The sequence below is a fragment of the Oryza brachyantha genome, chromosome 1 (assembly GCF_000231095.2).
Source record: "Oryza brachyantha chromosome 1, ObraRS2, whole genome shotgun sequence".
In the NCBI taxonomy this organism is placed as follows: Eukaryota; Viridiplantae; Streptophyta; class Magnoliopsida; order Poales; family Poaceae; genus Oryza; species Oryza brachyantha.
The window spans coordinates 6,915,002-7,053,923 of record NC_023163.2 but is presented as its reverse complement, the minus strand read 5'-3'; the positions used below and the strand labels follow the sequence as shown (position 1 = coordinate 7,053,923).

The following is a 138,922-nucleotide window of genomic DNA, read 5'->3' as shown; positions in this document are numbered from 1 at the left end:
GTCGATCGCACGAGCTCCTATAACCAGATCGAACCAAACATACATAGATCGGACATAACCAAGACAGCATGCAGTCGAGCACGATGTAATTATAGAAACATGAAGATCGATAAGACTAATAAATAAACCAACGAATTACTTAGAATAAACGAATCGTGTTACGATCGGCTAAAACCAATTTGCATATAATCCTCATAAGCTGATGCAACATAAATAACTGCTGATCTAACTAAATCAAACCGATTGGTATAAAAATAATGCAGTAAAACAATCGGCTACTCTATTGATGTAAATATAATGAACATGTAGATCGGCAAATACCATCAGCTATAGACAACTGACAAACGATTAAGATCTATAAAATATCTAGCCCAGATTGCTAAGAATAATCTTGAAAGATCGGACCCAACTAAGACAGTTCAAAGATTATGCCTAGCAATGTCGGGATAGATACTAAACAGATCTAGATCGTTATCAAGCCGATGAGCCGATGATTGATAACTAATCGGCTGGTACTCCGATAAAACTATGAGCAAGATACATCAATCTGATACAAACCATCTGATAAACACAATCTACTATATCGGATCTGACCGAAACAGCAGTTAGATTGAATATGTCAAACAGCAAATATCAAATTGACGTAAATTACCCAAAGTGGTCGACCAGATCAACTTAAGATACAGAAGTAACTCAAGCTGAAACTGATACGATAACTGGCAATCGCATCACCAGATTAGAATATCGGGCCGAACCGAGACAGTCCTAATTTAGCCGATATGATTACCTTGGTCCGGTGGAACGTAGGACTTACCCATCCGTCGGAGATCGAAGCAATGCAGCCCCGCGCCAGGTGCCAAGTTCCGCCGGAGTTGAAACCTCGGTTAGGAGGGTGGCGATGCATCGAGAATAGTTGATCTATTGATTGATGTAGATAATTTACCATAACCCCTGGCATACATATTTATATCCTCGGGTAGACGCTAGTCCATGGTAGACACGACATACGACTTCTAATAGATAAAAAGAAATAACAAACTCTATCTCTAACACAATTTCTAATAGATAAAAGAAAACAAATAAGTCTCGATCGGATTCTAACTCCCTTAGAGATAAAATAAAAATCCTAACTAACTCTAATTAATAGATAAATTTACGCCGTCAAGCTTTGGTCTTCACGATTCCTTCTTGAATCCGGTCTCTTTTGGATAAGATTTTCATCTGCTAATTGCGTCTTTCCGTAACCAAATCCATCACGGAAATTTAAATTTTAATATTAGCAACTGCTTACAAATATTATACACGCGTAAGTATGCTCTAAGGATTTGTTGGCAACCTCCATCTCTTTTGAGCGTGGCATGGATGTGAACGTGGATGTGGGTGTTGGGACGTAGTAGTGTATAATTCCTTGTAGTGTATTACATACGTTCATAGTGTATGTGTAAAATAATGTGTGCGACAATGTGTATATCTTTCGTGTAAAGGAAAAGAGTTGCTAACAAAATACATGCAACGACATACTTGGTATAAAGAATTTTTTTACTAATTACAGTTTTTTAATAAATGATTAAAAAGTACAAAGCACTAACTTAGACCTTTTTGTTCCCCTGACCCTCTAACTTTTTTTTTAAGTCTCTATCACATCGAATGTTTAGACATTAATTAGGAGTATTAAATATAGACTAGTAATAAAACTCACCCTCATACTCTAGACTATTTCGCGAGACGAATCTATTGAGTATAATTAATCTATGATTAGCGACTATGATGATACAGTAAACATTTGTTAATCGTGGATTAATTAGGCTTTAAAAATTGTCTAATGAAATAGTCTTTATTTATACAAATAGTTTTGTTATCAATCTATATTTATTACTTCTAATTAACGTCCAAATATCCGATGTGTTAAAAGAAAAAAAATCTCTCTATCCAAACAGGCACTTATTTTCAAAAAATAAATAACTGGCTAGCTACGAAATGACGTGATGTCCTCGCCATATCAGACGGGTTGGCGCGGCGGTGGTGTTATGTTACATTTCTTAGAAATAAATTTGTGGAGGATTTATTCTAAAAGTATTATTAAAGATGTGCAATTAATAATAAAAAATTCTATCACAAACGACTGTAGAGGAAACTGTTTTAAGTTATTTTTGTTATATTAATAATTAATTGAAACTAGTATACGTATATTATTTTTTATATTCGTTATCACATGTAGAAGTTGAATTTAAACTTGTATGTTTGTGTAGTGATATACTCCCTCCGGACAGATTTAATTGACGTTTAGGACAAGTAAATTGCAAAGAAAATAAGGTAAACTTCCTGTCCGAAATGTTAAACAAATGTGACTGGAGGGAGTAACTCATATTAATCAATCTTATCAAATTTTTCATATTTTTTATGATTATTTAGATGACACGCAAGCAAAGGGGGAAATATGCTTAAAAAACTGCCTCCACGACTGTAGCTGAACTATTGTTGATCAGTGGATAACACACTAATACTTCCATTTAGGATTTTCGGAAACGGTATAAATATATTGCAACACGCGGGATGCAGCGCTTTCTCGTGATGAATGCATAGCCATGTAGACGAAAGGAGCGGATTGTACGAACGATTAGGACAGAGTTGGTAACGAGAGATCTGAGAAATATTTGTAGAAAATGGCAGGTGAGCCATCGTTATCCGTCGCAATATTTACCGGGAGCAAGACAGCACTGCAGCCACATCGTGTGTTACCACTAATAATCAGGCAATCAGTCCGAAATTAATCGGTAATTAATTACTAAAAAACTATGCAAAAAGAGTAAATTTTAAATTTTAAAAAAAAGGAGGTGGAAAAACAGAGGAGCACTCTGCTTCGCGCGTGGCAGCAATGGAGCGAGCGGAGCAGGAGCCGTGAGGTTGGGGTTGGTAAGCTAGATTGTTACATTGGCCAGAGCGCGACGCCGTGGGGGTAGGCGGCGGCGGCGGCGGCGGGGGAGGTGGTGGTGGAGGAGGTGATGGAGAAGTCGTTGAAGCCGAAGTGGACGTCGTCGTCGTCGTCGTAGTAGTCGAGCGGGAAGGAGCGCGGGGGCTCGGAGGGGAGGAGGCAGTCGCGGCAGAGCGGGCAGGTGGCGCGCGGCCGGACGAGCCAGGCGTCGAGGCAGGCGCGGTGGAAGACGTGGCGGCAGCGGAGCTGGCGGACCTCCTCGCCGTCGTCGACGCGCGACAGGCAGAACACGCAGTCCACGGGCGGCGCGTCCCTCCCGCGCCGGTACACCGCCACCGCCAGCCGGTCGCAGCACGCCGCCGGCAGCGTCTCCTCCTCCATCCCGAGCCCGCCCCCGCCGCCACCTCCGCCGGAGATGGGGTAGGAGAAGCGGCCGCCGATGGCGGCGGCGGCGGCGGAGGAGTGCCGCCCGCCCCGCGCGATGCGGTAGCCGAGGAAGTCGGAGCGGGTGGGCCACGAGTAGCGGCCGCCCTGCAGCGCGAGGGAGGCGAGGCGGACGCCGGCCTCGGCGAGCACGAGGAGGAGGAGGAGGCACGGGAGGGAGAACGCCGCGAGGAGCAGCGACACGAGCACGCCACCGACCTCCATGGCGCGCGGCGAGCTGGGGCGTGGCTTACTTGCTTTGCCTTTGGCTAGAAAATGGCGCGAGCGATCGGGAGCGGGAGGAGATAATAATAACACCACACACACACTAACTAGATAAGGGTATAAGGGTAGGCCTCTATTATTTTTGAAAGAAAGATAAAACGAAACAATTTATTTGCAAACAAAAACTATTTTATACGTAAACTTTTATATATATCTGCTCACACTGATTCATAACAAAGTTATAAAATAAACTATAAAAAATTTAACTTTAAAATTAAATTCCTAAAATTTTAATTTGAATTTATAAGTAATTAAACAATCAAAACATCACTCTCTTTTTTTTCCTTTTAGACAAAGCGGCACGGCGTGTCGTCGCGCGCGCGTCCGGCGGTCGGCGATGGAGAGCGACGGGCGGCGAAAGGGACGGCGGCGGTGCGGGCGGCAGCCCTCGCCAAATTTATGTGATGATTTTGCGCCCTTTTGGAGTAAATTTCATGGTGTCCCAACAACCTCTGCTTGGCGTTTCAAGCCAGGAGTGGCATTACTAGAGCATGGACATTTCTGGTAATCTGGAGGTAATCCTAGCTACGCCCTTCGCTTCTTTCTACACGGTTTCCAATCTTTCTCTTTAATTATTATTTTTATAGTATGTATATATATATATATATAACATCGTATGAAAATATTTTTGAATACGGAATTAATCGTGCTAAATGCATGATATGAATCACATATTGTTAGCGCAATTAACTCATATTTTAGAATAGAGGGTGATTATTGTGTCTATCACAATTATGAGAAATTTATCAAACATTTTTCTCACACCCATTGTACATGTTACACGGTCGATACTTAGTTTCCGCAATCTTAGCTAAGGAGAATGTTAATGGTTACTACTACTTATATCTTCTTTGTGAATCCAAATGATCCCTGGTATGTTTTTTTTTCCCTTTTACTTTATGTTGCTTATAATGTCTGCTTGGGCGACACAATTATATATGTGCAAATCTGTTTCTAGCATTATGAGCTTTGGATTTGGCTATTAAATAAGGTATACATCCACCATATAACCAACATGAGTAGGTGGGATCGTTCTCTCTTTAAAAGCAAGAGTTGGTAGGAGGGAACATCTTCACACCAATCACTAGCCTCGCTATTGCGTTCCTAAAAAAAATCGCTATTGCAGTGTAGAAATGTATTCAGTTAAATCTACATATAATTCTCTATACGTCATTGTAAATTGATTGGTTTGTTATATGTCACTCGAAATTGATTCTTCTTTTTATTCCATTATCTTAAATTTGTCCGCTCCATAATGCCACTATCGCCGATGAACCGATAGTTGATGGTTAAGTCAATGAAAAAGATGCATTTGCCCGTAACAAAAAAACATATGTGATTATAAAAACTTTATTTCCAACAGTTTTATTAGTAATAAATTATGCTATACAATATAACAGTGATAGTAATTGGGTAAAATATAGCACCAAAACGCCGAACTACATTGCATGCATGTATAACTCCACGTAATCTAAACGAGTAGATGGTTATAACTCTTTTGTGGTCTTTATATTAATGGTACTGCGTCTTATATTTTAGAATAGATGGAATAATGATATTGTTGACTTTTTGGTACATGTTTGACCATTTATTTTATTTAAAAATATATATAAGTATTATTATTTTATTGTGATTGTATTTATTACTAAATATATCTTAAGCTTACATTTTCCTTAAATTTACATAAAAAAATAAATGATCAAAAGTGTGCTAAAACTTAATGATATCGGAGGGAGTAATCTTTGAGGTCTGATGAATATATGTTTGTCCCGTTACATATTGAAGCACATTCCGTTTATCTTGAAAAATATTCCCACTACCATTGTACAATTTACACTAATAATAGTTAAGATTGTGTACACAATCAGAGATAGAGGTCAAATGCGAAAGTACACGTAGCCTAATGGTTACAAATGACTTAGTAGCACTTGAGATCCTGAGTTTGACTTCTTGGTGGAGCGAATTGGTGACTTCGTCAATCTCTCCAGAATATGCCAATCAGGCTTCTTCGTAGGTGCTCATATAACAGTTATTATAAAAAATATAGTTTGATGCAAATCAATCCAAACTCTACATCAGCATGTATCCGGCCATGTATCACTGCAAAAATATTCTCTTTTTAGTATTATTTTCCCCCTTTTTTACAAATGCCAACTTAGGGCCTTGCAGAGATTTAACATTGATCATTTGAGCTCCCAAAGTGAGCTGGAAAATCATCCGATCTAGCTGGGGCTTGTCGTCACAATCCATGAGTGAGCTGTCGATTCCAACCTCACTCGCAGCACAAACTATGCTGATGTTTTAGGTGAACGACAACTTAAATTACTATTCTAACTAAAATTATTATGGAGAGGTGTCTGCTATCATCAAATAATTCCTGAACTACAGTGCTACTACGGTAGTAGTTAGTTCAAATGAATCGGATGGGATAGGACCCATCTCTAAGTTAATAATAATCCGACGAATTAATGGACAGGTTCTAGAGAGCGACCAACCGTCTTTCTAGTGTAAGTGGAGAGTGAAAAAAACAGCAAGCGGCAAAATTTGCAATATAGAATTTCTTAATTAAATGTACAATGCATCAAGGCCACCTCTCTGTTTCTGTGCAAAATACGAAATGTGAGACTGGCACAATGCAAAAATAGAGCCTTTATATAGAAAAATGGTAATGTGAAATGGCATACAAGAGATATTGTAGATTATAAAGTTTATCTTTGTGTTGTAAGATTGAACTCTTAGATTTAACTACTACTTTATCTATAATTAAAGGGTGTATCACGATGTAATCATTGGGTGGCGATAATGTTGGAAATAGCGTACATAATCAGAACCCCGAATCCGTATGATGCGGGTGAACTCCAGTAGCAAATATCATGACCCTGATTGTTACAGCATATTTGCAAAAGAAGAAATAATTTATAAATAAAACTTTTATATATATATATATATATATATATATATTCTTGATGATCTAAAAGACTAAAAGTCAAGGCTAAAAAATAAACTTCAGTGAAAAAACTCAAACGTCAGCTCTAAATTTATGATAAAAAATTAAATTTTAGTTTATAAGTATAAGCAGAAACGAAAAGATCGGGTGCATGTTTCTTGTGCCGTCATCTGATAAATCTAAGGAAGATTTTTTTGATCCAGCTTCCATAACAAGTGGTCCACTATGGTGTCTTTTGGTCCTGCGTCCATTGTGTAGGGTTGCAAACGAAAATGGCAGCGTGTTGCACATGGCTTAGCAATTAGCATCTATATTTACCGAACGATTTACTGCAACTGTATAGAGGACCTGACGTGCAGGGAACCTCGGCGAGGCGTGCCAGTACGCTGGATTCCAGTAACGAGAATGTGCTGACAAATAACACGCGGCAGGCGACAAAGATAAAAGACATTGCCACCAGAGTACCGGAGAAAGAGACGATCCAAGCGGCATAGTTGCTTCCAAAAAATATTTTATGACAGCTTTTATACATGTGTTTAAACGATCTAAAAGCCACCGCAGAAAAACAAATTACCATAAAAACCAAAAAAAAGAAATTTAAAGTTAAATTTTAAATCATGGCTTATAAGCATAAGAAAAAGATAGCGCTCTTCCAGAATGACCAGGGACCTCGTTTCCGGCCTCCGGACCATGTGAAGAAACTTCGCAAGCAAAAGCTCGCCTGCCATAAGGAAATACTGGGTAGTAAACGGGTAAACCAAAGACAGGACGACAGTGCCATGTCTTTTTTAACTCCAGGCTATATTATTTGTCCATTTTAATCAACAGGTAATTATTATCTTTATGTACAAATCCCACTGGCGCCAGGAAGGTAATGGCAAAAAATGCAAGAGGGAAAATTTCCTGGACGGCCACACAAGCATCGTCGGCAGGGGAGAACAAAATCTGCACAGGTGTCTACTCAAATCCTTAGTTTTTCACCAAACAAAAACGGTCGCTACTTTCTCCTTTCTGTGGGATGACCACCAAAATTTCATGCCATGCTAGGGCCTACTTGGCATCAGCCTTGTTAAGGCCTGCGGCTGCAGGAGCCGTGTTGCTGTTACTGTTGCCGGCTTCTTTGTCCGGCGCCCTCCGTGCCTTGAAGTCCTCGATGGTTCGGAATTCCTCCTTTAGGAGCCTCTCCAACTCTGGATGCTTGCTAATGGGGCTGCTATCTTTATTTCGGAAATAGTGGAAAGCCCTGGTTCAATTAGCAAAAAGTAGATCTATCAGCAATATAATATCACAAATTCAAAACGTGGCAACTGCTAGGGCCTTCCACAAGTCCAGCAAAATTTTAAGATTCATTTTCAATTACCCTTTCCAGGGTCTGAACCAGCTTTCATGCAACAAGTGTGCGCTATATCAAAAGAAAAATTACTTCATGCGTTCCAAAAAACTGTATTTTAATATATATGACGCTATTGATTTTTTGCCACATGTTTGACCATTAATTATCAACTATTTTGTTGTGATTGGATTTATTCCTAAACATATTTTCATTTAGCTTAAATTTTCGTATATTTGCACAAATTTTTTGAATAAGATAAATAGTGAAATATGTGATAAAAAATCAATAGCGTCATCTATTAAAATACGGAGGGAGTATAAGCATTTCTAGGTTGGTTAGCAATTACTAAGGTTTAAGCAAAAGGTTCCGTTTTAGTCACCTCTGGTTATTTTTTGAACTTTGAATGGCTTAGATTCCCTTCCCAGGCACCTGACTGGCAGAAATGTATGAACTACTGGGCATTCCATCAATGCCCCAGAAATGTTTATATTGTGGTGCAAATTTTGAATCCTAGAAATGATTATATTTTGGATGGATGGAGACATGGAGTAGTCCACATGTGGGAGAATGGAAGCGATGTGTTAGTGACACCACATGGTGTTTCTCAACTTGACGATATTTGTGGCAGGACTGAGTAAATAAAATTTTCCATGCCATTAATCTACTGCACAAAGTTACATGTATTTGAAATTGGAAATACAGCAGAGTTGCATACTGTTTGTTCAGGTGTAAATAAATTCATGCTAAATATTTCATCAAGGCCAGTAGCAGGAAAATTAAATTACTAGGGGACAGTAAGTATAAGTGGAAAAAGGAAAATTACCAGTATTTTTCAAGTCCATAAATATCACCCTTGTGATGGAATTCAAGTGTCAGCTGCTCGAAATCTTCATACACATTGCGTTGGAAGTTTTTCTCCAAACCATAACTGTAAATACAACTAACTGGTGATCATTGCTGCTATGTTGAGGGATGTAAGTAGAAGAAATTGAGATTTTCTGCTCCATACCTATAAAATCTGAAGAGACATTCAAGTCCATATCTATAATTTGCTGCCGCATCATCTAGCGCAAACTTCTTAAAATGTTTGTACATGTCCTCATTAAAATTATCTCTCAGATAATACGACCAAAAACGATATAGTGAATTCATTTCCTGCATTCCATCGGAATGCATAAAAGAGGATCAGTATATAATCAATAAATAGAACAAGTGTTCATGCAAAATATAATCAGTAGTTGCCAAAACAATAGTAAAACCAGATGATTTCATATATGAGGAAATGATTCGAAGAGAGTAATACGATAATATATAACAAATGAGCATGGTCAGATTTATATATTTCTAGTTAGGACAATGCCATAGTAAGAGATGTGCGAAGAAGATGCACCTCACTGCAACCAATTCCTAACTTCTTGCGTTCAGTGAGGCATCGATTTTTGAACTTATTGTACCTTCACATAAAGAAGAAAAAATAAAAAAACACCAATTTATGATGAAAGAAAGAATGGATTGTAGTATAAACACTTGCAAAGGAATTAATTCTGCAAAGAGCTGCAACTGAATTGAGATCTATAATTGACAGCTTACCTTTGCTGCTGGAATTTATTTTTCTCTAAAAGCTGATGACTTGGATGCTGAAATGGTGGGAAAGATTTGGGCACAGAACCAACAGGTGAACTACCAGTAGGGACTCCATGAGGAGATGAGCTCAACCTTGAACTTCTATAGCTAAACAATGACAGTTAGTTAGATAACTTCAATAGCTTTGCTAAAATAGAAGAGGCATTCGTGATTACAGTAGATGCCTATCCATCTTCAATAAAGAGAACAAGTTGGCAGAGATGGATTTGTCCATGCAAATGTATAAACTTATGTTAAGGTTACCTGTAACTTAAATGGCATCCAAATCATTTACTCAGTTTTAAAATCCCTTGCTAATAATGGTGCGGGTGTATGACCACTCACAAAGCATGAGTAATCAACTCTTATAATATAAAAGAGATAAAGTATGGTTTTACAGAAAGAAAACCTCAATTAAATTATTAACCTAACCTGTGGTTTTCTGGAGTAGATCCATAGAAATATCCAATTGAATTGCTTGGGGGGCTCTCTGATACACCGCCATAGTGAGATCGGTTGTTAGGGTTATTTGCAAAGTTACCGGGAAAGAACCTCTGCTTATGCGAGGACTGTGCTTTTCTATTGCCTCTGCTATGCCGCCTTCGTGGGATAGGTTGTCCAGATTCTTCAATTCCATTAGTTCCAATGTTAGTCGGGTTCCCTTTTGGACCACCAGCTGGTTTAGAATCAATGTCTATGGTGCCAGCGTGGAAACTTCTTTGATTATAAGCGTGATTCTAAAACAAGAATAAATAACATATATTAGTATGAGAAAAGCTAATGTAATTTGATAGGGGAGCATAAATCCAGAAGGAGCTTTGGGACAGAGAAAGGCAAGAATAGCTCAGGTCAAGATCAAGCTGCTTTGACTTCAATTCGATTTAGCTCCAAGATAACCCTTGTCTCAGAGCTTGTTTCCAACACTAAATTTAGTTAAGACGACTCAAAATTTCAAAGAAATGATTAGACACACATTAAAAAATCCAGCGGTATACATTGACAGATAAGTGCAACTTGGGCATTTCTAACTTCTAACATTATATTATAACTCAAAAGCTAACATGTATCAAGTATCAAATATAGCAATTCTTGAGAAAAATAAAGGATGATAGTCTCAAAACAGCAAACTGGAAAAGAGCCTGAACAATTGTATTAAATTGAGCAGGACAGGAATTGTATGGATACTTCCTGGTAAAACAGGATACTAGATTGAATTGCATGCCCTAAATATAACTATTTACTTGCATAAAATTGAGCATGTAATTGTTAAAATAAATTCGTGCACTGGAGTGAACGGCAGTACCCAAGCAACAAAGTAGTAAAACATTACCTCATAGTAATATAAGCCCTCGTTGATTCTTGAAACTTCCTCTTTTGAAAATGCTTGAGGTACACTTGAGCAAGTTTTGCCATCCTGTATTGCAGATAATTGACTTATTGCAATATTACCAAAATAAAACTTGCTTAAGATGGTCCTAGCATACAATATAACTTGCTGTGAAATTTGCCAGACAAATGATAATAATTGGACAGTTATTAGATGTTCATTAACGCGTCATTTAGAAATGAGAAAAAACAAATCATTATAGACAAAATGTTAAATAAGGGAATAATGCAGGACACTCAGATGTATCTCAATCAAGCAAAAAATCATCAAATAAAAAGGCATGTCCCTATAAAGCATAGAATTCACTTAGGGTTAGGGTTAGGCATGTCCCTACACACAAAGCAGTTAGGTGTACAAAATACTAGAAATGTAACCTGTGTAACGATTATTAGTCTGTTCACATCTTGGTCGTCAACATAAAAATCGTCTTCCTCATCATCAACCCTGCTTAAACAAAAATAAGGTGAATCAATTATATGCACACCATTTCTCGAATCTGCAGTGTGGTACATAAAAGATGTGGTATTACATGAAAATAATCAATGTTTGAAGTTATGAGAATACAATGTGCCTAACACTCCAAAATGTGAACAGATGGACATATCCAGTTTCATGACAGAATATGACGTTAACTGATGGAAACGGAGGTATTGAAAGAAACAGAGGGTGTATCAGTATAGCACACATCTCACGTAAGTGGCCTGGCTACATCTTTCCTACATCAAAAGAGTATGCATGAATACATTAAATAACCACTTCCACAAGAGCAGCAAGCCTAAATTACAACCAAAATTACCTTATTCACGAATCACAATAACAACACTATAACATACAAATTGCACAACAAGTAATAAAGCAACAAATTATAGTGCATGAAATAAAGTAACAAATTATACACTAGTCCAAATTCACCTTTTATGTGAATAGATATCTTGTGAAAACTCTGCATGTTCCAATTCTAATTCCTCGTCAAGCAAGAATGTGCTTTGATCGCCGCTGAATCTAGGAGAGTCACTTGGCAAATCATTGCAGAAACCTCTTTCACTCTGAGAATCAGGCACTTTTATGTTTGTGTTTACTTTATGAACTTTAACATCACCAGTCCTAAAAGCAGCTTCATGTTTTTGTGAGTTCACAGAGCATGCAGAAATGTTCTTAGGCTTATTATCAATACTAATGTTTGATAAGCCCTTATTCAGTGATGTGACTGAACTAGTGAGTGTATCCTGTGATGGCTCATCAGAAACATTTGTCTCCATACCAACACAATCTGTGCTGCCAGGATGAGGATGCTTCTTTTCATCTTCAGAATAATAATCCTTATTTGAGAAGGGACCAGTATTACATTCACCAGTAGTGTTATCCATACTGGTCGATGATGGACTCTGAAGAGATGTCCCAGACAAGGAAACCCACTTCGACCAGTTAGAACGCCGCCTTATATTACCATCCTGAGAGCATACAGAAGGACAGAAGGTTTAACATAAACAAGAAATTAAACACAAAGGGATTTAAGCAAGAATAGTTGCAACAAACATGACAACCTGAACTTCTAAAAGAGTTGAGATTGCCAATGCTTCTACAATCAGTTGTATATCAGTAGCCATTTTCTTAAGCTGCAAATGAACCAAGCAAAACATAGTCAGATATATATATATATATCCTTAATAATTTTCTTAAGCTGCAAAACAAGCCAAACAAGCAGGGTTGTTTAATGGCATAATGGCAAGACAGCAAAAGTTTAAGTACTGAGAAAAATCAAAGTCTGCATGAAAACATACCCTATTGAAGTCTGCAACTTTGGAAATTGGAACCCAGCCATGTTCATCCATTAAGGATTTAAGGAAATTATCATGATCCAGATTACTATCACTGAAAAGGATCATAATGGGTAAATAAAAGACCTTATGCCACAAATGATAAAGAGCATATGGTGACCATGATGCATCAGTGCATCATATACATACAAAATAGTTTTAGTAATGCATAATGTCAGTGCTTGCATATATAAGGTATTATAACAACAATGAAATGACAAAATCCAACTGTAGACCATATATTCCAAGGTCAATAGACAACAGAAGTTACCTATCACTGCTTTCTCAAAATTGCATGACAACTTTATCAGCTATTGTTAAAGCTCGAATGCCTGTTTTCTAGTTATTGATCATCATGCTTCTTTGGGGAAAAGATAAATGCCCAACTCAACAGAAAAAATAAGAATTTACCTAAAATAGTACTCCACTTGAGCTAGTATTTTAGCTCTTAAATCAGCTGCTTCAGGAGATAAAACAGGATGAGAAGGTGGTTGATTTGGGGTAAAACGGGGTGGACCTCTCATTGGCTCCATGGGTACAGCAGGCATGTAATAATACACGGGAGGCATAGGCCCTGAGTCAAAGGATTCTGAATATTAGTGTAACAAAATCTTCAATATACCAAGCATGAAAGCAGATGCCACTACAGTGAGCATAGCATTACCAGGGTATGGTGGACCATTTATGTATCCAACAGGGTGAGGCAGATGTCCCATTGGTCTCATAAAAGCTCTTGGCCCAACACCTTGTGGTACACTTGTGTTTTCCCTAGTACCGAACATCTGAGGGTTTTGCCAATTGTGATTAAAATGGCCACGGCCTTCAAGACCAGAATGGGGTCTTGCGCCATGGGTACCAACAGGAGGCCGCCAAGCATGAAGGTCTCCCCTCGGTTGTGGAGGCACTGGCCTGTTACCTTCATTACCACCAGCTTGATCTAGTGGAGCAAAAGGAGGCATAGAGTTCTCATATCCAGATTTTCCAGCATGCGGGTCATGACTTGGAACCGGAACAGCAAAAGGTGGGTAAGGATATTCATGTACTATCATTGGACTGGGGATAACAGGGTAGTAAAAAGGTTGCCCTGGATGTTGGTGATATGGCATCGCCGCAGGATAAGATGGAGGCCCATTTGCAGCAGGAGGACGTCTCTTTGGGCCATTTTTATGGTATGCTTGATTATTCTTGTTGGGATTTCCATGGCCATCAAACTTGTGTGTGCGATTAGATGCCTGCAAACAAATGTTTCCCCTTTGCATCAGACTAAATCAGAACAGGAAGAATGCTTATTGATCAGCAAATATTTTTCTTGCGTAGAGTACTGACAAGATAATGTATATTCAGCGCGTAAGACATTAAAATAAATTCCTTTTTTACTAACTTTAAAGTTTAATCCATTTTATGAAAAGTATACAATTGTCCTTAGTCTGCATGTGAAACACAAAACACCTTTTATTAACCATTATTATTTGATTTACAGGGAAGGCAAGAAACCAAACCAGATAAGAATGATGTTTTCCTGATCAAAACAGGGTGGGCTCGTCTAATATTATGATCCTAGTATCCTACAGAGTGAGCCTTAGGACAAAGCAATTTTATAGGATAACCCACTCATGCATCTTAACTATTATGAACGAATATCATGATCTTTACAAAATTGCCATGAATGTAAAAGAACTTATATTTATTCCCCACGATGATACATAAGTTTACTACATAGTTGCATTGCCATAGCACACAAGAAAGTGCTTCCATCAGGCTCAGTTAGGTAACCATCCCGGAAGACTTACAAAGAAGATGGCTACGAAAAGCATGTTCAGTTAAGATTTAAGAACTGTCCAGATAGCATTGATTGCAGCCGAACAACAATACATGATGGCTACAGATACAGTCAACAGAATCATACAAGGATCCAATCGGAGCACAACTTGTAAGGAAAGGAACTCCAATAATAGGTTGAAAAAAGGCATAACCGCTACAATCCATCAATCACCTGGCTATCAAGGCATGGTAAAAAACTTGAGAGTATTACTTCGAACACAAATAGCATACTTACATCGTAATGCAAAGTGTAAGCGTGCCTACTTCGGACAGAGGCGGATAAGCGGTCTTGCCAAGAAAAAAAAAGTAACATGGATAGTTGGACACACTCCAGAAAGTTGAACCCAACCTACTTTGCTCCTAAAAGAGCAAGGCTTTACTTCACTACTCACCAGTAGACCAATGCATACCCAGACCCAAGCTATTCGTGCCGAGAGACCAATAACATAAACATATACCAAAGTAAGCAAATTTTCCTACTACTTATACACCAAAATTTCCATCAGAACTAACTAAGGCATATATAGAAAGGAATAACCATAACAAGCATATGGCCACAAGCATCAGACTATACCTGCGGCTGTGGCGGGGGAGGGGACGGCTGCTGCACCTGCGCCCCCTTCGCCGCTTCGCCGCCGCCAGCATTGCCCGCCCAGGACCTCGTCGCGGCCTCCGCGGCAACCTTCTGCCTAGCCTCCTCCAGCGCGGGCCACGACTTGGCCCCCATGACCACCGCCTCCCCCGCCACAGGCGGCGGCGTGGTCTTCCTCCAAGGAGACGCCGGGGCGCCCGGCCCGCCGCCGCCGCCGCCAGCCGGATCCGCCCCCTCAGGCACCGCCGCGGCCCCTCCACCCACATTAGGCTCCTCCATCGCCCGACACCCGAAGCCGCCCCCGCCACAAAACCGCCCAGACCCCACCCCCTCTACACCCCTCCACCCACCACCACCACCACCACCCGCCGCCGCCGCCGCACTTCCGACACGCAGAGCACGGAGTAGCAAGCTTCGGGTGACAGCTAAGAGCGCTTATCTGGTAGAGGATGCAGCCGCAAGGGCCCGCCGCTGCCGCCGCCGGGGAGGGGTGGTGACTTTGGTGGGTTAGGGTTTTGCGAGCGCGAGGGTAACTAGGGTTTTGGGTGAGGAGGCGGAACGGGGAGAGCGAGAGTGAGAGAGAGAGAGAGCGCGACAGGGTGGCGTGCGCGTCTCTGCGTGCGTGGAGCGCGTGAGGTAAGAGAGAGAGAGATAGGGGAAGGGGGGTGGCGGAGGAGAGAGAGAGAGGGGGGGGAGGGGGTGGCGGAAAGGGCGGATGAGTCTGACCCGGGCCCCGGGCGGCGCGCTCGCTGACTCGTGGGCCCCAAACACGCGCCGGGAAAACCGGCTGGATGGGTGCTCACTGACGGGTGGGGACGCCAGCGGGTCGTGAAAAAAAAAACGCCTGCCACGCTGTTTTTGGGTCCAGTTAAAAAAGAACGCCGGTCCAGTTAAAATCCGCCCTACTCCCTCACGTCATAATAAACAATATTTTAGTTATTAGATATAAGGTTTGACTTTTCGTTTTATTTTAAAAAGATTATGATTAATATTTTTATTTTGTTAGATGATAGAACATAAATAGTTCTCTACATGTGACTAATTTTTTAAAATATTTTAATAAATTTTTAAATAAGATGAATGGTTAAATGTTGAATATAGAACAAAAATCGTTTCTTTTAGGCTGATGGAAGAACAATGTAAACACTAACCAGTATGCACCACCCGTCTATCATAATTTATAAGTTTATAGAGCACCGAATGAAGCAAATCATCAATGTTTTCTTCGTTTATCACTTATACAATCATACAATTGTAATCACAATCCTTTGTTATGCCGACAAATGTTGCGTTCAATTGTCTGTAATCAACATGTCCATTCTATATTTTATTATAAGATTGCCTCGACCATTGTGCTCCTTCATATCCACGACCGGTTTATCAAGTCAAACATTACTTGTACTAATTCGGTTATCAAATTATATGTAAGTTCAGTTTACGTATCGTATCTGTATAAGTTTTACAGTACTTGAGCACGCATCAAAATATACTTACAGACACTAATTTTTGAATTATACAAAAAGTATAACCTCCTATGCCTCTGAATGAAAAATCAGTCAATGGGCGTGTTCTTTTCAGCTGTAAGTTCCAGCTTATTAGTCCCACGCAAAAAGATAAGCATGGTTAGCATGTAATTAATTAAGTATTAATTATAAAAAATTAAAATGAAATTATTTATTTATCTAAACAACTTCTATATATATTTTTTTCACAAAATGTAATGTTTAGCAATTTGAAAAGTATGCGAACAAAAACCGATAACTAATTAAGCTTAAATAGTTGAAAAGAATTGCCGGTATGTAACTTTTGTTACGAGCAAACATGACCATATCCATGGAATTGCCGTATCAATGCAAGACTACAACCAGGGGAGACATGCGTATAAAAGTGAAAAACACACCAAAAAAAAAAGAGAGGCCGACAAACGACGTTTTTATTTCATTTATTCTCGGAGCATCTAAGCTTGATGCTGGATGAGTTGCATTACTTGCATAAGGATCATCACAGAGTTATTAGTTCCAGAAAAGAAGATCATCAAAGAGTAATCTTAAAAGCTTGTAAAATATAGGCTGTGTGCATTAACGGTGAGACGTTCACAAAGTGGGAAAAATTTAGATTTTGCCACTTCTACCTATGAGCGGCAATGGATTTACCACTTTCCTCTCGCAAGTATTATGGGAGGGATTAACCGCTTCGGCTAAAGGTGGCAAAAAGTTAAAAGTCCAACACCAATATCGGGACACCCATTATAAGAAATCAGCAACTCGAATAATCGTACCAAACGGGATGTCATTCACTAGATCGAGCAATAGTAACAAAGCGACTAAGAGGTTCAAATAGTACATAATTATTAATTATTTTTTGTGAATTAAATTATTACCAAAAACACTTTAATCATGATTTATAATTTTACATATTTATATAAAAGTTTTAAATAAGACAATAGATCAAGCGTAGGTTCAAAAGTTAATTGCTAAAAAAGGGCAGCACATTACAACTGCAGTTGATCATTCAACTACTTCAAGAGCTCATTCCGAGATGTTCCAAAACCACGTAGACTATGCCAATCGTTAAGCATCTCTAATTGCATGGAATATTTGGCTCATTGTAGCCCCAGCTATCGCTGCCAATTGCATTTTGCTACCTGATGAAACAATTCGACCTACACAAAGTTGGGTGAAGTTGCACCAGCGATGTGAGCAAATGAGAGAAATCATGGTTAAGTATAATTGCCCACCATTTCATTCTGCTATCAAACATGGTGAACATTTGCCGAATCAGATCCAAAGTAGACAACTATAAAAATATCAGCTACGGATGAACCCATGGGTAGGGAGAAAAACAAGGAATAATAAGCACAACATTGATCTTACACATCAAAACCTACATAATTATGTTGGCATTGACAACTCACTTATAGTTTGTAAATCCACCAAGCCAACTTCTGAAGAACAATAACAAACTACAAAGAAATGGACGAACAAAAAGTCATAGAAAACACACACAAAAATAATACTATCTCCCTTCATAATAATCTGATGCACAAAACATGCAACTATACTAATTTCAGTGGTGAAAAGGTACAGATTCACCAATAATGATTTCAAGTACTATAAGTTTGATGTTAATGTCCCAAACAATATATTTTTGTGGGATCAGAGTGAGCAAGGCAACAGGGTAGCATATGAACATGCAGCAACAGCCTCAGTCTGATAAATTCAAACTGAACCAGCCATGAAGAGGTTTTGACCTAGTGGATGTGGAGGTATATTGGTTGATATGGGACCCATTGAATCTAGCATCCTAACTACCTGTGGCTAACTTGGCACTAACGGTGGCGGATGCACAGTAGGAATCATATGCAGAACTCAATGTAAGAGATGAGGATGTGGGGGTTGGGCAAGCTATGGCTTGAATTAGGTTGCAACTGTGGAACATTAACCAAAGAAGGTGATTGAGGAGGTCTAGACAATGGCATAGGAGGGCGAGGAAGTTGTGCTGGACAAGAAATATTTGATCCATCAACGTGTTCCTTACCATCTGTAGACATAGCCTACGTGGCCGTCTAACAAGTGGTACCACAATGTCCATCATAACCTGTTTTGGCTATCCATCATCTTTCTGCTTATTTTCTACGGAACTTATTTGGCTTTTGTTTCAGTTGTATCTAGGCGGTACTCTCTTTGTCCTATAATAAGTTTGATTTTATTATAGAATGGATGAAGAATTTGTATGGTTGTATAGTCGGTATTAGAACTTAGGTAATATCTGAGACATGTGAGATCGAATGGTTAAATAATTATTTGAGTTTTTAATAGTTATATGATTATATAAGCGATAGAATTAACTATTACAAAGTAAAAAAACTTTATAAATATTACTTTTATAAATGCCAGATGTGCATTATCTATATGCAAAATTTATGAAACACATAATTTAGAAGCTTAAAAAATGTGTCCGTAAATATTGATAATCCTTCATGCGATAAGAACATGGGCTAGGAGCATTAGTTTCAAACATGTCAAGATGGACTAGTCTCTCGAATAATGGTAAGCACATTTTTTCAGTTGTTAAGCACGTTTATTTAAATACCTTTATATACATTTAAGATATCAGATAAACTATTTTTAGATTTACCCTACCTAATGTTTAATTAGTCTTGCACCAATAACCTTTTATTTTTTTTGTTTGATATGGTTAAGATTATGGTACTTTTAACATGGTTTAAAAACTGCTAACGAATGATACATCTGTATTTCACGAAAACCACGGTAAATCGATAAAGCCAAAATAATTGATTGATTATATAAAACATAAATTTTATTTCTCTGAATTTAATGGAAACAAAACGGTATATGTTATTTGTAATGTCTTGGTATATCAGTGTTGGGATAGAGGCAGACTTTTAATCTATTTTATAAAAAAAACATTTGTTATTTGTTAAAAAAAGCAAAAGTTCACAATTATTGACACCCTGTTGGGTAGGGTTGGACATTTGGTTTAAGAAAAGTTAGTTATATATAATTAAAGACCAATCATGCTGCAAAAAATTATGAGTAATTCAGTTCCAGTTAGTTTGGTTTGGTCTTCGGTCATGACTGAAATGTGTGACAAATTGAGAAGACAAAAAAAAAAGAAAATTACAATAAAGTTTTAGCAGCAATTTTCCTCTTTTATGACATTTTTATAAATTAAACAATACATAATAAGAGCAAATAGGGCAATAATTTACCAAGATAGTATCAATTATAATATTTCTTGCTTCCAACTTATACTCTAGGGTTAATTAGATTCTTGCCATTATAAATATGTCAGTTTAAAAAAATACCATTACAATTCAATAAATTGTAAATATACTATTACATTTTTTCTCTATCACAAACATGCCATTCTGTACGTCTTAAGAGCAATGTATTTTCGTATTGACCAAAATATCCCTATTACTCAGTGCTTGAGAACATTTGGCCGCCTTGGCACTAGACGGAGTCGACTGCTGCGGGGCGACCGACGCGGTGACCGCCACGGCAACGACGGAGAAGACGACCGCGGGTGGCCGGCGCGGCGACGGCGGACGGGCGTGGCGACGGTGAAGGCGACGGCCGCGAATGGTAGTACGACGATGGCCGCGAGTGCCAGCGCGGTGACGGCTGCGGGCTGGTGGCGCTGGTGCGTGTCGACGGTGGAGGCGACGACCACTGGCAACCAGCGCGGGGACGACAGAGAGGGTTGGCACTGCGACGGCGACGAATGACTGGCGCAGCAACGGCGGAGGCGATGTCTGCGGGGGCCGACGCAGCGACGTAGGAGGCGATGACCACGACAAACGGCGAAGGCGACGACCGCGAGTGACAGAGCGGCGATGGCTGCGGGCTAGCGCGCGCCGACGGTGGAGGCAATGGCCGCGGGCGACGGTCGCGAGCGACCGACGCAGCAACGGCGGAGGCAACGACTGCGAGCTGGCGGCGCTGGCAAAGGAGCACAGCAGGCTGATGCACATCCAGCTGCACATGTTTGCCATTAAGCTATGCATTCGTTCAACCACAGGAGGTTGTACACGTTCAGCAGGCCCCATGCCGAGATGTTGCTCGTCGTACGCGATGAGTCCGCGGCGCTCATCCGTGCCATTGCCGAGTTCCAGGGTGAGCGCACCGTCGATAGAGAAGAAGAGATGGAGTAAGGGTATTTTAGGTGATAGGGAGAAATATTAGTCCGATGGTGGGGCCAAATGATCTTAAAACATATAAGATGGTATGTTTATGAGAAAGAAAGAATTGTAATGTCATATTTATAATTTATAATGGTATTTTTTTAAACTGACATATTTATGATGGTATAGATCTAATTAACCCTATACTCTAAATCACCAAGATTAAAACACCTGTATGTTATTTTTTTCTAATTTCGATTAATCTAGTCATTTCATTTAATCATCAAAGATGATGACCGAATTAACTGAATTAACATCTGTCAGCGAAAAATGCCAACCGAAATTTTGGTATCGATTATTTCAGTTTCGATCTCGATTATTTTTACGCAGCTCGTAGCGCGGAGGACTACTCATCAAAAGGCAAGACGCAAAGGAAAACCGTGAAGCGAAGTGGCGAGACTGGGGGAGGGCCCACCGCCTGACAGATGTTGCCCCTGCGCGGCTGCCACCGCTGCCTCGTCTGCCTGCGCGGGCGCGGCCTCACCACCGCCTCCTCTCCTCCCCTTCTTCCCACCTCCATGGCGGCGCCGCCCCACTCCCTCCCCGGCAGCAAGACCCTCCTCCGCTCCAACCCCTCTCCTCGTACGCCACGTTCCACTCCCCTCCCCTTCGCCTCGCGTCTCGCCTTCGTGGTCACTGGTCTCACACCCTCTGCTCACCCCCCCCCCCCCTTCCTGGCTTCCTCTATGCAGCCTCCTCTTCCGCTGGATCGGTGCCCAAGAGGTCCAGGACGATGGCCACGGACGCGGCGGCGGCGGCGCATTCGGCCTCGGTGGGGTGCTCTGCGATGAAGGCGGAGTTCGCTAGGCACGCCGAGTACCTCAACACTCTGGTACGTACGTACGTACGCGCATCGACTGTCGAACGCCGCAACGTCCGTCCATCCGCTTGGCGTGCGGCGACGCATTCACTTCTAGGGCTATTTCCTTCCCCCCGCATCGATGCGCTCAGAGAGGAAGCTATCGTGGAGTAGGAGGCTTGGGTTTTGTAAACTGGTGCGTGTGCCGTGTGATCTGGGTGCCATTGTGCGTGCCAGGTGCTCGGAGAAATTCCCGTAGAGCCTATGCGGCCACTCCTGCGGAGTTCTGCTGCTGCTGATTGGTTTACCGATGAGACGGCCTTGTGGATCACTCTGGACTCTGGAGCGCTGGTTAGGGTAGTTTAGGAAGAGATTATTAACCTCACAGGGTGTGACGCTGCAAAAGTTATTTGTATAGGACCGGTACTCAGTTCCTAGTTATTGAGTTCACCTGAATTCTATTTCTACGGTGGATCTATATATGTAACTAAATCCCACACAACGCAAAATGTACTTTGGCAGGCAATGTAAGGCCTTGACCAGGATGGTATGAAATAGGAGTATGAAGTTAGATTTTTCAGACCAACGAGTTCTACTTTGTAGGGGCTTTATCATTATACAGGTGTATCAGTTCATGTGATTGCCTGTAAACTTATGGCAAATTTGTATCATGCCTCAAGGCTGCTTGAACTACCCCATCCGTTTCACAATGTAGGACTTTCTAGCCTTGCCTAGATTCATATGGATGCTAATGAATCTAGACATATATATAAATTATATGTATTCATCAATTGATTAATTTAGGCAAGCCTAGAAGATGCTAGGAGTATCTTCTAGCTCTGCTTTAAGATATGTTTAAATCTTGGTTTACTGTATCATACAGTCGGCATTGCTACTCTAAGTCTGCAGTAGACCATTTTTTTTTCTCCTTTAAGATGCTGAAAGCAGTTATGACAGTAGCAGTTTGTGTCTTTGTTACTCATGTAAAAAGTTAGCAATATTTTATTGTTTCATCACTTTTCCATGTCACTGTAGAATGACAAAAGGGAGAGGCTTGTGAAAGCAAGTCGGGATGTGACAATGAACAGCAAAAAGGTCATCTTTCAGGTCCACAGGTAATTTGGCAATCAAACAATTGTGCTAGTGGCATCACAACGTTTCATTCAAATAAATGAAGAGAATTGCCCATGCATATTTTCTTGGCAGAGATTGTGATTCTTAGAGCCCCTTGAGCCAGTCGTTATCTTAGTTTTTTCTGAATTAGTATGTGATGTGATAATAAATTTTTTGTTGAATGTCTATGAACCAGTAAAGTTCTAGTACATTCTTAGTGTAAGCACACCATTCTGGCTTTGCAAAGGATAACCCAGTAGATCTCACTGTACAGACAATCAGGTCATGTAAATGATGTACTCCTCAGTTTATATTGTAAGACTTTTTAGCCTTGTCTAAATTCATCCATTGATCGATGTATATAGTCTGGATATATGTCTAGATTCATTACAATCCATATGAATCTATGCAAGGATAGAGTCTTACATTGTGAAACGGGGAGAGTATTTATTTCTCCAAATCAAAGGTGGTCAGAAACAGGAGTTTAGATGAACTTATTTCCATCTTGTGCATGCTGTGAGAAGTTATTGGTAGTCTCAGCCTACGGGGATTGATCAAAGTTGTATATGCAAATGATGAACCTTCAAAGTCGTCTGAGACTTGGAGCCACTCACATGCAAGTTATCATTTAGTGTCAAAACAGTCCATTCATCAGACAACATTGGAGAACTATACATACTCATCTCAAAGTATATTTCATCACCATTTCATAGTTAATAACCAAATTGACATACTTCCTGTTATTGTCAATTCAGCTACTAAAGTATATGAAATCTCAAACTTTGCAGTTTTATTTGCTTTTACACTTCATTTATGAACTGAACTGAACTGATTTGTTTCAGGATCAGTAAGAGTAACAAGGAAGAGATTCTTTCGAAAGCAGAAAATGATCTCGCTGTTGTGGTTAACCAGTACATTGGAAAGTTAGTAAAAGAACTGCAAGGGACTGACTTCTGGAAGCTCAGAAGGGCCTATACCTTTGGTGTTAGTATCAATGTTGTTCCTTTACATCTATTCTAGGTTTGTAACTGTTCCAATTTGTTTGCCATGACTATTTCAGGTACAAGAATATGTTGAAGCTGCAACATTCTGTAGATTTTGCAAGACTGGCACTTTATTAAGTCTTGCTGAAATCAATGATTCTTTGCTAGAGCTGGGTGATAAATCTGTTGAGCCCTTACAGATAAATGTACTTGACTATCTTTTAGGGGTAAATGCACTTAAAAGCAAATTTTAGTTCTGCTAAATATCATTTTCTTATTGTTTTCTTGAAGTTATTCAGGGTATTTCTGTGCTGTCAATATGTTAGGTTGCCGATCTGTCAGGCGAGCTAATGAGGCTTGCAATTGGCCGTATATCTGATGGAGAGATTGAATATGCCAAAAGCATCTGTGCATTTGTACGTGATATATACAGGGAGCTTACCCTTGTGGTGCCTCTAATGGATGACAATAGTGAGATGAAGAAGAAAATGGAGACTATGTTGCAGAGCGTAGTAAAAATTGAGAATGGTATCAAATCTTTTGTACCCAGATTCCTCATTCACAACCTCTATTTGAAAATAACTGTCACGACTTCAGTAAAAGATGAAACATATTACTTTTTCCTTAAGTGTAACTATATAGAGATATGTTATACAGACCAGTGCTCTTTAACATGTTATATAGATTAGTATTTAACAGTCTTTTGTTCCTTAGTTCAGAGGTATCTTAATTACTAATGCGTATATATACTAGCAAATGGCTGTTAATAATCTTTGTACCAACCAAAGATGTGGTTTCTAGTATATGATAAGTTGTCATTATGTTTTGCCCATTCTTAAATAACCCACATTTGTTTGATATGTGTTCCTTTATCCAATATTTAGTGTTCTTTATGGTATAACTGTTCTCTATACACGGAGAACATCATAACTCTGACACTTCGTTGAATCTGTTGTTTTTTAAGGATGCCACTACTTGAAACTAGCTTACTAAGGTGGTTTTAAGATTATTTTTTTTGGTAGCATGTGCTAATCAAAATAATGTGACTCTTGACAGTCATTTCTTAATACCGTGAATGATTGCAGCCTGTGGTACACATAGAAGAGTCCAATGTAAAACTGTAGTTGAGTAGTTGATTTGGCACATGGATTACCAGTTGGACTATAGTGATTGTTCTACCTTGTTTAAGTATGGTCAAAATTCATAATCTTGATAATACAAATGGCCCATGAACTCTTGCAGTATATCTATATGAATTGGGTTCCACTCTTTTAAGAAAAGGATGGCAAAGATTAAAATTCAACACTTATGTGCTAGCGTTTTTTTTTCTTTTCATGCATATGCAGTTGGTTACTATTGTATTGCCTTTTGACACATGCTGTTGTCTGAGATAATGTTTTGTTGGATTCCGTTTCTTGTTTCTAGACTTTTACAGTGTTTATGTATTTTGATTTTTGCAGCTTGCTTCAGTGTTCATGTGAGAGGATCAGAGTACATCCCTCTGCTTGGCTCATCAGACAATCCAGATTACTCCTTTTTTGGTGCCTCAGACTATGACCAATGAAGCTTTTGAGGCTAGATCCCCAAACTGACATGTTAGACGAACTACTGTTCTTAGCTTCCAGCCTTTTCACCGTTTGAAATCGTTGCTGGTGACTGGTGTACCCCAGCATGTAACGTGTTAAATGAAGCTTGGAACACTGCTACTCTGCCTGCCTGGATTAGTTTTTGGTTATCTGCACTCCAATGGTTTCTTATGGAGTATCCAATATCTCTACTGTTATTTTTTACCGTCTTGGAATCAACTCATTCCCAATGATCTATTCACCTCTATTTCACCATATACTTGTCCGATAACTCCGTTTTCACATCTTAAGCGGATTGTGATAATTGTTATTGTTTATCCACTTCTTATTGTTGTTTAAGCAATGACCAGCAGTGAATCATCTCAAAAGCCCAGTTCTTCAGCTCCCTCCGCTTTGTATCTCCTGATGCAACATTTCATAATAAGATATGTTCAACACTTATTTACTTGATCCTAACTTGTTACACATTCAATATTCTCAATACGACCGGTCCATTGGTTACAACACTAAATGATTGATCTATTTGATGGTCTCTGCACATTTTGATGGAAGTGACCCCACAATGAGCTTCCAATAGGTCTTCATGCTTTGATCCTTGCCTACAACTCGATCAAGACTCTGCCATGCCATGACCAAAACCTCATTCTTGTGTACTGAGTAGTTGGCTGGCCTAGCCCATTTCTTCTTTGCACTGTGGTTAACTTGGAGAACTTCTCCATCAACACTTCCCATGGGAGTGGAGAAGGATACGCCTTCTAAGCGATGTTACATAATTATACGCCACAGGCATCCACACTGATGCCAATGGTGTGATCTTTCGTCAGGATTTGATAACTCTCGATTTGGGCGGAGAAGAGACATATGCCGGTCCCGCTTTCGATCTACACAACTTGAATCCTGCAATCACCTCACCACTTCTCCTCTGGTTATCAACCGTGTGCTACCAATTTACATCGCCAAAAAGTCTAATTCCTACTTATGAATCGAACAACACAAGCAGTAACTTGAAATACTGCAACTCAATTGCAGATGGATGATTAATCTCTTGAAGTTGAAGACTCAAACCGATGAACAACGACGTTGTTTACAAATAAAATCATTAGGTATAGATCTATTCTCAAAATTACATGATGTAGCGCTTAAGAACGAGCTCACATGTAAATTCAATCACCACGCATGAGCTCGAGTAATTGGACCTTGCACAACATCATGAAGATTCTAGTGTATATCCATAGGAGTGATGTTTTCGTCACACACAAATTATAAATATACACTAGATTTATTTACAAACATCCACACAAAATAGACAAAATCTACATAAGGATTCATCACATTTATTCCCTTCGTTCTACAATATAAGACTTTCTTGCATTGCCTAGATTCGTATATATACTAATGAATCTAGACACATATATAAAACATATACATTGATGTATGGATGAATCTAAATAAACCCAAAAAGTCTTATAATATAAAATGGAGGGAATACCTTGTGTTCATTGATACCTTGTGTGCATTGCATCAAATAGGGTGAGCTCATCTCTCATTTTTAGGTCAACACCAACGGGTAGGTCATCGGGGCCACCGTTGAACCTGGATGTGGCTTGGGACGCCATCGACACTAGAGGTCGCTCGGTCGCAGTTGATGACCCCTTCAGCTGCGAGGTGCTGACATCTACCTCTTTGTGCCTAGTTGTAGCCGTCGTAGTTCTTACAACGCCTCCATGCAAGGGCCCTAGACCCTAGCGTCGTCACCTCTTAGGCATATACTCTGTGGATGTGGACCGACCATGAGGGTCCTTTGATCTAGGTTGAATGACCCTTGTTTGAGGCAATGGATTGCACGTGCTTCATCAATGTGCCAGGGTGCGGTGGTGGGGTGGTAGAGATTGATGTCGGCATTGGGAGGTGATCATTGAGATCGTGTATATCAATACTAGTTTAGGGAGCTTGATACGGATTAGGGGTGGACAGAAAGCTCGTGGCTCGTTAGCTCGCTCGACGCGTGACAAACTCCCCTCGTTTTATTTTTCTAACGAGCCGAGCTAGCATTTTAGCTCGTTAGAGATAACGAGCCAGCTCGAGCTGGCTCGTGAGCTGCTCGCGAGCCTAACGAGCTAGACCAAAGACACAAGATTCACCGGCGTTCATTGATTTCACCCTAGAATGTATGTGTTCAGTACTTCACAGGTTCACCATATGATTTGTTGGTTTAAACTTTAATATTTAAATATAATTTCATATGATTTGCATGTTTGAAATAAAAGTTTGCTTGTATAACCTATTAAAAAATTATTTAGGTTAACTTTTTATGCATGCTCACGAGCCTAACGAGTCAGCTCGAGCTTTATAACGAGCCGAGCCGAGCTGGGTTTTTAGCTCGTTACGATAACGAGCCGAGCCGAGCCGAGCCGAGCCAGCTCGTTATCTTAACGAGCTGGACCAAGCCGAGCCAAGCCGGCTCGTTATCCAGCCCTAATGCGGATGGAGTAACTGGCACGATAGTGGCTCGCCAATTGACTCTGCAATGGTCACTATGGGAAGGGCAAGTAAGCTAGTAGTGTCGGTGCGAACGCCAACAATCGGGAAGGAATGAGGTCAAGTGATTTGGGTTGGTGCTCAACCAAGCTACCATATTTCCTATTCCAACTCCCTCTCTATTGTGGAGTTAGAGATATTGATTATCACCAATATATTGTGGGGACAAGAGAGATACCAAGGACTACTAGAATACACAAATAAGTACCTACTATGGTTATTAGTCTTTGGGATGAGGAGGGGTTTTGAGACCAATGGAGTAACAATATTGCAAAGCTACAACTATATTATCGTTGATCTTTGACATAATTGTTTAATCTTTACGCAATTTTCTTACTTGATTGGACATTTATTGAAATTAGTTTCGCCTAGTGTTGTACACGTGTTAGTGTTAATGTTTCACAACATGGATTTGTTTGGACAACTTTCGTGCTTTATTTCTCCATTTCGGTCACATGTAAGTTATGAGATGATAAGTAAAATGCATCAAGATGCATAAGGCCATGACCAATTAAAATACTTCAACAAAAACTTAGGAAGATAACATACACGGAATTAGACAAGAATTAAAGAGATGCATCGATTTCAAACTTGCATGTATCCTATTGTTAAATTTTTACCCATGATGATTGAACACTTAGCGGTTAACTTCTCTTCTGTTGTCTAATATAACATGTGACTTGTAGCTATTAATAATTTGATCGAGTACCAAACACGATCAAATTTATGGCAGCCAAGAATTTGATTGGTTGAGCCACGAATTATGAAAGATAGATGACTCAACCAAAAACAATTTATGAGTAAATTTTTCACATTTACATTATTTTTTATTATCACTAAATAATCCATGAGAAAAAAAGACACCAAAAATCGTCTTATTATTAGTCGCAGTTGATAAAACCAGCGTACCAAAAGTTCAAATTTAACCGACCAAGATTAACATTTAGAAATATCATAGTTATACAATATCATATTCTTTTTAAAGCCAGTTGGATAGTAACATAGGACTCAACGAAAACAATTTATGAGTAAAATTTTCACATTTACATTATTATTATTGATTGTCACTAAATAATCCACGAGGAAGAAAAACACCAAAAATCGCCTTATTATTAGTCACAGCTGATAAAACCAATGTACCAAAAGTTCAAATTTAACTGACCAAAATTAATATTTAGGAATATCACAGTTACACAATACCATATTTTTTTTAAAGCTAAGTGGATCATATTTAGTTTTTTTTATCCCAAACTTAGAAATAGTAGTACGTGACATGCCCCACTCGGCAAGCGCAACAAAAACGTGCGTGGGTAACCGGGTCTGGGTATGATCCAAATATCCAACGATCCGTCGACGTTAACTAGGGCCACCCGATCGCGTGGCGTCACGACTCCTCCGTAGACTCCAGAGCCTTTCCCCTCCTCCGAACAGCCGTCGAAACCCTAGCCCCTCCTCCTCCCCCGCCCCGCCGTCGCCATGGGGAAGAAGCGGAAGCTCGATTCCAAATCCCCCGCCGCCGCTAGGTCCGCCGCCGCCAGGGCCGCAGCAGCCGCGGCCGCGGCGGCCGCCGCCGCGGTCGCCGAGATTGAGGAGCCGTCCTCCCAGCCCGAAGCCCTAGGCGAGGACCCGGCCCTCTCGTCGCAGCCGCTCGGCCAAGCCGGCGAGGGGATGATGCCCTCCCAGGAGGCTGGCGGCGAGGAGGGGGAGGAGGAGGTGGAAGAGGTGGAGGTGGAAGAGGAGGTGGAGGTGGACGAGGAGGAGGAGCTGGAGAGCGACGCCGCCTCGATCCACGGGCTGCTGGACTCGTTCCCCAAGGACCAGCTCGTCGAGCTGCTCCGCGACGCCGCCGTGGCCCACGAGGACGTGCTCACGGCCATCCGCCGCGCCGCCGACGCCGACCCGGCGCAGCGGAAGATCTTCGTCCACGGCCTCGGCTGGGACGCCACCTCGGAGACCCTCACCGAGGCGTTCAGCCCCTACGGCGAGATTGAGGACCTCAGGGTCGTCACGGACCGTGCCACGGGCAAGTGCAAGGGCTACGGTTTCATCCTCTTCAGCCGCCGGTCCGGCGCCCGTGCTGCCCTCCGTGAGCCCCAGAAGAAGATCGGCAACCGCACCACGGCCTGCCAGCTTGCCTCTGTTGGTCCTGTCCCACCTGGTGGCATGCCCAATATCCCTGCACCAACCGCAGCTCCAGCACAATTGGTACTGCCGCCAGTGTCTGAGTACACGCAGCGGAAGATTTTTGTCAGCAATGTGGGTGCAGATATAGACCCGCAGAAACTGCTGCTGTTCTTTTCAAAGTATGGTGAGATTGAGGAGGGCCCTCTTGGACTCGATAAGGCCACCGGGAAGCCGAAGGGCTTTGCTCTATTTGTGTACAAGACCCTTGAGGGTGCCAAGAAAGCGCTTCAGGAGCCACACAAGCAATTTGAGGGGGTTGTGCTGCACTGCCAGAAGGCGATTGATGGACCGAAGCCCAACAAAGGTGGAGGACTTGGAGGCTTGTATGGTGCTGGCACTTCAGGTGGGAGGAAAGGAGCTGCTGGTTATGGAGCTCATAGTCATTCTTTGCCTGGTGCTGCTGTTGGTGGCCATGTGATGACTCCTCCAGTGTCCAGTTTGGCTTCATTGCCAGGAGGTGTAGCTGGTGGCCCAGGGGTGAATCCTGCTCTGGGGCAGGCTTTGACCGCTCTACTTGCCTCCCAGGGTGGAGGGTTGGGTCTGAACAACATTCTGGGAGTTGGCGCAAATGGTTCAGGGTTGACTAACCCAGGGGCTTCTGCAGCACTTGGTGGTAGTGGTCTGCCTGGAGGTTATTTGGGCGGCTATGGGGGTGGTGGTGGGTATGGCGGTACTCCACCAGGAGGCCCAGGAAGAAATTACATGGGTCATTAGGTAAGATCTGGTAGGTGATTGTGCCCCAATCGTAGGAAGATACATATAACTTTATATATGTTTTGTGCCAAGAAATTGATCTTGCATTTTACATTGGTAAAGAAATAGCTTTCCCCTTATGAGTCATGGTATTATTTATCTCTTCTTTGCTGCTGCTTTAAACTCAGTTTGCTTTTGCATGAGCGAAGATACTCTTTATGATGTTGCTATTTAGGTAGAGGCCTTTTTCTTTGCATGCACTGAAAGTTAGTATACAATGCCATCTTTTGTTATTTTTCTTTCATTCCACAATGTTACCATAGAGATCTGAATTCTGCAATAGAAAAAACTTTGGGAGTCAATACCTTATGGTAGTGTTAGTGGAACCATTTCCGATAGTTCTATTGCATATACTGTATTAGCCATAGCTGTGCAAAGTTTGGGAAGCTTTGTATTTGAATAATTAAAAGAAATTAACATACTCCTAAATAATAGTAGGAGATATGCATAGATCACTTGTACTAGAGGTGAAGTCACATACCTGTCTTTGTTTCTTTTGTAGTTAAATGATGCTTGATTTCTGTTTTGTTTCTTTATCATCTATGCCTCTTGGATTTGCCAAAAGTATCCCCCAGAAAAAGTTGCATGTAGTATCTGTAATCATTCACAATTATTCACAAACATGTCATGAAAAGCCTTACCATTCTCATGTGATTCGGTTTGTTCTTAACCTTATTTCTCATGCATCTGCAGTGCACTGGTTCAGGTTACAGGTTGTAACATACCCCCTCCGTTCCTAAATATAAACACTGAGTTCTTTAGCGGAGATTATGGTAGGGGAGAACAGACTTTGGTGCCCCTCAATAAAGGAGGGATGGTTAGGGAGACGCGGGGGGGGGGGGGGGGGGGGGGGGGGGGGAGTTGGGGGTAGGATTGGAAGACATTTAAATGAAACATGATTGATGGGACAAATACTAGTGTGAATAGTGCTAGAACTGCTTATATTGTGGAAAAATATTTGGATTCTAGAAATGATTATATTTTTGGAATGGAGGTAGTATTAGTTTCTCCAAAACCCACATTGTTTTTTCTTAAACTGCTAGTCAATCCCCAAGTACAAGTATGCCATTATCAAATATATATTTTTTGTACATGCAAATTATAACTTTTTGCAGACCCATTTCACTTATTTTTATTCACCTTGCTATTTTACAGGATGCTTATAGCTATTTTACTGTGGCCAGATGATTCTACGTGTTCCTGCTTCGCACTTATAAACTTGCTGTTTTAAGCTGTTTCTGGCAAATCAATTACTCTAGTGGTCAAAGTTTTCATAAGAACTTTGTTTGCTCAATCCTATCTTTTAAAAGTAAGCAGTATGTACGACTATTTAGATTTTCGAATGGCCATCAGGTGGCTTGTGACTTTATTGTAAAAGACCTTGTGTGGATTTAAAGAACCATGGACCTTTTCTACATCATTTTAGCTAATGAGTGCAGTTTTTCAGCATAAGGTCAGGTTACCTTTTTAATGATTTAAATTGACCTGTGAGCCGATGAAGCTTTTTCACTTGTTTTATGTACGGAACTTTTTTTATACCATTTTTACATATTTCTTCAAACATAGTTTTATCCTAATCTGTATGCTAGTACCATGCAGACCTGTTTCTGAACAAACAGTGGATCATTTTTCTTTATGTAGATTACCCTTGTTATTTTTTCGCCCAGTTTGTCATTATTGTTACTGCATTATGGAATAATTCTGTTATAGGTAGTCCTTACTGTAAGAATATATTACATTTTTATTACTTTCTAAAAGCAGCTACTGCCATTCGAACTTTCCTCCATAAATTGCAATACTGTGCTATGGCAGATGGTTGTGTTCCCATATATGCTGCCCTTTTGTGTTGCATCTGTATTTTGTTATAACATCAGTTAATGTTTTTACCATTAAACCCCTGATTAGCAGGCCTTTCGGTCTTCTTTTTGCTTATTTCTTTAAGACCTTTTCATATTAGTGCATCTGTCGCACAGTGCTTTCATTACGAATCTTTCTAGATGTGATTCAGTTTGAAGTTCAATCCAACAATATGCTTCATTCTTTGCATTTTTTTGCGAGGCAAACCTTTTGACTGCTAAGCATCACATTGCTGTTGCAAGCAAATGGAAATTTCTTCATTCTTGCACGGATGCATCATAATGCATTCATTTAGATGTGGCCTTTTATTTCCCTTGTGATTCTAGTCATATTTCATCCATGCCACTGTATCATGTTCAATTATTTAACCAGTCAGCTGGTTCACAGGGCATGGTCTTGCCATATAGTTCCATTATATATTTGCCCTCATGCTGTTTTGCCGGATAATCTACGACAGCATATGCATATCCCATCTTTCTTAGCCAGGGATGGTCAGTCAGCCAAACGGTGCACGAAGTAATCTGTTCGGTTCCTCGGCCAAGAGTGAAGCGGTGATGGATGGTGGTGTTTCAGTTTGGCAGGAATCAAAGGAAGGTAAGCGCCATTGTTGTTGCTGGAAGGTTGCTCGAAGAGCCGTTTTTCATTGCACTCGCGGCTAATGTATCAAGGAATACCAACTCATGATGCTGCTTGTGAGAGATTTCACGAGTAAGTGAAGCAATTTTGCTCTGCAACTCGAAGTGACTGTTTCTCGTCACACATGAAACATACATTCTATTCTCGGTCCTCGAGTAATTCCTGGAGCAAAATTTATCCTACGGACTATTTTGATCCTCGCACGCGCATCTTATTCCTTTTTTCTCGAACAAATTTATCCCTCTTCTAAATTCTTCAGGCTTTACGAAACTACTAATAATATTGATCCTCGAATTTGCCTCATATTTCATCGAGCTCGAACTAATTCGTCCCTCCACCTTTTGACTTTACAAAGTGTTTTATGTTGTTGACTTTTTTATACATGTTTGACTATTTATTTTATTCAAAAAATTTATATAATTATTAATTATTTTATATCATTTTATTTATTCTTAAATATACTTTTATGATATATATAGCTTTATATATTTTACAAAAAAATTTGAATAAAACGAACAGTTAAACATGTGTAAAAAGTCAACAACGTCAAATATTTTAGGGATAGAGGGATTATTTCTTATGCGTTAGTATGGACAGGCATGAGATCAAGCTTGCAGTAAAATTTATACCTTTTTCGTCTTGAAATAACTTTATATCCTCACTTCAAATTTTAAATAGAAAATCTAATGTTGTTATAACATCGATCATTTGTTTTATGGGTTAATTACTATGTACATATTACTTTTTATTGTTTTCATAGAAAGAGATATCACAACCTCGCCTCTCCCTTTTCCATTTATCAAAAACAAATAAATGCTAGAAGACGAGACTCATCGAGCTGTGTACTTCTCAGCTCATTCTTAGTTTTTTTCCTCTTTTTCTGGAGCATACTTTCTATTTTTTAAAAAGATTTATATAGACCTTCATCGTCACATATCTTTATAGTAATTTTTTTATGTTATAGTAGTTAATTCTATCTTATATATAATTAAATAGCTATAAAAAATTGAATAATTTTTTATCATTTATCAACAAAAGCCTAGGCTCACCGGGGCAGGCTCACAAGCTCAAGGCAATGCTTGAGTTCGATTTGGTCAGACAACCAGAGCTCGACTTAGAACTTTTAGGGCAGCTCCAGCGTTTAGTTCTAAGAGGGTGCTATGAGGAGAGGGAGAACCAACTTAGGTGCAATACGTTGGATGGGGAGGGCATTTAATCTTTTGCCACCCTTACGAATGCTTATAACAGATTTATTACTGGACCCACATGTCACAGACTCATGAGGAGCCACATGTCATACACAGCGAGTAACAAATCTGTTTTAACCACTCGTAAAAGTGGCAAAAAGTTAAATTTTCTGTTGGAGGGGTGGTGCTAAGTTAGAAACGTTTTGGCACTGTTGCTAGATTTAGCACCTAAACTAAGGGTTAGAAAATTATTTGTCTACTCCTGGTCTACATGCCCGCGAGGAGAGATTAGAGGGGTGAATCAGTGAAATGAACTTCTTTATTCCTCGTGATTCCCGTCGAATGGTGCTTATACAATGGAGAGAAAATAATAAATTAGCACTATTAGAACGTGACAGACTTTAGCTTCATGCTGGCGAACAAACACTAAAGCTGCCCTTAACGATCCTCGTGGATGTCGAGCTTTTTTTTAAAGTAGCCTAAACATAGAGTCGAACTTGGAGATGCCAATGGTTTGTTTTGTTACCTTATACCCATATATATGATGACTAAAACTTCTTATTCTAATACCGATCCTCGTTACTCATTAGCAAGTGCAAGATTTTCTTCATACCCATATCAATAACACTAACATAGAGCACTTATATTTTACATAATAATTAAATGATTATAACATCTATCAAAATCTTGTTAAATAACAAAGATTTTAACATTAACATTTAAAAGAAAGTGGATATATCATATAATCATGATTCAAAACCAATAAATTCGATAAATTAACAAACAAAGCTACACATATGAGTGTTTTTTACACATGGGTCAGTAGATACATATGACAAAACAAATCAATACCAATGTATCCATCGAGTCCCGGATCATTAGGCCCATTCGTCATGAATAATTAACTATTTGACACTTTTGTGAGCGATAATAACGTATTTGTACCCTAGGTCACGGAATTAGGCCGAAAAAAAAGAAGAGAAAAGGAAGAAAAGGTGAGGAGGGGCGGAGAGTGAAACACCGGAACACGGAAAAACCTCACTCTCCTTGCGAGACCTAGAGGCTGAGGGGTCAAGAGGAGAGATCGGAGGCGGCCGTTCAGCGGAAGCGACGATCCCATGGCGGAGCGCGCTCCGACGGCGGCTGTCGGTGAGGAGCACGCCATGGACACGGAGGCCCCAGCCTCTGTGGCCGCCGTCGGCGACGGGCGGAGCGCAGCGAGAGTTTTCGCCGTTCTCCGTAGTTTTCTCGCCGTACAGCAGCGCCGCGCCGAGGCGTACTCAACGCTCCGAAGGTATATCTCGCTGCTAGGTGTTCCTGTGCAGGCCCGCATCTAAAACCACAGGGGAATTCCTCATGACCCTGCTATCGTTTATTACACATATTTATAGGCGAGAATAGACATGATATTATAAATTTAATGATAATCTATCCTACAGTGCACAAATTGAATTTACTCATCATCACATGACGCATCCAAAACGGACTGAATTGATCTATACTGGCTCAGATCAGCCTCCTCATCCCGATCACCCGAAACCATCGCCACCCTCTCCTCCAGCCGCCTCCTCGCATCTTTTCACCGTCCCAAACATCTCAAACCCTAGCCGCCACCTACCACGTGCTGCCGCCTCCTCCACCACTCTGCCGCCTCCTCCTTCGCCGAGCCCGTCGCCGCTTCCATCGCCGGGTGCGCCGCCTCCGCCGCCGCTTTCTTCGCCGGTGCCGCCTCCTTCGTCGTCGCCGCGGCCTCCGTCCCCCGTTCGCCGGGTTGGATAGGACGGCCTAGATCGCCTTCAACCCTAGCCGTCGTCTCCTTCGCCTACTCCACCGCTCCGCCGTCGCCTCCTTCGCCGAGCCCGCCGCCATCTTCATCGCCGACTTCGTCGGGTCTGCGCTGCAAGAGGCTCTCCACACTGCGTCATCTTCACCGATCTGTGTCGTCTTTACCAAAAACACATTGCCCCTGCCTCTCCACGCCGCCGCCGCCGACCCTCACCAACCTTCACCTCGTCGATCTGCACTGGCAAGAGGCAGGTATGCATGTACGTGCGTAAGTTTTCTCGCTGGCATACTGCTCAATGAATGCCAATTTGGGAGGGCCTGCACAAACCGATGTAATTCCCCTTAACGATTGAATGTGAGAGGTATTTAATTGGGTTAATTGTTTATATTTTTGGCATTCACTATAATGTGAAAGTATATTTATTTTCTAATAGAGAACATCTCATGTAAATTATTGGCTGTGAGTTTTCAATGTTGACGCCTGGCTGATTTTCTCAGCTATGCGATCAGTATGCTAAATACATGCAGTATTGTTCTTTCTGGGCAAGCAGTCATCAATTATAACACCGAAAGCTATGTGAGCAAAACTGATATTTGGATTGTTAAGGAAAATGCAGTACAACATCTGAACGTATAAACAAATGGTGGCAATAAAAACTCAGAGATGGTCATTTCCCTCTCATATCTGTGTTTAGAAAAACTTCTAATTAATTGAGTTGATACAACTAGCTAGGGATCTGCATATTGAACTTTACGCACCTTACATGTCTAGCTATACCTAGGTTTATAGGCTTCCTTTATTTTCCTGCATATAATCCTGTAGATTTTACTGAAAATTTAACAGCCATATACTTATATTGCATCTTGCAGGAATCAAAGATCGTGAGTCTTAGATTCTTGAATAAACACAGGTCATTTGCCATGTGGATGTAGAGAGCAGTCATTCACCATGACATAAAGACAACAAGCATTCTTCTTCGCCAGATTAGAAGCTAAGGTGTGAATAGTTTTTCTGTTTTATTTCTTTTTTTAAGTACATGATGATTCTTAAAGTTCCTCCCCAATACTTTACTAATTTATATTTACATTGCACTCATTTATTTACTTGAACCGATCATATTAAGTGAATTAAAAGTACACGATGATTGTTTAGATACAATCTCTGTTCAACCGGTAATCTGCCTAAAGGGCATTAAATGGACAAGGCTAAACTTTTTTGTTTGTCGCTCTAGCTGATATGAATAAATTCAGAAGAAAATATAATAGGTGCATAGCTAAACATTGTTATAGAGTTTATACCAGCCAAGCACCAAATAATTCGTTTTCTAACTTGGACTGAATTTGCTCTATTTGAAACAGTGGTCTTCATCCGAAGCATGACATGACCAAAAAAATGGTTTTTCTGGATGTTTTCGCAAGAACTTACAACATTTTGTTTCACTCTGTAAATTTGATGTGTGATTGAGTGTTTCCAGGGTCATGAGTTTTAAATTATTGAGCCGATACACTTCGTAATGACATTTTGCATAATAAAGATGATAGCATTTTCTGGATTAAGCCCTGTCAGTTTGATTCAACTTAGAGTATGCAAAGTTCATGGATAAAAGCTAGATTAGGCATAATTGCTCGCTAATATCTTCATAATTTTAAATACTTCCACCTGGTAATTGCTGGTCAATTATTAGTACAATTTTAATGCTACTACATGTTATAAGAAACGATTGAGTCCATTTTTAATGTAATGTGCACGTAAAATGTTATCTTTGTTTATATTGTAAGAAAAACTAAATTTTAAAAACAAATATTTCCAATTCATTTCTCACAACGTTTCCTGGTTTCTTTGCCTTAAAATCCTATATCTATTCTGTTATAGTTTTGCCACCCATTACTCTATACTTTTATTTAGCAAGTAATTTGAGAACATAAATTCCCAACCTCTTTTTCTCTGGTCACCAGATTTATATTTTATCCTTGCACCATTGGGAACAGGCTGTTTGTAAAGCGTTGCCTGGTGTTCCGCATTTTCTTCCTCCTAACAGTTTTTGCCTTGCTTTTCAGCACTTAACCTAGACAAGTGCATATAGTTCAAGCTCCAGGAGAAGGCAACAGTCTACCACAGCTCACACTTATTTAGCTCTGCCACAACAGTCTGAAAATATATGTTTTCAAAAAAAAAGATATACATCCACCAAAAAGAAATGGTTTTTGGTGTAGTAAAAGTCCTTGATTCAGCTACATAATTTGCTTTTAGTTAGTGTGAAATCTATAATTCTTTGTTAGTTTTTTTATTTTAGAGAGAAAAGTCCTTGATATAGCTACGTAGTTTGCTTTCAGTTATGCCTGAAGAAACATGATGAATCTGCGAGGGTGGTTTTGGGTCTTTAGTAATCTCAGTTTGGTATTACTTTAAATGTAAGCATGGCATGACCAAAAAAATGTTTTTTCTGGATGTTTTGGCAAGAACTTATAACATTTTGTTTCACTCTGTAAATTTGATGCGTGATTGAGTGTTTCTAGGTTCATGAGTTTTAAATTATTGAGCCGATACACTTTGTAATGACATTTTGCATAATAAAGATGATACATTTTTTTGATTAAGCCCTGTCAGTTTGATTCAACTTGGAGTATGCAAAGTTCATGGATAAAAGCTAGATTAGGCATAATTGCTCGCTGATATCTTCATGATTTTAAATACTTCCACCTGGTAATTGCTGGTCAATTGTTAGTATCTTGATGATTTTACCCTCACTTGATGTTGGTCAATTTTTTGCCTACATATACATCTCGTGTTATTTAAGGACAGTTATTCTAAGCTTATGTCTTTAGAACTTGAAGAATATTAAGTTTCTTATTTTTCTTTGCCCATGCTATATACTTGGTGAATACATGCTGATATTCAGTCACTTTGTGCTCGCAATTCCATATGCCACTGTGCATGGAAGTGTTTGGCAACTACTAAATTATATTGTTAGATGTTTGAATAAACTTTGTGAGCCTCCTTTTGATTACCCAAAACTCTTATCACTGGGTTAGAATAAACTTGACAATGAGCTTTCACTGTGTGTTAGTTTGATTTAGTATACCTGCCGTGGTGCAAAGGAGTAGGACGTGCAGTTGGGTGCTTAAGTGACGACCCACCCTGTTGATGTACTCAATATTTTGAATGTTGGTCATCATATAAGTCTGATCCATGGTGTATAGTTTGGAATGACAAGGAAGATTAAAATTTTCCTACAGTATCTTTTATGTGATTCACTATGCAGCAATATCTTTAACGTGTAATATCTTCAACATTGAAAGAGATATCTGATTCTATGGTGCTGAAGGATTTGCATTTACATCACTCAATTTTGCTTGAACACATTTTCTGAATATAAGTTTATACTGACTACATTTCATCCGTTTGAATTCTGCATCGATGGATTCATGGTGAAAATATTTTAACTTCCTACAAATGATTACATTGTTTTTACTAGGGGGTATATGATGCATTTTTTTCCTAGAGGGTATTTTCTCAATTTAGTATACGTTGTATTTTTAACAACCTTGTTGTTGATGTTTAATGTCATGAAACATGACAATAATGTCCTGAAAAAAAGTGAAATGATACTGACTGATCATAAGGTCCTAAAACTTGACAATAAACTACTGACAACTGCAGAGAGGTGTTGAGTTTAGACTACCATATCTACTCCGAATTGTAGGACCAAAAATTATATCAGGAAATGATACTAAACAATGCTTGTTTAGATCACAATAGCATATGAATAGAATATACAAATCGTCTGGTCAGTATATATAGAGGATTATTACTTCCCAACCCTCAGGTCGCTTGTTTCTAGAGCAAAATTGTGCTGCCACCCTGAGGAAAGATACAAATAAAAGAAGTGTTTGTGCATATATGTCGGGTGTTCATGTGATTCTAAACCAGGATATTAGCTATTGCTAAAAATGTTGGTGGTTAGGAACTACATATGTATTATGCTAGGTTGGCTAGCCATTTATTCTTCTACTTTATGATGAATACTTATATTTGGTATGTATATTTGGACCAACTTACATGTTATATTTCCTTTTCAAATCAAATTTGCATTAAATTCATATCATTTTCTATATCGATAATATTATAGCAATCATTTACTACTATCTTTTTTTGCCTCGCTTCCTGCTGTGTATTAACTGAAAATATTAAAAACTAAGTGAATATCCAATTTCTTATATTGTGGACTTGTCATATACATAGGACGTGTCATATAAACATGAATCTCACAACATCACTCCTACATCTATACTGGAATACGTAAAGCACATAGCAACTTAGACGATTTTTGCATATACAAGTTGTGATATCATTTTACGCATGTGGCTTTGTAATTACTACCAATACAACAACACTTTGTATAGATCATTTTTTGTGTGAATTTTAATGGGTCTTATTATATGTCTCATCATCATATCATGTATCATTTTTTGTTTATTCGTTTGAATTTACTAAATGACACCGTAGCGTTAGCACGGGCATGTTACTAGTACCGATACTCGTTACTCGTTAGCAAGTGCAAGATTTTCTCCATACCCATATCAATATCACTAACCTAGAGCACTTATATTTTACATAATAATTAAACGATTATAACATCTTTCAAAATCTTGTTAAATAACAAAGATTTTAACATTAACATTTAAAAGAAAGTGGACATATCATATAATCATGATTCAAAACCAATAAATTCGATAAATTAACAAACAAAGCTACGCATACGAGTGTTTTTTACACATGGGTCAGTGGATACAGATGACAAAACAAATCAATACCAATGTATCCATCGAGTCCCGGATCATTAGGCCCATTAGTCATGAATAATTAACTATTTGATACTTTTACGAGCGATGATAACGTATTTGTCCCCTAGGTCACGGAATTAGGCCGGAAAAAAAGAAGAGAAAAGGAAGAAAAGGGGAGGAGGGGCGGAGGGCGAAACGCCGGAACACGGAAAAACCTCACTCTCCTTGCGAGACCTAAAGTTGAGAGGCTGAGGGATCAAGAGGAGAGATCGAAGGCGGCCGTCCAGCGGCAGCGGCGATCCCATGGCGGAGCGCGCTCCGACGGCGGCTGTTGGTGAGGAGCACGCCATGGACGCGGAGGCCCCAGCCTCCGTTGCCGCCGCCGGCGGCGACAGGCGGAGCGCAGCGAGGGTTTTCGCCGTTCTCCGTAGTTTTCTCGCCGTGCAGCAGCGCCGCGCCGAGGCGTACTCAACGCTCCGAAGGTATATCTCGCTGCTGGGTGCTCCTATGCATGCCCGCATCTAAAACCACAGGGGAATTCCTCATGACCCTGCTATCGTTTATTGCACATATTTGTAGGCGAGAATAGGCAAGTTATTGTGGATTTAATGATAAAGTATACTAGTATGTGGGTTGAGGTGATAAGTTGATTATAAAAAGAACATGACATTTTGGGTATATGTAAGTTAAACTAGAGATGATAAGCTATTAGAGATGTTAACAAAATGATAAACCATGGTATATAAGTTAAACCTGATAGTACATTAAGCCAGCAAAGTTGTTTCATGTTGAAGTGTAAATTAAGAAGAATACAATCTTTATGTGCTAAAAAGCAATGCTCAAAAATAATTATATTGGATACTGCAATGGAAATCTTCTATTTAAAACAGCATCGTCATATTTGACAGTTTCAATCATGCTTTTTTGTTCTCATTTTGAAATTTTTGCAGAGGGTTTTCTGCATACATGGCTAATGGAAGTGAATTAGCTTTTCAACAACTATGTGGGAGTGTTACAGCGGAGTTCAATGATTGCTCAAAACAAGTTAGCAGTTAGCTATACTTGACCCATCTCCTTTTATCATACAAAGCTCCATATTAATATTGTTTCCTGTAGGTTATTGAAATGGTAGCCCTCCTCTCAACGCCAGAAATTTGTCGTAGCGATGTTGCCAACTTACTGAAAGATGTGCAGGCACACGAGAGAGAGAAGTTGCATCTGGTAACCTGTCTTTGAAGTTTGACTCGCATTGTGCTGTTATGAAGTTTGACACGATTCAACCTTATGCTTTCTTTTCAATGGGAAGTTTATTTTGCATCAAAAACAAAACTATTTGCTACCTACTATGCCTTGATTGTAGTATAAGAGAAGAGAGCCTACTATGCCTTGATTGTAATGCGAATAACCCTTGGGTTCACACGCATATTATATGCTTACATGCATACATCCAATGTGTTTTCATGTGATTTGCAATTTCCATTTTGCATGCATGCACACAAGTTGGGATTTGTGACCCTCCAGTTCTTTAAATACGGATTAAATATATTCTTCATCTTGGTACCTAGACCTTATATCATATATGATGATCAATTTGGAATGGGAGGAGTACGTAGAACAATTAATCACACAAAGAACAGAACTTTGCATATTCATGGTTTTATTCTGACTGTTTTACAAATACCAACTCAATCTATTCCATAGAACAAATATAGCATGCATCCTGATTCCTTAATTCAAAATACTGTCAGATTTGATGTTAAACTTATGCTCTAGACCAAATTAATTGATAAACTTGAGTGTTGTACCTGATTTAGCAGCAACAGTAATTGATATGCATTCGAAGGTTAAAGTCACATTGACTAATCTGTTTGTGCATGATAGTATCAATTGTAATAGAATGGAATATTCCTGCTTGAAAACTAAACTGATTACTCTATTACTGCTCTCCCCTAACATAGTTATGTTTACTTAGGGTGCTTGAACTTACTAATTAATAAAACTAGATAGATACCCCACGCGTTGCTGCGGGAGGCTGCGGGAGAACTATGTGATAATATAGTAGACATGAATTCTAATTTTTTTTCTTACCTACTATATTTTTTTTCATGTGTTTATATATTTTTGTGTCTTTATCAATTATCCATAGGTTATAAATGGTTGGGTTGTATGCTGTGCCTTTTGGGGGGAAAAATTTAATTTACACTCTTGATGAATCATCTAAAGGCTAAAAACAGTTGAGGTGATGTGAAGAGATGCAATTTACACCCTTGATGTATCATCTTAAGGCTAAAAACAATTAAGATGATGTGGCTTAATTTACACCCTTGATGTATCGTCCTAAGGCCAAGAACAATTGAGGTGATGTGGCTTCATAAGGGAAGAGAGAATGACATTAACTTTATAGAAAGTAGAGATTAAACTAAAAAGAGAGAGGATGACTACAGGGTGGGATCCCATTCATGCAATGGAAAACCTAGGCAGCAGGTTTGATATACTTATTGGTACCAGATCTGGTACTGAAGGTATCAAACATGCACTACTGGTTGGGGGGGGGGGGGGCAAAGCTGTACTAGTGCGATGCTTCCTTGTTGAACACTAAACTCGAGTCCTCTATCCATGGAGGCCACCGATGGTGTGGAGGTGTTTGTCCTCTGCCTCCTGGCATGTGCCCTAGACCTCGTCCCTCCTTAGAGTATTTCTAGCAGATACTTCATCCCATCATCCATCTTGAAAATAGAGTATGTGGGCAAAAAAAGCTGCTCCAGCAGATACTCTATCCTATCCTTAAAAAATAGAGCATCCTCCATATTGAAAGGAGAAACTCTATACTTAGAGTTTCTCTCCCTTCACTCTATATCTCAAGATCTAATCTCAAGAGGAGAGAGAGCAAGAATAACATGAGACAAAATAATAATAAAATATATATGAATGATGTAATATGGATGTTCTGTTAGAGTGATAACTGATATGAAGAGAGAATTTATTTTAGATGGTCATCCAAATGGTAGATTTACGAACAAAATTTAGATGAGTTGTTGAGAATGCTCTTACCCATGACAACGCTGACCTCAGTGCCACAGCTGCCTTTGGCCTTGTGGATTTCTCTCTATGACGACGTGCCACTGGCATCCACTCTCTTGCTAATGCCCCTAGATCTGGTGTAGGAAAGGAGGAAGAGGATGGAACATGGCATGTGCGTTGGAGATGACAGGTTGAGGAGTCAAGGGAGGGAGGGAGTACACAATTGGTCCTCTGGTGGCGAGGGCAATGGAGGGGAGCAGTCGAGGGAGAGGGAGAAGAGACAATGATGGCTCGGTGAGAAAGATGACGACTTGGGGGAGAAACAGATCTGATTTGATGGAAAATACTGATCGCCTCTTAAGTATACTGTTCCCATGACATAATCCTGATTTTTCTAAAAAAAAAACTAAGAGTAAATTTCACTAAATTTCACAGAAACACATGTATTATGGTCCTTGTTTGTCATGTGGGGAAATATCCCATATGGGCGCAGGTTACAGCCGCAGGCACCCAGGAAGGATTAGTTGTTAGGAGATTAGTTTGTTAGGAAGGAGAATTTGCAGTAGAATCGATCTATTTAATGGGCTGTAATTCGATCAGGAACGATTAAGGAAAGTATTAATCCAAGCTATCTTCTTCTACGTCTGTCTTCCCTCCAATCTCTTCTTCCTCTTGCCTGCTCTCTCTCTCTTTGCACAAATCTTTTCTTTCTTCTAATCAATCCATCAATATACCTTGCCAACAGCGTCAATGGAGGCTGTGGCCTCCACCCTTCCCATCCATATAATCTTCGGCCATCACCAGCCGTGACATTGTTGCATAAAACCACAAAGATTTTGGCACATGGTACATAACCCTGGGTATTATGGTCCTAACGTCTCATTAAAACATGCCGTTAGTCAATTGTTCTTTGATTCACTGTATTTATAAGTTCTACAAATTTATGAATTCTTTGATCATCATGTAAAAAGTTTTAGACAGCTAAATTAATCATTTTTAGTTTGCTGTAAATAGCAAGTCAAATTGGTTAATGGTGTGGTTTGTGAAACTATTAGACTATAATTCCTGGGTTTATATGCCACGTGCCAAAACCCCTTATCGTTTTGCGTAGCTTAGACCAAACTATTGTTCTACAAAATTTACTCAAAAACTAAACTCAAAGCTAGTTCAGGAGCCTGATAGACGCTTGTTTCTGGCTGTCGTGGCTAATCACATTTTGGTTTCATAATCTGATGCACAATCTATCTTCTGGTGTTTGGAAATGTCTTGATTCATTGATCAAGATTTTAATTTTTTTTCTCTGATTATTTCAGACGGCAAGAATTCAGGTATTGAAGAAAGCTGGTCGTCCTTCGGAACGCCTGGTGAACCATGCGGATTGTAGGTCGAGCAATATGGCCCAACACGTCTGCGTGCATGTCAAAGAGATAACCGAGGCTGCTGGAACCGAGGATGCAGAGGCAGATGCTGAGTATGATGGTGCTCTCAAGGAGGCCATACAGGGTGTTCAAGCGGCAGTGACCAGCATAAACGAACACATGGAGGAGGTGCGGTATGAGATCGATGCCCTTGAGTCGGAAATAGTCGGTAATAACTTGGCTGAAGTTGAGGAAGCTTTTCCTGATACTCTATTGATAAAATAGAGCAGTTACCTACTCGCAGTAGACAGAGTGCAAACAAACATTTGGCGTGAATTTCTGGGACAAACAAACAAGCTGTTCATGTTCCTTTGGGGACCTCCCCAAAAAAATGGGAAGGTTTTTTTGTTTACGCCTGCATTGCTTCTTTTTCTTTTGGTCGTTTGAATTCAGAGGAATGTGGGCTGTAATTGGAAGATGCTGTGAATATTGTTATACTGATACTGTATACTCATACCAGTATTTTTAGTTTTTAAAGGCACAGGCTATGATCAATTTCTCTGATGGGGTCTCCAAATTTGATATTCGAGGGGCTTTGGAGGTGGAGAAATTGATGTCATCATTTAATCGGATGGTCCACTGACAAGTATGACATGCAGAGTTTTGCTATGCAAGCACTTTTCTATGTCTTTATACTACTTTAAAAGGCACTGAATCTGCCAATTTTTTATTATGTGAACCTTTTTTATTTTTTATTTTGGAAAATAGAACCTCTTAGAACTTATTTTCAAATAATAGCAGCAAATTCATAACAACTACTTCCTCCGTTTCACAATATAAAACATATATATAAATTATATACATTCATCAATTGATAAATTTAGACAAGACTAAAAAGTCTTACAAGGCAGTATATTACATAGTCACTTTTTATCGGTAGCAAAACATATATATTTAGCTAGTTATTTGAAATTCAAACAAACGGGTGAACAACTGATGAAGGAGCTACCAGCAACAGTACCATTCAGGTCCACCTGATGAAGGAGCTAACAGCAACAGTACCATTCAGGTCCACCTAGGAGTAAATCCAGCATGTATCATCTATATTAAAAATAGATGATATGAAACGAAAAATAGGCTTCAGCAGACCATGCATCCTATCACATAAAAATATATGTTCATGCAAATTGGAGAGAGATCATATCAATTTGGATGTTCTCTCCTCCATACATATTTCAACATCCAAGAGTAATATCCACATGAAAGTAAATGATTGCAAGATATTAATATAATAAATAAAGATGATGTATTATTGTTGATCTCTTGGAGTGCAAGGTCATATAGATGATGGATCTTTTTTATATAATCGTCCAAATAGCCATATAGATGATCAAATATACATGAGCTGTTGAGTTCGATCTAGCATCTCTCAGTCTCTATCTATATCTCAATGAATTTCATTACTGTATGCCCTAAACGCAAATCCAATCAGCAGTCGCCATGGTACCAACCTCCCTACACGAAGCACCGATATCAAAATCACTCACTCTCTCTTTCTCTCTCAATTTTGCATGGAAGCCTTCAAAATAAATTTAGAAGACTTGTTTGGGTTAGGCACGGAAAATGGATATATCGAGTTAGCTTGTCAGCTCCTCCGTCGACCTGACCAACAAATTTGTTACGCCCTAAAGAAGATAATTAAAAGGAAAGAGAAGCACTTTACCTAAACTAGTACTACAAATGAACTCAGCTTTTTTCAATAATCCTTTGTCTTTAAGAACATTTCAATAATCCCCAAAAAAAGTAAACGTACGACAATATTTTTTTTGGTATCCGTGTGCCACAAATAATACCAACCTTTTGATATGTATCCCACTCAACCCTACCAATTAATCCACTTCAAGAACTCTTGGACTCAATTCATCTACCAGTTTTATGCTATCGCTTATAACGAACACCACTGGTTACTTGTAACCTTGATATTGCAACAAAAATTTATACGAAACCATTAGGCATAACATGGTCACATGTCTAAGCAACTATCTCCTTAAAGATCTGCCCAAGTCATCAATAAATGTAACATTTTAGTTTTAAATATCATATTCCTTCCGTTTTTAAATAACACCACATTTTCGCTTATGCATATAAGCAAAAATTTAAAATTTTATATTAAATTTAGAGTTAATTTTGATGTTTTTCATTGAAGTTTATTTTACAGCATTGATTTTATCGCTATGAATACGTATATAAAATTTTTAGTCATAACTTTTTATTTATAAATATTTTCATAAAATACCCCCACAATCATCTCCTAAATGTAATACGTTTTTATTAAAACTAGAGCAGTAATCAAACATCATAACCAAACACACAAACACATCATATGTTTGGTTTCCATCCGATCATCCACCATCACCATTGTACTAAATGCTGCACAGCATTGCAACCAAAAGCGCATTGCTCGTGGCAGGAACACGTCACTGGCACCGATCAAAGCAAAGCATGGTTTATTCGGATCACAGAAATTTTATAGGATTTTTAGAGAAAACAGTTTGATTTTTTTATTTTTTCTTTAAAAAACCTTTGAACCGAACAGCAGGCCCAAACCCATCAGCCTCAACGCTTCATCATAGTCATCATCAAGGAGAAAAAGAAAAAAGAAAACCGAAATCCCAAACCTATAAGGAGAAGGAAACGAAAGGAAACCTTGCAAACAAGAGAGAGAGAGAGGAGCAGAGAAGAGAAGGGGAGCGCCGGGTCGGCCGCGTGGCCGGCGTGAGAGTTTAACAAACAAAATGCGGGGGAGAGCGGCTACATAAGAGGGAAATTCATCCTTCCTTATCCCCTCTTCCCTCTTCACTCTCCGTCTCGCTGCTGCCCAATTCCCCCCCCCCCCCCCCCCCGCCTCTCGCAGATCCAAGGCAGCACAGAGCGATGATGGCGCACCGGCGAGTGGAGGCGTGCGAGTCCTGGCGGCCCCCGCCCCCGCCGTCGCCGTCGCCGGCGCACGCGCTCGCGCTCGGCGCGGGACGCCACGTGTTCGCGGCGCTCACCATTCGGGAGGGAGGGGGAGGGGAGGAGGGGAAGGGGAGGAAGGTGGCGCTGCCGCCGGCGGGGGTGCTGCTGCGGCACCCGCTGGCGCTGCTGGCGCTGGTGCCCAACAGCGCCGCGCTCTTCGCGGCGGGGGCGGCCGCGGGGGCCGTCGCCAAGACGGTCACTGCGCCGCTCGACCGCGTCAAGCTCCTCATGCAGGTGCGCATTTTCCCCCTCGGTTCTCTCTGCCTGGGGTTGGCTGGGGGAGTGGTGTTATATGACCCCGCCCGCGTTTCCGCTGCTGTCCTTGCAGACGCACAGCGTGCGGGTGGTGGGGGAGAGCACCAAGAAAGGGATCGGATTCCTCGAGGTAACACTGATGTCATACCACCTCTTCTCTTCGCTTTGTTGTGAAATTTTGAGTAGTACGAGTATAATAATTCACCTATTCTCTTCAGTTCATTTGTTGTGAAATTTTGGGTGGTCCGGATATAATCATGTTGCTGTTGGGTTTCTGTAGCCGTGAAGCTGATCCGACCCTGTTTATTTTAACTATGTTTGTTAATATACTAATTTCATGACAGTTCCCTGAATGTAGAAGTGGGGCTTCCAGGCACATCAGGATAGATTGGAATGAACTGAGTTCTCTGTGTGTGGTGTTGAACATACAATGTGGTTTCATGGAACTTCTGTCTATTACAAATATACTGTAGTATGGTCTTGTGGCGGTATGTGAAGTGATATGTAACCATGAAACTTTAGTTTACAAGAAATTAACACGCAGTCTGAAAATTAAGTTTTAGGAGTTTGAAAATAATTCTGGGAAACATGAAATGAAAAGACTTCAGTGAGGAATGAAACCTTCTTTCTTCCAGAACAGAACTAGTGAGGTATAATGTGTTTCACTATTACCAATTCTTTGTTGCTACGTGTGGGGAAACCATAATTTCTTCCAATGTACTTTGTTGAATGCTCTGTAAAGAACATTATCCTTATAAATTTATAGTATATTGTATTAATGTAGCACACCCTCTGTGTCCTGAATTCAATGTGCTTCTTCTGTGGTTCAGCAGTGAGGGTAACAATGGTTTTCAGAAATATGCAGTGGCATGTCATTAAGTTTTACTTATGGCTTCACGATGTTTTTGTTTAGATGTTTTTAAGATGATATCAGATGCTGCCATGCTGGTGCTTCATGTGTTGATGAATTAGACACAAATGACTAGTATCGCCTGGTATTCAAATCTTCTTTGATATGCTGTTTCTATGTGAGGACTGACTTTCTTTTCAACATAAAAAATGAATGTTTTGTATAATTTCTCTTGGATAGATGAACTTGCAATTTCTACTGTTACACGGAGAAGAGAAGCATATCTATCTTCTGCTTTTTTCATAGATTTTGTTTAGCGTGACATATGTGGTACTTAACTAATCTGATACAGCTACAATTATGCAGGCTATAGCAGAGATAGGGAAGGAAGAGGGCTTGAAGGGTTACTGGAAGGGCAATCTTCCACAGGTGCTTGATATTCCCCATTGTGCATATTGTGGCTCATGCATGGTTTGTGTTATCTTTTTGGTCATGTGCTAACTTATTTTCTTTGTAAACTTCAGGTTATTCGCATAGTTCCTTACAGTGCGGTGCAACTGTTTTCATATGAAGTCTACAAGGTGATAACAGCAACTCTTTGTCACCAGTCAATTCCCTGTTTTGGGTTCCTGTCACTGAAACTTTCATGTACCTGTTTTGCATTCAGAAACTTCTCCGGAGAAAGGACGGAGAGCTTACGGTGTTTGGGAGACTTGCTGCTGGTGCTTGTGCGGGCATGACATCTACACTTGTAATTTATTTATTTACTCCTAAGCAGTTGTCCCTGTATCTAGTTTGATTTGTTGTTTGTGCTCTGATCATTATGAAGCTTCTATATATCTTGGCTACTTGCTGATAGGTAACATACCCACTGGATGTTCTTCGGCTGAGGCTAGCAGTTGAAGCTGGACATAGTACTATGTCTCAGGTAACTAGTTTTACAAGCATGATTTTTGCTTCTGGAATTTAATATAATCTGATGACTTAACTTTTAGGTTGCTATGAACATGCTGAGAGATGAAGGGTTGGCCTCCTTCTATGGAGGCCTGGGTCCATCTCTTATAGGAATTGCACCTTACATTGCTGTGAACTTCTGTGTTTTTGATTTGTAAGATTCGCTCTACTTCATCATCATACATTAATATACAGAAGATGTTCTGCGAAGTAGATATTTACCGCACCTTCTATTCTTTTCTGTATGTAAGAATGAAGAAATCTGTACCAGAGAAGTATAAGAGCAGACCGGAGACATCTCTGGCAACTGCTCTTCTTTCAGCAACATTTGCAACTTTGATGTGTTATCCTCTAGACACTGTTAGAAGGCAGATGCAAATGAAGGGATCACCCTACAACACAGTTTTGGATGCTATTCCAGGTAGCTGATTGATAGTCCTTTCACTCTTGGATAAGCATCATCTTTTACGTACTGCATAACATTCACTTCAGCTCTCAGTTAACTCTTTCACATGTCTATTCTACATGCTCAATTGCAGCTTGATCTTGCCCTTTATGGGCTAAAATGAAACATTTCTTAAATTTGTCTCTTCTGAATGCAGGCATCGTGGAGCGTGATGGTCTAATTGGACTATACAGGGGTTTTGTTCCAAATGCATTAAAAAATCTACCGAATAGCAGGTGCGTATATATCTTAAATTCATGGCAACAGTTATAGCTAATATTATGTTCAATGGCACGGAACTACTAATTGCTCACAGTATACTTCAATCCATGCAGTATTAAACTGACTGCGTTCGACACTGTGAAGACATTGATATCTACTGGGCAGAAGGAACTTGAGAAACTCATGCAAGAAAATGAGGAGAAAATGAGCTAAGGAAAAGTTGGCCTCTTTACATGTTGCATTTTGTTTGGTTTTCCCATTTATTGGGGTCAATTCTAGGGTTTGAATAGTACCACATCTTTTCTGTTGGTTTGCTGGAGATTGGGGCGGCATTAGAAGCAAACTAGGCAATAAATTTATTTCTTTAATGGCAACATGGCTTTAGATAGCGTTAGCAGAAGAGTTAACCCTACAAGATCATACTTATGGGAATGCAACTATGCAAGCCTATGGTTATCTAAAAAGCATACGGTGATCTCAGAAGTTCGTCAAAAAGATGGAGTGTACCATACAGAGAGCTATGAGATGCTGTGGAGCACCCTTGCGACTGCAATGACATATTTCCTGTACAGATTGGCCTGGTTGCTGATTCTGTTGTTGATGGGAATCCCAATCGGAAAGCTTGATTCATGTTCTCCAGTTTTATGGAACATCACGATCTTGCTTTCGTCTCTTCGTCGCCCCTATGTTTCATGGTAGCATGTTGTAGGAATATAGGAGGTGAAGTGGAAAGGGTGAAATGCAGTTTAGGGAGAGATGAATGTATCCATTTTTCATTTTCTGATATTTAGGAGCTTTTGTATTTATTTTTCCTGGTTTTGAGAGGTGGGGGAACTGATGTTGGAGATTTGAGCCATTTTATCAAGTTTTAGGTATTTGTTGATTCAATATTGTCCCATGTGCAGTGTCAACGTTTTGTCCAGCGTTTAGTAACATGATGCTCTAGGTAGTTGTAACGATGGTGTGCAGTGTGTTAAATGCTCAGGGGAGATTGTTGAACAGCATATTAGCAAACGAAAAATAATTTATTAATGTAACTTTTAAATATGAAAAATAATTTATTAATATAACTTTTAAATATGTATTCTTAGCGATATAAAAGCAAAGGCTGAAAGAAAATAAACTTTGGTGAAAAATCTTAAAATAAAATTTGGATTATAAGTATAAACAAAAGTAAAAATACTAGGGTGTTAGACGTGTTGAATGGCTAAATAGATCAATGGTTCGTGATAATTATTCAAGGGTGCAAATAAAACAATTATTATGTGTTAAAGTTATATATATATATATATATATCAAAGGTATTTTTAAAAATTACACCACTTAAAAGCTACTCGTTAATCTATTCACCCATTCACAATGTATCTCTTCTCGCTACATATCGTTCAAAAATTAGCTAACTCGGTCACAGAGCCAACCTAATACGGTCAGCGATTTGGCCCATGAATAAATTTAGCCTGATTAATTCTCGTCAATGAATTCGGTCCACAGATGAATTCAGCCCACTAATTCCCAACCAGAAAACTCAGCCTTTCAATGAATTTTTGCCCACCTAACATCCATCACCGAATCAGCCCATCGCCGTCAAAAAATACGGCTCGTATATGAATTTGGCCCACCAAATACCCAACTACCTAATTCGGAATTCGGCCCAGAGAGATGAAGCCACACCTAATCCGGTCAGCGATTTCGCCCATGAATAAAATCGGCCTGACTAATTCTCGTCAACGAATTCAGTCCAAGATTAAATTCGACCCACCTAATTTGAGTTAGAGAATTCGGCCCACTACTGAATATGGCCATGTACATTAACTTCATCAAATTCAGCCCACCAAAGTCCCTCCCATAAATTTGGCCCACTAATGTCCTGACAACAAAGATTTCGGCCCAATAATAAGTTGGGCTGGCAAGTGAATTGACCCACTTCATTACTGAATTTGGTCCGTTAGTGAATTTGACCCTCTAATGTCCTGACAACAAATTCAGCTCATTAGTACATTTGGCCTACCTATTTGACTAGAGATTTTGGCCCTAGACTAAGTTGGGCTGGTCATGAATTTGTCCAACCAGTGAATTTGGCGCACTAATATCCTCACAACCAGTTCAGCCCACTGTTAAATTTGGCCTACTTTTTTGACATCAGAGATTTCGGCCTAGGAATAAGTTGGGCTGGCCAGTGAAAGGGCCCACTTCATTACTGAATTTGGTCCACCATTGAATCTGGCTTACTAATGTCCTGACAACATATTCAACCCATTAGTGAATTTGGCCTACTTATTTAACATCAGGGATTTCAGCCCAGTGATAAGATGGGCTGGGCCGTAAATTTGACCCACTTCATTCTCGTTAATAAATTAGACCCACTTATTTTTCTGTCTAGTAGAGTTTATCCGAGCTATCATTCCGTTGATCGGAACGGGTACGTAGATAAGGCACACCGCACATGCACGGAACGGGTAGCAATAGAAGCGACCTCCGCCGCCGCCGCCGCCGCCGTCCCTGCCGTCGGCGGCCAGCTCACTGCCGTGCAGTGGGAGAGCTTGATCTTTCCTCTGTGCGTGCCCTCGCAACGACCCACCGTTTCGATGGCCACAGCGGCGGCTCCTTTCCGGGTGGGCAAAACCACAAGCAGGTGGTGAGCGTGGGCGAACCCCTTGGCGAAGCACTGCGTGAAGCTCAGGCTCTCCACCGCGTACCGCCGGTCCTGCCACCATATTCTCCTCGTCGTCCTGGTCCCCATCCTATAAACTTCTCTGATTCCCTTATTTCGTTTGTTCTGAGATGAAATTTCCTTGTTCAATATGTATCTTATACGACTTGCTGCAGTGCAAGGAGATGTGTAGGGTTTAAGTTCTCATCCATGTGTCTTTGAATGACATTTCGATCAATCTCCATAGAGGATCTAAAGTGGATTCTCCTCCTTTCTCTGATGGATTGATGAAAAATTTATGTGGACTTGGTTCATAGATGGTGAAATGGGACCTCTTTGGGTCCTGGAGGAATAGGATAGCAAGGATCAATTTCTTGTGGGCTTCTCTTAAACGGCTTAGAGCTCCTAGAGGAATGGTACTAGTTTCTTGGCAATGTGTCATTGTCGTGCATGTTAGCTTTGCTGTGATGAAAATTTTTTTTGGGATGCAGTCAGTTGATTCAATTGAGGCAATTGCCATCATTCACATGCCTAAGTATTTCTGCAGCCTTGTGGCCAATTCTAGGGTTTGAATAGTAGCACATTTGTTCTGTTGGTTTGCTGGAGATTGAGGAGGCGTTAGAAGCAAACTAGGCAATAAATTCATTTCTTTCATGGCAACATGGCTTTAGCAGAAGCATTAACCCTACAAGATCATACTTATTGGAATGCAACTATGCAAGCATATGATTATCTCAAAAGCATACGGTGATCACAGAAGTCGTTAAAAAGGTCAGGAGTGTACCATACAGACAGAGCTATGAGATGCAGTGGAGCACCCTGGCGATTGCAATGGCATATTTCCTGTACAGATTGGCCTGGTTGCTGATTCTGTTGTTGAAGGGAATCTCAAACCGAAGGCTTGATTCATGTTCTCCAGTTTTATGGGACATCACGGTCTTGCGTTTGTCTCTTGGTTGCCCCTATGCTTCATGGTAGCATGGTGTAGGAATATAGGAGGTGAAATGGAAAGAAAGAGTGAACTGCAGTTTAGGGAGAGATGAATGTATCCATTTTTCATTTTCTGATATTTAGGAGAGCTTTTGTATTTATTTTTCTAGGTTTTGAGAGGTGTGGGGAATTGATGTTGGAGATTTGAGTCATTTTATCAAGTTTTAGGTATCTGTTGATTCAATATTGTCCCATGTGCAGTGTCAACGATTTGTCCAGCGTTTACTAACATGATGCTCTAGATAGTAGATAGTTGGAACGAAATGTATCTGGTGTGCAGTGTGTTAAATACTTAGAGGAGATTGTTTGAATTGCATATTAGCAAACGAAAAATAATTTATAAATAAAACTTTTAAATATGTATTTTTAGCGATATAAAAGCTAAGGCTAAAAAATAAACTTCGGTGAAAAACCTAAATCAAACTTTTGAAAATTTAAATTTTAGATTATGAGTATAAACATAAGCAAAAATATTGAGGTGTTAGATGTGGTGAATGTGCGAAATAGGTCAATGGCTCGTGATAATTATTCAAGGGGGCAAATAAAAAATTTGTGTTATAAAGTCAAATTAAAACGCTATCACAATAAATTTATACATAGAAGGTATTTGTCAAAATTACACCACTTAAAAGCCACTCGTTAATCTATTCATCCATTCACAATGTATCTTTTTTCACTAAATATCGTTCAAAAATTACTTGTGTTTGATTTTATTTTTGAAGTTTGAGTGAAATTACGTTTCAATTTTTGTAAATTTATAATGAATATTCAATAATTTGTACCTTGTAGTTTTTGACATCCCAAATAATTCATACACGTTGGCCAAATCTTCTCGTGCTCCCCATTTGCAAAAATTAAGTGGGCCTTGAGATGAAATTGTTGACGCGAATTTAGTGGCCTAATTTAATCGTAGACCAAAATAAGTTGACTTCAATTAAGCCACAGGCGGAATCGCCTGTAGGCCTAATTCAATGAGAAACCTATTAGTGTATGGGAGTGACGTGGACTCATTTTACTGGGGTGAATTTTTTTTCAATAATTTAGTCGGATAAATTCGTTGACCAAATTTACTAGTGCATCGAATTGGTTGTCGATAGTTAATGGCGTGGTAATTTCTAACCCAATGACTAGGATGACGTTCATAACATTAATTAAGTTGTCATCTAGGATGAAAGATGATGTGGCAAGTAAATAAATAAGGAAAGAGAATGAAACCATGTCTTACATGAGACATGTTTTCTACACAACATTCAAGATATCATGTGAGATAAGTAGCATTAAATTGAAGTATGGAATAGTGGTGTTTGCATTGAAAGAGCAGGGTCTACTACAGTTTCTTGATGATGTGGAGTTTATGGAAACTACATCTAGTGTTATGGGTTGGGAATGCTCTAATACGTTTATTGGAAATGTGCTAGCAGGCCAATTACGTTGGTTAGAATTAGAGAGAATTCTCTGTATGCCACTGAAATTATACCTAGTTCCTTCTATACCATGCAAAAAAATCGAACTTCTCTTTGTGCTATTCACTTAATTTTTTTTCCTTAGTACCATTGCCGTTAACTTTTTCATCCATCTCCATTAACTTATTTTGCTTATTTTCCTTTTATGCCACTACATGCCAAATGACCCGAAACATAGCATTGAAAATTGATATTTTTGAATAAAATTTGAAATTAAGACAACAGAATTGAAAATTGATATTTTCAAATAAAATTTGAAAATTGATATTTTCAGATAAATTTGAAATGACTCGTAACATAGAATTGAAAATTTGAAAAATATCAATTTCCCTACTTTGAAGAGTACTAAAGAGCAATATTTGACCTCAATATCTGACTATCACAGCCTGGGTATCTTTTTAAAACCTTTTGAAAAATTTCAAAAACTAAAATGGTTTTAAATCTCTGAAAAAAATTAAACGAGTAAACAAAGTGACATAAAATCTCTGAAAAATTCTAAGTAGGGAAATTGATATTTTTCAAATTTTCAATTCTATGTTGCGGGTCATTTCAAATTTATCCGAAAATATCAATTTTCAAATTTTATTCGAAAATGTCAATTTTCAATTCTGCTGTCTTAATTTCAAATTTTATTCAAAAATACCAATTTTCAATTTTATGTTTCGGGTCATTTGGCATGTAGTGGCGTAGAAAGAACATAAGCACAATAAGTTAACGGAGTTGGATGGAAAACTTAACCACAGTGGCACGTAAGGAAGAAAAAATTAAGTAAATGACACAGATGGAAGTTCGATTTTTTACATGGCATAGAAGGAACATGGTATAATTTTAGTGGCATACAGGAAATTCTCTCTTAGAATTAAGCTGGCCAAATGGATATTTAGGGCCAACTCTAGGCCCAAACCGATATGTGCGCCAAATTAAGATGGGTTGAAGATGGGCCCAGAAAATATGATGGCATAAATGGTGGCCCATGAAAAGCTTGGTAGGAAGCCCACAACCCTAAGCCCATAACGGTACGTGGGCCAAATTAAGATGAGTTGACAATGGGCCTAGAAAATGTGATGGCCTAAATGGTAGCCCGCGAATAGCCTGGCAAGTAGCCCACAACACGAGGCCCATACCACTACATGGGCCAAATTAAGATGGCTTAATGGTGGCCCATGGAAAGCCTGGTACGAAGCCCACAGCTCCAGGCCCATTCCAACTGATGGGCCGTTTTACTCATTCACTCGTATGGACTCGGAAATCATGGCATAACAACAAATCCTAGGCCCGTAAATGCAAATGGTCCAACTAATAGCCTTATTCGAATGCCCCCAACGGGCCAACCTGTGACGAAATTTAAGTGGGGGCAAATCTAAGCAATTGGATCGAATCTACCAACGAGCACTTGATAGGCCGAAATCAGCGATGGGCTAAATTCATATTTTGTCCAAAATCAAAGTAGGCCCAATTCACTAACAGGCCGAAATCAGCGATGGGCTGAATTCATATTTTATCCAAAATCAAAGTAGGCCTAGTTTACTAACGGGCCAAAATCAGAGATGGGCTGAATTCATATTTTGTCCAAAATTGTTGATGTGATTTAATTGGGCTCAATTCATGGGCTCAATTCAATTAGGGCGACCGAATTCACTTCTGGCCCAAATCCGAGCTACATGTGGGCCAAATTTTGTTATGGGCTAAAAAGCTTAGTGAGAACTAAGTAGGCTAAATTTATAATTGAACTGAATTTATTGACGACAAGTAGGTGGGTCAAATCTTCTCGTGCTCCCATTTGCAAGAACGAAGTGGGCTACGTGGGATGAAATTGTTGACGCAAATTTGGTTGCCCAATTTACTCGCACCCCGAATACGTTTGACTTCAGTTAAGTAGGACAGATTAAGCTGCATGCCGAATCACCTTATAGCCTTATAGGCCTAATTTGTATGGGAGTGACGTGGACTCATTTTACTTGGGTGATTTTTTTTTTCCAAAATTTAGTCAGATAATTTGGTGGGTCAGATTTACTTAGCAACTACTCCCTCCATTTCATAATGTAAGAAGTTTTAGCTATGCTTAGATTCATCTATTAACCAATGTATATTTTTATATATATGTCTAGATTCATTGATATCTATATGAATTTAGGATACGCTAGAAAATCTTACATTATGAAACAGAGGTAGTATTAATAGTCTCATGTGATAAACTTTTATATTTTTAATAAGATAATTCATAAATGTATATGTTCATACAAAGGTAAAATGATCAATTTTATAGAAATTAGTGGTCGACTAACCTCTCCGCTCCAACTTTCCCCTTTGCTTGACTTTGCCCCTCCCCCCTCCGTATCTCAGTACTCTACCCTCCACTACGAGATCGATATATTTCGGCAGCTGTGGAAGGGATCATAGACATATGTGTTCTCTCAACTAAACGTTGATCGACTCGTATCTTCTACTAGCGGATATCCCAACGGGAGGGCCATAGAAGAGATCAAAATTAAACTTTAGGGTATATAAAGAAGTAAGCAAAATTTAAAATTCAGTGACATAGAAGGGATTAGGTAAAATTTCAGAGGTATATAAGAAAACATAGGAACTTTCTCTATAGTCGCTGTGAAAGCTAACTAGAGGATTGAGAAATGAAATATATTTCCCCCCTATGTTTCATCCCCAAAAGTGGGGGATAAAAAAATTTATGTAATTTATTAGTATTTCTTTGATGCCTCCCTTTAAAATAAATATTGCTATAATATATAAGCTCATTTAAAATAGTGTAGTGATGGTGGTGAGCGGTGAATTTGCTACTTGGAAGGGCATGTCAACCATGCTGACCAACTCTAAGTTTTTAAAAAGAAAAAGACCATGGAAAAAGGGTCCACGTGCCAATAATAAATATATGCAGCAAATAAGATAATGTATACATAGAATATTATGGTAATAATGGGTTAATGATAATTTTGTTTAATTATAATTCTATTGCAACACACAGACAATACTATGCTGGTTCTTTACTAATGATTTATATTCATACATTTTTCTTCACAAGTACATTGAAACGAATGAGTGCTAGCAATATTCTACGAGCAATAAGGTTATTTCTACGCAAACCAATGATCAAAATCACAGTCGCCTGGGGGTATGGCTACGTAAGGTTTTCAAATAAAAACTTAAGAGTACATAATAAATCAAACAAATCTAACCGACGTAGAAATGATACGGTGAAATTTCAGGGTAATTCACTCTTATTAGATCTACTCCTAGTATACCATTAAAAAAAAAAAAGAAAGGAACTGGGAGAAGCGTCGGTTGCACGTTGAAGCTTCAAATGTGGAGCAGCACCGCTCTCCTGGACCCATCCCACGTGCACCGCACCCTACCTAGAACTAGACCCACCGCCACCGCGCACCCGGCTCGCCTGGACCGCGTCCACCCACCGCGGCGTCCCCCCCTCCGGTCGAAGCATCGCACCTCCCCCCCCTCCGGATCAACCACCGCTCGTCGTCTCCTTTTTCTTCGCCTCGTCGTGATGAGAGGCGCCACGATCTCCCCTCCCACAAGGTTGGTGCGCTTAGCTCCCCACCCCTTCCTCTCTCTCCCCCTCCGGTCTCCGACGAGGAGGCGGTGGCGAGTCCTTGTTCCTTTCTCGATCGGCTGGCTGGCTGGCGGTAGCGCCGGCGATGGTGCTGCGAGGGCCCGCGCGGATCTGTGTAGGGTGGCGGCGTAGATCTGTGCGCCGTCGAGTCTGTGCTCGCGCGGTGTCGTGTTGGTTCGTGGCATTGGTTTGCACTTTTGCCAGGTCCTGGTCGGTTGCTGTGCGTTTTGGGGGTGCGATCTGGTAATGGCGGTGTGTTCCGTTGCGTTGTAGATCCTTGGGAGTTGGGGGAGCTACCAAGCCTGCGAAATTCGTTCGTGGGATGTGGAAATGGTAGTCCGTAGATGGCGTTTCGGGTGTTTGCATTGCTTGAGGTGATCGCCTAGCCGTTTCAGATGCTGCAGTTTTAAAATTTGTAGATTGTTCAGTTTGATCCAGTGCTTTTCTCGAGGACTGCCACGGTGTCGTGTCGTGTAGATCCTTCGCGCGGCCAACATGTTGGCAGAATTTTGCTCGTGGGATCCGTAGATGTTTCCTTTGCGTTGCTGATGCGATCGCATTACCCTTTCAAATACCTTTTGAGTCAACACCTATTGCATCCTAATGCATATCCTTCTACCTTCTTAACTTGTTTGCACAGGATCTGGTTCGTTTGACTGAATTGTGCTATAACAAAATGTATTATGCAAACCAATTTTGTTGTAATCTTTCCTCCTCTGCGCTGAAAATTATGTGGTGAATTTTGCCTGCATCTGCTGTTTTTTCTTGTCTAATGTCGCATTTGGTTGTCTGATGACCCATATTGATTATTTGATTTTGGTTGTTAAGGTCCTGCAGAGTTGAGGCAAAATGGGTCTCACGTTCACGAAGCTTTTCAGCCGCCTCTTCTCTAAGAAGGAGATGAGAATCCTCATGGTCGGTCTCGATGCGGCTGGTAAAACCACGATCCTCTACAAGCTCAAGCTCGGAGAGATTGTGACCACTATCCCCACAATAGGTATGTACATGCTCTATACCTACATTTTAATTAGATTTGTCACTCAAGCATATATGTTGAATGATATGGATGCACATTCAATAATATATTGAATACATTTGTATACTCCTATTGTGCTTAGTACGTTGGCCCCTAATTAAAACTATATAAAAAGGTTTGAACTTCTTTTGTTGGTGCATATCTTAATTTACCATTGTAGTTAAATACTGGGTCATTTTATTTGCATGGTTCGTATCTATTTTTCGTTGCAATCTGATTATATTAGACATATGAACAAGATAACAATAGATGCATGTGTATCTTTTCAATAATGCCTGTAAGGAGAGCAAAGCTAACAACGAGTTACTGCCTTCCCTTGTTTTCTCTAGGGTTTAATGTGGAGACTGTTGAATACAAGAACATTAGCTTCACCGTCTGGGATGTTGGGGGTCAAGACAAGGTAAAATACAGTTCTTGTTTTTGTAGCCAAAATGATTTTTCTCTTCAGAGGCTATTTTTGATTAGATTGTCTAGTACTCCAGTGTGCTGTATTGAAAGATTTCAGTTTTTAAACACATCAGACAACATAGAATGTTTGAACTGCGCTCTAATCTGTGGTCACAAAGCTTTCAGATACTATTTTCTATCATAAGTTCATAACATTATGTCTTCCAAACTACAGATCAGACCTTTGTGGAGGCACTATTTCCAGAATACCCAAGGTCTTATATTTGTTGTTGATAGCAATGACAGAGATCGTGTAGTTGAGGCAAGGGATGAACTCCACAGGATGCTGAATGAGGTAAGTTCTGTTGAGGATCATGTTTTATGTTTGGGATTTCTGGCTATGTTTGTGAAATGTATAACCTTGTGCTGTTGTGTGAAATGTATGTTGGAGATGCCTTTGGTTTTGTTTGATTTTGTTCTTGATACCATCTCTAGTGGTTTCAGATTTCAAAAGCTACCTAGCACTTTTAACCATGTTTGTGCAATTCTTGATTTCTGGCACATCGTCGTGTGAGTTCTCAGAGCTATTATACATCCTTTTGTGCTAAAATGACTAAACCATCTGCTCAGAATTTTAATTTATCATGAACATATGTCATGGCTTGGAAACACACTATTACAAACCTGGGATATGTTTTTCAGAGCTACAGTCGTGTCTATGCAAAATCTACATGTATATCAGTTCCAATATGGTTAAGGAGTCTAAAGCTACTTGGTTCTGATTCAGATACACTTGACTATGGATTCTGATACATGCATATAGGAGTCACCATTGATTTAGTCCCTTGCTTTAAACTTGTAACGCATTTTAAGTGTTCAGTCACATGGCATTTGCAGGATGAGTTGAGGGATGCGGTCTTGTTGGTTTTTGCTAACAAGCAAGATCTTCCTAATGCAATGAATGCTGCTGAGATCACTGATAAGCTTGGTCTCCATTCCCTGCGCCAACGCCACTGGTAAAATATGGTTGCTTTTGTTTCCACTTGTTTATCACATGGTCAACTTGTCACCACATCTATTATATTTTTTATATTAATGGTCCTGTAGTCTGCTTGGTCACCTTATTTCCACACTCTTTCATTTTTTAAAATTTTATGCTTTATGCAACTTTATTTGTTAAGAGTGGTTAGCCTTTCTCTGCTTTATTGTCCAACTCCTTTTATCGTTATTGACGGTGAATACCTGTTATGTACTAGTTATCTTCATATCTTATGCAAAGTGTCCTTTGCGTTAATAGAGGTTTATGCTATTTACATGTTTTCACCAAGAACCATCCTGGATCTATAGGGACTAGTTACTGAAGTTTGCTTAAACAAAAAAGTGGCTCTCTGTTACTTACTTACATGACGACTGGAATCACCTTAAGTCTTTAACAGTTAAAATTGGCTCGCTATCTTTCCTTTTCTTTTCTGAAAATATTATGCTACCGTTTCATGCAATAACCTGTTCGATTTTGCCATCGTATAGGTATATCCAGAGTACATGTGCCACAACAGGAGAGGGGTTGTACGAGGGTCTTGACTGGCTCTCCAACAACATTGCAAACAAGGTAATTCCCCATGAGCCATTACCACATTTCTTTGTTAAAATATTGGTGTTTGGAAGGTGGTGGACGTGGTTTGGAGCTTAAGAGTCCCCACAAATATGGCTGCAGGGTTTAGTGTTTGAAATTATTCCCCACATTGACATCTTTAATGGACTGCAGGCCTGATTGGATGTCCACAGTTATCTACTTATCTGGAGCACGTTGCAGTTGCATTTTGGGAAGAACGGATGAGCTGGTCATTTTGATCTTGAGATTTGGATTATTATTTCACCTGTTAAGTATTGTATTTCTTCGTTAGGCATTTCTGAGAGCTGGTTTGTTATGTTACATAGTTACTCTCTACCATCATTACAATTCTAATTGGTTGTTGGACATATATCATACTGTATATGATATACCTGAGAAATGCAGTTTGTTCTCAAATATTCATTCAAATTGCGCACCGAATTCACAATGTTTATTAATGGTAACTGAAATTGCTGTTAACCTGAATGAAAATGTCACAGATTACTTAAAACATCTCCAAAAAAATATTACATTCTTATCACTAGTAGCAGCATCTTTTATTAGTGCAGAGTTGGTACAGCTCGAGAAGAAATACTCTGTTCAATGGGGGAGCTGCAGCTGGGCTTGCTGCTCCAGACGCCGGAGTCGCTCGACCTCCTTGCCGAGCACGCCGCAGCGCACCATGGTGGCCGCCGTGCGCCACAGCAGCCGGAGGTCCCCCCACGGCGAGCCGGGCACCATCCTCTTGTGCAGGTAGCTCTCGAACGTCCGCCGCTGCACGTACTCGTCGGCGCACATCTCCACCAGCGCCTCCCGCCCGGCGTTGCCGCCGTAGAACACGCGCTGCAGCAGGTCCAGGAACCGGAACGTCAGCCGGAACTCGTCGTCCCACCGCCGGAGGTACCCCGCCCGCAGCCCCGCCTCCGTCACCGCGCCGGCGAGCTTCCACTCGCCGGCCATCGCCTGGCCGCAGAGGCGGCCGGACTTGGCCGCGAAGTAGATGCCCTCGCCGGAGCACCGGGTGACGTAGCCCGCCGCGTCGCCGACGAGCGCCACGCGGCCCACGACGCGGCGCGGCCGCGGGTGCTCCGGGATCGGGTGCGCCTCCACCTTGATCACGCGGCCCCCCGCGATCTTGGCGCCCGCGCGCGCGCGGATGCCCGACTGGAGCTTCTTGATCTCCGGCTTGGCGACGACGGTGCCCGTCCCGACGGCGACGTGGTCGCACTTGGGGAAGACCCAGCCGTAGAAGTCCGGGGACACGTCGCCGCCGACGTACATCTCGGCGAGGTCGTCGTAGTACGCCATGGTCTCGTCGGGGAGGCGGATGCGCTCCTGGAACGCGATGGCCGTCGAGTAGTCGCCGGCGCCGACCTCGCGGGCGACACGGCTGTTCGCGCCGTCCGCGCCGACGACGGCGTCCACCTCGAGGACGCCCCGGGAGGGGGACGGGCCGCCGGAGTCGGAGGAGATGTAGTGGACGAGGTACGGGTCGGTGGGGCCGTCGGGGAGGGAGAGCGAGGTGACGAGGCCCGGGACGAGGGTGGCGCCGGCGTCGGCGGCGCGGCGGCGGAGGAAGGAGTCGAGCACCTCGCGGCGGAGCATGGGGATGTGCGCCCCCGGCGGCAGCGCGCGGGAGAAGTCGGCGGCGAGGTTGGACGGCGAGAGGACGCGCATGCGGGTGACGCGGCGGTCGACGAGGTCCCTCGGGATGGCGAACTCGTCGAGCATGCAGAGCGGGATGGCGCCGCCGCAGGGCTTGGCGCCCGACGGGTTGCGCTCCAGGAGGAACGCCTGCGCGCCCGCGGACGCCAGCGCCTCGGCCGCCGACGCCCCGGCCGGCCCGCCGCCTACCACGGCCACGCGCAGCGGGCGCGGTGGCGCGGGCTTGGAGAAGGAGGAGCTCGAGCAGGAGACCACAAGGCGCGCAGGGTAGTGGCAGGCGGCGGCGGCCATGGTTGACGCGTCGGCGTGGTTTGGGCGAGATGCGGGACGGCAAGTGGAGCTTGGAGTTTAGCTCGGAGTTTAGATACGTACTAGTATGGTACGTATCTAATTAACCCAATTGTTTTTGTGGGGTTCGAGTGTGGGGAGCTTGGAGTGTAGCTCCGGTCGCGCGTGGTCGTGTCGGGAGCAGGAAGAAGGTGGCGCGCCACAACTTGATTTTTTGCGAATTTTGGACACGGGGCTTTTGACGGAATTTCATAAATTGTTTTCAAAGAAACATGATTTTGGTTTTTTTTTAGTTAAAAGAGATACATAAATATTGCTTGGTTAAAGTCTAGTCGTGTTTTCAAGAAATGGAAATGCTATACTAACAAGAGAACAGCGTGGTGAGGGCTAACTTAGACGGCTCTTATTAGGCCATGCTTAGTTTCAAAAAAAATTCTAAAAACATCACATCGAATTTTTGACCTCTAAACATAGATGAAAAAACTAATTGCATATTTAGGAAAAAAATTATGAGACGAGTCTAATTAGTCCATGCTTAGTTACAGTGCTACAATAACCCACATATGGTAATAACAGATTAATTAGTCTCAAAAGATTTGTCTCGTGGTTTCTAACCGAGCTATGAAATTTATTTTTTTATTTATGTCCGAAAACTACTTCCGATAGCCGATCAAACATCTAACGTGACAACAAAAAAAATTCTTTTTACAAACTAAACAGAGCCTTAGTCCAAGATTCATTTTTTTTGATTTTTTTCAGTTGCCCTACATTTCCTTTCTGAGTTTTCCCTAAGCCAATCCTTAAAATCATCAATATTAACGAGTGCGAGTTCTAAGAAATACCATCGTACAAACAAATTTATCTAACAAATTTATCTAACAAATTTCATCACCGTTAGGATTCCATCCGCATTTCTCCATTAAGTTCTATAATGTGAACAATGTATTTAAAAGAAAAAATAAATAAAAACCTAACGACAATAATATTTCTTAGACATATTCATTTGTATAAAGACATTTCTTAGACTTTGTTTAATAGTACTCAACTGCGCCTAGACTCATTGGCTCCTGGACAAATCTTAAATAGAGGGCCCGAGCTTCCAGGTTGTAGGAGTCTGCTTCCTCCGCAACATATATAAAAATTTTATGCACAAATTATTTTTGTTTGCAAATACCGTTTGATTTTTTCCATGGTAAAGCCAAACAATTAGCAGGTGGTGGTCAAGAGGGACAAGACCTATCAGGAGGCTGTGCTAACTTCAATAATTTAATCTAAATTATCATGGTTGGTTGGTTACTCACATTATTCGCAAGTTTGGACATACTAACATACTGCATAATTTGCATATCAACCTCCATTGTTAGTAGAATTCGTCTTCAGTAAAATTGTATTGTACACAGCGCACAACAGCACTACCAGGAACAAGGTACACAACCATGCCGACATAAATAACCAAAAGACACTTGCAGTTTTAAGGAACAATTCGGTGATGAGCCTTCTACTTCTCAAAACAGGTTAGATCACTTAAGAGAAACTCATCATGAATATAACCTGTTTCTCTATCGGGTCTCCACATGCACAAGTCCTCGAAAAATGGGTTACAGAATACAATCACAAGTGCGGGACTGCGGGTTGTGAAGGTAATTGCCTAGATTGTTGTCTGGATGTGGCAACTGCAGATCATACAAACAGAGGGCTGATGGAACCTCCAGCTCTCATATCATGAAATTGTCTAGCTCCATTGCTACCTATGTATCTGTACTGTGGCAAAAACTTGTAAACATGATGAGGGTAGCTTCTATCTATATACTATTTTCTTTAAGAACAGAATAAGTACCTCAAATGGTTGATGATGTTTGCTGGTTAGTTCCGGTGCTGTCGTCAATGGGCATTCCCCTGTCAAGGAATCTGTCAGTCATGCAGATGTGGATGTGGAGCGGAAAGGAGGGAGGGAGGGGGAGGCAGTACAGTTCTTTAGCTCCAAGTTTAAGCTGATCAATCTGATTCTGCAGATCAACACATGCAGCTTGAATAGCTATATTTTTCTGACACAACTCCTGCCATTCTGTTGTCAAGGAATGGAGTTGACCGCCAGTGTTTTGCTGATCAGAACAGAGACTATCAGCTGGCTGTGAAATATACCATGGTTTACATTAAGAACAAGAGTACATTTATTACCTGGTGAAATTTCCTCTCTCGGTTGACAGTTTCTATCTTCTCATTGTATTCAACAGCCATCTTTTGCATTCTATAAAGGTCAACTAATCACACGCTGCTAGAATGATAAATACTATTCAAAATTTTAGATACCATGCAGTCAGGCATAGCAATAATGCACCATCCATATTGTTACAGCGACCAACAACATGATGACTTACACGGATGAAACATGTGCTTCACTATAATTTTAAACATCTAAGCTGCATTATCAACATTAGACCAGAGTAACAAACTGATGTACTGAACAAATCTTAAAAGAAAAATAACACAATATATCTCCAAATTCAAGGATCATAGACTTGTTTCAAAATAGCTTACCTAGACAAAACTGATTCCATTTGTCTATTCTGAAGCTTATAAAGCTCAACGCCATACTTCAGCATAAGCTCCAGATTCTCTATCCTGCAATACTAACTTCCGTTGAAAAACAAATAATATAGTGGAAGTATGTCTTACATCATCGAACATATGTCATAAGAAACCATGGCCAGAAAAAAAAAAAGCAATATCTCCTATGCAGAATGCATATCACATCCAAAGTAACATATTTTAAGCTTTACACATGCCAATCATGATTAAATTATTGAGTTATTTTGTTAAACAAATTGTTAAAGCTCATGTTTAAGTAAAGCATGATCAAACAACTTGTAGAATACCACAAGAGGCATATGTTAGCAAAACAAATGGAAAGGTCTTCTGCCTACCAGCGTTGAAAAGAATCTGCTCTTGTATCAAAATAATACTGCTACTGCTATGTAATAGACTGGAGAAGCCTTTATTAAGAAGCCATCCCTTATTTAGAACTCAAAATCTGTCTTTGACACCACACAAAAATTAAAAGCTATTATGGAAAGGAAAATAAGTACTGAAAAAAATGATGGAAAAGACATGGCACAGAAAGACACTGGTTGATCATGCCACAATCAAATGCGCAATGCACAACCTACTGCATGACCTTTAATAGAAAATTCCATTAGTTCAGTACCCTGTGGCTTTAGCGTCTTCCTTAATAGATTCCTTTTTGTGTGGAGAAGTTATGTGAATAATCTAACAACAGCACATCAACAATGACAATAGCAGCTTAAGTGATTGCAACAGCTATATCTGTAACATGAACAAGTACTAAGTACTTGCCTGAACAAAACGGCAAATAAATGCTTTTACTATAGTAATGCCAATTTTCAACCCATAGGCAGTAATCAGTCACACCTTATAATTTGATGATGCAGTTGACTCTGAGCATTTCGTAGAGCCTGCCTCCAAGCAGCGACATCATTCCTCTTGTTCAGTGGGGGTGGCTCCAAACCATAGCGAGACATCTCTATGGTAGCAGGAGGTTTGCCAGCTCTAACACGTTCATACTCTTTAGCAAGCATAGGATGATTCTAAAACAGAAATGCCAAATGAGAACATGACATAATTTACATTACCAGGATCACTCTTAGAAGTATCAGATAATAAATACTCATAAACTTCTAAACATATTCACATGATGTGGCATAAGGAAAGTTATTTAAAAAATTCAAATATTCCATAGAATTGCAATAGGCAAGTGATACAAGTCTACAACGAACTAAATGGCGGTTCATATCACCAAAAATGATCCAGGTATTAACTTGTTGTTGATAGAAGTGTTGCATAGATAAGCACTTATTATATAATTCAAAGAAGAAAACCTTTTACAAAAAGGAATTAACCCTTCCCATCCCTTGATCTCTGAGCTCTAAGACAAATATTTTGGAGCAGAATTAATAGGATGTAGCAAACATCTAAACTGCTTTACCTCACAAGAATTATTCTGACCAAATCATCTATGAGTGATTTCCCCTTCAATTTAGTTTTTTTTTTACATAAATATGCTTTGCAGAATGTCCATGCACTTTTGCTACCTCAGGTCATATTATTAATTGCCAGGTTCAAATTGCCTGTCAGTTTGGCTCTATGCACACAGATCATGGAAAAAAGCTTCTGTTTCAGTTCTTGATATGGTGCTCCAAATTGTATACAAATTTCTCTAACATCACTCCAAATAACCATTCAGTAGGGACATGGTGGTAAAGAAATGTTGCCAAGGGAAAAATAAAAGTGAAATAATTGCAGCTAAAATTTGTTGCTTTTCTGTTTACATGGTGAATCTAGTCAAAAAGTTAACATTTTATTCTGGTCAGGATCAAATTTGACATTCAGCCACATACTTCAGTTAATTAGCTCTACTATATCCAAAATTCCCCACCTAAAACCATCGTTTCAAAATACAGTTCTATATAGAAACAGTTCTAAAGGAGGCTAATGCACTTGCATTCAGCAATGCGCTCTCACTTTCAAGAATCACAGCTACTAACCCTAGACACCCCCGTCCTCCACTCTAACCAGTTTCATTCTTAGAAGCTAGAAGAACCCTAACGCGAATCACATCCGAAAGAAAAAGGAACGGCTTTTCTTTTCCGCCTAAAGATAGCTCAAACGCAACGATGCGACGCTGAACTCGACACGCCCCCACAAAGGACCACAAGGGGAGGTCGCGAATCTACCTCGAATCCGACGGCGGGGACGGGGGGCAGGTCGCGGAGGAAGTCGGCGGGCTTGCGGCGGCCGCGCCGCATCTCCTCCTCCACCATCCGGTCCACCTCGCGCTTCACCGCCTCGTCTCCGTAGTCTCCGTCGATGTAGGGCAGCGCGTCCACCGCCTCCGCGTCCGGCGGCGCGCGCCACGCCCTCGCGTCGGGGGCCGGCGGGGCCTCCAGCATGAGGACCTCCCTCGTCGCCGCCGCCGACGACGCCGACGCCATCGCCGTGGCGGATGCCGGGCAGCGCAGGGGGAAGCAGTGGGGAGCGAGAGGAGGGAGGGTTCGTCGGGCGTCGGGGTTGTCGCCGCGGAGAGGAGAGGAAGGGGAAGGGTGGGAGAAGAAAGGAAAAGTTAGGGCGCATGGCCATTGGGCCTAGAGGGGCAGGAATGGGTCAAGGCCGTGGATTTTTTCGTAACCCTATTTAATTCTTAAAAAAATTTAGTTTAAAACTCTATATAATTTTATTTTTAACTTGTTTTAGACCCGGTCCTTAAATTTCGTAGGCAAAATGATTGGACCCATTACCACTCGTAATTAAGCCAAACAGAGACATGCCAGCACTTTCATTTCTCTTAACCCCTTCTTCTTTTTCTAATATTTAACACTTTTAATTTTGAGATCCACGTTGACCATTTGTATTATTAAAAACATATAAGTGTTGTTTATTTTATTGTGATTTTTTATATTAAGAAATTTACTTTAAGAGTGTTTATGATTTTATATATTTAAATCAGACACATGGTTAAATGTGGATTAAAAAATTATTAGTGTCAGACAAAAACGCAAAGGGAGTATTTTATTTTCGGTTGTTCAAAGTATAATTGTCAGTATTTTTACTAGTTAAGCTTTGACTAGTAATATTTTTATTAGTTAACATGTGGTTTATTAACTCTACTAAAAAAAATATAATCTATATTGTTTGGCACAGTCTTAGCTCCAGGCAAGTAGCTATGCCAAACGAGTTGTTAATTACTCCTTCCGCCCAAAAGATTAGCGCTTCAACTACTATCTCCTAAAGACTTTATTCCTTCTTTGTAATGCTACTTTCCTATTACTAGCAATATACCCGTGCTAACGCTATGATGTCATAATATTTTTATTTTCATTCATACATTATTTAATTTCATTAGTTAAATTATTTTTCCCAAAATAGGTCAAATTACAACTTAATTCGATTCAAGTCATATATTTAACATACATGTGCTAACGTATGGTGATATTTAATAATAATAATTGAAGTATTGAAATAAAGTTTATGTTTCAAACATTGGATAATTTTATCTATCCATAGTCATTGTTACGTGTGTACCATCAACCATGCTTCAAGACATGTCTATACTAAAGATACATTAAATAGAAATCTTTTTGAACACATGCGCATCCGTCCTTGATACAGTGTAATTGAGATCTATCTTGTAATTCATGTAAAATGCATTATTTAGACAAATTTGTACAATTCCACTGAACAACTTTCTTTTATCACGATCTAACAGAAATAAAAAAAAATCATATATGCAATTAGTCATATATATTACATGTATATGTATATGTATATATAGAATAATTACATAAGCTATATACTTGGAAAATGTATAGATTTATATTTTATAGGAAGTTTATAATATATAAAATGATTTTGTCTATACATGGCAGTGATGGATGTAGAGTCGATGTGGAACTTCGATTGATATAGACAATTTTGAACCGTTGGATTTGTCTTGTTATGAGTCACACCCATTAATGCACTATAGGGTAGGGTAGTCTAGATGATACATGCACACATATATTAAATAAATAATTTAATTTGGACCCAAATAAGTTGCTTATTTATTTTATGAATGACTTTTGATATTGTATATTTGCAATTAAACTTGAAACATACAAATGGTCGACCATAGGCCTGAAATTTAACGACGCCTAAAAAACCGGACGGAGCGGTGCAAATATTACTGTGTCAAAAAAATAGCCTCCGCAATTACCTATGAGTCAATCTAAACACATAATTTAAAAAATATATGTAGGTATATATTATAAAATTTATTTTATACTCGTTTCTTTTTTATTTGACACCGTTGATTCATTCGTATTGATATAGATATATAGAAACATGAGTGAGTAATACAAATATCATCGTGTAAAAATATATCTCGTTATTTAGTATTATCAACCCGAACATATATATAAATATTAGAGATTATATATATACACATATAAACGATACATCATTTAATTAATATCCCCAATCTATTTTTATTTGACGCCATTGATTTAGAGGTCTATGGTTGACCATTCATGTTGATATATGTACATTAAAAAGATTTATTTATGCATTTGACCCAATATTAGTATAGAGACTATAGGAAAGATGAACGATTAAACGAGGATTTAAAATTGAGCACTGGAATATAAAAATAATAAGGGTAGTTTTACAAATATCACCATGTGCAAAATAGCTCTTATTATTCCCTATTTGTCGACCCGTACGTATATTAAAATTTTAGATTATATATACTATTTTTTATTAATATCTGGTTTATTTTTTTATTAATATTTTTTTATTAAAATATTAGATTAATTAACACCGTTCGTGGTGATATATATGTGTGTGTATGAATACATACATAGATATGTATATATGTGTATATATAAAATATTTAATTGGTTATTTTATGACTTTAATTTATTACTTATTCCAAAATATCCATATATGATTGCTAATTGTGCGTGCATGCGCCGGGATAGATTAATGGCTACCAATCCGTTTTGATCGGTTAGTCAGCATACGTGGCAATTAGTATGCATGCATGCACGCATAATGAGGCGTTCATTTGCATGATCTGCGGATCAGCAAAGCGCAAAACTAGAAATTCCACATATGATTTAAGCCGTTCGTTTCGTTTCAGCGTTTATGTCTATCGGATTTATCCCATAAATCATAAGTCTTTTATATTGGTACATATAATAGGATATATCGATGGCCTCCATGGCCGAGTACATTTGAAGTTTGAACATGCATGAGCTCACTGAGAGCATATCTTACGAATATCCACATCATTAGTAATTAACTTGTATGATGTTGTATCGACAATTCGACACCATTAACAAATTTCGTTGACAACTCCCGAGATTCCCTCTACCATCTTCGTCGACGACTCGACGTGACACCTAACGCCCTCCTTCGTTTACCAAAAAAAAAACCGTCGAGAAAACATACAGTAATCACTACGGGCACGAGCTTCAGGATTCAGGGCGCGTTCGCGACCGACCAACGGATGAAAATGTTTGCTCTTTTTCGGTGCTTTTCTTTTTTTTTCCGTGCGCATATTTTTAAGTGGTTAAACGGTATATTTTTTAAAAAAGTTTTTATATGAAAGTTGTTTAAAAAATTAGATTAACCCATTTTTCAAGTTTACGAAAGTTGTTAATGCTTAATTAATCATGTGATAATAATTTGTTTCGGTATGCGCTGATTAGACGGGGTGGACACGTCAACTTCGAACGCGCCCTCATGGATCAGGTGCTTCGGCGAAACCTCCACTCGCTCCACTCTTCCCGTCCGTCGTAGTCAAAGCCGGCGCCCACTGCCCACTAGAGTCAGTCCGACGTCTAGAATGGTGTTTCACCATTCGGGATTCTCGGTGATACCGCTACGTGGATGGACATGTCAGTTAGTAACCAAAGATTTTGAATCTGTGTTGGACATAAATGAGATTGAATGATTATCTGAATTTATGATAAATGGTATAAACGACTAAATTAACCATTAGCATTTTAAATTCTTATGTTAAAAAGGTTATATGAGAGATTTTATATAAAAATTATACAATATGCACCATTTAAAAGATTGAGAAAAATAGTAATGAAAAATAATTTATGAACAAAGAAATTATATATGTATTTTTAGCGATAAAAAACTAATGCCGAAATAAACTTCGGTTAAAAACCTTAAATTTAACTTTAAATTTAAGATTAAAAATTCAAATTTGGCCCTATAAGCATAAGGCCACCTCCAATGGATGTCTCTAAGCTATCTATAAAATATACTATACAATTTTTTAATAAAAGAAAGATAAAAGCTATCTCTTAATTAAGAGACAGTCTCTTGCACATATTTTAATGTCAAGTGATAATGACTTGTAAGGTCATTTGTATTATGAGCTACTTGTTAAGAGCTAGATCATTGGAGAAGTTCTCTTTTAGAATGCTTAGAGATAGCATGCTCTAATTGTTGGCGGTGGCCTAAACGAAAAGATGGAGTGAACATCGCTTTATCTTTTTTTAAATAAAATAAATTAGTTTAACTTTAATTTTTCAAACCATTTAAATTTATAAAAAATATAGCAACATCGATAATAATAATTTAGTTTTGTTACATTCCAACACACGATATATATTTGATATAATATTTGTTATGTGCTGAAAATATCGCTATGTTTTTTAAAACTTGATCAAACTCACAAAAGTCAAAATATCGTGTAATATGTAATAAAGGCAATATCTATTTCTCTACCATACATTTTTTTTAGCTTACTTGATAAGTTGATTTCTTAGGGCACGTACAACGTCTATCTATAAACCGTCTATATATTACGAAATTTGCATAAAAACCCTACCCATTAAAAAAACGACCACGGCGCCTCTTCGCGAAGAGATGGCAGGGGTATGTGCTCCAATGCCAAACCGACACCGCTAGCACTGTTGTATACTGTGTCTCATCTATTTACTAGCACCACCATTGATTACCTTGATTTATGTGTCAAAGGATAAATTAAATGTTTTACAGACAAACAAATAGACAAATCATTATACTAGCTGTCTATTTAGTGGTTTGTGTGTATCAAATAGACAACAATATCTACATGTCATACTTCTCCTTATATTTTGTGACCACGTTCCTAGGCATCAAGCGGCGTATTGTTTTCAAATTTATTGAGTGGTGTGATGTGAAACTTTTGTAAGAATATGAGGTCTAAATTATAATTTGCTAAAACATCAACTATGTCAACCTTACTGAATGTTGACAATACCAAATTTAATACTGCCTAAATTTGAGATTATATTATGCCTAACAGTCCATACATCTCCTACTTTATCTATAAATTAAATGGTAATGGATAAAAAATGTGGTAAAAAAATGTGGTCCAATAATTCCTTCAACAAATACTTTGTTTTTAGCCATCATCCATTTCTCTCTTCTACTCCAAATGAATATGCTTAAGGGTATATCGGTAATCGAATTCGGTATATACCAATAATACATAGTTGAGTGTGATATGTAGTATGTAATATGAATGTTACGTTGGATAGCTATCTCAATTTCACGTTATAAGATTTTCTAAAATTACGTAGATAATGACCTCTTATAGTACGAAACGGAGAGAATATAAGTAAATATTTTTTAAATAATGATATAAAAGAATAAATTTAATAAGCTGTGGGACATACTCTCGGCTCTGCTGCCCCCCGTGGGACCGGCGTTTTCGGCAGGTCGTATTGCGTACACGACGCGGAACGCGACTCCGGCTTTTGCAGCCAGCCGGCGCACCCACCTCCACACCACACCACACCCCCACCCCACCGGCCACACCACATCCCCACCCACTGTGCCGCCGCTCCCTCTTTCCTCCCTCTCGGCGTCAGCTCTCCCACCTGCTCCCCCTCCCCTGAGAGCTCCTCAGTGTGAGGCGGCCGTGGGTCTTGGATCCGCGTCGGCCCGGAGCGCCTGCCTCCCCCTCCCCTCCGCTTGTTGGGGGGTGCATCGGTCCAGGTTGGTTTGTTGGCTGCCCATGCGATTCTTTGCTGTTTGTTTGTTTTGTTTTGTTTTTCACCACGAATTGGTTTTGTTCTACCACGGGTTGGTTATCTCTGCGATCTAGGCTGCGGAAGATCGGGTTTTGGAAACCCACATGGGCTCGCCGCTGTTGTTCTTCTTTGATGCGTGATGGTGGATCTGTTCTGCGTGTGAATCTTTTCCTGCTTTCGAGTTCGAATTCTGGTGTACTATCAGCGAGATTCAGTGCGCCTGCACTGCACACCAGTCCATGTGAGTCTGCAAGAACTTAGCTTGATCCATATCCATGTTCTTGGATGGTCCATAGGAAATCAATCAGTCTGAGGTGCAAATTGGGTTCTGTGCAGCTGGACGGCCTTCTGAATTGTATGAAATGCTTCTCATTTCGGGTGCTGCTCTGCCAGCGACGCATGGGTTGTGCGCGTTAACTGCTAACCATGTACTGATCTGAGTTAAAAGTAGCACTTGCTGTTACTTTCTTGCCTTCCTAACCTGAATCTTGTTAGATGCACACTTTTCTTTGTATTGCACCTGGTGAACTGCCTGAATAAGCTGTTATTTTGTTGTTTATAGTTGAGCTGGTTGGTTGCCTTCATACAAAGAAGCTGAACAGAAAAGTAGGTTCATGCATGTGTGTTATTCTTCTGATGTCTCCTGGTATTTATGGCTTTTCAGTTCCATACCTGGTGCTGGGGGAGCATTCTCTGTCAAGTTACCAAAATGTCCTTTCTGTTCAAGTCAAGCAATGGTGCTACAATAGAGAAGAACCTGACCCTAGAAGAGCAGCTAGAAAAGGTAATAATAATAATAAAAAAAACTCTCTTGACTGTATATTTCTGTTCTACTATTTAATTAATTTTGCTTAGTTGCTGTGCTGTCTACTGAACAGATAAATGAATTGCGGAAAGAGCTTGGTGACCACTCATCAGCAGAAATACAAGCTTTCCTTTCTGATGCCTCATGCTCAAGATTTCTTCGAGCAAGAAACTGGAACGTGCAGAAAGCAAGTAAAATGATGAAGGCGGCTGTAAAATGGCGGGCATCATATGAACCAGAAAAGATTTACTGGGTATGCTTGATTAGTTGATTTGCTCAATTCTTTTGTTCATGATCAATTGAAGATGGATCCATTTTGTGGGTGGCAATACAGATATACTTATAACTGAGAAACTGGTGATACTGAGAGCCATAGATATTATTCAATTAGCATATAAAGTAACTTAGCACAGGAGGAATAAGTGTTGTCAGTGTTAATTTAGACAGCAATGTGCTAATCAGAGGATAGTGTCATAGCGAATCATTGGGTTGAAAAAGTTGTGATGCTAAAGCAGAACATACTCAGTACATAGAAAGTAACTGCATTTCCATGTTTACAACGTAATTGTAAGTTTTTTTTTCTCTTTCAACCTTCAGGATGATATTTCACATGAAGCAGAGACAGGAAAGATATATAGGGCTGACTACAAGGACAAACATGGAAGAACTGTTCTTGTCCTGAGGCCAGGATTAGAGGTTAGCTCACATTCTGTAGAACAAATTTCCGATCAGAATGGAATTGATGTCATAATTGTCTTGTTTCGTACTGTATATCATACCTTCTGCTCCCTGTTTACGTTGTATAGATCTGTGTTAGATGTACACATGCCAACCTAGACATGTGCTCTGAAATCAGAATGGGATTATTTGTTCCAATTAAAGACACAATTACTTCTCCAGGAGAATGGGGTGTGTGGTGGTGCAGTGGTAGAAAAACTGCCAGTGCTACTCACCAGGCCTGGCTTCGAGTCCAGGATGCTCGCCTTTGTTCCTCAAAACTAGTAACATCAGTGCACTGGAATGGATGTAGATTAAGTATAAAGAATCTAACTGGGTTTTTTTAACCACTTGTTTTTTCTGGTTTTTTGGGTCGGGGATGAAAGAGCGCTTGTTTTTTTGTTTTTTTGGGGTTTTGAGTGGGTGGTGGTTTTCCCACAAGGTGAGAGGAATCGATAGACCACCCCACTTTGAGTAGTAGAGATACCGATATCAATGTTCCTCCTTCGATATCCATCGTTTTTTATAGTTACTTCTTCATAGTTATCGCTGTTACTTCTCCATAGTTATAGTAGCAGACAGACCACTCCACTTCTAAGTAGTAGAGATATCGATATCAAAGTTCCTCCTTTGATATCAACGTTTTTTTATAATTCTCCATAGTTATAGCTGCTACTTTGAATCTGATCAAGCATGTCATTTATAGAGGGATACATCTATGTTTACAATTTAAGCTCAAAGTCAATTAACATTAGGAAAATCAAAAATAAATATTTCATACTTTGCTTATAGTTTTATCATTTCCAGATTCTTTTTTCATTGCTTCTCAATGTTTTTTTTTTTTTTTTTTTTTTGCATTGCTAACTCATTAAAGATTATGAACCAGAATTTTGTGAGAACTACTGCACAACAATTTGCTGTTTGACTGCATAGCATATGCTAATTTTGTGTGCTTAACTTTGAAACACAACAGAATACTACTTCAGGAAAGGGGCAGATCAAATATCTAGTTTACTGTCTAGAGAAAGCAATTATGAACCTGACAGAAGATCAAGAGAAGATGGTGTGGCTGACAGATTTCCAGAGTTGGACACTGGGAAGCACACCGCTGAAGGTGACCCGAGAGACTGTAAATGTCTTGCAGGACTGTTACCCTGAGAGACTTGGGTTGGCAATCCTTTACAATCCTCCTAGGATATTTGAATCCTTCTGGAAGGTGAGAAAAACCTTAAAATATCTTCAATTCAGTTATGAGCTGGTATTCTTTCTTCCATGTTTACCATATGGGATTTTTATGGTACTACTGCATTTGCTAATGTAATTCTTTGTTACCTCACTAATGTCGAGTATTAAGAGGTACCGAAAATTAACATTAATAAGTGTGGTATCTTCGCGAGGGCCGTAAAATCAATCTATTATTAATGTGTTACTCTTGTTGTGTGATCAAGCGGCTTAACATTAGTTGCTATTTCCAGATAGTGAAGCCATTTTTGGACCATGAGACTTACAAGAAGGTGAAATTCGTGTACTCCAGCGATAAAGAGAGCCAGAAGATTATGGCTGATGTCTTCGACCTGGATAAGCTCGACTCGGCCTTCGGAGGAAGGAATCCAGCCACCTTTGAATACAACAGCTATGCTGAAAGGATGAGGGCAGATGACATCAAGATGGGTTCTCTATGCATCTCAAACGGAACCACCCTTCCTGAGGGCCATCCACATGTATCTGCTGAGGAGACGGCTAACGGTTTAGATTCAGACGCCTCAAGTGAGGCTTCCTTCTACAGTGGAACTGAATCCCCAAAGCACGAAGAGGCCGGTGGCATACCGAAGAACGACTGAGCTTAAAATGAGCTGAACTGTTTGCTTGTTTCAGACTTTCAGCCACTACACATAGGTCACAGTATACAGTATTAGCTAACTTAGGATGGAAAGTTTGGACCATCACCTCTGATGCATTGACATCCTCCTGAAGTATAAATGAGAAAAATTCTGGTTGATAGATACCCTCTGGCATTCCTCCATAATAAATAATTTGATGTGCCCTGTACTTTTAAATTTGTACGGCTTCAAATTACTGATTACATCCGAGTTTTTGCTTAGCATTTGGACGTTTTCTGGTTGTTTGTTTCGTGCTGTGCCAGAAAGGCCCAAAGGGAAGGAAATGGCTGGTCACTGATGTACATCTTCAGGTTTCCCTTGAATGGACTCCCTCCATTCAAAAATAGGTCTAGATATGTTTTGGGAAACATGCATAAATACATATATATTGGAACAGATGTGGTAGTTTTTTAAAGGAATTTACATGAATTGAGCTAAGCTCTATTAAACCACTGTAGAAATTTTTTTTTCGTTGTAAAGGAGCTCTCAAAATGGACAGGCTCGATTGACTAAGGCCAGTCTCAGTCCTGGTTTCATTTGCATTTAATTGCATGCCACATCAGATAAATTGAGGACGTGGCAACAAAATTAATAGGAGAGAGAGAGTAGAACCGTTTCATCCCAATGAAACGCTCCTGGTGGTGTTTCCAATGAGATGAAATCGAAACGAAACTGGACTGAGGTCGTCTGTTTCATCCGCAATCCAAAATTCCAATCCCGTGTGCCTTCCTCTCTTCCCCCGCCATGGCGCTCGTCCAAAATTCCGCTGCTACCTCTCTCCCGCACGTACGATGCTCCTGCCCTTCCCGCACTCACTTCTATTTCTCCTGCCTGTTGTTGTGCTGCTCCCACATATTTTTTCCTGCTGCCATCTCTCTGCTTTCCTCATGGATCCACGAAATCAAGCGAATGCCTCTGGCCAGGGCATGCCACCATTTGTGGAGGCGAGTTCGGGGCGTCGAGGTTCTAGCGATGGTGTGAAAAAGGGCCACAGTGGATCGACCCAGCGGAATCGTGCTGCCATGGATCGTCAGGAATCTCCACCAGAGAGTTCAAGGACGCCGGTACCATCACCTCATGGTATATTTTCTTTCTTCTTCATTTATGTTTTATCCTTTATGCTCATAACGCCCTCTTTATGTTCGATCAAATGCCACTGCACGTATTTGTTCTGTTTCGCCTCAACAGCTTTATGAGTAAACATGTTCTGATTGATTGTATGTGTAAAAGTGTGTAACTCACTTAGTGATGCATTTTCATTTAGTCTTCCCCATGAAAATAGTCTTAACGTTGTTATGCTGAATTTAGATAGACTTGATCACTGATGAAAGTATGCAGAAATCTCATACATTTTGTTATATCGATGTACAACAACATCTCACAGTTTGGCACTGCATATTTCCATTTTTTTTGTTTCATTGCTAATCAACCAAACTAAATTATTTTACTTCTACTTTTCATATATCAGGGGTTACCAACAAGGTCAATATTTTTTTTTATAGTGTGGTCAATATTTTTCTTTGGCCAACAAGACCATCTTTATATATGCTAGTACTTCTATAGCGTTGAAAATGACTATATAATTTGTATGGCACATTTGATCAATGCATCATGCAGTAATTTAATGTTCTATCAAGCACATGAAACTGTGACATGAAACTGGGTACTGAGATAAGCTGTTTCATTCCCTAAACTAAGACTAAAAATCTAATGTAATATTATTGGTAACTGTGAAATGAAACTAAGGACCGAGACTGGCCTTAAGCATTAGTTTGGCTGAGACTTGAGAGCAGCAGGTCAAATGGGTTAAGGATATTCAGCAGGTAGGCCTGAATGTTTGGACCCAATACACCGGTTTACGAGCTGGACTGGAGGATAATTAACATCCTTTTCCTCATATCGATCATTGGAATTCATCACATCTTCTGTTCATGATATCATTGAAAATGTACAGTAAAAGTTTGGGCCATCACTCGGTTTGTGATAATAAGGCCATGTTTAGTTTCCAAATTTTTTTTTCAAAAACATCACATCGACTTTTTAGACATCTAAATAAAGCATTAAACATAGATGAACCAAAAAACTAATTGCACAGCTATCGAAGAAATCTTGAGACGAATCTTTTGAGCCTAATTAGCCTTTAATTAGCCATACGTGCTACAGTAACTAATATGTGCTAATGACGGATTAATTAGGCTCAAAAGATTCGTCTCACGGTTTCTAGACTAGCTGTGAAATTTGTTTTTTCGTTCGTGTCTGAAAACCCCTTCTGACATCCAATCATATATTTGACGTGAAACTTCTAAAAATTTTCAAAATCTAAACACCACCTAAATAGGAAGGAATCAGAACGGATAACACGTTGCATTACTACGGAGAATAATTCGATGAAATGTTCACGTCAACTTGCATGAATTGACCAATAATGAAATTTATTTGTTCCGATCTTTACTTTTTCAAAAGCTATAGCTAATTATTACATAAATTACAAGACAAATAATATAGATGTCATAGGCATGAGAGAGCCTGACACCCATGGCCCCAAGGTTTCCAAAGGTATTTGGCCCATGACAGATCTGGGACAACGACTGAAAAGTGGTGAAAATGGTCCATCCTCTATGTAGGCACAGCATGGTGGGAAGAAATCGACATTGTCCTGACTTGTTCAACAGAGTACCATTGACAACCAAGCAAAGGTGCCAACACTAGCAATAGGGTAGGCGCTAGGGAGAAGGAGGCCCTAGACCGCAGATTGATCTCAATGAGGTAGTGACTGAGCCAATGACGACATCAACCACCAATCGGAGCGGTGCCTTAGGGTGAGCTCATTTGTTTGCTCTCCAAGTATGGACGCGATCAACCCGTTCTACTTCAATGACATCATGCACCCCATCGAGGGCCACAATTAACAAATTCGTTGCAACAAAAAATTTATCATTTCATATTTTAAATTATTCTTTTCATATAGATAAAAATTAGGATACATTTTGTATGAAATTTAGATTTCTACAATTTAAAATTTTCATTTGAAATCTTTTAAATACTCAAATTCATGATTCAAATCTCAGATATGAAAGCTCAAATACAATAATATATATTTTTAAACAAGATTGATACGTAGGTGAGTTGCTAAAGGATAGCGTGTGTGAGGGAGAGATCTTGGGTTCGAATCCTATCCATTATTGAAGGAAAATAGTTAGGATGATAAATAAAGTAAATAATGTTGAAATATTTATTTTACTATGTAGAACTAGTGCCACATATGGAGTGGTGTTGCAATATATTTTTTCCACATTCATTTTATGGTAACATGTACCTATTACTACGCTATTTATTACCACGGCTAGCAACGATTTTAAGATTGTGGCAACATGTACCTATTGCCACGATTTTAGCATTGATGCTACGATTTTTTTTCATTGTGATAAAGCATTTTTCTAGTAGTGTGCATTTCTAGTTATTTAAAAGCAAAAGTTGATAAATAAAATACAATCAAGAAACCTCGAAATGAACTTTAAATTTAAGGTCGAAAATTCAAATTTTGGCTTATAAGCATAAGCAAAGAGGATCGTGGTGAAAATAGACATGTGTGGAGAGGGAACATGCTCTACGGAAGCAGTATCTGTCAGATCTAGTGCCCACGGGCCTACTTGTTTGATCCGAGGAACTGTTTTTGATTTTTCTCATTACTTCTGGGAGTAGCTCCCACGGCGGTTAAGACGAAGGTGGCGACGGTGGGGCGGAAGCCGCGCGGCACCATCTCGTTCAGCGCCTCCTTGGCCTCGTACGTCGAGTGCACCCTTCCACCGGAGGCACTGCATGAAAGCGTCGTAGGACTGCGCGCGGCCGGGCACAACGCTAGCGGTTGGACTGAAGCGCTACGCACGCACTGTGGATTCGTGGTCCCCGACCTCGATCGGTGAGAGCGGAGATGACGTCCTTGCACTCTGCACGGTGTGCTCTCCGTCGTCTTCGCACTGCAGGAGGTCGAACGGCTTGACCCGCTCCTCCACATGGAGACCTGTGATCCGTTTAGCGCGCGCGTGTTAGGGATGGCAATGGTTAGGTTTAGACCAAGTTTTGTAAAAACCTATCCGCCATAAAACATGTGATAGTAAGCTAATTAAACCTATACCCACTGACCTTCGTGGATGCAAAACTAAACTCGTAGCTATACCCGCTAGGTACCTGAAACCTAATGGGTACCCACCAGGTGAAACTATTTCAAACAAAAAATCTTAATCGAGACCAATGAGTATATACTGTATATTTGAAGTTTTTTAATATTTAATTATAGGTAATAAGCAAATAAACATAGTTGATTGATTAATATAGTAAAATAAAAATGAAAAAAGTACAATATCAAGCAAGTAAAACTAAGTCCATCGAATCCTAACGACCACTCATCCAATCATCATATTGATGCAAGCAACTAATCATGCATCAACAATAGTCTCACATTCCCGACTTATATAATACCGGACAATAAACATGCTCCCTGCCAAGTATTTTAAGTTGTTGCTAGATTTTTAGGGCCTCTATGGACACCAACGGATTAAATCTAAAACTCATACCCACTAGGTACAAAACCCATCAGAGCCTCAGACCTGTGGGTCCAATTGTCGTTCCTAGTGTGTGTCCACTAGAGAGAACTTGAGTGTTTATGATAAATACCTAGAGAGTGAGAGAAGTGTCCACTAGAGAGAACTTGAGTGTTTATGATAAACATCTAGAGAGTGAGAGAAGTGTCCACCAAATAGAACTTGAGTGTGTGATAAACACCTAAAGAGTGAGATAAGAGATTCCTCACCCAGTATTCCCGTGTCGTGGTCGTCGTCGTCATCTCCCCATGCCACCAGTGCTATGAAGTAGCACGCTGCACACGCCAAGAGATTCCACACATATCATGGTACATTGACATGCGGGTCTGTCGTAACCTCGCTCTTATCTTCCATGGGGATCAACAGGTAGGGGGGCTTGAGCCTCCCAGCATCCACACTAGATCCATCCCCGCGCATGCGCTAACAGGTCCCACACATCTCATGGGACGCTGACATGCGGGCCCATCGTAACCTCCCTCTTGTCTTTCATGGGGATCCTGTAGGTAGGGAGCTTGAGCCCCCTAGCACCTATGCAGGACCTACTCTTTTAGCATGTGCCAAGTGGTCACACACATCTCATGGCAAACTGATAGGTCAACCCATCATATGTCACGCCAGCAAAAATCAAGGGAAAACATAAAGTTAAGAGACATCAATTTGGGATGTATTTGACACTAGTGCTCACAAGAGCGAAATAAAAATAAGAGTGCGGATGGGGGATCGAACCCACGACGTGGTCTTTATGCTCTAGCTGCACTACGCTAGTGTGCATCCTAGTAAGTCCTAGGTAAGTTGCATATATAGGTTATGTCGACGATCTGGATCAACGGTAATATATATGGAGGCTAACAAGGCACAGGGAACGATGCTTATATGTAGACACATGATTTAACTAAATTCAGAATCTCGGTATGTAATATAAAATCCTAATCATGCTTGGCGATTGTAGTAGGTAGTGTGTGTATGTAGATGTCCGGTGCTCCGTACCCCCTTATACAGTGGGGATAGGGCTTTACAGATAGAGTCCTAATCTAATAAGACCAAGATCCACCCGACCCAGATAGGATAGAATCCAGTATTTTCGGCTTATAATCCGGATATTACCATACTCATAACCGATCCGGTACAAATAATGTTACATTCCTATTTGGTAGCCCCTAACTTATACATATCTATACAGATTACGGATACCCATATTACATGTATCCCACATGTTATGTTAACTATTTTTCTAACCGATAATTTTATTATTTTTGATAAGGTACCAAAATGTATTATATTTTCTAATGTAAAACTTCGATAATCAGACTAGCTACCTCTAATTACAATATACTATATACTGGTACACATAGGTATCAGAAATTAATATAAAAATTTTAGTAAGTACTTTCTTAAGGACAATAGATTTTTTTTTCATTTTAAAAACCACAGCTAAAAAGTACACTTTGAATTTTAAGCAGGTGTAGCATGGTTCATCTCTTTTAGGGGCAGATCCACGGCACTGCGATCCTGGGCTGGCGCCCAAACTCATTAGCAGACATGAAACTTTTGCCTCTATTATGTCTTTGTGACGGAGCGAGTACCAAACACTTGACACTAAGGGAATCAGCATTCCAATTGGCACGCACTAATTGTGAACGAGATGATCATACCCCTGACATGATATGCACAGAAATTGTCATCTACGCAGCAAACAAACTCTGATTTCCGTTTATGTATTATATGCATAGCTGTGCAGAATTACTGCAACAATCAAGCAAAACAACAATCATTCCATCATCTGCCTGCCTCCTCCCATGCTCTCATCACCTCATCACTCGTCCAGACCCCACGAACAGCTCGGCTTCTTGGTTCAGGTAGGGGTGAAAATGGTTACGAAAATTCCCGATCTATCATCTATCTTTTTAAAAAAATTGCGATGTAGGAAATAAAAATGGTTCGATGGAAACGATAAATAGTATAAAAACGATATTGGAAATGGTTTTACTAACTATATTATTTCGGTAATTACTGTTTACGAATAGAAAAAATATTGTTTTTCATAAGTCCCATGCCAAACCCCAAAAGCCAACTGCTCAACTATGATTTTTCCTCCCGTGAGGTGATAAGGATAAGTATTATCTAGTGTCTCTTATGTACTGTCATATTCTATTTGTGTATCTCGTTTTATCATAGCTTATGGATCTCGCTTAATTATCATTGAAATCTCAGACTTATTATCACTTTAATATGCATGTAATTTATTTTTTTAAATGAATTACCGGTTTGGAGCCTTTCGACCGTCACCGACATATTTTCGATCGAATAATTCTATTTCCGATATACCAATAATTCTGCACTTTTACTATTGATCAAACGTTTGATTTTTTGTTTTTCTGTTAAACACGGGCGCAATGTATGGGGGAGGACGTGCATGTCATTTTTAACTTGCATGCGCGCCTTCAAATTATCATCTAATAGCAGTGACCGGATTTGATTGATGGAATTAAAATTTTCAAACATTTAATCACTAAGTGGACCTATATTTCTACTACCATTTTCATTCCTGGTTTACCGTTTCCGACTTAGAGCAACTCCAATAGATTAGCAATATCCATATATAAATTTACCTAGTATGGAGATCTGTAAAAATGTGGAAAGGTTTGTAAACAGGTGGATAATCCAACAGCCTATCCAAAATCAGGACTTTGTATATTTAAATCTATTCCACATCATCACTTGTGGGCCCACGGTGATTAACAATAACAAAAACCACCGTCCAGAAATCGCTGCCGTCCAGAAATTGTCGATACGTGATCAGCACATTCAGTAGCTTATTCCAGCACCAAATCAGCAGTTAACAGTGAATTAAAGTTGATAAAGTGATCCACACTTCATATTACAAGACTGAACTTAAATAGTTTGATAAGTAAACCTGAACTAAATAGCTTGATAACTGAACCCGGTAGCAAATAAGATTTGAACTACAATAGTAAGTAGACACATCTAGATATTGCAACGTCGAGCAAAAATCTCCTTCTGCTGCCATTCATAATATTGTTGCTGATGGTAGTTCAATGTATTCAAATCCAAGCCAAGAATTCTCTCCTCTTCCTCCTTCTCGGCCTTCTTTCCTTCTCAGCTTCTTTCTTCTTGAACTCAAACTTTTCTCTTTCTAATTTGATCCGTTCTTCCTGTAGAGTAAAGGCTTTCTGGCACCTCTCTTCTTTCTTCAACTCCCTCTCAATATTAGCTTCTTTCTTCTTTTCCATTAGATAGTCCACCGTTTCGATGGTTCTACCATGTCTTAGCTTCTGTTTTTCCTTCTTCTTTCCAGCTGGTCTTCCTGATGGTTGAGCATCACAAACACCATCAGCTGGGGCAGCAGGTTGAAGTGATGCAGGACTTGAATTTGCTGCTGTCTTCTGTTTCTTGTTGCTAGTTTTTTTGGCTGCGGCAATTTTCTTCCGCTTGTCCATCCACTTGGGCTTGTCCTTTAAGATATTCCAGCAATGCATCACAGAAAACTTCCTATGTTTTTTGTCTTCAGCCTTAAACAATGCACATGCCTATGCCATCTACATGTTAGAAAACAGAAATAACAATAAGTGGACAATGTGTGAAATGAATACACCATTAAAATAATGTAAGTACCTTGTCAGTTTCTCTGGTTCCACTCCTTTGCCTACGTTCTATCCTACACAGACATCCACAGAATACATTCACATCATGTTGTATAGCCGACCAACGATTCAGTAATGAGCTTTCACTACGCGTTGACTCGATCTCTTTGTTTGCATGAAAATATTCATGAATTCGTGCCCACATTGTGCCCTGTGATTGTTCAACTCCGATAATAGGATCCATGCCCACATTCAGCCAAGCTGACACAAGAAGGATATCCTCCTCTGTACTGAATGCAGGTCCCCTACCCTAAGAAATCTTCCCTATTGCAGGAACTTCATTGGTGGTTGCATTGATAGCATTGGAAATTTGAGATTGCTCAACACCATTCGCTAGGAGGTCAGTAAAATACCCTGGTGGATGTACCACATATAACAGAAATTAAATATGGAACATTATTTTGGCTATAGATAACAAATTGCATGAGGTAGAAATCAAATATGGAACAAAAAAAGGTTATTATAGTGGTAACCTACAATGTTTCTCACAATGAAACATTCATGTCAGTAATAACAGCATAAAGAGTAGTAGCTACAATAAGAATTTTACCACATAATACAGATGTGGAACAGGTAGTATTAATTTTCTTCTTCAGTCTTGATGAGCTAGCAATGCTAATATGACATTATATTGTGCAGTCTGAACTTAATAAAGATCACAAAATTGATTGGTTATAGCAGCAAATCAATTTTGTTCAGTTTGCATTTCACAAAATTGATTGGCTGTAGATCACAAACATTAACTGAACTAAATTATCTCTGTCTTTACACCGCAATCATGGCTATAGATCACAAACTAACTGAACTAATCTGTCTCTGTTTTCACACTGAAAATAGATCACAAATTAACTGAACTTAAATTGTCTTTGTTTTCACACTGTAATCAAAAAATTGATTGGCTATAGATCACAAACACCCTGAACTAAACCATGGCACATACAAACTCTGAAATAAATAAATTATAGAGAAATGCATCGAGGATGTCACCTGTGCAGCACTGCGATTCCTCCAACTCGTCGGTGACCGGGAAATTGCTAGATCCAGACCACACGCTGGTATCCCCATCCGCCATTGACCTGGCACGGGGTGGCCTGAACATTCTCTGCCTCGACGGCGGAGGGGCGTGGGGGGCGGTAGGGTTCGATGTCGGCGGCGGCTGCAAGACTGCTCGCGTTGGCGGCGGCGACGGGAGGGCTTGGTGGCGGAATCTCACGGGGGCAGGGGCGATTGGGGGAGGGTTTCCTAGGAGCTCGCGGGGCGCGAGAGGAAGGTGGAGCACGGGAGGGAGCTGCCGCGCGTGGGAGTGGGGGGGGGGGGGGGGGGGGGGAGCGAGAGCCTCTCGCTCGCTCTGGATAGATGCGGAACGGAGAAAATTTTTAACCGACCAGAATACCGAGCAAGGCAAAATAATCATTCTGTTGGATGCATGTTTTTGAACATTTTGTATAAATTTAGCTATCCCTAGATGATATGAATGTGAAAATGATTTGCATGTTTACATGCAGTTTCCGACCGTTTTCGTATCCCTAGTCCCAGGTGGACGTAGGCCGCCGCCGGCGGCGAGGGCGGACGGCGTCTTCACGAGTCGCGAGAGGCCAAACTAATCCAGCTAGCTAGCTAGCGCGACGCACGCACGCCCGCCCACAACGCGTTCCACATGGTCGCCCCATCATCCCCTGCCGCCTTATTTCGAAGCAGGCCGGCATCCAGCGGCAAGCGACGATCGCTTCGGAACAGCCAGGATTCTGATTTTGCTGGCGACGCTGCCTGTGGCTGCCGCGCGGCCACGTACGTACGTATACCAGGCAGCGCACACCGTGTGCGTGCGTGCAAGCTACAACTTTTTGTCCGAAATTGGTTTAACAAATGTACAGCTGAAGCCAGTATATATGTATAATAGAAAAAAAAAATACTCGTGCATTTCACCGGATCAAGTTAATTTTAATTAAATAAATTTTAGAAATAAATTTTGAGTTGAGTCAAATACAGTAAACGGCAGTTTTGTTATAACAGTAGAGATTAATATAAGGTAACATTAAGATTAAGATTTTGGTAAGATTTGGATATGCGACTGATGCGCGTCTATAGTTTTGTAGAAAAAATAGATGTGTGTAAACTTTAACGATTAATTATACCAATAACATATGATATCATATGATTTCTATAGTACTTTCATATACCGATAATTTTTACAGTAACTACCAATTAATATATCACAAAGGAAAAAAATACCGAAATTTTGTTTCGGTGAACATATTAAAAATTATATGTGCCTTACATAATTTAAAACTGAGGGAGTATTTAGCTAGCTCGTGTGTGACACACTTGGTCGTCGATCGCTCGTCAGCTGTCAGTCGCCGGCTTATCCTTTTGTTGGAATCCATGTGTCCTGATTACCACTACCTAGCACACTGTAGCACCTTGCACTTGCTTGATTTGGGAAGCGTAAGCGTATGACGACGCATCTGAAGACTCGCTTTCGGATTTAGTTTATTTGGTCTGTTATGAATTTGAACGTATGGGTTCATATGATCCGTATATATGTTTGCTCAAACAAGGAACCATGCCGATATCCATGAGGAAAATTTCATCAACTCTTCACAAAATGCTAGCTAGCTCTTGTCTTGCCCATACAAACGATATGGAGAATGATGTGCCTTCCGTGGTTGTATTGTTGGTCTTTTTGACGGGACTCCAACTTCTAAATATAACATCCCGTGGAAGAGTCGGAGACTCGGAGACGTGGCTATGGAGCAAAGTGGAACCTATTTCGTCGCTTTAGTTTATGTTTTTATTCATTTCAAACCACGCTGCTTTTTTTAGGTCAAATTGTTTACAGCGGCGAAGCTGAGTTACGAGGGGTTCCTAGAAATTTGGCTTAGAAAATTATTTAGTTAGAATTTATGTATTTTTTTTATCATATATACACCATTTCAATCCAAGCTTAGGAACCCCGCAGAGTAAACTCGGTTCAAAACACTGGAAAGCAAGTGATCGATATCCATCTATATTTTGTTCTAGTTTCGTCCCTGATTATTTGGCTGGATTTCACCTTAAAAGGAATAAATCTGAAAGTTAAAACCATCCTACACACACTTGAATCTTAAATAAGCTACTCTTCAAATTAGAGTAAGCCAAGACGGGCGTCTAATAACGTTAAAAAAGCCTAAGCCACATATGTAGCCATGCATATGATCGAAATGGTCCCAACAAAGCAAGAACTAATAATTCGGGGGTGTCTTAATTTGTAGTATGAGTTAAGTACACGTACTCTCAGATAACTACATGCTAAACAGTCAACGTGCGTACTTGCGCCCACACTCAACATGGGCATCGACACATCACATCGTGTTGATCCGTTTTTTGGACTACTAATTGTCTCCATGATGAATGAATGAATGAAATCAAGTGCATCAAAAGGCCCTAAAAGAGATAAGTTTAATTATCTCTGGAAGGTGCACAATAAAGGAAAGCAATTAATCCCATTAAGACATTCCTTGTCTTTATGTAATTGTGGTGACTAACGAGATTGTCTTCACGAATAATATATAGTGTGATCTCATAATCCAAGGGCTAGGGAATATCACAGACTAAGGCAGAATCACTTAAGATTCTTTTTTTTCTTTTTCAATGAGAGGAGTGAGTTAGTAGTAAAAAATGAGAGAGGTAATATGTCATATGTTAATCAACAAATACTCTAATAAGCAGTAACTCAATACCACGTACATATATTTTCCGCGGTTCCTTTATACATGTTACCAAGCACATTCATATTTAAATTTTAACCATTCGCATTTTTTTACATTTTTCTCTAAATGCCTAAATGGATGTTATATTACCAGAGAATCATAAATATTGAATTTTATTTATCATAATATAATATTTAAAGGTCCTCTTTGTTTCAGCTTAAGCTTATTTGCATAAGCTTTTCAGTAGATTTTTTGGCTTATATGATTTATAAGATGGTGTTTAAAAGCTCCAAATTTAATGATATGGTGCTATCTTTACCCCATACGAGCCAAAAAAAATTGCTCAAACCTAGCTTTTGGGCTTAATAGTGTAAGAGTAGCTTATGGTCTAAAAAAACCTCAATGAAAAATCTTATTGTTTGTTTAGGCTTATGTTTTTTTGCTTAAAAGGTCGGTTTATAAGTCCAAACAATAGGGAAAAAATATTTTGTAGTTTAATCAAATTACAACAATGTCAGTCAATGATGATAATTAAAAAGGGACAAAGTACTGTTTTATATTGCACTTTGGGACATATTTTATTACCTAAGTTCTATTTTGTAGAAAACTTAAATATACTTTTTTTTATTTTAGACTGAATAAATTTAGCACTACCGTAGTACATATTAATGACTTTAAACACATCTGATCTGGTATACCGATGTACTTCCATTTATATATTGAACACATCTGATCTGGTATACCGATGAACTTCCATTTATATATTGCACTGTAAGGGACGATAGATATAACACGAAAAAATATTCAGGGGGACCAAACCGTAGTAGTGGAAAATACGACCGATCCTTATATATAAGAAAAGACTGATTTATTACAATAATAAAATGAACGTTTATTACAAACTCACTTTTTTTTACACATAAAGTCACAGTTACTCCCAGAATTACAAAGCGAAACTAAAACCGTAGTGCAGGCCGTAGCGTTGAACACATGTACGTCGCCGGCCGGCGTCTCGTCACGTCCTGACCGGCATGTGGACGCCGCCGTGGCGAAGCCGTTCCGCCGCGCCGCTGGCCTTGACGGTCACCTCCGGGCCGGCCGCCCCCGGCGGCCGGACCACCCGGACGGGGGTTGGCCCGACGCTGACTGCCTTCTCGCACCGGCAGCTGTTCAAGAACCCTCCGCCGCCGCCTTTCTTGCGGCCGGCGCTGCGGGACATGGCTGCGGTGAAGCCTTCTTGGCCGGCGGCGGCGGCCGGGACGAAGCTGAACTCCTCGACGCAGCATGCGGACGCCGCGCTGGAGAAGTTGGCCATGCTGGCCGCGTCGAAGGCGCCGCCCTCCGCCGTCGCGACGCTCCAGACCACGCTTACCTCGCTCGGCGCGTACATGCACTCGCTCATGGCCGGCTCGACGGCGGCGGCACCGTACGGCAGGTCGTCGTCGTCCTCCCGCGAGTTGCGCCGGCTGCCGCGCCCGCGGTACGTGGTCGGGTACGACGAGGACGCCGCGAAGCTCTCGAGGTCGAACAGGTCCGAGCTTGCGTCGCTCATCGCCTCCTCGTCCGTCACCGCGGCCACCCCCGGGGCGCGCGCCAAGCCGGCGGCGAGGCCTCCTCCTCCTCCTCGACCCACCGCCGCCAGGTGATCGGCTGGTGGGTCGGCGAGCACCGACTCCTCGTCGATGGGACGGAACACCTCCAGGGACTCGCGCGGCGGGTCGTAGACAATGCTGTTCACCACCTTCGTCCCGCCGACGGCCACCGGGAACGTGAAGCCGCCGGAGCTCACGACGCCGCGGCCAATGTCTGGCACCGGGAAAGCGGAGAACGGAGGCCCTCCGGAGCCCCTGTTCGGCGCCGCCGAGAAGATATTGTTAGCGAGAGGAGGACGAAACGCGCTGCTCCCCGGAGATATCTTCATCTTGACGGGCTCCTCCTCGCATGGAGGCGGCGGCGCTTTCGCTTTAAAGATCGTGCTGTCCGCGACGACATGGCTGTTGTCAAACCTCGCGTGGGTTCTCGGCGTCACCGGGCTCCTCGGCTCGGAGGCGACGTCGACGGTGACCGCCTTCCTGCCGGCGCAGGGGCAATCCCGAGAGAACAGCCCCCCTCGCTGGCCGGAGCCAGGCTTCTTGCCGCGGTGACCACTTGCGGCAGGGACGGCATTGGCGCCGGCGGTGGCACTGGCACCACCACCGCTCTGCACCTTACCCACAGCGGCGGCGAACTGGGCGGCGTGGCTGGAGAGCAGCCCGGAGCGGCTGTTCCAGCTCGCCTCCGACGACGCCATGGTGCGGCCGCTCTGGCTGGCCACGTCCTGCGGCCGCTCCTCCTCCTCCTCCGCGGCGACGGCGGGATCCCCGCACTTGTTCTTGACGACGTCGTCCGCGTTGAAGTAGCGCTCGGCCGAGAAGATGTCGAGCTCGGCGCCGCCGGCCCGGCGCCCCGACACCCCGGCAGGACCGCGCGGCCGTAGAGGAAGGGCGCCGGCGCCATCGCTACCGGCGGAGGAGAGGTAGACAGGCCGCGGCGCGACTCTGTACCTGTCCATGGGGAGGAGGCGCTGGGTGTGGCGTGGCTGGCGTGGTGAGTGACCAGGTCGGGGTGGGGGAGGGGGATTTGTAGGAGGAGGCGAGCGGGCAGAGCCAAGAGAGCACAGGCTGTCGACGACGGCGACGTACGGCGAGGCCAAGCAGCACGCTTCGCGTCAGTTCAACTTTTTTTTCCCCTTATGCTCGTGAGCCTAAAATTTAAATTTTAAGTTTAAATTTAAAGTTGATTTTAGGATTTTTTTTATTAAAAATTTATTTTTCAGCATTGGCTTTAGATCACTAGAAATACATATATAAAAATTTTATTTATAAATTATTTTCATAAAAAACCCAAATAATCATCCATGTCAGCGCCCGCGGGGTCATTTTTCATGCTTTTCTATGAGAAAGTCAAACATCGTATTTATAAATAAAAAATAATTTATAAATAAAATTTTTATACGTGTATTCTTAGCGATATAAAAACAAATACTAAAAATAAATCTTAATAAAAATCTTAAAATTACTTCAAATATAAAATTTAATTTATAAGAGTAATTTTATAATTCTTGAGTAGATACCAAAAATTTTACACCAAAAGCTTGTTATATTGCTAACTTATAAATATTTTATAAACAAGAACACCTGCGCGTCACGCGATGGAATTATCGCTTACTGATCCCCAGAAGAAGCGACAGGGGAGCGCGGTGAGGCGCCACCACACCGGCAAGACCGGCCGGGCGGCGGCCAACTGGAAACTGCGATTACAGCATTGCAGTTCGGCTACGATCGATCAGTACAAAGAGCTAACGCCCCCCATGCAACTTGCAGTCATCAGCGTTGTGCTGCCGGTAGTGCTGCGGCAAATGATAGGAATATTTTCCCTTTTGGTTTTTCCCGGATTACACCAAGAACACGATCGCATACATTCCACCCACAAGCGGGTATCCAACCGAGCGACGGAAATATTTGCTCTACATACTACATGCACATTGACATAGCTGTCAGCACGCTCTCTCAACACATACCCCAAGAAACATAAAACAACAGCATGTGCCCAATTTAGCTAATTATTTATTGAAAGTGCACTTATGTATATAATATTTGAGCAATTTTATTATTTTTTGATAAAATACCAGAAGATACTAAATTTTCTATTGTAGAATTTAGTACCAAGCGTAAATTATAGTGTCGTGCTTTCTCAAGAATGATAAAATTGTCTATAATATTTGTGATTATCAAGATTCCATCAAAACACCTTTGGTGATTCCCCAGTCAAGGTAATTAAGTATGCCCCCTATTTTAATATGACATTTTTGAATTTTTAAAATACATTTGATCATTCATCTTATTTAATTTTTTTGAAAAAAATGCAAAAGTGTAAGTTATAATTAAAATATACACCCTCTGTCCCTAAATGTTTGACGTCGTTGACTTTTTTATATGTGTTTGACTATTCGTCTTATTTAATTTTTTTAAATATGTAAAGCTATATATATATATAAGTATATTTAACAACAAAAGAAATGATATAAAAATAATTAATAATTATGTAAATGTTTTGAATAAGATAAATAGTTAAACGTATATAAAAAATCAATGGCGTCAAACACTTAGGGAGGAAGATAGTACATGCTAATAAATCCAATCGCTATAAAATATATGATAATTACATAATTTTTTGAATGAGACATGTTCGAACGTGTGTCAAAAAATCAACGTGTTATCTATTATTAAAGAACGGATTGAGTACTATTTATCAAGCAAGGTGGTAGTGGATTTCCATGGATAGAGCATACAGAGGATAGCTCCTGGTATAGCGGATACTAAATTTCAATAGTGAAATAAAAAGGGTGCTCAAAATATAAAATTGTGCATATATTATCAGTTTGTGTAAGATCAATTTACTCGCTCAAATTATAAACTGTAAAGTGATGCTTAATTTACCGCATAATGCAGATAAATTATTAGTCATAGAGCCACGTCTAAAAATAAAATATGTATTTATAACGTGTACCCAATAATGGTGTCTATTGTATTGCTATGCCACAATTGTACCCACTATTTTGCACAGAGTACTCACAATGTCCCTGATGCTATTTTAGCACCGCAATACCATCGTGGTAGCAATAACATTTTGCTACTACCATTGTGCTCGTAATAGTGTTGCAAACATCCGCTGGATAGATCAATACTTATTTTCAACGAGGTGTGAATAATTATTATTAAGAGGGTAACTATATGAATTATACTACCCCGCTTGGTTTTTTTAAAAAAAGAAAAATCTAACAAATGTCATTGACAAAAACTTAATTCTAAGAAATGCCATCGATGAATGTGAGTTTTACAAAATGCCATCATACAAACGAATTTGTCCAAGAAATACCACCGTTGTTAAGGTTCCGTTAACTTTTTTCGTTAAGTCATATAGTATGAACAGTGTATTTAACGGTAAAAAATAAACGGAAAACTAACGGCAATGATATTTCTTAGACAAATTCGTTTGTACGATAACATTTCTTATAACTCGTGTTCGTTAATGACATTTCTTAGACTTAGACGTTTGTCAATGGTATTTTTTAGATTTTCTCTAAAGAAAAACATGGCAAAATTACAGTGCCATACCCAATCTAACTCCTCTCCCAGTTAAACAACTTGCCAAACATCTCCGAGCATCGCGAAAGCACCAGATAAGTGTACGAAAGAGCACTATGAGCATTCCTAATATGAGACACCATACATGATTTCTATATTCTCTATGTCATAAAAAAACTAGTACTAGATACTATTCTTATAATACAAATACTACTAATTGACATACAAATTTAATATTACTTATATTTTATCATGTCTTAGGTTTGTGGAGAAAATATGTCTCATATAATTAACTCATTTAATTTTATAAACATTTATGGTCTCTAGACCGTAAATATCCTAAGTATGGTGTTCTTTTGTTGACGAAGGTTAAATATTATCTGCTTTCTTTTACCAGTACTAATCAGTGTAAAAGAATGCCCTGGATCGTGGAACTTTCGACGAGATCTTGGCAGGCGGACGCAGGTGCCTAGATGCATCTCACCAACCGGCACAAGATGCGCATGTACACATCGCAAGGCTGCAAGAGAAGCACGTCCACACAGTGCCAATCCACAAGGGTTCAGCCAGAGATCGCCACTGTTTCTGCATCATCAGTGGCATCTGCCCCCTTTGCACATGAAATGAATGAGAGAGAGAGAGAGATCATTAACGGCATCCAAAACGAAGCGCGAGAATTCAATGTATGATGGCTACTGTACGATTCAATGCATGCAAACATTGGACATGTCACCTAGTATTATGCACTGCCACAACGGGGAAGGTATCCTGGATTAGATTCCAAGTCTTAAACCACATGTCACATTTGAAATTTTTTTTATTTTTTAAACTCTTTTAATAAATAATTTTATTACTAAACCTCTGGAGAAAATATTTTCACCGTATGAACCTTTTAGTCACGCCACCAACATTAGCGTGACGAAATGGCTTGCCACGCCATTGTTGGTGACGTGACAGCAGTGTCTTGCCACGCCATACCATACCAACCAAGCTGCGTGGCAGCGTCGTATTGCCACGCTACCAACACTGGCATGGTCAAATTGTTCAGTTTTGAAAAAAAATTATCTAATGATTTAGTATTAAAATTACTTACTAAAAAGATTTATTTAATAAAAAAATTTCGTCACATTTGCGGTGTTTAAGAAAACTGAGATAGGAGCATAGGATACAAACGATTTATTAAAGAAAATCTTACACCCTTTTCTTTTCAGTTCAGATTATGCTTATATGTCAATTTTAATTTTAACCGTTGATTTTATAGTTTTCACCAAAATTTATTTTTCAACATTAGTTTCACCAAAAACTATTTTACAGCATTTTATGAATAAAAGTTTTATTCCCAAATTATTTTTTATGGTAAATACGGTGTTTGGCTTTCCAAACAACTCTTTACTTCAGAAGATCAGATAAAAAACTTTTACATAAATACTTTTATACAAAATGCACATTTTAAAAGTTTGTTAAAGGGGCAGTTGTACAGACCCATTAAAGTTTCACTTCGATGGCAATCAAAACAACATCCTTCCTACATGGTAAATATTTACACAAGTAGAGAGCAAAAAGGTATGTTTGTGCATATATATTGCAAAAGAAAATGGCTATCAGGAGTTTAAGCAGATTCGCGAAACTCCAGACTTATTGCATCACCTTAAAAAAATAACCCAGTGAACCCCCAAGATAGGCACGAATGGGCGATGAACAGCCTGTGCATGGTGATATATGCAAAACTGTGGAACATATATAATACTGGGTAAATTTTTACCATTTACAAAAGCATCCCTCATAAAACAGATTAGAAGTACACATGCACATTTATTATAGTATATGGTGTTTTGGATAGTTAGGATTCCAGCTAACAATTTGCTGCAACTTAAGTCTGCAGGTCAGAATGTCGAGGAACTTCTGGCCTTGTGCATATCATCGCGAGATGTTGTGCAGGCAAAAGAGGATGACGCTGTGGCGGAGTGATAGGATGATGAAACCAGCTGTGCAAGCGCTGGTATTGTCCCACCTACAAGCATGTCAACCTTCTGATCATCCATCATGCATAGTAAATGAGAACAGCGACATGGCACAAATCAGTAATTCTGATGATGTTTCGGATTACATCTGAATATTCCAAAGAATAGTTCTGTTTATTATTATTAAAGTAATAAGTGTCATCGCTGTGCATTAATTTTTTTGGCTCAAATAAATGTATCTGTAGCAAACAATTCCGTGGAGACTCATTGAATAGAAGATAAGATTTGAGGCAGAGAATAAAACATTTCCAGGATGAACCTTGACTCTCCTATTGACTCGCTAGGTTCATCAATGAGAAGTAACATGGATACACAGTTACCAGATGGCAGATGACTAGTCAATGTTTCAACGAGCTCATAAGATCTATCAGCACAAGCACTTAGTCCTGGCACCGTGATACATCTAAATAACAGGAACGGTACTAGCACACAAGTATACAACATATTTTAAAGAGTGCATATCAGCATATGGCATCCTTAAAAACACAATATCTACATTACTCATAAGGCTCGCAGTTTCAAGTTGCTTCCTACGATGAGCAGGTAACAAGGCTACAGTTCTATAGAAAATAGCAACTAGTTATCAGAAGGAATAAGACAAACAGGAAACTCTACAGAAAAAACTTAAATAACTGGCTTGAAACTTAATATAATGACCACAATACAATTGTAGACAGCAGAAAATAGTTAAAGAGCCAACAAAACCAAAACAAAAAAAATAGTAGTGACTGACCCGCTAACCCAGCGCATGCAGAAGACAGGACAATAACTGGAGGTGCCTGCATGAATAAAAAAAACAGATCAGAGTTATCATCATCCACAGTTCGCTTCAAAAGGTAGCATCTATGCAATTTATACACTTCTATCAGTAAAAACCATGAGACAGCCAACTAAATGTTATGAACATAGTAATTATCACCATTAGTTAATCAACTGAAAAGTTAGGAACTGCACTGCATTTGTTCAACCGACCGAAAGATTTGCACAACATTTGCCTGAGACTGCCCTTTGGGTGCAACTGTGCTTATACAGTATACACTCAATAATTTAAACCCAGGATCCAGTTCAAGTAAAAGAACATAAGAGATGTTTTTGAATTATAGGAGATAGGCCATGAAATTCAAATGCTTTCTCTATAGTGCTTAAAATAATTTACCTAGAAACTAAATAACTTAACATCTAGGTATCAAGAAAAGAAGGCATCAAACTGTATTCTAGTTTGGACGCTATCACTGAGACGATCTAGAGCATATAAACATATTCAGAAAGTGGCAATATTACATACCATATTAAAGCTGCAACACTCTAATTCATGCTCGATAGATCGACAAGAGTATTGAAAAAGAATTTTACTTACACCAACAAGAAAGTGTATCCACATTGGTCCTTTTATGTACCGTCGAACAACAGGCATAGCTACATAAAAAAGTTCAAAATCAGTACTGATAGGAAATACCAATTTCTAATGAAGGGGAAAAGGTGGTCAAATCTATTTCGTTCAAAATGCACTTGCCAAAAAGGTTGCATGCTGTAACCTCAAACAGAAGGAATTATATAGCCATGAACACAGAGAGGTTCTACGAAAAAGGTGTTCTACAGTATACAAGGTATTAATGTATTATTTTTACATGGAAAATAACAAGCCCTCATTGAGTGGACAACAAAAAAAAAATTTTGACATAGCAAAAAGACTACATGTAGACCTACATATGTTTCTGAGCTTTGAAATGACTAAGGCAAATGACTGTTATAAGTATGGGGATTATTGGAACTCCATAGAGTCTACTAATCAAGCAAGCAATGGCGATAGGCCGATAGATGACTGCAGCATATGAACTAGCAGCTAGTTTAGCAAAAGGTAATGTTAACAACCAAATGAACTATTTTACTGCACATACCAACTTGTGCATGAGTAAGAGTAACACGCAATTACTGAATGCAACGTGCAACTTACTGTGGTTGAAACCATAAAATGCGCCAGCTGTACCACCAATAGCAGAACCAATCTGCCATAACACAACACAAATATTACTAATAAAGATTTTGTAGAACAGCTTCAGCAGTATGTAAAAGTCTATCAGAAATATGTCATAAAACAAATCTAATTAACATTGAGCAACATACAGATAAGAATTTACAAACTAGAAAACAGAATGTACAATAGTGTTAACCTAATACAAGAAAACGGATAAAGAAAAAGGCAAATGCGATGAAGTTGTGCAACCACAAAAGGAGTAATTTGTGTATAAAGCACAATTGAAGATGAAGGTACACACCATAGAGAAGCTATCTCGAACCAGTGGAGGCACCGTCCAGCTGCTTGTTTCCTTCAAAAGCAATTCAAGACCATGAATCAGTATACGGTTCAATCATATAAATTAGCATGACTCAACATGAAATAGAACTCTTGCCCCAGAGCCAAAAATAGTTGTCCTCAGCATGAACAGTCGCGGTGCAGGCCAAATCAACAAGAGGAAAAATAACCTAGTAGTAGTAGTCATGATTCATGTTCGTTCCAACAAACTCAACCACTGCCACCACGACCCGATTCCGGACACTAACAAAACTAAACCCCATACAAACACAGGGCAACGGCTCACCCACGATGCCCGCACACCTACCGTTAAGGCCTTGTTCGTTTAGGCCAGGTTCGGGGGGAGGGGGGATAGGCCAAAATCCCTGTGTGCCATCCCGATCAGGCCTAATTTCCCTTCGCGGTGCATAAGCATGTTCGACTGGGCTGGGGTGGGGGGGAATCCTCCACGCAATCCACCTCAACCCACTGGGGAGAAAAGAATCGCCTCACGGTCGATTACTTTTTTCCCATGGGACACAGCACAGCCTCAACATCTTTGTGTCCTCCTCGCGCTGCCTCCTCATTGTGCGATGGCCCAGCAATGTCTCTTCCTCCATCACGCGAGAGCCAACTATACCGCCTTGTTCATCAGTTGCGCTCACAGGAAGTAACTCGCGCTGGCTTCCTCCTCACATTCCTCGTCTCACAACCAGCAGCAGCACCGACTTCATCGCACGAGAGCAAGCAGCAATGCGCCACCTCCTTCCTCCATCGAGCATGCAGCAAAGGCAACACACCGGTGCCTCTTTCCTCCGGTTGGTTCTGCTCCTCTCGACCTAGTTTACTCTCCTCCCCTTCTCCTAGGGTTTGACATGTCTTCTCAGATCAGCAGTGGAAACATTGTCTGTTCTATAGCAATTTTTCCCTTTGTAAAAGGTGATAGCATGAATCGCTGATTTATATGTTACATGAAAATGCAGCTTGCCATCTTATGGTATAGCATTGGAAGAGGTTTGCAAGATAGATTAATTTTTCTGTAGCGCCTCAATTGGCAAAACTGTACTATAATGAGTGGTCGATTTGAAAATTGAAATCTACCCATACATATGGAAAATGCACAGTATGCTAGTACTTGTGTGCTAAGCTAATTCAATTCTTTCTTCCCTATTTAAATGCTTATGGAAGGTATGTTTCTTAATTCTTAATATTGTTCGTCCTCCACAGACCATTCAATCACAGCTGCAGGAAGAGCAGGAAGCGGCAATTCATAGATTGGAAAAGACCCATCTAGTCACTACCATGACTCCATGAGACTAGCTGAACATCAATGCTAGAACTATAAAGGCCTTGAGGTTTTGGGATTGGGAGCCCTTATTCTGTAAAAGAAAGTTATGGTGCTTGCCCTACCTGCCTTCACCTGTGAAGTGGCCTGTGCTGAACTCATAATCCTTGAACCATATCATTATGTTAACTAAGTCTTGTTAGCTTTTACATGTTCCTACTTGAATTTAATCTCACATGTTCATCACAAGGGCTAGATTGCTAGTCCTTAGTTCCTACCAGTGATCATATCATATGATTCTTCTTAGTTCTAGATTGCTAGTTTACAACCACTTTTCAATTTGTTTATTTGTCAGCGACATCAACTTAGAACATGGTTGGTTTAAGAAAAGAACCTTGCAAGTGCTTATCATAAATTATAATGTCCTTGCAGTTGTTTTTACTAGTTGGATAATGTTCTTATCTTCTTATTGGCAGTTATTTTTATTCTTTATAGTTGCTGTGCAAGCCAACCAAAGGATTGAGAAAATGAGATTGGAGTGGATTCTTATTTTCCCATGTTTTGCCCCCAAAAGAGGAATAAGGATAGGAAATTTTCGTGTAATTTTCCTTTGGTGCATTCCTTTGAAACGAAGGTTGCTACAATATACATTCCCATTCCAAAGGATTCCCTATTCCTGCGCTTTTCCTTTGCAAATCCTTTGAAACGAACATGCCGAGATCCCGGGGGTGGAGGAGACGAACAGTGGGGGAGCGGGATCGAAAGCGTCGTACCATGTCCTTGGAGAGGGGCCCGGCGCAGTGGTGGCATCTCGTGGGGATCTCCGGCGGGGCGGGCGGCGGAGCCTCCCCCGCCATGGCGCCGCCTCGCGGATGGATCGAGCTCGTGCCGCCGCGAAGAAGGGGAAGCACCCGTGCAGCTCCCCTTCCACCGCCCCTAGCCGCCGCCGCCGCCGCCTGGGGATTTTGGGATTAGGGTTTATGGAGGGGGAGAGGAGTCTGCACGGTGGAGCGGAGAGAACACTAGAACAGGTCGGGACTCGGGAGTCCACGTTTGCTAAGGCAAAACGGTTTTACCAAAAAAAAATTTTTTTTTTATGAATTATTATTTATCCATTCTATATTATAAGATTTTCTGATCATTGATTTATGTACACTAATGAAATAATGAAATATAGATACATATACAAAGTATACATATTAATCTATACTATTATAAAAAGCGGTAACGATTCTGCCAAAAAGTTTTGGTCCGTCGTGGATCCCAGAGCCTTGGCTGGCCCACACGCCAGCTACGCTCGCACGCCTCAGCTGCATGCGTCGAACCAGCTTCCACCGTGTGTCCGTGAAAAGCAGAGCGCGGACGTTCTCTCCAGCTCGGGCCCGCCTGCCAGCGTCGGGTGCGCAAGTGCTTCCTCCCGTGCCATTGCCGCTCGCGTGTTGCCGATCTGCATGTCGTGCACAGGGTTCCCCTTACCGTGTAAGCCGCCAAAACCGCGGCACTGCGCTCCCACAGATCCCGCACGGTAACCGCAAAAACCGTGATGAATTTGAATCCAAAAAATTTGAATTTAAACTCGTGCGGTTTTCGCGGCTTACTGCGCGGTTTGCCGCGGTTGCCGCATGGTAAGCCGCGAAAACCGCGGTAACTACTTGCTAGAACAACACATGAGAACAGCGGTTACCGCGGCTTACCGTGCGGTTTTTTAGCCAAAACCGCGGTTACCGCGAGGAGACCGCGGATGTGATGTCAAATGAGAAAAAAATTAAAATCTAAAAAATACATGAAAAATAGGAAAATATTTTGTGACTATATTTATGACAATATGACATGTTATAGGGAAAACAAGAAAATTTCACATGACATTTTCTAAATTCTTGATATTGCAACATATAAACATACACCGGCATATCACCCTTCACCAAATAATTCACTCCAATAACAAGTAACGACAACTACAGTCACAACTATACCAACTACTCATATTATTACAAATAAAACTATTATGTATGTACACCCTTCACCAAATAATTCACTCCAATAACAAGTAACGACAACTTCAGTCACAACTATACCAACTACTCATATTATTACAAATAAAACTATTATGTATGTACTAAGATGCACGTATAATTTTTCTTTATATGTATTTTTCATATATCCATCGTTGTATATTTGTATTTCAACGTTATGTACCGAAGTGTCTAGTGTAAATTAATAATAACTCAACACAATATATTCTTGACCATCTTCCTATAAAATATTACTTGTAATAGGCTATTTTTTAATTTTGTTTTCCGAAATACTCGTTTATGATTTTTAATTACGCCGGGAATACATTTTTTCATTAATTTCTTTGACAAAATTACACTATATATCAACATATACAACATATATTTTTTTCATTAAATTTTCTCAATTTTTTTAAATTCTTCTCGAATTTAAATTCGATTACCGCGGCTTACCGAAGCCGTGCCTCGGCGGAGGGCGCGGTTCTCGAACCCTGATCGTGCATGCATTGAGTGGGCCCAGACAAACCAGACCGAGGCCTCCTCGCCGCAGGCCACAGATGCATGTAACCTGCATGCAGTTTGCATCCAAATTTTCTACTTATTCGTGTGGACATATATCTCAAATCAATAAACGTTGTATTTTTAGTAAAAAAATTATAAAAAAGTTGCTTTAAAATATTATATTAATCTATTTTTATAATTTTATAGATAATAATTAATTAATGACATGTTAATCCCCTATAACGTTTTCCGTGCCGGTTACTTATCCCAACCATGAAATCGGTCTTACTGTAGCTTTTAATTTGTTTTTAATAGATGATACCACTGATTTTTCTTGAATTGTTTTTTAATAGAAAGTATAAAATCAAATTCAAATCATATAAAACCTCTACTCCAATTTAAGCTATGAGATCATTCCTAATCATGTCTAATTAAAATTATCTCTACCCGTTGCAACGCACGGGCAATTTTTCTAGTACATAAATAAATCTAGATAAATTTAAATTTTTATAATATAAAATAGGGTACTATTTTTCTCTTATTGCACCACACCCAAACGATGAAGGCAAACGGAAACGACGCAGGCCAAAAACAGTGGTACATTGCACTAATGCACTGCTACCTCCTTCGTTCCATAATAATTTCATTTTTTAGTTTTTATATAATGTTTTGATTCTTCATCTTATTTAAATTTTTTTACGATTAATATTTTTATTGTTACTAAATAATAAAATATGAATAGTATTTTTTATGTATGACTAATTTTTTAAGTTTTTTATAATTTTTTTAAATAAAACGAACGTTCGACAGAAAAAACAAAAAATAAAGTTATTATGAGAGGGAGGTATTACCAGTCAAAACCCTCCATTCTCGCATGTATCCATGCACGTTTTGCAATGGCCACGAAGACGACACACTGGTGGATGGGAGGACCTGAGCCGTCCGATGCCTCCTGGTTTAGGGGCACTGGGAAACCCAGTGAATTAATGGGCCTGACCCATTAAAACATATTTACAGCATTTTGCAAAATTAACCTTTGTTTTGGATGTAGAAACTAGAGCATCCTCAACAGCTCATCTATCATATCCTCTATCTTAAAAATAGAGGATGAAGACTACAAATTAAGTTCCAGCAGAACGGTCATCCTATCATCTATTTTTAGATGTCATCCATATTATGAGAGAACATTTATATTTGGATGATCTATCTTTATCCTCTAAAGAGATATAGAGGATGTCATAATCTAGTGGAGTAGTGGAGTACATAGATATATGAAGGATAAAACTAGTTTAGATGATCATCCAAATGAAGATATAGAAGACCAATTTTAGATGAATGGTTAGAGATGCTTATATACACTCGGTCCCTCGTTTGTCCCAAAGTACGAGGAATTAGTCCATTCTATTTGTCTTAATATAACTAGTTTTAACTGAATCATATGATACCGTTTACACGAACCTAACTATTGTATTGGATTATTTTTCACATAAACCTCCACATTAGTTTATTCCCTACCTACTAACGCTTATAACATTTTTATAGAAAAATTTAACTTTTTGTCACTCTTACGAGTGGTCAAAATAGATTTGTCACTCGCTTTCTATGACATGTGGGCCCTCATGAGCCTATAACATGTAAGTCCAGTGATAAATTTATTATAAACATTTGTAAGAGTGACAAAAAGTTAAATGTCTCTCCATCGTAGTTTGAGCCTTTTAAGGTATATGTTTGTTCTTTCGCCCATTTTTTTATTTGCTTAGGAAAACCGCATAATTCATTATATCTTGGGACGGACGGATTTGAAAATTTACCAAGAAATCATGGTTTTGATATGGATTGCAATTCCTAACCCGACGAGCATTCCCCTAATCCCTAGTCTCACCCACGGCGCCACCGGCCGGCGTCATCGCCGCCGACGGCCTCACGGGCGCCACCTGCCCTCGAGGTGGTTCTCTCCCGGGGCCACCCCGCCGCCGATCGAGCTCACCTGAGCACCTCCCCGGCTCCCCTCCCCTTGCCGCTTCTTCGACCCTTTGCCGTGGCTGCCATGGACGATCGACGCCCCTTTCCCTTGCCGACGAGACGAGCACGTGCTCCGCAGGACGCAGGAGGCATGGTGAGCCGTGTTTGTGATTGAAGCTGACGAATTTTGAGTCATTGATAGTGTATTAGTGTTCATCGAAGTCGCGCCGGATTTGATCGTGTTGGCGAGTAAGTAGATCTCTGTTCCTTAAAGCTAAATCCTGTCCTCGTGGTTGCTTCTCAGCATTCCATCGTGTGAAATTGTGGTCGACAATAGCACTTCTTTTTTTTGCTGAAAACGAACTTTTCTGTGAGTGGCAGATGCGCAGGAGGCCATCCTAATGGTATTTTTTTAAAAAAAAATATTTTTTATATATTTTGTGATGGTGGAAGTAGCATATAGCGATTAAAAACTTTACAAAAGAAACCGTGGTTTTGATATGGATTGCCATTCCTAACTCGGTGTCCATTCCCAAGTCCCCAGCCCTCCCCATCGGCCATTGCACGTTCAGCTGGCAGGCACAACTGTCGTGGAGCGGTGGTGGGCTATTGTTTATTGATGTGTTGAACGAAGGGGTTCGATTTTTTTTCCTTGTCACATTAGATGTTTGGACGTTAATTAGAAGTATTAAATATAAACTGATAATAAAACTAATTGTATAAGTAAAAGTTATTTCATTAGACAAATTTTTTAAGCCTAATTAACTCACGATTAGTAAATATTTACTGTAGCATCATATTCGCTAATCATGAACTAATTAGGCTCAATAGATTCGTCTCGCGAAATAGTCCGGAGTATAAGGTGGATTTTATTAATAGTCTATATTTAAATAATTTAATTAATGTCCAAACATTCGATGTAACGGGGACTAAAAAAAGTTATGTAGCACCAAACAGTCCCTAAATAGTCGATGTATTTTTGAGGGGTGATTTTTTTGTCAAAAATCAAACGGTATATTTATAAATTTAAAAATAATATTTAAATACAACTTTAATATATGTTTTTTATTTATTTAAAAGTTAAGACTAAAAAATAAACCACCACGAAAAAAACTCCAAAACCTCCTTCAATTAAAATTTTGAATTTCAACTTATAAGCACAACTAAAAATGAAAAGAGGAGGCTATTAGCAGATTAGTGTTTATCGACATATATCGTGCCGGATTTGATCGTGTTGGTGAGTAGAGATCTCTCAGGTGCAGTTCTTAGTTATTGCTGCGTCCTGTCCACATGGTTGCTTTTCAGCATTCCGTTACGTGAAATTTAGGGTCGACAGCACAACCTTTCACCGCTAAAACCGAGCTCTCCCTGTGAGTTGACAAATGTGTGCTGCCTCCATTTCAAGAGCTTGCAGAGCTGCATGAACTCGATCGGACAAAACTGGAGATGCTTGTCTCGATCTCTCTTTCTAATACGAAAACGAGAAGCAGACATCCTAGGTGAAGTACAATTGCATGACTACAGATTAACACAGTTACAGGTACAGGATGATCTCGCATCGATCAAACAACTAACCGTGTAGGCTAAAAGGCAAGCAGAAGCAGTACTAAAGATTCGGCATGTGATCATGGATGCGGGTTGTGCCGGTTGTTGGCGCCGAACGGGACGTAGTCGTCGATGGTCTCCATCTCCATCCTCTCCGGCCGGTCACCCTCCGCCGCGGCCTCCTGTCACACGCAAATATTATATCGATCAAGAACAAGATGAATAACAGTGTCAGAAATTAGGTGGTGATATTTGGTTTTTTTATAAAAAATTCACACGGCATATTTTCAAATAAAAAATAATTTATAAATAAAACTTTTATATATATAATTTTATGAAGCCAGGCTTGTAAAATAAACTTTAGTAAAATATTTCATAAAATCCACTTTAAATTTAAGAATTGAAAATTTTAATTTTAATTTATAAGCAAAAGAAAAGACGAAAAGACAGGGGAGTTATATTGGCGGCCACGATCACCAATCAGGCAGAGGAAGGCGAACCTGTCCTACCACGGCGTCCTCCTCCTCAGGTGCAGTCGCCATCATCGCTCCCTCTTTCCGTTCGAGATTGGCTGCAAGAAAACACGGCGACACATGAAAATAAGCCAAAGAAAGACGGAGACGACGGCCGGCCAACGAGGGCGAGGTGGCATACCTTCAGCCGAGACCGTAGCGGCGACGGCGGCGCCGGCGCGAGCGAGGAGGCAGAGGGAGAGCAGGAGGAGAAGCACCGCCGCGAGGGGGAGGGCGCCAAGGCCGAGCCGCCGTTGCTGCGGCCCGGGCTGCGCCATCGCCATTGCCGGGACTCGCTCGCCTCGCCGCTCGCTGCTTCAATACTCTCTTTTGGTTTTCTTTCTTTCGGTCGCTACTCCTTTTCTTCTTCGTCCTCCTGCCGTGCCCGTGCCGACCCGACCTGTGTGTGTGGCTTGACCTCTGCACAGTAACCACTTTATAGACGAGAAAAAAAGAAGGAAAAAAAAAAAGAGTGCGTAGCTAAGCCTACGCCGCTACGCGTGCCCCGTAAAGCGTGCGACACATGTGGGGAGTGTCGTTGGCAGTGCTCAGCACAGGTCAAATATTCGGTACATGATTTTTAGAATTAACTAGATTTATTTATAAATTAATAAAAATATATGTATATTGTTAATATATATAGATAAATCTAAACGTAATTAAAACATTGTGTTACAAAACGTAGGAAGTACTTTTAAAAGTCTATACGTTCTAAATGAATCTGAATCCATCGTCATTGTTGTTGTCGCAGGGCCTTATTCTTTGGCTTTTCTCGCACAATAGGCATCTTTACTCCAAGAAGTGGAAGAAGAGTTTTTGCGCCAATTCTTGAGATACATCATCCGCCGGGATCCCTGGGTGGAGGCCTTTCGGCAGCAGGTGCCTGATTCATATGAGTAATCTTTTCATATCTAATGGTTTGTTTGAAACACAGGAAATTTGTAGGATTTTCACTAGAAATAGCTAGATTGCTGCAAAATTCCAATACGTTAATTGTTTTCTTTTGCCGCACGAACTGATCTCTCCGCGATTAACCTAGTGGCGTTGCGACCGTATATGTTGACAACAACGTCAGTGCTGCGTTGCTCGCTGCTGTCGTCCGCGATTAACCGAGAATAGAGATATATACTCGCTGCTTGCGGCGACGACGACAACGGTGACAGGAGCAGCCAGCGGCGGTCAACGGCGGCGCCAAACAGCGAGAACCGAGTATCATATGTTACCGCACTAACATCATCTGATACTAGTGCGATATTAGATCTGATACCGATAAAATATCATGTTTGATACTTATCATAATCATCTTGTTTTTAATATTAGATCTGATATCGATGATGTATTGTATTTGATATGTCGATGAAATCATCTTGTTGTAAAATGAGATAGAATAATGTGGCCGAACGAACGCACAGTCCTTTCCCGGTTGCCCTGCGTGGTGTCGGGTTGGACTTTTTGTTCCCATCCGGCAAGAGATTCTCAGCCGCTAATCACCAACCCTGCTTGCATTATTTAAGCGTTTGAAAATTGCTAAACCCATCATAGGATCTTGCCCCAGCTGGACTAATTAAACAAATCAGATCACACCCCCTGTTCGAACAGGCTCGCAGATCGTCGCTCCATATTTTTGTTTATGCTTATACTTATAAGCTGAAATTTAAATTTTGGATTTTAAATTTAAAGTTAATTTTAAGATTTTTTTTCACTAAAATTTATTCTCTATTCTTGACTTTTATATTGCTAATAATATGTATATAAAATTTTTATTTACAAATTATTTTTTATTTACAAATATATCGTTTTGTCTTTTTTACGAAATATTCAAACAACCAACCCTCGCGAGTCAGAAACTGTAAGGTGATTAGAGGTTCAATTATTTGTCAGAGTTAGTCTCAAATTGCACCTGCCCCCACGATTAATTTGAGGATCTTTTGTCTCATGTTTGGAGCTTAATCAGCTGGTCGGTTGGCTGTCGCGTGTTCTCATCTTATCTTACTACGAGAAGAGAACCGTTTCTTACCGAGCTGGACACTGACACTGGAGCCTTGCTAGCAGGTATTGGTGTCGCTGGGTTCACTGTTCATAAAGTTTATGAGTAATGGTAGAGATTGATAGGGTTAACAATTGATTATGTGCTTTCTGAACAAGTTTAATTAGTCTAATCTAGCTGCGGCTCGTACCAAATTAGGGCAAACAAAGTTTGTGGCAAGTTGGTACCATGGGTGGCAGTGCAACTACAAAGACACGCCTAAGTCAACATGCTTTCGCCAGTACACACTTAGGGTTGTTTAGATGGGGCTAAACTTTTTAGCCTCATGTCACATCGGATGTTTGACACTAATTTAGTATTAAGTATAGACTAATCAAAAAACTAATTTCATAAATAAGAGCTAATCCACGAGACGAATTTTTTGAGCCTAATTAATTCATAATTAGTAAATGTTTACGGTAGTGTTACATAGGCTAATCATGGATTAAATAGGCTTATTAGATTCGTCTCGCAAATTAGTCCAAGATTATGTATGGGTTTTATTTATAGACTACGTTTACTATTAATAATAAGTGTCAAACATCTGATGTGACTAAGGGCTAAAGTTTAGTCCCTCAAAACAAACACCCCCTAAACCTTTTTTTATTCTTGGCCCCGCTGAGATCAGTAACGCATCGGTTTTGGACCCGCATAATGATGTTGGATTGATTAACTCCTAACATGGTGGTTTGAAATTTCAAAAGCAGCCAGCTAAGAGCAAGTTCAATAGTATAGCCAACTACTAGCTCTAATTTATCTATAGTCAATTTAATAGCCAATTCAGACAATAGTTACCTATAAAATATTAATACATGGTCTCACATGTCATCTGCATATTGTGTCTTGGAGTCCGTGCTACAGCTGGTTATAAATTAATAGTCCACATCTTCCCTCTCCCCTCTTATCTTTTTAAATATGCTTATAGCGGGCTTAGTATCTGCTCTAACTAGGCAGACTGTCTTTGGCAATAGGCACCACGAATGAATTTTTTTCTTTCTTCCACAACTAAATCATTAATTGATCAAATATGTTCCTCCGTTCTAAAATGTACAACCTCCATCCCAAAATAAACGAATTTCTGCGTTTTTTTCTAGAATTTTTGATTCTTCGTCTTATTTGAAATTTTTTTATAATTAATATTTTATTGTTACTACATGATAAAACATGAATAGTACTTTATGTGTGACTATTTTTTTTAATTTTTAATAAAATTTTCAAATAAGACAGATGGTCAAACGCTCGATATTAAAAACCCACAAATGCTTTTTTTGGGACGGAGTAGTAAGTATTTGTATATTTTTAAAATATATCTAGAAAAAATATCTAGATACATTTTTAAAAAAACATAAAAATTCACATAGAATAGATGGAGTAGGATGTAAGATTTATCTTAATATTGGCACAATCTACACATATTATTTTTATTTGTTACCATGTTCATAATTTTAGAGGATATTGATAATATTATAGTAGTCCAAGTTTGGTATACCATATTTTACAAGGGATTGAATGCCGCATGGTGAAGCTAAGGATTGATGTTGAGAGTCGTAGTGGAGGGCCTCCTCAAGGGGTTGTGCATTGTCTGGTGTATGTAAGGATTACAGTTGCATAAGCGCTAGTTTCTAAAACTTCTTCCATGGAGCTCTTGACACACTCTTCTCCAAAAAATAAAATTAGATTGAGCATTGTCATTCTTCTTGAATTCAAGTGATTTTGATTTGTAAACCGAATCTGATTGAGAGTATTGTGTGGGCTAAGACAATAACGTTGAATAGTGGCTAAGGAAGGCGCAACAAAGGTCAAGGTCAAACTTGTCGCTGCTGGCGTCCCCTAGCACATGATGGTCCTCCTATTGCTCATGCTCTCCCAGCACATGCGGGGAGTGTTTGTTGTTGTGGCAGCAGTACTAAGTGACGGTGGTTGTGCCTGGCGACGCAATGGCTAAGGACGAACATCGACAAACAGTGCGATTGAATAGATGGAGAGACACCAAACAAAATAATTCATATTTCTAGTTACAAATTTCAAAAGTTACATGAATTATATGGGAAATATCGACATATGTGTGTATTTGATGGCGAATAATGAATTTTCCTGTCATCGATGAGTCACTATGTTGTTCATCGGAATCAGAACAATAAGATCAATGGCTAAAACGGTGGTGAGCTAAGGGCTACAAGATTCCATGTTTCAGCTACTGAAAGACAGGACCGGTTGTGGGGGAGAGAGTGTTTAGTGAAAAAGGCACCACGACAACGATAGTGATGGCAGTAGCGGCGATGATGGGGAGAAATGAGCAAATGCATCAATGTGGTAGATGAGTGAAGTCCGATGTCCCTGGTTCATGAGCATTACCAGAGATTGAAAGCTTGTCATCATCTTTATAGTGCCTAAATCGGACGTACCATATGGGTTCATGGTTGTTGATTTGGCAATTGGGTGGTTGAAGCAGGATGAAGGCGACTAACAATGAATTGCTAAGTGGAGGAAAGGGCTAGCGATTCGACGCTCGTTGTGCTCAAATTAGTTGAGCTAAACAAGTCAAACTGGATGACGGTGGGTGGAGGCAAGAAGATTGAGAAGAGGGGCAACGAGCTCTCATTTGCATGCGTGAAACATGACTTTGGTCTTGTTTAGGAATCTTAAGATTCTAAAAGGTGGCCAACAAGAAGCTAGCTGACAAAAATATGGAAAAACTAGGAATGTGTTCGTTTTGTGGACGATGTGGGATGGGTTAGAGTTATCCCTAGATTGCAAGATGAGTTTGTCTTATTTTTTTGTTTGTTTAAAGGGATAAGTTGGATCTGTTTTTGGTTTGGTTGAATAGATGAGATGAGGTGGGTTTGCTCCTCCTCCTTCGTCTTCTCGAGTTCACCCGCAACCTCTGCTGATCTTTGGCCACAACCGCGAGAAGAGAATGGGGTACATGCCCACCTGCCTCCACCACTTCTGCTTCCGATTTCATTTTTTTAGAAAAAAGGCAAAAAAAACTATTTGCAAACGAAGAACATTTTATGAATAAAACTTTCATAAACTTTTATGTACATGTTCTTAAAGATCTAAAAGCACAAGGATGAAAAATAAATTACGATGAAATAAAACCAAAATCTACTTCAAATTTAATAGAGAAATTTCAAATTTTGGCTTATATATAAGTATAAGCATAGGCGAAAAACAAGCACGTAGACTAATTGAACATACCCCTTGAACTGCTACTTAAATACACCATATTAAAGACATAATGGCTTGACAGTCTTTCACCTCTTTTTTCTCTACTTGCTATGTTTATGTTTATAAGTAAAAGTTTAAATTTTCAAACTTAAATTTGAAGTTGATTTTAAGTTTTTTCATCGAATTTTTTTCAGCCTTAACATTTAAATCGCTAAGAACACGTATACAAAAGTTTTATTCATGGAATTGTTTATTTGCAAATATACTGTTGCCTTTTTCCACCACATAGACGACTGGCAGTCTGTCCAAATAGAAATCACCCCCTGCAAGCCCAGCCCAACCAAAATAAAAGCCTAATTCCTACCGTGTTTTTGTGAATTGAAAAAAAAAAGTCGCCGTGGCCCCAAAATCCACCTTACCAGTTCGCCAGTTCATGGGTCTTCCATGTGGCCCAAAATCCCTACCTTGTATAGCCCATAAGTTCAGACAGTTCACGATTTTTATCGGAGAATATTTTTGTCCCCTCTCTATATCCACTCGAATATCTATAATATTTTTTTTATTTTGAAAATTTTAAGAACTTAGTCTAAGTATGGGACTTAGTCACTCAAATACTTGATCTAAAATTTATGCTCCTATGAAGATTTAAACCTAGGATCTTAGATGCTATTCAGATCACTGCAACTACTAGGCTACTTGCTCTTTCACGAGACAGTTCACAATGTATCCCTTCACTGCTAATTATAACAAACAATAATTAGCAAACAATTGTTTCCTTCAATGTGTTGCCATTGAAGCACAAAAGGAAAGGAGGAGAAATATAGGGCAATATAGATTCGATGTGAGTTTTTTTTAACTAAACGGACCCAAAAGCATAGAATGCACGCGTATTTAGATAGTACCTATTTAGATAGTACGATTATGTATGCCTTTGCAGGAAGCAAATTAGAGCAGGTATAATAGTAGACTATAAAACAATTATAAACATATTTTAAGTAGATAAGAGTGTAGAAAGAAGAGTAACGAGTTATAGTTTGTAGTTTGTAGTCAGCTGCAGTATGGACTGGACTTTAAGGTATAATGTGTATATGATAGATATGACTTGGGCTATGTTCGGCACCGCCGGTTGGTTATCTAATCCACCTCATTTTCTGCGCGCACACTTTCCGAATTGCTAAACGGTTTATTTTTTACGAAAATTTTTATAGGAAAGTTGTTTTAAAAATTATATTAATCTACTTTATTTTTTTATAATTAATAACTAACTAATCATATACTAATCTATTACTAATTTTTCTATACCGGATAACTAACCTATCCTCTGCCAATTACCGAACACGGCCACGTGCCCTAGGTATTAATAATATAGTATATACTTTATAGATAACTATTATATAAATTAATTATTAGATGAACTTGCTCTTTAAGGCAGACCACACCCTCAATCCGATATACCTTGCGCAGTTGCGCTGCAGATAGATGACTCGAAGGTCCCAACCACGAACAGGAAATCTTGCATGCAACCGCTGGCCCCACCGCCGGAGCCATCTGGCAGGCGCGTAGGCTGGACGCAACGCACAACACGAAGCGAGGACTAAGGTTGATTGTTTATGTTCTCAAAAAAAAAAAGTTGATTGTTTAGTTTTTTTAAGAAAAAAGTCAAACGATATATTTTAAATAAAATATTAGTTATAAATAAAACTTATATATATGATTAAAAATATAAAAGTTAATGCTAAAAATAAAATTTAAGTAAGAATCTAAAATTAATCATAAATTTAAATTTTAAAATTTAATAAAAGAAAGCGAAAAGACAGGTGCGAGCATACAAAAGCACCTCCTCCCGTCCTTCGACTCTCCGAGTCCCCTACATGTGGGCCCTCCTTACCAGTGTTCACGATCCCGTGGTTCACACGGAGGTAACCGCGTGGTCAGCAGGGGGCACGGTTTCGGTAAACCACGATAACTGAGTTTAAATTTGAGAAAAATTTAAAAAATTTAAGAAAATTTAATTAAACAAAATATATGTTGTATATATTGATATATATCGTAATTTTGTCAAAGAAATTCATGAAAAAATGTATTTCCGGTGGAATTAAAAATTATAAACGAGAATTTCGGAATACAAAATTAAAATAGCATATTGCAAATAATATTCCATCGGAAGATGGTTAAGAATATTTTATTGCTAAGTCATTATTAATTTACACTAGACACTAGAGTACATAATATTAAAATACAAATATACAACGATGGATATATGGGAAATATGTATGGAGAAAAAATATACGTGCACATTAGTAATAATTGGTAGTAGGTATAGTTATGACTTGTGACGCAGCAATCAAAATAAAGCTGTTGTTACTTGTTATTGGTGTGAATTATTTGGTAAAGGGTGATATGACGGTGTATGATTGTGTGTTACAATATCAAGAATTTAGAAAAGGTCATGTGGGAAATTTCTTGTTTCCCCTATAACATGTCCTATTTTTCTATGTCATGAATATAATCACAAAATATTTTTCTGTTTTTATGTATTTTTTAGATTTTTTAAAGTTTTTTTATTTGAAATCACACCCGCGGTCTCCTCGCGGTAACCGCGGTTTCGACCACAAAAATCGCGCGGGAAACCACGATTACCGCGGTTTTCATGCGCTGTTTCATCAAGTGCTTACCGCGAAACCGCGTGGTAACCGTGCAAAACCGCGCGAGTTTAAATTCAAATTTTTTGGATTCAAATTCATTCTGGTTTTTGCGGTTACCGTATGGAATTCGCGGGAGCGCGGTATCCTGGTTTTGGCAGCTTGCGAGGTACCCAAAATCCTCTTTTTCTAGCACCCGCACCAGTACTACCGATAGTACAGCATGTACTGTACAGTGTAGGAGTAGTAGCGTATACTCGTGTAGTCGTATGCTAAGTAGCCACGTTTGCTCCCATCCGGGGAGGAGGAAAAAAGGCTGCACCGGCCGGCCGCCGCGCGCCGTGGTATTGTGCACTCGCCGTGGACTGAGGACGTGGCGTGGTGACGAGTGGCTGTGGTGGTGCCAATACACCCTTATCATTTTCTACTCGTGTTTATAAGTGTTTATAATAATTTGAAATTTCATTTTTAAAATATTAAATTTAAAGTTGATTTGAAGATTTTTATTATAGTTTATTTTCTGGTATTTATGTTTATATCCACTAAGGATACGTTTAAAAATTTTACGTGTAAAGAATAAGTTTATTTTACTTACTCGAACTATTTTACCTTCTAAACTATCTTTAGGTCCACTATAAACCCAGAAATATTGAAAATGTTTGACCTTACTTCCCAGCTATATTTCTCTTTTTTCTGTCTCTATACAAGTCATATTTTATACTGAAACTTGGTCATATAAAAAATTGAAATACATCTACTTACGTCTAAACTATACTAATTTAAATACCTATATTTTAAATTTCAAGAAATGGACTTAAAAATAAATTTAGAACTTTGACAATACTGGTGCCTGTGGCTCTAAAAGTTTAAACTTAAAATACCATTTATACGAAAGGAAACAAAAAAAAGATACATGTGATTAAGGAGTAAAGTGAAATATTTCTAATTGTTTATGATGAAAAAGAAGTTTACAAATAGTCTAGGAGTTCGATGATCTAATAAAATAGTTTCGAGAGAGTAAAATAAACTTTAATAGTTAGTTAATGTGTTTTTTTTTGCTGATATAAACATCAAAATGTACGTAACGTCCGTCCGGCGCGGCGGTTTTCTTCTTTCCCGGCGGCCACATGCTTGCCGGATTGCTGGCTGGCCGGCCGGCAAGCCGTCTCGTTGAAAGGCTTTGGGTGGTGGGTCCCTTCTGATCCTCAAACTGGAAAAGGATCCCCGGAAAGGTCTGGCTGCCCCTGGACTCGGTCGTGAAATTATTTATTTAGGCCTGGCAAAAACTTTTTTAAAAACATTATATCGAATCTTTGGTCATATAAATAAAATATTAAATATATATAAATATTAAAACCAATTACACAGTTATGCGAGAAATCGTAAGACGAATCTTTTAAGCTTAATTAGAACGTGATTAGTTATTAAGTGCTACAGTAACCATGTACTAATGACAGATTAATTAGACTCAAAAGATCCGTCTCGCGGTTTTCAGGCAGAATCTGAAATTTATTTTGTAATCAGAGTACGTTTAATACTCCATACGAGTCAAAAAAAATTGATTTGATGTTTTTTAAAAACTTTTTGCAAACTAAACGGGGCCTTATTTTTTCTGGCGCTAAAACCTGCGTACTATTTCTACCTGGAGGAATTTTTATGGCTGCGAGTTCTAAGCCGCAGGTACGAACTAACAAAAAAGATTTTTGTACTTTATTGGTCTAAATTCATACTACTGGATCCGCAAATACTTTAACTTATTTCACATGTACCTATTAAAAAATGTCCTTTGCTTTTTTAAAAACACAATGCATTTGTTCCTAATTTTTTTCAAATCCAAATGCATCTATCTTCTATTTTGCCGAACTCCAACATAATAATTGATAAAAATTAATCTTTGTGAAACAAACGATAGGAGTTGGAAATGGAATTTTTGGGGGATAAAGGTAGTAATTGGAAGATAGAAACAGATGATAATAAAACGTCCGAACAAACTTTAAAGTTAATTTTACAATCCAAAATTATTTGTGCCAACAATCTACTTGCGCCTTTGCCCAAATAAACACATATTCTCTCCGTCCAGAAATACATATATTACCTCCATTTCGTAACGTAAGATGTTTGACTTTTTTTTGCAATATTTGACCATTCGACTTATTCAAAAATTTAGTACAAATATAAAAAATGACAAGTCATGCTTAAAGTTTTTTTATAATAAAGTAAGTAACAGGCAAAATAAATGATATTTCCATATTTTTTTAAATTAGACAAATGATCATACTAACCTAGGGGTGGTTATGATAGGCTAGAATGACAGAGTGGACGAGAATTTAGATGAAAAATGATTGTGATTGAATCAAATGAATAAATACATAGAGAGATAGATAGTAATCTCCGTATCATAATGCAAAACTTTTATTGTTAACTAGATTCATATAGATGGTAATGGATTTAGACAAAAGTCTTAAATTATGAAAATACAGAGTATATTTTTAAGGTGAGTTGTTTGACACCGGGTTGGGTTGATCCAACTTACTGTATCAAAATGAGATAAGTCATTAGAGCATGATCAATTATATACTGATTATTTTATAATTGAAAATGGATATATTTATGGTTTTAAAGCAACTTTTGTCTTTTGTATACAAAAGTTGCAGAAAAACATAATTAAATATACAATAATGACTTAACTTGTTTTGTTTAATAGATTGGTTCAGTTTGTTTTGGCTCCAAAAAGCTCGCCCCAATACAATTTTTAAAAACTGAATAAGAATATAGCTATATTTTTAGGATGAAGCGGATAGTTCAAACTTCAAAATTTCGACACATTGATTCCACCAAAAAGGACTTCCTTTTCTCTCCACCATTTATCCGCAACACCACGTGGACGAGAGCAACCCAGGGCCCCCCACAAACGCACAGACAACCAACCAAAAAATCCATCATTTGCTTAGACCCAAGTGAGTACTATAACAAGTGGCACGAATAAATGTTGGAAGCCCCCCTATTTTTTTAAAATTATTATATTCTTTTTACTCGAAACAAAACTTGTGGAGGGGATCGTCTCCAGCGAAAAGATCTCTAGCCACGTGGCCTGCGAGGACGACAGGGCCTTCTCGTGAGCTAACGGATTTTGATCTGCGGCTCAGCTGGTTTTTGGCATCACACGTAGGACTGTTCTTTTTGATATCGTCGAATATTTGTGCGGAAGTGGTTTTTGTATGCAGAGCATGTAGTGTATCATATAAACGTAACAAAATACTGATAGAGAAAGTTTTTATTTTCTTTAAAAAAATGTGCTTTATCAAAACGTGGCGTGGATAATCTGATTAAGAGACCTTTGGATGCCTACTCATTTATTCGACAACATTGTGAAATTTAGTATTGAGAGTATGGATGGACGTGGATTATCATTTAGCTTATTGAGATGGTGTTTGGATCTAAGGACTTTTTTTAGTCCCTTGTCACATCGGACGTTAATTAGGAGTATTAAATATAGACAAATAACAAAACTAATTGCATAAATAAAGACTATTTCATTAGACAATTTTTTAAGCCTAATTAAGCCACGATTAGCTAATGTTTATTGTAGCGGCTCAGTAGATTCGTCTCGCGAAATAGTGCAAAATATGAGATAGGTTTTATTAATAGTTTATATTTAATATTTCTAATTAGTGCCAAACATTCGATGTGACAGGGACTTAAAAAAAAGTTTGGTGGAACCAAACACCCCTGAGTTGAACTAAAATTAATTATAAATTACACATTAGCTTACTTGTGTGGATGGTTTACGAGCAGTTGAGAGCAGATATACTTCTTTTGATTTAGATTATAAGAACAATGCTTATATTATAGAAAAATAAATAAATTCTATGTATAATTATATTTTAGGATTGAGTGACTTAAACTAATTTTTGGTCCTAAATTTCCCCCAATTTCCCGGTATTCCCATGCTTCAGCCAAAAACAGCGCAATGTTCCTCAGCCAATCGGCAGCAACCGGGGCCCACCAGCTGTCCTGCGTGGGACGTGGAAACGGCTACCCAAAAACCCAACCACCCCGCGACGTGTCCCACTGACAAGCACGCCCAACCTCCACAAGTGTACCCGTCCAATTTTTAAAAGGAAAGAGCGAGAAAAAAAAGGCCCCGAAAAAGCGAGAGAAAAAGAGAGGCGGAATAGAAAAAAGCGGTGGGCGGGGGCGCGCCCTCCGCTTTTCGCCAAGATTCGCCGCGCCCTTTTTGCCCCGCGGCCGGAGCTGACGTCACACCCCCCCCCCCCCGCGGGGCGCCTCCCAGCCACGAAAACTCGTGGCTGACGAGCCCCCCGCGCCGCTGACCTGGACGCCAGCTGTCCTCCCCCGGTGCTCCCTCCGCCGTCGACCTCTGATCGAGCCGCAGTTTCGCGTCCACGTCCCTGAGAGATACCTGTATTTACAGAACCGTCCCCCTGTCAATCTAGGGTAGGAATGCGGGAAAGGAAAGTTTAGAACTCGTGGCTCGGATCGGCTAGTGCCATGCTTTTACCTAGATTGGCTTGAACGGATATTGTTCCCAGTTAAACTGAGCTGTCACTATATTTATATTTTTAGGTATGTTAGTAGTGCTTAGTCTTATAATAACATTTAAACCATTTTGTTTTAGGTAAGTTATTTATTAGTTAATCTATCTGTTCTAACATACATCTAACTTATCTCATCTGATGATTATGAATACGTACGTACTTTCTGTCAAGATTGAAAATCCTAAATAGTCAATCCTAGATAGCTACATTTAAGACGGAGGGATAGTGTTTACCTTAATGTTAATATATGACAAAATAGAAATTTATAACTATAGAGATAAGTTAAATGATATATCTGAGCGAGCTCACCTGATCTCAACTTTTAGATGGTGTTTGAGACAAGAGACTTATTTTTAGTCCCTTGTCCCATCGAATGTTTTGATGCTTATTATAAATATTAAACGTAGACAATTAATAAAACCCATCTATAATCTTGGACTAATTCACGAGACGAATCTATTGAACCTAACTAACCCACGATTAGTCTATGTGATGCTACAGTAAACATGCTCTAATTATAGATTAATTAGGCTTAAAAAATTCGTCTTACGGATTACCACTCATTTATGAAATTAATTTTTTATTAGTCTATGTTTAATATTTTAAATTAGTGTCCAAACATCCGATATGACATGTAGCTAGAAATTTTAGTCTCATTTAAACAACCCCTTAGCTCGATAAGATTAACGAGTCGAACTTGTCCATCCTAGTCCACCGCAAAATGTCTAGCTTTTGTGGAGGGCGTATATGTAAATACAGGTTTTTGGGAGGGTACAAGACAACTAAACACCTCCTTTAATATAGCACGCCCACACCCTAACGAAATTTCTCGTGCCCTTTTTATTTTTCCCCATTTCGTCCCATTCGTAGAGGAGACTAGCTAAGCGAGAAGCTATATCCACTTTGCCCCCCTCGTCTTCTCTCTCTCTCTAGCCTTCGTCTTCGTCTCGGCGTGTGCAGGTGTGCTCTGCTCGCCTCCCCCCCTTCACTCGCAGCTCCGGCCAGCTGAGGAGGAGGTTGCGGTGTTCGTTGTCGGGTTGGGATCGAGGATGTGCGACAAGGATCCGGGTATAAGGCTCTTCGGGCGGGTGATCCCGCTGGCTGAGGCGGCGGCGGCGGCGGAGGCTGAGAGAGCGCAGGATGAGGTGAGCTATTTGTTTGATGATCGCGTACGCATTTTGTCGCTTCTTCTCGTTGTTGTTGGGGAGAAGAGGAGGGAGCAAATTGATATGATCGACTGTTTTTTTAATTGATTTTTTTATATGTGTTTATGTGAAATTAAGCGCTCCTTGATCCGATCAAGGTTTGGAATTTAGTTGAAAAAAATTGACACGGAGAATTCTTACTTTGGATAATTTCTTAGAGATAATGAAACTTTGCGTAATTACTAATTAGGGTGTACTTCCTGATCAGTAGGTACTGCAGGGAAAAAAAAGTTCAGTTTGGATTTCAGTGTGGATAAGAGCACGAATTAGGGTGATCTACACCCACATCATGTGCCGTCCTTGTCTTCGATTTAGGCTGAATAGGATTGAAAATAGCTGTTTCTATGTTGTTGCTAATTTTGATTGGGGATAACTGCAGATAAGAGAGCGATTAGCATAGTTGATTGGCTCGGTGTTGTAATCCTTGCCTCCTCGAAAGTGGTCATGGCTGAGGAGTACAAAGTAGGACATCCATGCAAAATCTAGGTTCTTTTGAGCATGTGGTGGTCCTTGTCTTTCCACACCATTGCCTTTTCGCTTTTATTTCGGAAAGAGTGGTCACTTTTTTTTTCTTCTTTCTTTCAAGCCAGTACCGTATATGATGTTCTGGTTTCATTAAAAATCGTAACACAGCATTTAATCTGTGTTACGATTTTTAATGAAAGCGTAGCCGTCTAGCTGATTGTCCTGAGGCTGTATGAGGTGGTGAATTATGTGAGCAAAAAGGAATATGAGATGGTAAAAGTAAAAGAAAATCATGCGATTTTACATTTTAGTGATGATTAGGTGTTGTCGTTGGGTTATCTGAGATTATATCTCTGTGCAGCATGCTCTATGCATGGACAAGGCTAAAGCCGATAGAATTAGGATCCCAACTTTTGAATTTACAGTTTTACACAACGACTTTGACATCCAACTATGTGATAGTTTAATGCTCCCAAAGTTTCAACATTTAGCCTCATAAGACTATATAAGAGGTACAGTTTCTGTTAGATAACATGTCTCTTCTTTGTAAGAAATAAACATTTAGCTGAATAAGATGATTATATTTGATCTGAGTTACCTTAAATTTCCCACATATCTTTTTATTTTTGAAAAGTTCATGCATGATATAATCTTTTGCCATGCCATAGAGCTGATGAATTATGCACAAATACAATTTCTTCCTGCTGATAGATACTCCCATAAAATTTTTAATTTCCAAACTTCCTGCTAACTTAAAAAGGGTCTCATACTAGAGCTTTCTTTGAACTAAAGTACCTTGCTAATATCCTCTGTGGCAATCTTTTAGGATCAGCACAGGGAAATAGAAGAAACCAATGACAATGAAATGAAGGTCGATGTGCCACAGGAGAAAGAAGATGATGAAATGAAGGTCGATGCACCAGAAGAGAAAAAGGATAATGAAGTGACTGCTGATGCGCCACAAGAGGAGAAGGATGATGAAATGGGGGTTGATGCATCGCAGTCAACAGATAGTGTAGAGCCAGTCAGCACATCTACCTTGGACAATTCGAAAGAAGATCAGGGTCAGATGAATAATGTCGAAGGAAAAGCAGCATCAGACTCAAAGGAGGAAAATGAAAAGACAGCAAATGATGAATCAGGCCAGGACAAGGTACTTAAGAAGCCAGATAAGATCCTACCTTGCCCTAGGTGCAACAGTATGGACACAAAGTTTTGCTATTACAACAACTACAATGTTAACCAACCTAGGCACTTCTGTAAGAATTGCCAAAGGTATTGGACTGCCGGGGGAACCATGAGAAATGTACCTGTTGGTGCTGGGAGGCGCAAAAGTAAGAGTTCATCGTTGCACTACCGTCACTTACTCATGGCCCCTGATTGCATGATGGGGTCTAGAGTGGACATATCTAGGTCAGTGAACCCTGAAGCTTTTGGATCTTCGCATTCAACTCCTATACAGCCAATTGGCAGAAATGAAGCGGTTCTCAAATTTGGGCCTGAGGTACCACTTTGTGAATCAATGGCATCAGTGCTGAGCATTAAGGAGCAGAATGTTACCAACACTGGAGCAGTACCAGCGAGTGAAAATCAGGAAGATAACTCTTGTGCTTCTTCCATCACATCATACAACATGTTACCTGAAAATGCAGTACCTGTCGATAAGAATGGAGCACCGGTCTACTGTAATGGAGTTAATAGCCCCATGCCACAATACTACCTTGGAGCTCCTTACATGTACCCTTGGGGCATAGGATGGAACAACCTTCCTATGATGGTGCCAGCTAAAGGTATGTCCGAGTCTGCTTCTCCATCTGAGAGCTGCAGCACTATTCCAGCTCCATGGATGAACTCCCCCTTGATGCCGCCCTCGAGGCTTCCTGCTCCAGCATTTCCATATCCTCTGGTGCCACCTGCACTTTGGGGTTGCTTATCGAGCTGGCCTGCCACGACATGGAACATACCGTGGATCAGAACTAACGACTGCATGTCTCCATCATCATCAAGCAACAGCAGCTGTTCAGGCAATGGGTCTCCTCTGGGTAAACATTCCAGAGACTCTCACCCACTGAGAGAGGAAAAAGAGGAGAAATCATTATGGATTCCCAAGACGCTCCGTATCGATGATCCAGATGATGCAGCAAAGAGTTCAATATGGGCCACCCTCGGCATCAAACCTGGCGACCCTGGCATCTTCAAACCATTCCAATCCAAAGGCGAGAGCAAGGTCCAGACATCAGACTCTCGTCCTGCTCGTGCTCTGCAGGCGAATCCAGCAGCGATGTCGCGCTCGCAATCTTTCCAGGAGACCTCTTAACTTCACCTGCTGCCTGTCTTATAGTTTTGTCAGCAGTGTGTACTGTGGAAGTGTATATATATAGTAGAGTTTTGCGGTGTTCAGAAAGATCAGCAGAGAGCTTTTTGTAAAACCACTAGCTTGGAAGTGAGTAGTTGCAAAGGGCTTTCATGAGAACTTCGTTGAGATGTATATATATTGTAGATACTTGACAAACTGGTTATTGTATATCTAGGTTAAGTCAGGAAATGCACTCACCTGGTTTAGCTCTTTCTAGTATATACATTGCGATAAGTTGTAAGCAATAAACGTTGCTACTGATATTTCAGCAGTAACTTATAGAACAGATATTTCTATTACCAGTTAAGTCGTTTCATTGTTCCAGTGTTTTGACTGCATTTGCAAATTGCCTGGTTCAATTTCCTAGGATGAACATTGACGGAGAAAATTATGATGTCTTTAAACTTGCTAGGGTGAACACAATGTGCCTTTGAGCCTGACAGTTAGAGTATGCTTTACTACTGGGCGTTTTATGTTTTGGAGTACACTTAACTATAATCAATTTTGTGTTTAGCTGGTGAGCGGGTCTTGTGCTCATGATGTGTTTTAGGAAATGAAATTTTGGTTCATAGCACAGGTGGGATGTCAGGTTTGGAAAATAAATACCACCAGAATTTCTTAACTTCGCTTAGCATCAAAGTTCGAGCCTTTTTCTTCCAAAAAATACCATAGCCGTCACAGTGTGAAGCGTTAGTTGAATTGTCAACCCAGTTTAAGAAGTGAAAAGACCGAATAACCCCACTTCAGCTACAATATGAACTCGTAGTTACTACGACTGCATTCTCTTGTTTAATCATCGAAGCGCTTGACTAGCTGAGTATTAGCTGGGCAGTCAGCACATGTATATATTCATCTACGCAGCTCCTGTTCGTAGCGGAATTACAGAAAAGAGATGTTCTACAGAGAGTCGGAAAAAAAAAAGGGGTAAATCAATACATATGTACTTGCACAAACTCTTTCTCTCCCATCTTTTCACTTCTGCTTAAATAAACTTCTAAAGGTGACAGATACTTAAATAAACTCCTAATGTATGATATCTTGTACTACTGTAAAGCGTAGGATGAAAAATTTGAAGTCTATGAATCGGCAATATGATAGCCGCCTCTTAGCATGGCTAATCTACCAAATTCCAAAGAGGCCCCAAATGATAAATCGAAATGCACAAAACTCAAAACATGTGTCCAAAGTTTTACATCTGTTCCTGAAATGCCCACTACTAAAGATGAAGCCACAGCCACTGCCACGCCCTTCCTATGTACTCCAGGAACGCCAAGGAAGACAAGAGCACTTGTGCCCTTACATATTAGGTCGTCCTACATGTTTGTCAGGTGATATCCTCAGAAACATCCTAGCTAAAATGCATTGGAAGTCAGGCATCATAGGAAGAACACCCAATGTGATAGGCATCCTGAGGATCAGAACCAACACCAGAAGGCTGGTGGTATGGGCGCTGGACTGGGGGTAAAAGCAAAGCCAAGGACTTGTCCATCAGCAGAAGCCGCTGGCATTTACTGCATGTGAAGTAAACGCAGAGTGTTACTTATACAGCGGAATGTAGAATTGCAGTGATAATATAATGGACATCTGTTATCTGTTAGAAATATAAGAGGTGTCTACCTGCAAACTTTTGTAAATAGAGTCTGATAACTGGCAATCCAGTGCTGCAAGAAGTTACATGTTAAGTAATTAGAATTACACAGTTGATATTGTTGCAGCGGAAAATGCCCAAAATAAGTAAAATAATGATGCCGTACAAACAATTGTAATCAACTTTTTGAAAGACTGGATTACTGTACTGCACAATTTACCAATGCTTATTGAAACTTACCAGCAATAGAGACAATGCTTTACTGGGTTCAACACTGACAAAGTATTGCAATGCTTTATCAGCATGCTCCTACATAATCAAAACAATGTATTCATTAAAACCATGTTTCGCTGTGCCTGCTACGTTGGAACTTGGAACAAGTATTAAAAGGACACAAAAGAAGTATTTACCGTTACATGCTTGAAAACATGATGCACTGACAGTCCTCTTGCATGCAGGTAACTTCCTCCCTAATAGAAAATCCACTTTAAGTGTCAACATTAAAAAAAAATATCGTGCGTCTGTGCCCATTATTGGAAGTCCAGCTTTTGGAAAACATGATTACCTCAGTAGGAGAGAAGAAAGCCACAGCATCAGGATCCGTAGATCCTGCAGGATGCAGTGACACTATAGCTCTAAATATAGAAGGAACTAGCAGCTCGATTATTGCAACCTGATCTATTGCAGTATCATGACCAGATCCTGATTTGCTCATGTTTTGCAGGTTCAGTTCCTTAGTTGGATCCACAAAGTCATCATTCATGAGAGATGCTAATGATGCAGCTCTTTTTGACCAATCCAAACGCCGGTATGTGAATATTTTCATGTTGGGAACTTCATTTTCTAGATTCTTTAGTACCTCGGATAAAGTTTTTTCTTCTAGCTCCCCATTGCTTGCAGGCAGCCTTGGCTTCTTAGCAATACCAGCTTCACCATCATGTAGATGGCTAAGCCCTTCATCATCTAGATGAGGAAAGAACCTTCTTTTCTGGTCAGTGAAGGCCTTGAGAGCTAACCTGAAAACATCAACATGTTAGCATGAACCTGAAATTGATATACATCTGAACATTATAAACACATAATAATGGATAGTCAAAACTCCAGAAAGCACCTGCCTGATCATGAGCAAAATAATTTCTGCATTATGCAGTGGCATATATTTAAAATTTATAAAAGGTATGTAGTATCCCAAAATGGGTTGGGTGTAATCGCATGTGGCTACTAGTTGAGCTGTTAAGTTTAGTAGAGAAACCCAATTTCTAACAGTAGTAATAAACTTGAGTTATCTGGATGATCTACATCTAAAGAAACACAGGAATGGAGTTGGAATATTTCAACACATTCTGTGTAAATCAAAATAAAATATGGATTCACTGGAAACAACAAGAGAAATAATAATTCAATTCCTACAGAAGCATTCTACACCCTGGAAGAATGCAATTATAATGTTAGAAGGATTAAGGAAACAAAGTGCAAAATAAGAAATAAAAGAGGGAAAAGGATAAATAAACAGCTAATCACTCAAACTCAGCAAATAAAATCAATGTCATGCAAGTGTAATGTGTAATGTGCTAAACTGGTGAATTGTGGAATTGATCAGCGGTCAAAGATGTAAAAATTTATCGGCCAAGAAAATTATCATGTACAGAAAGAAGAAACAACATGGAATAAACATACAAACTGCATTCTACAATGCATGGTTGATGAAAATGTCATACATCAACAGGATATAAATAGGCAAATAAGCAAAGCAAATTGTACAGCAAACATACAACAGGTAATGAAGTTACCTAGTTCTGTCAACAGCTGATGCACCAGCTTGACCTGCCAGTTGACGCTTCCAAGCATATGCTACAACAGCACCATCTGGACAAACAAGTGGCATATGCAAGCCCCATGAATTGCCTCTAGCTTTAAGGGCTCCATTTAGAACTCCAGACTCTTCCAACTGCCTTCCTAACAGCAATGGATACAAGATATTTATTAGGTTAAAATTACATACAATAGATCTTTCAGTATTCAATTGGCTAAGCCAATCACTGATGAAGAAATAGTGGCATTTTAAATAAAAAAGAAATAGTGGCATTTTAAATAAAAAAGGTTATAAAACAATGATTGATGGCTCATAACAAAGTAAAAAACATCATGTATAGCAACAGGCACAATTAACCCAAACACTGGGATGAGAATACTGTGAAAGAGCGAAAAGAAAGCACCAGTAAAATTGACTGAATCAAGCATGTTCACATACCTCTAGTAAGTTCAAATATTATTCCTAACTTTATTTAAGATTGCTCCTGATATCCTTATGACATCAACACCTCACAAGTCAAATTGCTTAACCTTATAAATTTCAGGATTTTCTAAAACTAACTATTCTGTCTAATATCTCAACTTCATTGCCTATAAATATTACCTTACTTTTGCCTAGAAGCTTCAGGGTTACAGTAAGACTCAAATATCATCTTTTAACAGGAAGGTTATATTGCTAGATATTTTATGCATCAGATGGAATCTGACAGGTGTGAAACACATTCCGATTGTTTCCAAACATTTTTTTCTTCATAAATGACTGGTCAACTGTACACAGTTGTCCCTGACACATGCGGCTCTGCCAAGGCAGTATTGGCCCTTCTTGGCTGCCATTTTTGCAGCTGCGGCTGCTGCCATGGCTAGTAGCTGCGGCAAAAATGGCAACCGAGCAGACCCATTATAGGGGTGACCATCTAGCCTAACCTACACCCTTAACATCTTTGAGTGACACAAACTAGTTCAAGTTCAATCTTTTCAACGAAGGTTATAATATCATGCTATAACAGGGCAAGGAACGTGAGTTCCAGGAATGGATCCCAATCTAATACCCCGCCAATATATTAAAAAAAAACTTCTAGTAGATATTAAAGTCAAATAGATAAAACTTGAGCAGTTAAGCATGCAAATATAGTAGGGTTTAGCAATTCAAATGTCAAGGGGGTTTTGCAATGCACAAGTTATTAGCTGACATCAAATAAGAGTGCAGCATCGGTTTATGGTAATTCACCATGTTTAAACAGCATATTATAGAGAAACAACATTTCCTGCCATGCCTAAACTAATGTTGTGAAGAACACGGTAAGATTATCAATGTACGAAAATCCAATCATACAACCAAAGAAGTTAAGGGTCCCTTTGAATCATAGGAATGCAAAAACGAAGGAATAGGAAAAACATAAGATTCTGACAGGAATGTAAGTGTAAAACAGATGATTGCAACACAGAAAAAACATAGGAATGACCGTTTAATTGAATCATAGGAAAAACACGGGAATTTAAGGAGAGATAAAGACTCATAGGATTTTTTCCATGAGGTTCTACCTCATGTTAAAATTCCTCCAAAACTTGTATGAAAAGTGGCATTCCATAGGAATTTCATAGGATTTCATATGATTTATTCCTTTGATTCAAAGAGCTTCGTAGAAAAAATTCCTATAGAAATAAAATCCTCTAAAATTCCTATAAATTTCCTTTGAATCAAAGGGGGCCTAAATCAATATTCCAGACATACATATAACTACTTATCTGCACGATCGGAGGCACCAATTTCTATCATCTTAATAATGCCCTAAGTTTTAAGACAAAAACGAAATTTTCTTCTTGAGATTGCAACAGTGGAATTATGAGGGAAACGTTTCTCCTCGGAGGGAATTAGGAGTAGTATTTTGCGAAGCAACAGTAAAAAAACTAAGGAATCGACGAAGAACATCTGGGACAAGATCCAAGAGCGTGGGGACGGGGGTACCTCCCGAGCGCGCGGAGGTCGTCGAAGTGGCGGTGCATGGCGGCCTCCTCCTGGGCGACGGCGAGGGCGGTCTTCTCCACGTGCTGCGGGGCGCTGTGCGGGGGCGCGTCGCCGGCGACGAAGAGCGCCTCGAGCAGCCGGTCCGCGCCGAGCCGGATGTCCGCGATGAGCCGCCCGGCCCGCCCCAGCCGCTCCATCGCCTGCGCTACCTGCTTCGGCGGCGCGTCGCCCGCCACCCCCACGTGCGGTTGGCTCCCCGCCGCCGCCGCCGCCGCCGCCGGAGCGGCCACCACCGGCGACGCCTGCGCCTGCTGCATCTTCTTCTCTCCTCTTCTCGCTTCGCTTCCGCTTCGGACTTCAGAGGAGTCACCAAGCCCATCTGTTGGGTTAAAACGGGTCATCTCGTGGGCCTAGCCCAAACCCAGCTCGGCTATGGCCCACGGAATCTGAACTGGATATGGGCTCAGATCCAGCCCGGCCCACGAACGGCCCTTCTCCATCTGCTTCGGGAAAGGCGAGAGAGAGAGAGAGAGAGAGAGAGAGAGAGAGAGAGAGAGAGAGAGCTTCTGTTCTTTCGAACGTTGCGCTTCCCACGCGGCGGCGGCGGCGGCGCCACCCGCCGACATGCCGCTCGCCGGCGGCGAACCCCGGCACCTCGCGCTCCCTTCGCTCCTCAAGCTCGGCCGCGCCGTCGCGCCGCGCAGTGTGGACCTCCTCCTGGCGGCGCTCCTCCGCCGCCGGAGGCACCGGCTCGTCGGCGCGCTCGCCGCGCAGGCGCTGGCGAACTCCGTGCGGCCCACCGCGCGCACCCACATGCTCGCCGCCTCCGCGCTGCTCGCGTCTTCACGCCCCCGCGACGCGGCCCGCTGCCTCGCGCTCGCCGGTACGGCCTCCTCCTCCTCCGCGCGCCGCTTCTGGGGCGCTCTGCTCCGCCGGGCCTGCGGGGAGCACGGCGATGCTCGCCACGCGCTGGAGATGCTCTCTGCCGGTGTAGAGGAGTGCGGGCTCGTGTTTCCTCCGTCCACGTATCGTTTGGCCCTGTCGATGCTGTGCGCCCGCGGGAACATGGAAACCGCGCTCATGGTGTTCGACGTAATGACTGCCGCGGGGTGTCAGGTGGACGATCGCGTTTGCAGCGTGATCATTTCTGGCTTCTCCAAGGTCGGAAAAACTGGAGACGGGCTGGAATTCTATAGGAAGGTGATGAGGAAGTTCAGTGGGTTTGAGCCAGGCTTGCTCACACTAACAGCTGTTGTCAAATTGCTTGGCCGTGAGGGGAGAACTAGTGAGGTGGCACAATTGGTAAAGGAGATGGAGCGGAAGGGGTTGGTTGGTGATGCTGTATTCTACAGCAGCTTGGTTCATGGATACATGAGTGGTGGATTACTGATGGAAGGACTCCGTGAGCATCGGGTGATGTTAAATAAGGGAATTGCAGCCGATGTGGTTAGTTACACTACTGTTATTGATGGACTTTGCAGAGAAGGTAGGGTGGAAAAAGTGATGGGGTTCTTGGACGAGATGAACCGAAGGGACGCTAAGCCGAATTTGATCACTTATACATCATTGGTTGGTGGTTTTTGCAAAAGAAACAGGTTGGAAGATGCTTTTTCTATAGTGAGGAAACTGGAACAAACGGGTGTTGTGGTGGATGAATATGTTTACTCAATTTTGATTGACAATTTGTGCAAAGAGGGATACTTGGATAGGGCTTTCAGTTTGCTTGAAGAGATGGATAAAAAGGGGATAAGTGTTGGAATTGTAACATACAATGCAATAATAAATGGTTTATGTAAGGTTGGTCACATTGAGAAGGCTGTTGAAATATCTGAAGGTATTTCTGCTGATAACTTCACATATAGCACGCTGTTACATGGTTACATTAAGGGAGAAGATGCAACTGGTGTCATGGCAATAAAAGATAGGCTTGAGAGTAGTGGGATTACAATTGATGTTGTCACATGCAATGTACTTATCAAAGCGTTATTTATGATAAAAAAGGTGGATGATGCCTGCAGCTTGTTTCTTAAAATGCCTGAGATGAGATTAAGGCCTAATATTTTCACCTATCATACAGTCATAGACATGATGTGTAAACTTGGAGAAATTGACAGGGCATTGCAGTTATTTGATGATTACATAAAAGATGTATTGTTCTCCAGTACAATAGTGCACAACTGCCTGAATGAAGCTTTGTGTAATGGAGGAAAGGTAAACATAGCTGAGCAGATTTTTATTGATCTTATCCAAAGAAATTTAAGGCCTGATCCCTGTATTTACAAGAAGTTGATCCATACCCACTGTAAAGAAGGTGGTGAGAATGGTGTACTGAATTTCATTCTTAAGATGGATGAATTAGAAATTGACTTCTTTTCATCTGTATGTAATCATGCTTCTGCTTTCTTAAGCACAAGGGATTGCTACCGAGGAGCATTGGATGTTTACAAGCTTCTAAGAATGAAATCATTTACCGTAACTAGCAAAACATGCTACAGGCTACTCAAGTGCTTGCTCCGAAATGGTCAAGAACAGACCATCCAGCCATTGTTAAGTCAGTTCATTAAAATTTGTGGGTTGCATGAACCGAGAATGATTAATATGCTCTCTTGCCACATCAGCAAGAACAGTGTTAGTGAAGCTATTGGGTTTTCCAGTTACATGGACAATGGCAGTGTTCCTGTCAGTGTTCTAAGGGGAGCTGTATATGCACTAAAGAGGGAAGGTCGAATTCTGGATGCATGCAACTTTTTGAAGGACGCTGAACAAAATGGTTATTCAGTGGATCTCGCCATGTACTCCATTGTTGTGGAAGGCCTTTGTAAAGGTGGTTATCTTGAGAAGGCATTAGACCTATGCGAAAGCATGAAAAAAGAAGGGATTCATCCAAACATTATCATCCATAACTCAGTTCTGAATGGTTTGTGCCAGCAAGGATGCCTTACTGAAGCATTCCGGCTCTTTGACTACTTAGAAAGCAGCAAACTGCTTCCAACGCTGATCACTTACTCTATACTTATAGCTGCTTTGTGCAGAGAAGGTTTCTTGGATGATGCATATGAGTTTTTTCAGAAAATGTCCAACAAGGGTATTAGACCCACCACACATGTCTACAACTTGCTAATAAGTGGTTACTGTAACTACGGGTTAACTGACAAAGCACTGGAGCTTGTGTCACATTTTGGGGAAATATTGCTACTCCCAGATGCTTTTACACTTGGTGCAATAATTAATGGACTCTGCCTGAAAGGTGACATTGAATCTGCACTAGGCTTCTTTAATGAATACCTTCATAAGGAGATGGTTCCAGATTTTGTTGGCTTCATGAGCCTGGTCAAAGGACTCTATGCAAAAGGAAGGATGGAAGAAGCTAGGAGCATCTTGAGAGAGATGTTTCAGTGCAAAGAAGTTGCACAATTTATAGACAGTGTTGGGGATGAGATCCAAGCAGAATCTCTTGTTAGCCTTCTATTTTCTGCATGTGAGCAAGGGAGAATTAATGAGGTCGTGACTGTCCTAAATGAAGTGGCACTCATGTCCGTATCCTCTTCAGATTCTAGTAGTTGTAGCACGCTTACTCACCTAAAGAAGGTAGAGGCGCCTGAGGCTTGTGATCAACCCATGGATTCTGGACAAGCTGTATATTTAGCTACTTATGATGTTTCTAGCAATTGCCTTCATGAAAGTTCTGAACGTACAGTTCAACCCATGATAGATGGAGCTGAGAATTTATGCACACCAAGTGATGATATTGATCTTTACTATGGTAATTTGCTACGGAAGTCTTTCCATGATGACTTTGATACATATTATCCAGCAATTGCTTCACTTTGCTCAAAAGGGGAACTGCTTAAGGCCCACAAAGCAATTGAAGCAATGATCCAGAACTCTAGTTGAATTTGGTAGGTAATTTAAGTGCATTCTGTTAGGGACGTATTGCTGGTTCACAGTATCATCGTTGGCAAATGAAGTGGCTTGTAACTTGTGAGTACATCATGCTCTTTTAGATATGATTGATGCTTGGTGATGCATACTTAAGAATTATTGTCAATGAGGTATCTCAGTACTGCTTCTGTCCTGTGTTCTGTAGGTGAGGAAAATATCTGTCAACATATTTTACCATATTGGCAGTTGGCGAAAAGAGGGTTCCTAAAGGTGGAATTGACTATTGACATGCAGAAACATTTCTCTCTTCTAGCAAAAATGAGCTGTCCTTTTGATTGGTATTTTACCCTTTATGATCTAACTGTTTTTGTCTTTACAGAACCCTGACAGTCCTCAGGTTCCCAACTTCCAATAGTTAAAGAAGTCCTCTGATGGTGGACATACGATACATGTATATTCCTTTCCCATTCATGTTGGTTAATTCTTGTGCATATGTTTTCCAATATGGTGATATCGTTCAAGATCCTGAAATCCAGTGTATAGTTGCATTCAACTAGTTAGTTGATATGTTCTGCAATTATGTGTTTTTCTCCCTAATTAACATTGCTTTCCTCTCTTCACATTCCTGAGTGTACTTAACTATTCAACTATGATGGTGTGCCAAGTTTCTACAATGAAATAAAACATTGTACGGTAGAAAAGGGAGCAACCGTCAACAACGCTCTTTTTTATGCACACTTGTTAAACAATGTATTCATGTGAATGTTGTTCTAACACAATTTTTTTAGTAAATGCCACAATACGATATGTTTTGCGGCCACCAGTCTCATCATTTTGCTTTTGAAAAGCATAAGCAAAACCGCTTATTAAAGATTAAAAATAATTTATAGGTAAAACTTTTATACATGTGATGTGTTCATAGTGATCTAAAAGTAAAGGCTGAAAAATAAATTATGATGAAAAACCTCAAAATCAACTCTAAAGTTAAGCTTGAAAAATTTAATTTTTGACTTGTAAGCATAAACATAAGAAAAAAAAATGAGGGGCCATATTGTAGAAAAGGGCAGATATTTAATTTGGCTAGTGTTACCTTTATCCCGTGTTTTAAGGTCATAAGGTTGACAATACCTACCCTAATCAAATCACAGCTTGGCTTGCTGACCTACCCTACTTGTCAGTCCACTCCACCTGTAGGGCTGTAGGATGAGGTGCTCTGAGAACTTCATGACTATAAAATAAAGGCTAGAGTTAAGTGCACTTCTTTTTGAAACTTTGTGGCCATAAATTCTTGAATTTTGTGATTTTATGTAGCAGCCAAATAAAGACGAGACTATTACTAGTTCTGAATTACTCACTCTGAAACATGCCACTTTTGCCTAATTTTCTCAGTCTAGAAATTGGACGATTTGCTTCTTTCATGGCACCGTAGCGTTTTTTTTTTCAGGTGCCTGAAGACTTATATTTTGTACACCTAAGTGGTATAGAATGAAATTGGTCAGGTCATGTTTAGAGTTTAAACTAATAAGTGATTACATCAGGGACTGAAGATTTTTTGCGATACAGCTTGACGACATGAGTAAAGGTATCTCTTACAATTTACATTATATTATTTTGACAGGAGACAAATGTCGAAGCTAGCACGGCTGGAGTACTAGGGTAACTCATGAAGAGTAGGTGGATACGTACTATGAGTTTGGACTCCAAACTCAGAATTTGGTAAGTCAAACAATCAGATCCAGAACAACCAAATGAACTCATTTTATATATTGAATTATTAAACATACACGTTTTGCAACGCAATCACAATAACACTTGATCAAACATCCTTGACACATTGCAACCACCATAATTATTTAAACAAAATATGCCACCACCATCTTGTAAAATTCAGCTCATAAGACAACCTAGTGGTAGTTGTTGAGCCTCCTGCAGTTCTTCCTGATCTCCCCCTGTAATCCAGTTAGAGGGGAGATGTTGCCCATATTCACCATGGACTGTGCGAAATGCTGGAAGAAGAGATTGACATCATCAGCATATGCCTTCACGAGTGCCGCTGTCTCAGCACTCTTGGTAAGCAGGACCTCATCAGAGCTGAGAAGGCCCTTGCCGACCAGGAGGTTCTTGAAGTAGAAGTTGTCGAACTTTGCTGGGCTGACAAAGTCTAGTGGGAAGAGGTTGTTGTCACCGCCAGAGCGGGGGCATCCCTGCCTCAGCTGTGCCGCGTAGGACACATCCAGTGTGCTGTCAGCCATGCCATTGCCGGTCTGGTTGTAGAGCCTCTGCCTGAAGCTGGTGCACCGAGACATACCAATGGTGTGGCTACCTGTATGCACCCATTTTGTGCAATGTAAGCATTAAGCAAGCTCTCGCAGGAAATGATGGATGGGAGAGAGTGATGGAATGGCAAGAAGTTCACCTGAGAGGGCGACGACATCGACGATGTTAAGGCCCTGACGCTTGAACTTGGTGATGATGGTAGGGAGGGTGTTGTTGGGGGCTGGGATGTCGTTGTTGGAGCCCTGGATGCTGGCACCCAGCGAGTCCCTACGGCCAAGTGGCACATCCCAGTACGGGCCACCAACCTGCAGGTTTGAGTGCAAATTCAGTCACAAACTCAGCTATCTTCATCTCATCCTAGGGGCAGTTCTTTTCACTAAGCTCATATAGAAACAAAAGGTCATGCTCATTTTTCCTTCTACTTCTACTTCTGAATTTGACTTATTTTCTGGTACATACGAGGACAGTGGAGTCGCGAGCGGCGAGGGCTAGGATGTCAGCGCAGGAGACGGTGCCGGGGCAGGTTGCTTCGAGGGCAGCCTTGATCTCGTCGACGACCTCAAAACCCCTGAGGGAGTTCATGTTGGGGTTTGACCCCTTCTCACTGATGATGGTGGTGCTGTTGTCCAGGAGGACAGACGCGTCACACCCCTACACAATGAAAGATGTTGAGAAAAGGTTGATACATGATTAGGCACATGGAAATAGTACATAGATTAGGGCACATGCAACGGAATAGCAATATAGATTATTTAGGGTCCTGTACTGGGTGAAAGTCTCTGATAGATGAGCATTGCATGGAGGGCGCCAATTATTGTGCATTTGAATGAGTAATCATCCTCTCTTAGAAAAAAAAAAGAAAAGGACTAGTAATTAAGAAATCATGGTACGGACTCATCATATCACCAAGACAGAGAGTAGTGCTCGCATGGGCAATGTTGGTAGGCTATCTTATCAGTGGTAAAAAGTTTGCCTAATAACTATAGATTCTCCCATGCTCCTATGGACACCTTTTCCATTGCCTATGGTATAAATATAGCAAAGACTCAATATTGTACACTTTGCATTTTTATTATGTACCTATGGACGGTTAAAGATGCAGTTGCAAATACGCGCATCTTTCTGTTGTTATATTTCATTGTTATTTGCAATACCTTTATATCCTTTGCAAGGTCAAATGAAATGCATATAGATGTCTTTCAAGCCTACATTCTAGTTGCAGTAAGCATACAACTCAAATTTGAATTGTACTTTTGTAGGCTAAACTGCAGGAACTATGTTAACTGAGCACCATAGCTTTGTGAAGACAAGTATACTATAGCAAAGGAGAAGCACACACCTTGACAAAGCAGTCATGAAAATGCAGCCTGACCAAGGATGCTGCCATCCTGGTCTCCCTGGCGACGGCCTGTGCTACGATGGACTGCACGATCTCCTTCGCCTTGGGGCACGAATGGTCGTAGAACTGTGGGAACAAGCCATACCACGGGTTTCCGTGGACAGTGCTGGCGAGGAGGATGGGAGAAACCAAGCAGAGCATCAACAGGCAACCCATGGAAGTCGCCATGTAAGTAACCTTTGCTGCACTGCACTGCACTACGTTGCAAGTAGGAGAAGAGAGTTGCTATTTGTTTGTTTCTACTTCTCTTCTTGTGGGTGGCGAGATGAGGCGGGCATGGGGTGGCATATATAGTGGCTGTGGGGGGTGCATGTAGGAAGGGTGGTTTGGAGCAGAGGACGGTGAGATGCAGCAGGGCAGCAGGGTTGTTAGGGTGATGCGTATAAAATAAGTCAGCTAGCTACGCATTGTGCTCAACTGCTTCAGTAACTCCATCAATTATCAACTGGTAGTAACTCCAAGTTGCCTCCAGGGTTTTTCGCTTGTCTGATTGTTTTGTTTGGGGCTTCGGTTTTAGCAAAGTCATTTGAAGATTTAATGCTTGTCATTGTCAACGGGCCTAGATGGAGTGCTTGACCTCTGAAAGATGAAGCTCAATACAGCTTAGCAGTGGGAAAGAAGATAAAATGTTAGACCTGATGAAACAGCAACTGCTAATTAAAAATAAGAATTCCAGTGAAATATCAATATACCTGCTTGAACCATGAAAAACTATGAAGCAGCAGTAAGGAGATTATTCTGCCCATATACACAATGCATTATTTTTCTACACTGACAAAATGACCATATGCGATGTTATTTTAAATTACCATAAGGGAATGCATGCGCACAAAGATATATTAGTCGTCATTCCCACTTTAACCTTTTTACCTCACAGTAGGCCCACACCTGACAGGTTGTACTAGTATATAAATATATCCCTGGACCATATCCAAAATTCATCCTCACAAAACACATGACAATTTGCACATCATATATGAAATCAAACCGGCAAAGTGCAAAGTGTAGCCAAAAGTAAGGTTTTGCTTCCGTATTAATCCTACTACCTTTGTTATGCACAAGTGTCGTTACAGATCAGACGGGTTTGTTTAATGCAATACCTTATGTATGCTGGACTATTCACATGGATGTTTTCCATTGTTGGTGATCATCAAACTTGGATTCGTATCCCTGTCTTTGGGGATCAAAGTATGATGCTACATTTCCGTATTTTATTAGTAGAAACTTTGGATCAAAGGATAATCTCCTAAGATCTTTCATATTGTACAGTTGTCTTTGTAGAATTGTACCATCAAACTAAGTTACCTTTTCTATATGTTATTGCAGCGATCAATGGGAGTTTTGATGGCTCATCAAATTCAAAATGAATGGTCAGAGAGAAGTGTGTCATGATGCATTTTGTTGTACAACCAGGTGCTGATATCCTAGCTAACACATGCATGGGCAATCGATCAGGTCAAACGAGATGTGCCATGTACCAACTCTGAACACACGGTGCGTGATG

General features: G+C 40.1%; 18 protein-coding genes across 30 annotated transcripts; 8 read left to right on the top strand and 10 right to left on the bottom strand.

The window, feature by feature from the left end:
• Positions 1-2,707: 2,707 nt before the first annotated feature.
• Positions 2,708-3,619, bottom strand: LOC121053286 (E3 ubiquitin-protein ligase EL5-like). Its single transcript, XM_040520019.1, has one exon. It carries the CDS (start codon positions 3,578-3,580, stop codon positions 2,927-2,929), a length of 654 nt encoding a protein of 217 aa, XP_040375953.1. The 5' UTR covers positions 3,581-3,619; the 3' UTR covers positions 2,708-2,926.
• Positions 3,620-7,330: 3,711 nt separating this feature from the next.
• On the bottom strand, positions 7,331-15,470 carry LOC102722819 (la-related protein 1A). 2 transcript variants are annotated; one of them, XM_040523898.1, is made up of 14 exons: positions 15,143-15,470; positions 13,412-13,979; positions 13,159-13,321; positions 12,712-12,802; positions 12,475-12,546; positions 11,843-12,381; positions 11,305-11,374; positions 10,874-10,957; positions 9,976-10,280; positions 9,511-9,645; positions 9,311-9,374; positions 8,930-9,075; positions 8,744-8,848; positions 7,331-7,830 (listed from the first exon to the last, which is right to left on the bottom strand). In XM_040523898.1, exons 1-14 carry the CDS (start codon positions 15,437-15,439, stop codon positions 7,638-7,640), a joined length of 2,832 nt encoding a protein of 943 aa, XP_040379832.1. In that variant the 5' UTR covers positions 15,440-15,470; the 3' UTR covers positions 7,331-7,637. The 2 variants fall into 2 exon arrangements, with proteins under 2 accessions (XP_040379832.1, XP_040379830.1); XM_040523896.1 differs by having other exon boundaries at positions 9,511-9,651; positions 15,143-15,469.
• A 5,766-nt stretch (positions 15,471-21,236) lies between these two features.
• LOC102703071 (translin-associated protein X) lies at positions 21,237-25,805 on the top strand. Its single transcript, XM_040527070.1, has 7 exons — positions 21,237-21,449; positions 21,560-21,699; positions 22,702-22,781; positions 23,622-23,763; positions 23,840-23,989; positions 24,089-24,290; positions 25,223-25,805. Exons 1-7 carry the CDS (start codon positions 21,293-21,295, stop codon positions 25,324-25,326), a joined length of 975 nt encoding a protein of 324 aa, XP_040383004.1. The 5' UTR covers positions 21,237-21,292; the 3' UTR covers positions 25,327-25,805.
• Positions 25,806-29,273: 3,468 nt separating this feature from the next.
• Positions 29,274-32,275, top strand: LOC102722542 (RNA-binding protein P-like). Of its 2 annotated transcripts, none has more exons than XM_040521976.1 (2): positions 29,274-30,794; positions 31,979-32,250. In XM_040521976.1, the coding sequence occupies exon 1, from the start codon at positions 29,363-29,365 to the stop codon at positions 30,782-30,784; it is 1,422 nt and encodes a 473-aa protein (XP_040377910.1). In that variant the 5' UTR covers positions 29,274-29,362; the 3' UTR covers positions 30,785-30,794; positions 31,979-32,250. The 2 variants fall into 2 exon arrangements, with proteins under 2 accessions (XP_040377910.1, XP_015688136.2); XM_015832650.2 differs by having other exon boundaries at positions 29,276-30,784; positions 31,979-32,275.
• A 3,759-nt stretch (positions 32,276-36,034) lies between these two features.
• LOC102722266 lies at positions 36,035-46,096 on the top strand. 4 transcript variants are annotated; one of them, XM_006645680.3, is made up of 6 exons: positions 36,035-36,540; positions 37,159-37,285; positions 41,202-41,555; positions 42,024-42,117; positions 42,190-42,294; positions 45,408-46,096. In XM_006645680.3, the coding sequence occupies exons 3-6, from the start codon at positions 41,377-41,379 to the stop codon at positions 45,735-45,737; spliced, it is 708 nt and encodes a 235-aa protein (XP_006645743.2). In that variant the 5' UTR covers positions 36,035-36,540; positions 37,159-37,285; positions 41,202-41,376; the 3' UTR covers positions 45,738-46,096. The 4 variants fall into 4 exon arrangements, with proteins under 4 accessions (XP_006645743.2, XP_015688147.2, XP_040380254.1 ...); XM_015832661.2 differs by having other exon boundaries at positions 36,035-36,548; XM_040524320.1 differs by having other exon boundaries at positions 36,536-36,556.
• Positions 46,097-48,162: 2,066 nt separating this feature from the next.
• Positions 48,163-52,153, top strand: LOC102721976 (thylakoid ADP,ATP carrier protein, chloroplastic-like). The gene is made up of 10 exons (XM_006645679.3): positions 48,163-48,704; positions 48,799-48,855; positions 49,942-50,004; positions 50,100-50,156; positions 50,243-50,326; positions 50,435-50,503; positions 50,571-50,683; positions 50,781-50,950; positions 51,132-51,210; positions 51,310-52,153. Exons 1-10 carry the CDS (start codon positions 48,387-48,389, stop codon positions 51,407-51,409), a joined length of 1,110 nt encoding a protein of 369 aa, XP_006645742.3. The 5' UTR covers positions 48,163-48,386; the 3' UTR covers positions 51,410-52,153.
• A 7,619-nt stretch (positions 52,154-59,772) lies between these two features.
• On the top strand, positions 59,773-63,334 carry LOC102702606 (ADP-ribosylation factor 2-like). Its single transcript, XM_006643967.2, has 7 exons — positions 59,773-59,848; positions 60,711-60,879; positions 61,248-61,318; positions 61,541-61,660; positions 62,203-62,321; positions 62,833-62,914; positions 63,071-63,334. The coding sequence occupies exons 2-7, from the start codon at positions 60,732-60,734 to the stop codon at positions 63,074-63,076; spliced, it is 546 nt and encodes a 181-aa protein (XP_006644030.1). The 5' UTR covers positions 59,773-59,848; positions 60,711-60,731; the 3' UTR covers positions 63,077-63,334.
• Positions 63,335-63,393: 59 nt separating this feature from the next.
• LOC121055138 (geranylgeranyl diphosphate reductase-like) lies at positions 63,394-65,081 on the bottom strand. Its single transcript, XM_040526721.1, has one exon. It carries the CDS (start codon positions 64,871-64,873, stop codon positions 63,518-63,520), a length of 1,356 nt encoding a protein of 451 aa, XP_040382655.1. The 5' UTR covers positions 64,874-65,081; the 3' UTR covers positions 63,394-63,517.
• Positions 65,082-66,372: 1,291 nt separating this feature from the next.
• LOC102721694 (pre-mRNA-splicing factor SPF27 homolog) lies at positions 66,373-70,000 on the bottom strand. 2 transcript variants are annotated; one of them, XM_040526726.1, is made up of 7 exons: positions 69,622-70,000; positions 68,300-68,475; positions 67,409-67,492; positions 67,049-67,118; positions 66,839-66,972; positions 66,708-66,766; positions 66,373-66,631 (listed from the first exon to the last, which is right to left on the bottom strand). In XM_040526726.1, the coding sequence occupies exons 1-6, from the start codon at positions 69,877-69,879 to the stop codon at positions 66,709-66,711; spliced, it is 780 nt and encodes a 259-aa protein (XP_040382660.1). In that variant the 5' UTR covers positions 69,880-70,000; the 3' UTR covers positions 66,373-66,631; position 66,708. The 2 variants fall into 2 exon arrangements, with proteins under 2 accessions (XP_040382660.1, XP_040382659.1); XM_040526725.1 differs by having other exon boundaries at positions 66,373-66,626; positions 69,622-69,998.
• Positions 70,001-75,231: 5,231 nt separating this feature from the next.
• On the top strand, positions 75,232-79,030 carry LOC102702138 (phosphatidylinositol transfer protein 3-like). Of its 4 annotated transcripts, XM_006643965.3 has the most exons (8): positions 75,266-75,424; positions 75,534-75,700; positions 75,796-75,887; positions 76,124-76,243; positions 76,338-76,517; positions 76,862-76,960; positions 77,955-78,197; positions 78,457-79,030. In XM_006643965.3, the coding sequence occupies exons 2-8, from the start codon at positions 75,592-75,594 to the stop codon at positions 78,820-78,822; spliced, it is 1,209 nt and encodes a 402-aa protein (XP_006644028.1). In that variant the 5' UTR covers positions 75,266-75,424; positions 75,534-75,591; the 3' UTR covers positions 78,823-79,030. The 4 variants fall into 4 exon arrangements, with proteins under 4 accessions (XP_015688289.1, XP_006644028.1, XP_015688290.1 ...); XM_015832803.1 differs by lacking the exon at positions 75,796-75,887 and having other exon boundaries at positions 75,232-75,424; positions 76,315-76,517; XM_015832804.2 differs by lacking the exons at positions 75,534-75,700; positions 75,796-75,887 and having other exon boundaries at positions 75,274-75,424.
• Positions 79,031-86,181: 7,151 nt separating this feature from the next.
• On the bottom strand, positions 86,182-88,392 carry LOC102721411 (RNA polymerase-associated protein RTF1 homolog). 2 transcript variants are annotated; one of them, XR_005812415.1, is made up of 3 exons: positions 88,112-88,392; positions 87,096-87,478; positions 86,182-87,019 (listed from the first exon to the last, which is right to left on the bottom strand). XR_005812415.1 is itself a non-coding variant. In XM_015839113.2 (3 exons), exons 2-3 carry the CDS (start codon positions 87,306-87,308, stop codon positions 86,525-86,527), a joined length of 699 nt encoding a protein of 232 aa, XP_015694599.2. In that variant the 5' UTR covers positions 87,309-87,478; positions 88,112-88,378; the 3' UTR covers positions 86,183-86,524. The 2 variants fall into 2 exon arrangements, 1 of the variants encoding a protein (XP_015694599.2); XM_015839113.2 differs by having other exon boundaries at positions 86,183-87,010; positions 88,112-88,378.
• Positions 88,393-91,828: 3,436 nt separating this feature from the next.
• On the bottom strand, positions 91,829-93,364 carry LOC102721127 (protein PHYTOCHROME KINASE SUBSTRATE 4). Its single transcript, XM_015832645.2, has one exon. The coding sequence runs from the start codon at positions 93,362-93,364 to the stop codon at positions 91,829-91,831; it is 1,536 nt and encodes a 511-aa protein (XP_015688131.2).
• A 4,293-nt stretch (positions 93,365-97,657) lies between these two features.
• Positions 97,658-102,560, bottom strand: LOC102701863. The gene is made up of 6 exons (XM_006643964.3): positions 102,312-102,560; positions 100,237-100,287; positions 99,915-99,966; positions 99,318-99,376; positions 98,694-98,739; positions 97,658-97,950 (listed from the first exon to the last, which is right to left on the bottom strand). Exons 1-6 carry the CDS (start codon positions 102,393-102,395, stop codon positions 97,823-97,825), a joined length of 420 nt encoding a protein of 139 aa, XP_006644027.1. The 5' UTR covers positions 102,396-102,560; the 3' UTR covers positions 97,658-97,822.
• Positions 102,561-107,218: 4,658 nt separating this feature from the next.
• On the bottom strand, positions 107,219-108,470 carry LOC107304866. The gene is made up of 3 exons (XM_015840778.2): positions 108,213-108,470; positions 108,059-108,129; positions 107,219-107,740 (listed from the first exon to the last, which is right to left on the bottom strand). Exons 1-3 carry the CDS (start codon positions 108,352-108,354, stop codon positions 107,639-107,641), a joined length of 315 nt encoding a protein of 104 aa, XP_015696264.1. The 5' UTR covers positions 108,355-108,470; the 3' UTR covers positions 107,219-107,638.
• A 12,861-nt stretch (positions 108,471-121,331) lies between these two features.
• On the top strand, positions 121,332-124,819 carry LOC102701585 (cyclic dof factor 2-like). Its single transcript, XM_006643963.3, has 2 exons — positions 121,332-121,613; positions 122,965-124,819. The coding sequence occupies exons 1-2, from the start codon at positions 121,518-121,520 to the stop codon at positions 124,453-124,455; spliced, it is 1,587 nt and encodes a 528-aa protein (XP_006644026.2). The 5' UTR covers positions 121,332-121,517; the 3' UTR covers positions 124,456-124,819.
• Positions 124,820-125,644: 825 nt separating this feature from the next.
• On the bottom strand, positions 125,645-130,203 carry LOC102720842 (mediator of RNA polymerase II transcription subunit 27). Its single transcript, XM_015832641.2, has 7 exons — positions 129,861-130,203; positions 127,873-128,034; positions 126,648-127,098; positions 126,493-126,552; positions 126,323-126,391; positions 126,112-126,155; positions 125,645-126,005 (listed from the first exon to the last, which is right to left on the bottom strand). The coding sequence occupies exons 1-7, from the start codon at positions 130,175-130,177 to the stop codon at positions 125,864-125,866; spliced, it is 1,245 nt and encodes a 414-aa protein (XP_015688127.2). The 5' UTR covers positions 130,178-130,203; the 3' UTR covers positions 125,645-125,863.
• A 669-nt stretch (positions 130,204-130,872) lies between these two features.
• LOC102720567 (pentatricopeptide repeat-containing protein At5g57250, mitochondrial) lies at positions 130,873-137,365 on the top strand. Of its 3 annotated transcripts, none has more exons than XM_040521285.1 (5): positions 130,873-133,841; positions 133,948-134,012; positions 134,122-134,193; positions 135,361-135,458; positions 137,279-137,365. In XM_040521285.1, the coding sequence occupies exon 1, from the start codon at positions 130,905-130,907 to the stop codon at positions 133,752-133,754; it is 2,850 nt and encodes a 949-aa protein (XP_040377219.1). In that variant the 5' UTR covers positions 130,873-130,904; the 3' UTR covers positions 133,755-133,841; positions 133,948-134,012; positions 134,122-134,193; positions 135,361-135,458; positions 137,279-137,365. The 3 variants fall into 3 exon arrangements, with proteins under 3 accessions (XP_040377219.1, XP_040377216.1, XP_015688123.2); XM_040521282.1 differs by lacking the exon at positions 137,279-137,365 and adding an exon at positions 136,487-136,561; XM_015832637.2 differs by lacking the exon at positions 137,279-137,365 and adding an exon at positions 136,115-136,163.
• LOC102701305 (peroxidase 72-like) lies at positions 135,480-137,677 on the bottom strand. Its single transcript, XM_006643962.1, has 4 exons — positions 137,359-137,677; positions 136,479-136,670; positions 136,159-136,324; positions 135,480-136,065 (listed from the first exon to the last, which is right to left on the bottom strand). Exons 1-4 carry the CDS (start codon positions 137,584-137,586, stop codon positions 135,647-135,649), a joined length of 1,005 nt encoding a protein of 334 aa, XP_006644025.1. The 5' UTR covers positions 137,587-137,677; the 3' UTR covers positions 135,480-135,646.
• Positions 137,678-138,922: the final 1,245 nt, after the last annotated feature.

Bases quoted from the DNA above. Each gene is read 5' to 3' on its own strand.
- LOC102721976 (XM_006645679.3), top strand. From the start codon at position 48,387: ATGATGGCGCACCGGCGAGTGGAGGCGTGCGAGTCCTGGCGGCCCCCG. The intron at 50,005-50,099 runs GTGCTTGATATT...TGTAAACTTCAG, and splicing joins GGAAGGGCAATCTTCCACAG to GTTATTCGCATAGTTCCTTA. The intron at 50,157-50,242 runs GTGATAACAGCA...TTTTGCATTCAG, and splicing joins TTTCATATGAAGTCTACAAG to AAACTTCTCCGGAGAAAGGA.
- LOC102721127 (XM_015832645.2), bottom strand. From the start codon at position 93,364: ATGGACAGGTACAGAGTCGCGCCGCGGCCTGTCTACCTCTCCTCCGCC.
- LOC102722819 (XM_040523896.1), bottom strand. From the start codon at position 15,439: ATGGAGGAGCCTAATGTGGGTGGAGGGGCCGCGGCGGTGCCTGAGGGG. The intron at 10,281-10,873 runs GTAATGTTTTAC...TTCTTGTTTTAG, and splicing joins AGGGCTTATATTACTATGAG to AATCACGCTTATAATCAAAG. The intron at 9,652-9,975 runs GTTAGGTTAATA...GTCATTGTTTAG, and splicing joins TCTACTCCAGAAAACCACAG to CTATAGAAGTTCAAGGTTGA.
- LOC102702138 (XM_006643965.3), top strand. From the start codon at position 75,592: ATGCGTGATGGTGGATCTGTTCTGCGTGTGAATCTTTTCCTGCTTTCG. The intron at 75,701-75,795 runs GTGAGTCTGCAA...GGTTCTGTGCAG, and splicing joins TGCACTGCACACCAGTCCAT to CTGGACGGCCTTCTGAATTG. The intron at 76,244-76,337 runs GTAATAATAATA...TCTACTGAACAG, and splicing joins TAGAAGAGCAGCTAGAAAAG to ATAAATGAATTGCGGAAAGA.
- LOC102722266 (XM_006645680.3), top strand. From the start codon at position 41,377: ATGGCGGAGCGCGCTCCGACGGCGGCTGTTGGTGAGGAGCACGCCATG. The intron at 41,556-42,023 runs GTATATCTCGCT...AAATTTTTGCAG, and splicing joins GCGTACTCAACGCTCCGAAG to AGGGTTTTCTGCATACATGG. The intron at 42,295-45,407 runs GTAACCTGTCTT...TGATTATTTCAG, and splicing joins AGAGAGAGAAGTTGCATCTG to ACGGCAAGAATTCAGGTATT.
- LOC102720842 (XM_015832641.2), bottom strand. From the start codon at position 130,177: ATGCAGCAGGCGCAGGCGTCGCCGGTGGTGGCCGCTCCGGCGGCGGCG. The intron at 126,553-126,647 runs GTAATCATGTTT...ATTTTCTATTAG, and splicing joins CTTTCTTCTCTCCTACTGAG to GGAGGAAGTTACCTGCATGC. The intron at 126,392-126,492 runs GTAAATACTTCT...TTGATTATGTAG, and splicing joins ATGTTTTCAAGCATGTAACG to GAGCATGCTGATAAAGCATT.
- LOC121053286 (XM_040520019.1), bottom strand. From the start codon at position 3,580: ATGGAGGTCGGTGGCGTGCTCGTGTCGCTGCTCCTCGCGGCGTTCTCC.
- LOC102701585 (XM_006643963.3), top strand. From the start codon at position 121,518: ATGTGCGACAAGGATCCGGGTATAAGGCTCTTCGGGCGGGTGATCCCG. The intron at 121,614-122,964 runs GTGAGCTATTTG...GCAATCTTTTAG, and splicing joins CTGAGAGAGCGCAGGATGAG to GATCAGCACAGGGAAATAGA.
- LOC102701305 (XM_006643962.1), bottom strand. From the start codon at position 137,586: ATGGCGACTTCCATGGGTTGCCTGTTGATGCTCTGCTTGGTTTCTCCC. The intron at 136,671-137,358 runs GTGTGTGCTTCT...TTCATTGTGTAG, and splicing joins TTCATGACTGCTTTGTCAAG to GGGTGTGACGCGTCTGTCCT. The intron at 136,066-136,158 runs GTGAACTTCTTG...GGGTGCATACAG, and splicing joins CGATGTCGTCGCCCTCTCAG to GTAGCCACACCATTGGTATG.
- LOC102701863 (XM_006643964.3), bottom strand. From the start codon at position 102,395: ATGGCGGGGGAGGCTCCGCCGCCCGCCCCGCCGGAGATCCCCACGAGA. The intron at 99,377-99,914 runs GTAAGTTGCACG...TTTTTTATGTAG, and splicing joins ATTTTATGGTTTCAACCACA to CTATGCCTGTTGTTCGACGG. The intron at 98,740-99,317 runs GTAAGTAAAATT...TTATTCATGCAG, and splicing joins GGATACACTTTCTTGTTGGT to GCACCTCCAGTTATTGTCCT.
- LOC102721411 (XM_015839113.2), bottom strand. From the start codon at position 87,308: ATGGATCCTATTATCGGAGTTGAACAATCACAGGGCACAATGTGGGCA. The intron at 87,011-87,095 runs GTACTTACATTA...TAGATGGCATAG, and splicing joins GAACCAGAGAAACTGACAAG to GCATGTGCATTGTTTAAGGC.
- LOC102720567 (XM_040521285.1), top strand. From the start codon at position 130,905: ATGCTGTGCGCCCGCGGGAACATGGAAACCGCGCTCATGGTGTTCGAC.
- LOC102703071 (XM_040527070.1), top strand. From the start codon at position 21,293: ATGTTGCCCCTGCGCGGCTGCCACCGCTGCCTCGTCTGCCTGCGCGGG. The intron at 23,764-23,839 runs GTTAGTATCAAT...TGACTATTTCAG, and splicing joins GAAGGGCCTATACCTTTGGT to GTACAAGAATATGTTGAAGC. The intron at 24,291-25,222 runs GTATCAAATCTT...TGATTTTTGCAG, and splicing joins CGTAGTAAAAATTGAGAATG to CTTGCTTCAGTGTTCATGTG.
- LOC102702606 (XM_006643967.2), top strand. From the start codon at position 60,732: ATGGGTCTCACGTTCACGAAGCTTTTCAGCCGCCTCTTCTCTAAGAAG. The intron at 61,319-61,540 runs GTAAAATACAGT...TCCAAACTACAG, and splicing joins ATGTTGGGGGTCAAGACAAG to ATCAGACCTTTGTGGAGGCA. The intron at 61,661-62,202 runs GTAAGTTCTGTT...TGGCATTTGCAG, and splicing joins TCCACAGGATGCTGAATGAG to GATGAGTTGAGGGATGCGGT.
- LOC121055138 (XM_040526721.1), bottom strand. From the start codon at position 64,873: ATGGCCGCCGCCGCCTGCCACTACCCTGCGCGCCTTGTGGTCTCCTGC.
- LOC107304866 (XM_015840778.2), bottom strand. From the start codon at position 108,354: ATGGCGATGGCGCAGCCCGGGCCGCAGCAACGGCGGCTCGGCCTTGGC. The intron at 108,130-108,212 runs GTATGCCACCTC...GTTTTCTTGCAG, and splicing joins CGCTACGGTCTCGGCTGAAG to CCAATCTCGAACGGAAAGAG. The intron at 107,741-108,058 runs GTTCGCCTTCCT...TGCGTGTGACAG, and splicing joins AGGACGCCGTGGTAGGACAG to GAGGCCGCGGCGGAGGGTGA.
- LOC102721694 (XM_040526726.1), bottom strand. From the start codon at position 69,879: ATGGCGTCGGCGTCGTCGGCGGCGGCGACGAGGGAGGTCCTCATGCTG. The intron at 67,493-68,299 runs GTGTGACTGATT...TTAGTATTGCAG, and splicing joins CTGCATCATCAAATTATAAG to GATAGAGAATCTGGAGCTTA. The intron at 66,767-66,838 runs GTACTGCCTCCC...ATTCCTTGACAG, and splicing joins AAACTTGGAGCTAAAGAACT to GGGAATGCCCATTGACGACA.
- LOC102722542 (XM_015832650.2), top strand. From the start codon at position 29,363: ATGGGGAAGAAGCGGAAGCTCGATTCCAAATCCCCCGCCGCCGCTAGG.